The sequence below is a fragment of the Sander vitreus genome, chromosome 23, assembly GCF_031162955.1.
Source record: "Sander vitreus isolate 19-12246 chromosome 23, sanVit1, whole genome shotgun sequence".
Taxonomy (NCBI): domain Eukaryota; kingdom Metazoa; phylum Chordata; class Actinopteri; order Perciformes; family Percidae; genus Sander; species Sander vitreus.
In genome coordinates, this window is record NC_135877.1 from 2,110,627 (window position 1) to 2,232,522 (window position 121,896).

At 41.6% G+C, this 121,896-nt stretch overlaps 3 protein-coding genes across 4 annotated transcripts; all 3 read right to left on the reverse strand.

Moving 5' to 3' along the window:
• Positions 1-3,006: 3,006 nt before the first annotated feature.
• On the reverse strand, positions 3,007-6,782 carry mgst1.2 (microsomal glutathione S-transferase 1.2). The gene is made up of 4 exons (XM_078243010.1): positions 6,675-6,782; positions 6,248-6,380; positions 5,758-5,849; positions 3,007-3,535 (listed from the first exon to the last, which is right to left on the reverse strand). Exons 2-4 carry the CDS (start codon positions 6,362-6,364, stop codon positions 3,289-3,291), a joined length of 456 nt encoding a protein of 151 aa, XP_078099136.1. The 5' UTR covers positions 6,365-6,380; positions 6,675-6,782; the 3' UTR covers positions 3,007-3,288.
• A 26,039-nt stretch (positions 6,783-32,821) lies between these two features.
• dera (deoxyribose-phosphate aldolase (putative)) lies at positions 32,822-43,865 on the reverse strand. Of its 2 annotated transcripts, XM_078242827.1 has the most exons (9): positions 43,740-43,865; positions 41,480-41,577; positions 38,959-39,106; positions 38,151-38,246; positions 37,893-38,027; positions 37,487-37,615; positions 35,488-35,600; positions 33,544-33,693; positions 32,822-33,437 (listed from the first exon to the last, which is right to left on the reverse strand). In XM_078242827.1, exons 1-9 carry the CDS (start codon positions 43,768-43,770, stop codon positions 33,381-33,383), a joined length of 957 nt encoding a protein of 318 aa, XP_078098953.1. In that variant the 5' UTR covers positions 43,771-43,865; the 3' UTR covers positions 32,822-33,380. The 2 variants fall into 2 exon arrangements, with proteins under 2 accessions (XP_078098953.1, XP_078098954.1); XM_078242828.1 differs by lacking the exon at positions 32,822-33,437 and having other exon boundaries at positions 33,602-33,693; positions 37,868-38,027.
• Positions 43,866-62,170: 18,305 nt separating this feature from the next.
• Positions 62,171-105,226, reverse strand: hmga2 (high mobility group AT-hook 2). Its single transcript, XM_078242602.1, has 5 exons — positions 104,503-105,226; positions 102,498-102,584; positions 93,762-93,812; positions 70,935-70,967; positions 62,171-63,527 (listed from the first exon to the last, which is right to left on the reverse strand). The coding sequence occupies exons 1-5, from the start codon at positions 104,608-104,610 to the stop codon at positions 63,483-63,485; spliced, it is 324 nt and encodes a 107-aa protein (XP_078098728.1). The 5' UTR covers positions 104,611-105,226; the 3' UTR covers positions 62,171-63,482.
• Positions 105,227-121,896: the final 16,670 nt, after the last annotated feature.

Sequence of the window (121,896 nt, forward strand, 5' to 3'; positions counted from 1 at the left end):
CCATGACTATTTTAGTCTAGTTTTTTTTTTCGACGAAAACTAACGACATTTAGTCTATTAATTCTATTTTAGTCTCTTTTTAGTAATGCAATTCTATTTAATCCAGTCAATATAGTAGAAGTACCTAGTAGTATAGACAAAAGCAAAATGTTGGCCAACAAGGGATGCTTAGTACACATGGAGTCAGTCAGGTAGGAACTAAGAACCCACACTCTCTCACACACACACACACACACGCACACAGGTTTGTCTCAGTCGTTTTCAGCTCCAGTGGCTAACGTCTAAAGCTAACGTTAAAATGAGACACATTAACCACAGCCTCATGAGTTGGCATTATCGTTCTAAAATAGAAAGTAACGTTACGTTAATGTCTTGACTTATGTCAATTTCATTATGGAATGGCTTGAGATGTCTCTTAAGGTTCGTGGTGTTTTTTCCTTTGATTTTGTGGCAGCATTTCTCCCCATCTTTTTCTTTTTCCACAAGACATTCTGCGTCTGCGCAGTGCGACCCGAGTGCGACCTGATGCAGACCCTGAAGTCAGACACAAGGAACAGAAATACTGCAAAATAATAATAATAACTTGACTAAATGAGACAAAATAACGTTATAACATTTCGTCTCGTCTCGTTTTGGTCAACAAAAATGAAGAGACATTTTAGCATCGTTTTTATTTTGTAAACCACATTTAGTCTCGTTTCTATTCGTCAACAATATTGCTTTATACATTTAATTATAGTCATCGTCACTTGACCAGCATACGTTGCGTCTCGTCTGGTTTTCGTCACGTGATAAAGGTTCGTTGACGACGATATTTAGTCATAATTTTTGTTGACGAAAACAACACTATCTAAGAGAAATTATTTCTGTTAATAAATGAAAATCCCCCTTGGTGTTTGGTTTATGCACTTATTTGGTTAACATTGTAATTACCAACAAGAAGAAATGCCAACAATTGTTTATTTTTCAGTTGTCACTTAACTAATAATAATTATAATATATTTTATTTAATGGCACCTATTATGACACTCAAGGTCCCCTTACAACAAGAACAGTAATAAACATTTACAATAGTGAAGCATTAAGCACAAAAACAACTTAGAAAAAGCTCGTGGTTTGGGTTCCAATCCGCTAATCTTTTTACGTTATTTCACATTTGCTTACGCGTGTGAAGCAGCCAGCCTGGTCGCACAGAATTCCGTGAAATGATCACGAATTGTTAACGTGGTGGTGGCACAGAAGGTGTGGCCACCACGGAAAACAATGTAACCAATGTAAAGTCAATGAGAAGATGACGTAGCATTAAGAGCTACGTCACTACGTCACTACGGTAGTGAGTACTATGTAAGGCCGAAATTCCACATAAGGAGGTTGGTTGGGGTGGTGGAGGGGTCAAACACAGGACTTTCACCCAGGAGACCGGCGTTCATGTCCTGCATGTCAAGTTTCCTAAAGTCGCTTTCTTCTTTTCCGTTCTTCCCGCGTGTCACAGAACCGTAAGCCCACCACGACCTTTTCCTTAACTTAAGGGGCGTGTTTATTTAACGGAATTCTTCCGTGGCCCATCACGGAATTTTCGGCGATCCATGTTCATTTCACGGAATTCTGTGAGATCAGGTTAGAAGCAGAACGTGACGCAGTTCCATTTGTTCTGTTTGTTCTGTAAATAAAAATTCAAAAAAAAGCTTGACGCAGCGAAACGCCATTGTGGCGCCACCCCAGCCATTGGAAACACTTCTATACTTTGTCAGATTACTTCTTGAGGGGGCGGCATGGTAGCTCATGTACCAAGGCTCGGTCCTCACCGCAACAGCCAGGGTTGGAGTCCAACCCATGGCACTTTGCTGCATGTCAGGCAGCTGTCAAATAAAGGCCAAAATGCCCAAAAGAAATCATAAAAAAATTACTTCCTGCTTTGCGCCTGTCATAACTATTACGGCCACTGGAGGGCGCCACCACTGTAAACGTTAAGATGGATAGTGACTGCTGCTTGAACAAACAACTTGTGGGGGGCATTTTCCTGGGGAGAAAAGTCTCTCTCTCTCTCTCTCTCTGTAAGAAATCACTGGAGAACAACAGACATACATATTTAATGCTACTATGATCTCAAACATGTCAGTGTAACATATCTCAGTTATATCATACTTTAAATATTTCAATTAATAACCTAACAGAAAGAAAGCTAACCTGTGATCTGCATTATGCTATTAGATATAGTGGCCAATATTTAAAAGCAGACGAGGCCAGGCTAGATGACCTGGACACCTAACCCCTAACAAGTCAGTGTGTTTCATGCACATCCTGAAGCATGTCCTTCATCATTACTGTATTAGAAAAGACCTGTTTCAATATCTAGTGTTTAGATGCTGAAGCTTTGGTTTATATTGTGTTCACATTATCCTAATATCCTTTGCAGGTGGATTAAAGGGGGGGGGGACCAACTGGCCCAGCATGTCATTCACCGTAGATTTATACAGGGACCAGCACAACAAAGTACATAAAGCTGAAATGAAATGAAGTGCAAGAGTAGATATATTTCAATTATTATTGTGGTCCAACATGACGTTGTGTTCATCTTCCTTTGTTTTTTTGCACAGTCATCGTGAGCAGCAAAAACAGTTCCAAAGAGCAGACTTCCTGGCATTCATCCTGGGGTTTTGTAATCTGCCCTGAGCTGAAGTAACACTTACTATTAGGGGTTGCCAATGAAGTAACAATTCAGCCTCAGGTATATATTACATTACATATACTGGTACTCCAACCGTATTAAAGTGAAAATGAACGCAATTCTTATCTTGGCTGGCTTCATTTGAAGTGTCTGAATACTGCATAAGACATACTGTTATGTTTGAAGTAACTGGGTGGATTTCACCTTTAAAGCATTGTATATGAATGACCTTTTCCATTGCCAGATTGAACACCTGTACTTAAGTGAATCAGAGTCACATTGAGTTTTAGCACTTGTTCCATTCCATTACCTTGAGAAGTCATTACCCAGACACAAAGTTGATAAAAAGGTTTATTAAAAATACATTTTCTATGAAAATTAGTGCTGTCAGTTAAACGCGTTATTAACGGCGTTAACGCAAACCCAAGCGAGTTAACTATGACATCAATGCGATTAATCGCGATTAAATATTTTAATCGTTTGACAGTGCTAATGAAAATAGTTCCAGGGAATGCAAAGCATAAGTGCTAAGGATGTTTAATAATCAAGCTCATAGATAGCTGCAGCAAGAGTTAATTAGTAACAAACAGATAAGGTTTTATTAGAGTCCAATGCTGTCTCTAAAGGAGGAGAACGGTGCTAAGCACCCTGTAAGTCATGGAGAAGGTGACCAGCATGCCTGCTGTCCAGGACAGGGCCCTGCTGGGCTGAGGCAGAGCGCCAACGTACGAGATGGTGTGGAAGATCCGAGAGCCGGCAAACACGCGGAAGTGAAGCAGAGCAGTAGAAAGCTCGGGTCCAGTCAGCGCGTAGAGCAGGCCGACCATCACAAAGGGAACAATGTTCTCCAGGTCATTCTGGTGACACCTGCACAACAAACACATAACACATAACATCTAGCAGTATCGGATGGGACATGTGGCAACTTGTTTTACATATTTACAACATACCATACTGTCCATGGAAAGTCTTGAAACTGAAAATTAATAATCTTTCCAATAAGGATTCTTTACATTGATTATACAATGTAAAGGATCATGTATTTTATTACTATTGAGAATTGAACCCCCTCTGGCTAATTCAAGATGTCCTGCAATATTTTGCAATAATGACCGGCTCTCTCTACATTATCTGGCTTATTACGGCATATTACATGGCTACACATACGGGGGTTACCTGCTGATGACGCCTGCGTCTCGGTTGGGACAGTTAACTTTAGCGCTGATGAGCCCGGCTCTCTGGATGAAGCCAGGTGGCACTGGTGACTGAGCTAACCATGGAGCTAACTCATGCTCTGTTAGCACTGTTGCTATTAGCCAGAGGTGGGACCAAGTCACTGGTTTGCAAGTCACAAGTAAGTGTCAAATCTTTTCACTGAAGTCCCAAGTCAAGTCCCAAGTCAAGACAGGCAAGTCTGAGTCAAGTCCCAAGTCACACACTGTATTTCGAGTCCTTAACAAGTCATAATGCAATCTTCAAATGTGAACAGAGTAATAATACATTTAATTTGCACAATCATGAATGCCTTTTTATTTATTTTTTGAAGTTTTATCACATGCTACTGAACTTAATAACACTGACACAGCAATGGTTATACTGTAATAATTTATTATGTCTAAATGAAATAAATAGATTAAAGTGCTCACATTATGCTCATTTTCAGGTTCATAATTGTATTTAGTGGTTGCACCAGAATAGGTTTACATGGTTTAATTTTCAAAAAACACCATATTTTTTGTTATACTGCACATTGCTGCAGCTCCTCTTTTCACCCTGTGTGTTGAGCTCTCTGTTTTAGCTACAGAGTGAGACATCTCACTTCTGTTCCATCTACCATGCGCAGTAGGTAAGCACTGCTAGCTAATCAGAAGCAGAGTATGAGGGCGTGCCCTGACAGTACCTAGGTAAGGACTACTAGCCAGTCAGAAGCAGAGTATGAGGGCGTGCCCTGACAGTAGCTAGGTAAGGACTACTAGCCAGTCAGAAGCAGAGTATGAGGGTGTGCCCTGACAGTAGCTAGGTAAGGACTACTAGCCAGTCAGAAGCAGAGTATGAGGGCGTGCCCTGACAGTACCTAGGTAAGGACTACTAGCCAGTCAGAAGCAGAGTATGAGGGCGTGCCCTGACAGTAGCTAGGTAAGGACTACTAGCCAGTCAGAAGCAGAGTATGAGGGCGTGCCCTGACAGTACCTAGGTAAGGACTACTAGCCAGTCAGAAGCAGAGTATGAGGGCGTGCCACACTAACAGCTAGATGAGCATTATAATGTGTGTTACAAAGTGACGCACGTTCATCACGGAAGAAAAGGCTGGACTACAATAGAGCTGTTTGGAGCAGTTCTAAAACACTTAGCATAAAAAAACAACATTGATGTTTTATTCACCCACAGGGTTGTGCTTCTTCTGTTACTTATTACCACAATTTCACTGCTATAATGTTAGCAGATTGCAGTGTGTAGCCGTTTACTTTAAAAGCTAGTTTCTGGGATTTAATAGCTTTAGTAGATTCAGGAAAGGAACAGAAATTTATTTATTTGTAAAACACAATTTAAATATCATACTTTTTAATCTTTGGGTTTGGGGAAATTTGTCAAGTGCTATCAAATCAAATGGCTCAAGTCCAAGTGAAGTCATGAGTCACTGGTGTTAAAGTCCAAGTCTTTTCAGATTTTGTCCAGTGGAGTTTAAAGTCATCAAATTAGTGACTTGAGTCCAAGTCATGTGACCTGGGTCCACACCTCTGCAATTAGAAGCACAAATATTGAATCGATTTTATTGATTTAAAAATGGTCTGCCAGTGTCTATGACCGTCCATGGCAACATACTTAGCAACGGTCTGTTATACGTAGCAACAGTCCGTTAAACAGATTTAACAGACGATAGAGTGCTGTGATTGACCAATCAGAATCAAGTGTTATATTACATTCTTATTTAGTTTCTTAATAATAAACTTAACTAGGATTTCTCAGCCTTTTCTAGAATGTGACTCTGTTTTTAGGTCCAGAAATCTTTAATGCAACAACTGAATTGAGTTTGAGTATTACCAGTGTATCAAACCATAACTTCAAGTTTAGGGGGTTGATCATTTCACCTTCGAACTCGCTCCACATCTGCATGGGTTCTCAGCAGCTTCTTCCTCTCCTCTGCAGGCTTCAGGGCCACATCTTCCTCGTTTGAGAAAGCCTAAATATAATACATACACATACATATCATATAGAAAATATATAATGCATGCATTGACTCAAAGTCTGCAGTGTTTACCCTTACCAGAAGTTAGATGAAAAGGTACCATATTATAATCTCATAATGCAAATACATGAGGAGAATATGCAAAAAACTGATTAGTAAACATACTAAATACATCTAATTAAGTGATTCCATTTTAATTGGTTGCCTTTAGAAACGTTTTGTTTTTCTTTCTCGGCAATCTTTTACAACCTGGCAACCTGGCGTGTGCCTCAGTTAGGCTGTGAACAGGACTTTCCATTCTGGTCTAAACGCACCCTGGGACCTTCTATAAAATCATATAAAACTAATGTAAATCAGACTTGTTTTAACAGATGCGAAGGCTTGCTACTTACCCCTCTGGTCATGCGGTAGTATGCAGTCATGGGCGCCATCAGCAACATCTTCACAATGACAATAGCTGCATAGGTGCTGAAAGCCATAAATACCTCATCTTCCATCAGCGTTGCCATCTCTACTGGTTTACAACTGAGAGGAAGAGACGCAATTTAGTTTAACATTCTGTTTCTGCAAAGTTAAGAAATAACCTAAACAAAACAACTAAACTTTCAGCTGCCACAAATCTTCAAAACTTCGACAAGAGTGTAGCATTAGTATCATTCTAAAAGTGTGTACTTGTGCCTTATACCTATAGTGGAGAATGAAATACTCTCCGTAAGATGTAACTAACTAACTAACTAACTCTAAAGAAGTATACATCATTATATATATATGATAGTCAAAAATATATAGCATCATTTATAGTTTAACAGCTTAACTTACGTTCTTTGGTGACTGCAGAAGTGGAGCAAGTCTGGGTCTGTTGCATAAAAACAAACTGACCCTTCACCCAGAATTTCAGGAGGCGGGACAACTACAACTGCTGCAGCAACAAAACATCTGGTTACAAGGTAACCTTGGTTCTATGAGTAAAGAAACTATCTCTTCTAGGGGTGTCACGATTCTCCAAATCCTCGATTCGATTACATTTTCGATTCTAAGGTCACGGTTCGATTTGATTCTCAATTTTTACATTTATTTTTTTTAAAGCACAGATTGCTATGCCATTTTTAGACTAGACTTTTATGCAATATAATATCTGACCTTTGTTAACAATGTACCACACTACATTGTCAATTTTAAAACATGTATTAACAACATAATGTAACAATAACTTATATTTTCAGTCAATTGGAAACTTGACAATTTGTCAATAAAGTAAAAAGGGCAGACGCTTCGCAGCACAGCGGTGTTTGGTGTTTTAATTCAATTCAATTCAATTTTATTTATAGTATCAAATCATAACAAGAGTTATCTCAGGACTCTTTACAGATAGAGTAAGTCTAGACCACACTCTATAATTTACAAAGACCCAATCATTTCAGTAATTCGCCCAACTTCGTCTTCCAGGCAGCGCTGCCTGGAAGGCACTAGGATTAGGCAATGGTTAGGGTTAGGTGCCTTGAAGATGACGGTCGCAGCGCTGCCTTGAAGGCTTGGTTGGGGGCTTAAAACACCATCGAGCCAGCACAGCGGTCTTAGCAGCTGAGCAGACAGAGAGCAGAGAGGGCGACTCGGCAGTCCGCTAACTTGTTGCTCTCTCCAATATAACCAATGTAAGCTGCTCTGTTTAGGCTACAAAACGTGCATGCAGGCTGAAATTCAACCGTGCGGTTTTGTCGGGATTAAGCTATAAGCAGAAGGAAACTCCACTAGCAAAAACACACAGAATATGGTACACCCACATAGCAAAGCTTGCAAATTGTGGCTTTTTTGTCGACAACGCAAACATTGTCAACATAACTCACTGGAAATCCAAAATACTTCCACAAGGAGGAGGGGGTTCAAGTTCTGTCGATGGGTCTCCAGCATCTGCAGTTGCCATGCCATCTTTTGACTGGCTGTAGCTAAATTAGAGGAGTTTGACTCGCAGCACTTCAACACGTGTTTGTTTTTTTTCGCTTGGCAAGCCGAGCGGACATGACATGGGGGCGTGGCAGCATAGATGATTCTATTTTTTAATTCAAAGTTCGAGATTGTAACTTAATTTCGGTCGATTTCGAATTAAAATCGAAATCGTGACACCCTTAATCTCTTCACACAGTTACTGTACATATTCCATACCGTATGTACTAGACCAATATACTACTAATACTAGTATGTACCGTATGTATGGGAACTGACCAATTGGGGGCAGTAGACGTGGATATCACTTTAAGAACACACCACTACATGGCCCATGCCAGGGCATAAAAGGCCCAGGTATGCATGGGTTCACTGATTAACACTGATTGGAACCGAGCTGGTATCCGAGCCCTAGAGAGATAGTCTCTACACTCAGAGAACCACGGTTACCTGAACGTTCTCCATTGTCTAGTTCCCCACAGAGTTACATGCATTGCAGCATGGTGGCCCAATGGTTAGCACTGTGGCATCACAGAGCACAGAGCTGGATTGAAATCGGTGAAATATCAGTTAAAACCATTTGGACACAGTAACCAGGGACAGAATTCTGTTCACATTGTAGATCAGAGTTCTTCAATGCTGCAGATAGGTTGATTGAGTAAAATTGAGTTTGTATGTTGAGTATGTAGTCTCACATTGCCAGAGCTTCCTCCACAGCACTGCAAAAGAGGGTCTGGCTAGTCCACATAGCATTTTGGAATGGGAGAAAAACGTGCTCCCGGTTTATTGGTATTTCTTAAAACCAATCACAATCGTCTGGACGGAGCCCCGGTGCCTCTGCAAAACAGCCTCGGGAAGGAACTTGTTTTGGTGGAACGTGTACGTTCAAAAGTAGTTTTAGTCGTGCAACAGAAAACTCCGATTGGACAGACAGTCTAGCTAGCTGTCTGGATTTACCCTGCAGAGATCTGAGGAGCAGTTAACCATAGTCCTCACAAATCCACCGGAGGTTAGAACGCCAACACAAAGACAGAGGAAGGTGACGGGACATCCGGCCAGAAAGAGGGACATCCGGCGGTACCTGAACAATCCAGAAATTCGTGGATATAGACTAGTATATATGCAACTCCCTGAATCCTCCTTCAAATATAACACAAAATCATCATTATAAAATCCACTTTATAAATGTATTCCACTGCTGTTTCCAATGCAGCCAGCCTCTCTCCTCTCTGATCTTCATCCCTCCATCAAAGCTCAGTGAACTCCTGTCTCCAGACTGTTGCTAAAATTCTCCTGCATAAAGTCAAGATCCCTTTTGTCTCAAACCTTGCTGTCATTTCCCTTTAATCTAATGTGTCACTTTTTGAGAGCCAGATGCTTAAAACACTGTCTGAACTTAAACAAAGAGCCATGCATGAGGTGCTTTGAAAAGTGTGCAAAACACCTGATAAAGAGACCAAGCTTGTTATTTCTCCGTGTTCAGCAGCCCCCTCTCCCTGTCACATCCCAGTATGCCCAGTGCACTCACTTTGCTGGGAGGGTATATACCAGTTGGGGAGAGGAGTCGCAGTCTGTTATGTGGAGTTGTGAGTGAGCAGCATCTGCTTAAGAAAAGCAGAATGTTGATAATGTCTCTATTCAGCCCAAGGCATGTTTTCCATGATCTGACATGCTGATACATGTGGAGGCATGATGCTAATGACAGGTGACACACTCACAGATGATGTTAGTTTTCTCAATTCCTCTCACTTCTCCTTTACTCGGTGCTGCAAAGGCTCATCTGTACAGGAGTTGCTACAGCTGCGTTTTTCAGTTGTCTCTCTAACGCGTATCTGACAGAACACATTTTGTTTTAATCAATAGAGCTGTCTACACAGGCTAGTGTTTCACTCACCCTGTACGTGCGTTATCGTGACTCAAAGCCTTTTTTTTACGCTTTAAGTCTATTTTCCTTTTGTGTGTTTGGGCAATGTCAATGCTGGTGACCTACATTCAATACTGTGCCTGAAAGCATCCTGTGTTGATAGGGGACTGAACTTTCACTACCAGCCAAGAGAAAAAAAAGGAAAATTGCTAGCATGCCAATGCTAAAGCTATGTTTCATTCTCAAGCTCCTTGAGACACAGTCAGGGCCAATGTTTCCATGGTGTGTAACTTTTGCACAGTGACTAGTGCAAAGCGTTATTATGATGTTCATTGTTATTGTAGGTGTATTGATTCGAGTATATTTATTTTAAGTATGTCATCCCTTGGATACTTGTATCTTGTTAATCCAAAAATAAAATAAGTTAAACCACAACAAAATGTATATTATTTCTTGCATGATTCAACTTACAAAAAATAGCAAATCAATTAAGAAGCAAGTTGTTATTAATATCATTATTATTGATTAAGAATGTCACAGATGAAGACTTCATGCTATACACATTCCTACAAACCTTGTGTTTGACTGTGGCTGTCTGGTCTGTGTGTATGTGTTAGTAGAAGCCAACAGTGGGCCTGTCAGTTGGAGAGAAATGATTTCTGGCAGTAACATTTAATTTCTCTGCAGCAACCAGTTTACTATTTGAAATTGATTATTTTTCTTGTCACGAGCTGCCAGTGATCAATACATTATGATCACATATCATGTCAATATGGGGTTTTCTCCATGTTTTACTCACACTCTGCTGCAGGATTCTAATCTGAGTCCCGCCTGAATGAAATGGAAGCTAAGCGCCTCAGATGGATCTTAAATATCAGCAGCCAGGCGTCATCCTTTGTGCAGCAGATTCCCCAAGAAAAATAAATGTCCTGTGATTTCCCACAAGGGGTAGTAATGGCGAAAAGCTGCATTGATTCCTCGCCAGCACTGCCAGTAATTGGGATGCTGCTGCGATATGCTGCCATTGATTTCTTATGGTAGCCAGGTTATGCTGCTGGTGTAGGACAACAATGACTAAATAACAGCCTGGCCAATGATCTTAATGCCACAAGCCAAGCACAGCTATTGATTTCATTACAAAGTGCCTCCTAGGTTCTGCACACATACGTTTTTTTTATTGATCAGTGGCAATGTCCACATTACTTTCAGCACTGTCACAAGCAGCCAATCAATGACAGAAGAATGCTGAGTGCATAGAATTGCATAGGTACAGTGGGGCGCAATGAATTTGGCAGCATATAATCAGGGTTCGGAAGGTGACCCCGACTGACAGAATTGATAAGAGTGAGCATTTTCTCTGCAACCTATGGGATAAACCACAGATATGGTGTGATTAACTTGTCCAGTTGGGTTTCATTTGACCCTATTCACAACTCTATGGCCCAAAGGCTGCACGAAAATAAGAAATCAGACCAGCACCCAGGCAGGAGAAACTGCTCAGATAAGACTGTATTGATGATATGTTGGGAGTAATTTGTTCAGCCCTAACCACAAAATAGAGGAATCATATCAACTGGATAGATGGACAGCAAAATAAAGGTTGAAGCCACAATACCGGTAATTGGTTGATTTTTGTTGAACTGGAACATGATGAAACAGTCACAGGCGACCAATTTAGTGGGCTCTAAAAGGGGTATGGGGGGGGGCGTAGTTAAAGATGAACAAAAACATACCACATCAACTACAAAATCAGACCATACTGAACTCCTTGTAAAATAGCAAGGCTACAGATAAGGGATCTCAAAAGTCAATGCCATCATTATGCGTATTGAGTGTTTCCTCCAGAATAAATCTTTTTATTTATTTTAGGTAACCAGCTCTTACGGCACACATCCTCTCTTGAATTAAAATGAACGGTTCATGGTGTGTCAGGATCACACTGAACAACTGATATCTGAATTTTGAAACTAAGTGTGCGATGTGTCAGTGAGGAGTGAGATTGAATTAGGGACTAATCTGTTGAGTCTAACACGTGTACCCTGTCATCCAGTGACTTAGTGTATTTGTAATGGTTTCCCTTGATGGGGGTAGCCTGCCCATGTGCTCAGGGGGCTGAGTCTGGCTGCCTTACAGACCTTTCCCTTCCAAATGGCTCTTAATGAAGAAGCTCATTAAGGACCAGCGGTTGCTCTACACTCTTAATGAGGGCCACACAGCTGCTCATTAGGCTCAGGCCTTTAGGCTTTGTCTTTTCTCCAACCACTGATAGCACCTTCTTTACATCCAACTTTTTTTAGAATACTATTTAGTTGAGGTGGTAAGTTAGCACATCTGGAAGTATTAAACGCCTTGTCACTGGCTGTTAAAGGTACGGACATGTTTGAAACGAGAATATAGGTCAGCCTTAAAAAACCCTAGAGGCGGCAATGTTCACTACATTTCATAATATAAAAGTGTTGGATGGAACGTGTACCTACTGTACATTTATATGCTACTTATTTTCAACAGCAAATACATTTAGAGAGTAATGTAATGCCAACCTGCTTTTTTGTTTCTTATAAACATATTAATAACACGTTTGGAATACGTGTCCCAAGATGTTCTTTGTTTTGGTTGCCTACATCTAACCACACATGGGCCTCAGGATTCGGATCCTGCTCTCTGGTATCAAAGTTGTTCACTTTGCCTTGACCAACGTCCCACAATATGAGCGAAACAGGAAGGTGGCCATTCAGCAATTATGTTTCCTTCTAAATGTATTTGGCAAAAACCATTTAGTTCTGTAGCATCCTATACAGGATAAAGTGAACGTTGTGTGCTACTTACAGTAGTTTTCCAGACCAATGAGGGATCATTACTGACATTTGAAATGAGCTTACTTTCATTTTGACTTCTTAATTAAAGGCTTTAGATATTCTGGATAGTCTAAACTGTTGGCTTGTTTCCAACCTGTTTCACCATGTGACTGCTCATATTTGTTGCACCTGTTTTTATGGATGTCAACACCCACTGAAGGTACTTTGGTGAACACAGTGTTAGTGTAATAGCAATAAAGACGCTGTATTTCTGAATACATTGAATGGGAATATATAAGTTAAAGGATACTTCAAAATGTGCATAAAAAGGAAAAGTTAAAACTGCTAAGTTAAAATACTGCAATTCATTGCACTGCTTGGTTAAAAATATGACACATGAAAAACTTTATTAAGTTAAAATGCACTATGATGTGTAGGTCGGTAATCCATTGCTCTGACCTTTTCAGATGAAAGAGGCTTAAAAGATAAACAAGATAAAAAAGACTATATGTTTTTAAAATGCTGTCTAGTTTACCTTTATAAGATTTTGTGGAAAAAGCCCTTGAAATTACATTTTGCAGTATTTCTTTATTTCCATTTGTTTCCCATTTGAAGTACCAGTTGTGATTTGCTGATCTGTTTTCGACTGCTAATACCTCGTTTGGACTGTGTAGGGAAACATGTGGCTTACGCTCGTCCATTACAACGTTGGACCTGACTGCAGCTACATCGTGTCCGTGTTTTACTTTCTATTTTCCCCTTTACAGGGGGACATGAGCATAACCAATAGAAGTAATAGCCCAAACTCCAGAACTAAAATCCAGGTTGTAATAAAACCTTCTTCTTTAAGCCTCCCGTCTAGCAGGAATGTCATGGACCATAGAAGTTATTTTTCATCATTGGGGTTAATGACTAGATCAACTCTTTACTGGTGCCAGAGACAATCAGTGATGAGCTGTTAGCACAGGACACAGCTGCTGTCTGACTATGACAGGAACAGGTTTCTGTGCTAGATGTTGTTATGATGAAGACATAAGAACAGCTCAGTCTTCCATGCTGTGTACAGCCTGAACACTAGAGTCACTTGAGTAATACCTCGCTATCACATGCATGCTGGGATCAATGATGTCATCACATTGTGAGTTCTCTGCAGCGCTGCCTTTAGAGAAGGTTGACGTGGTAACAGAATCTAAATCAGTCATGCCTGCTTTGGGTTCTAAGTAATGGTGGGTGTGTTATCAAGCCTTCTTTATCCCTGCTTCACTCTGTTCACCTCATCTGGCCAGACAGCTGAGTTTAGTGAATAATAAGGAGATCTCAGCAGCATGCTGAGAGAGGTAGCAGTAGGACATGCCTAACCACGGATTTATTAAGTGATCCTGTTTCAGATCTGATTAGCACACCGGCACTGTGGTCAGCATGTTCTGCAGCATGCTAATGCTAAAGTGTGGCAACATCATATACTGATGATCTCCAAAATACTACACAGTTCCACTCGTTTCTTTAAGCAGGTTGAGTCGGCCCTGATGCCACCAGAACTGCAGCAGCATTCACACATGAAAGGTATTCACAGACATCTCTCTCTATGTGCTTGTATCATTATATGTGCATATCTTAGATGTTTTGGTACTGGTTAGCTATTGTTCCTAGAGTTAAGGTAAGATCACATTAGCCATCTGTTGAACATAAGTGGCCTGCATTCAGCCCAAAGACAGGATGTGACGTCAAGGGTAATAAAAAATAAGCAGAGTGATTCCAAGTAAATGCAGAAGTGCTCTCATTGGTTAAGTTCATGACAGTGAACTCTAGCTCAGCCTGCCAGCTGTTCCGTTATGCTATCGTCATGCTGCCATGCATCGTCATGCTTTCATGCACCGTCATGCATCGTCATGCATGTTGTACTGTTGCAATATAGCTAATAGAAACAGTGCTAACAGAGCATTAGCTCCATGGTTAGCTCAGTCACCGGGGCCACCTGGGCTTCAACCAGAGAGAGGGGCTCATCAGAGTTACGTTAGTAAGTTAACTGTCCCGACAGAGACGCAGGCGTCATCAGCAGGTAACCTCCATATGAATAACTGCGTGGTACGCTGTGTAATAAGTGAGATAATGTAGAGCGAGCCGATCATTATTAAGAATCGAACCGGGGGAACAGGGAGATGCAGGACCCTGGTACAAACTGCTGCATCGCTTCCTGATTTCCCAAAGGAATTTGCGTTAATTCATTATCGCATTCATTTTGACATGTATATATGGATACAAGGTGCGAGTTGTTTTTTAATCATGCACAACACAACAAAACATGCAAGAATTAAATCCCCCTTCCAATACCATGAATATAGAGCCACTCAGCCGGCCATGCCAAAACACTTATTTATGAACTTCAACATCCAATGGAAAAAAATCTCTAAATGAAATAGCACGTGGTGTCATCATAAAACACAGCTTTCAAACAGGAGAGCAGAGTTCACTCCGCGGCGAAAACAAAATACTTTTGTGTTTGAAGTTGAGATGAAGTCAAACGAGGGAAGATCACACGTTAAAAACCAGAACAGAACATTGTCAGTGACTTCAAATGACTCTGTCAGCATCAGGGTCACATTTCTTGTAACAGAAAGCGAGCTAACAGTAATGTAGCTCTCTGACATCAATGTGAGCCAGTTTCCTTCACAAACAGAGATAATTGTGGACGGTGTGCCATACTCAGCGTTCAGGGCGCGTTCACACGGCAGCCACTCTCCTTTCCTCGCCGGTGTTTGGCAGAATGAAAGCAATGCACTCTGGGTGATCAGGCCCCGGCGATCAGAGATCCTGCGCAGCGGGAGGGGCGACTGCGGCTCATTAGGGTGCTATTTCAACAAAGCGCTTTCTCTCCGTGCTGCAGAGAGGCGTGTTACCGCGGCTCGACATCCCATGCTCTCCCTCTCAGCCCTTACAAAGGGATATAAATCTCCTTTGAGCAAGATAATTACCAAGATAATTTTATCCGTAACGATGCTTGTCAGTCAGGAGTGCTGATGAAATTAAAGAACTTCTTCTCCGCTAAAATTTCTCCCCGAGATTTCTCCCCAGATTTATGTGTCAGGGGAAGAAGAAAAGGAAAAGAGAAAGTGGAAGTCTGAGAAACTTTTGCGTCTATAATAGGCTGACTCCATAAATCCACGCCGTGTTAACGCTGTGTACATTCTGCACCTGGCCTCCAGCAGGAGTCAAGCCCACATCAATTCATGAGGAAGGTTGCAGGCAGGCAAACGGTCACTGTTGTGTTGACATTATTCACAATGACAAACCTGCTGCGGTGCTGTGGCGGAACATAATGCACTCATTGTGTGGCTTCAGTCATCAGAGAACATCATTCAACTCGACACTTAATTTGCTGTTCACACACATGCTGGTAGCTATGCAGACATGTGTTACGGGCAGATGTGGGGAGTCCAGGACAGGCCTTTAAACACAACACTGTACTTGATCATCATGTACTGTCGGATAGGAAGCTGGAGGAAGTCAGCCCTCGCTGCAAAGAAAAGCTACACCTTGATCTTGAATCTGAATTCTTACGACTTGTCTTAGTGTTTTCTTTATAAAGGGCTACTTAAATTATTTCTGAGATGCTGTTATGAGGCTCAGTGGCAAAGGTAAAGGCCTCCTGAGATAAAAGGGAAAAACAAAAGACATCACCGCCTGAATGTTATAATATTTAGCATAAGCAGCGCCAAACATTTCTTCAAGGAATACATGTCTTGTGCTTTCTTTTAAAAAATTAACATGGAGGAATTGGGACCCCGTTACCCGTTGTATCACTCAACAAAGACGACTGAACAATCGCTTATGTCAAAGTTTGACAATGACAGAATTAGAGCAGGGTTTTTTTTCGGCTCCCTGTCCCCCACAGGGAACCTGGCTCACACAACTCACAAAAGAAGTTTACTTTTCGTTGTCATTTGAAATTACATTCATTTGCATTTTCTGGGAGAATGGGGCCACATGAAAAACAACGTTGCCACCAAGTGGGGCATGGAAGAGATGGAACGCATCTTTGAAATGGAACCTCGGAGCACTTGAATAGGATGAGCTGTCTGGTGATCAGCCCTGCAGGCTTTTAAAGAATCTGTAAAACTTCTCCAGATGGTTTCCAGAGTTCTGCCTTCCTCTGCTGCTTCAGTAACACTCGCGTCGACTAGAAACTAAAGGTGGCCGAGCCTCTGGAGTGGCGGCTCCGCCTCGGTGGACCGCCAGTCAACAGACAACAGTCTTACATTCTGCAGTCTCTGTTGATGCTTTTTTAAAAAAACAGATGAAGACTCACTTGTTTGAACTGGCTTTTGTCTAGTGTTTGTAATATTGTGTTTTTAATTTTCATTCCCATTGATATTTTATTTCTTCATTTGCTTGCTCGTTTTACTGTTCGGGTCTTATTTTATCATGTAAAGCACTTTGGGACTGTGTCTGTAAAAGGTGCTTTATCAAATAAACTTATTATTATTACTATTGTCATTAATATTATTATTATTATTATTGTAATTATTGGTGTAGGGAGGGACCATCAAACAATAGGCTCGTTCAAGATGAGCTGCGCCTCGCAGCAGCCGTGGGGCGGTGACAAAAAGCCGCGGTCAAGTCAGACAGTTTGCAGCCGTTTCCAGCGGCCTTCAGGCTGAACAGGAAGTCACAGAAACACTCACATCCTGTTAGGTCCGATCCAGTTTTATTAAAATGTTATCAGACCCAAATATCAGCTTGTACACAGTCTCCAGTTGTTTTTATTAAGACAGAGTAGCTGCTAAAATGCTCTACATGCAAATAACAGACTGGATCTGTAGATGATCTGTTGCTGATGTTAATAACAAACTGGAGATGATCTGTTGCTGATGTTAATAACAGACTGGAGATGATCTGTTGCTGATGTTAATAACAGACTGGAGATGATCTGTTGCTGATGTTAATAACAGACTGGAGATGATCTGTAGATGATCTGTTGCTGATGTTAATAACAAACTGGAGATGATCTGTTGCTGATGTTAATAACAGACTGGAGATGATCTGTAGATGATCTGTTGCTGATGTTAATAACAGACTGGAGATGATCTGTTGCTGATGTTAATAACAGACTGGAGATGATCTGTTGCTGATGTTAATAACAGACTGGAGATGATCTGTTGCTGATGTTAATAACAGACTGGAGATGATCTGTTGCTGATGTTAATAACAGACTGGAGATGATCTGTTGCTGATGTTAATAACAGACTGGAGATGATCTGTTGCTGATGTTAATAACAGACTGGAGATGATCTGTTGCTGATGTTAATAACAGACTGGAGATGATCTGTTGCTGATGTTAATAACAGACTGGAGATGATCTGTTGCTGATGTTAACAACAGACTGGAGATGATCTTTCTTATTGTGATATTTTATTCATATTTTTTAGTTAGTAAGTATTTATGATGACGATAATATTCTTCTTACTTATGAGATCATTTCCATTGCCACCTTATTGCATGCATGTCGCAAAACACATGGTTGCCATCGAGAAATGGTTGCAGTTTGGTTAGGTTTAGGCACCAAAACGACATGGTTAGAGTTAGGTAAAGATGTATGTGCAATCAGCTGCAGTGAGACAGGTGTGAGGATAGATCAGGAGAGCAGTGCAGGTGAGTTAACTGTCTCAGCTGATTCTTGTTGCACTAATTACACTCTCCCTTCATATGCAGTAGCGTGGTGGAGTTTCAGATGACTGCCAGCCTCAGAGATAGGCAGTGGTGGCTCGTACCAGTTTGGGGCCCGAAATAGCCAACAGACTAAAGAAGACAGACATGAACAGGTGTTTTGAACTTTGGTTCGAGTAAAGTGGCAAAGTCAATCGACTCATCAATCCACATATTAACCCACGCTTCCTCCTGATTTTGGTGTTCCTGCGTATTTACTAACCAGCAGCTATCGGGTCACCGGTGAAAGCACGCCTGTAGTATTCTCTGTCCTGCGGTTGTCGCCGTCATGTTGCCTGGCCCTGTACCCATACATCCATGCCCTGTACCCATACGTCCATGCCCTGTACCCGTACATCCGTGCCCTTGTACCCATACGTCCATGCCCTGTACCCATACATCCATGCCCTGTACCCATACATCCATGCCCTGTACCCATACATCCGTGCCCTGTACCCATACGTCCATGCCCTGTACCCATACATCCGTGCCCTGTACCCATACATCCATGCCCTGTACCCATACGTCCATGCCCTGTACCCATACGTCCATGCCCTGTACCCATACGTCCATGCCCTGTACTCATTGCTTTCTCCTTTACCTTGTTAAGTTAAGCTAGGTTAGCCTCCTTGTGCATGCTTCTCAAATGTACTTTCAAATTCGTGGGATTTTTCCCTTTAATAAATTGTCCACATATTTTACCACCTTCCACTGTGAGGCACTTGCTTTTATCTGACACAGTCCTAATCAAACAGGACTCTGCCATTTTCTTCAGACTTTCGGTACCGCCATGATGCCAGGCGAGGGGCACGGACTAAGTTGTGTTCAATTTTACATGGAATGTTGGAATTTCTGGGTTTCCAGTCAGAAACTATATATGTCTGTGGAATAGACTGTATAAAACAGGTCTATGGTCGGATATGTCAACTCTGAAAGATATAACATAAAACAAGGACATTGACAAAGATGAAAACTAAGGACATTTACTCAATAATTAGATTTTATTTTAGTTAGTTTTGCAAACAGACATTACAGTTTTAGTTATCGTTTTTTGTAATGCCTCGGTTTTATTTTTATTTCAGTTTTTTCCGTCCTAGTTTTCGTTATTTCGTTAGTTTTCGTTAACGATTACAACCTTGGTTCAGAGAAGGACTCACATTGGACTCCCAGAGACGGAGTCAGCCGGCTCCCATATGTCAACAATATGACATGTTGATATCGCCCCAGTCGGCGTTTAATGACGGTGGTGCGGTGTCGTCTCCTCATTATTATCGTTAAAGAATTTAACGTTTCAGCAGAGGAGTTCATTTCCATACAGGCTTAGTGGCTTGACGGTTAATGTTGAAGTATGGATTTGATTGCGGGGGTATTTTGCTGATGGTAATGTGATTTATAATAATAATTATATTAATTTGTTCACTCATTTATTTATTTTGTGATTTATTTATATCTTAATTTACTGATTTGTTTGCATACTTTATCTTCTAGCATATAGGAAGGTAGGAGGGAGGACAGAGAATCTTCAGGGGAATCTATAGTGTGTGTGTGTGTGTGTGTGTGTGTGTGTGTGTGTGTGTGTGTGTGTGTGTCTGTCTGACTCAAAAGAACAGCCTTGAAAGAAACCCTGACCTGTCCTGGTTCTCCCTCAGAGCCTTCTTGTCAGACCTTTTCCTACTCTCTTTCTGTCTCTGTCTTCACCCCCGTGCCGGAAATGGGCCGGTCTTCAGATTTTTGTTACATGAGTACCCTTACTTCTTATTGAAGTGGTGAGTAGGGTACCGCCCCCCAAACACCTGCCTAACTGTGTCTCTTTGTGAACACATAGCAGCGAAACGCTGAGAAAACAGCGCCGAGAGTGTCCTTGTTAACATGGATCATTGAATTGTTAAACATGATGATAGTAGCCCTGGTCGCTGGAGTAGACTGCTGTGCCTCCACCAACACAGGAGCCCAGCTGTGAGCCCGTCCCCAGCCTACGGCCCACCCCCCCAACCCGGCCGCCATCCAATCCTGCACCCCAGAACAGCAGGCCGCAAGGGGCATATGGCAGTTCAGCCGAGACAATGGTTAGAAATAAGGTGTGTAATGGAAGTAGAGAGCTGACTCTGCTTGAGTGACACGCGCTCCAAACCTCGTTCAATAAATTGCAAGACTTGCAGGATGGCGCCTGCGTTTGAACTGGCTGCTGCTGCATCGCATTTGTGCCGACTGTCTCTGTATGTACTCCTCTTTTGGGTTAGTCCTATCGTTTAAGAGCTGTATCTCTGCTGCTCGGACTTATAATCGATGCACGTTGTTAGGCAGCAGACTCTTTGACAGCTGGGAGAGTTTCAGACAAACCTTTCTGTCCCCGTTTGTGCGCCATGCCTCCTCAGGTGAGTACCTGCTCCTGTTTACAACCCGGCGGATGAAACTAGCCAACAATATATACAGGCCTACAAGTCCAGCTGAAATGATTAGACCATTTCAATGAGGAGATACTTCATTTAAGAGTGAAATAAGTTTAATGATCATGGTGCATGATAGGTTGATATGTTAGTCTTTGGCGATTAGATTCCATCGCAATGTTAATAATAAGGGGTATAAAGGCCATGGATATATAGGACTTATCGGTTTTTCCTTCCTGTTCTTATTTATCTTTTTTAACATGTTCAAAATAAACTAAACTAAACCTTTTTATTCTTATGTCTTTTATTTATCGAATATCATTGTATTGTGAAGCACTGTGATTTTTGTCTGTGAAAGGTGCTATATAAATAAACTTAGCTTACTGTCTAATATAGGCTCTTTGTATAATCTGGGGTCTTACACATGTTGATATGTTGGAGCTGTTTATAATCCCATTGTGTTGTAGATATGATGTACTAATATCTGGCTCCCATTAGATTTTAGTTTGATTATTGATGAACATAACCTCTCCCGCCAACGGTTCCCAGTAGTTTGTGATGTTATTTTTCTATATCTATTCCTCTAGACATAGGTAGATAAGAGAGAAATTCAGTCTTACAGCCAAAACTGTGTCATACAGTATTTCCACTTGCCCCACCTGGTATATTGCACTGCTGTCATACCTTGTTTTAAGGGTTTTAGCAGCTATGTTGTTCCATAACAGGCATGAAGGTAAGATCAGCCATTAAAGGGCCAGGGGTCTCATTTATAAAACCGTGCATAGGATCCTTACTAAAAGTGTCTCATGAACCTCATGAATGCTGATCAGTATGTTAATGACCCCGGCAGTTGTTCTTTCATTACGCCGAATCATGACGACTGGCGGAGAAAAAGCAAAAAACTTCTCAGACGCTGGGGAATTGCTGCAAATTGAATTATAATTCCGGCCTGTTCTTGCACAGTGTAGGGAAACCTGATCTATAGACTATAGACCTATATTAATAATACTGTCCAAAACGGCAGACATTACGGCACTCGGGGACAGCTTTGATATACCAGACCTATATTTAACAGAACTACATATTATATCCAAACAAGCCTTAGTGATAAAGTTGAAGGTTATATATATAATATTTATATAAAACACTTAGCTGTCTGCCATTTACCGCTGGAAACAGCCAGTGGCCCCCAGAGTGGCGAGGACCTGTATTTGGACCGGGATGGCACAATTCTTTGCCCTCTCTACTGGACCCCATTCACTACATAGATCCAAGAGCTCAGCTTTAGGGAATCTAAATCGGCATATTATCCAGTCATGGTCATGGTCCCTGAAGTCTCTTTTCTCTCCTGATTCTTCCATTGCCGTAGTCCTCCTGCAGGGCCAGCAGTGCCATTATGCAGCATTACGCACGGGGGTCACCGCAGTATTTATATGTTTACAACAATTTGTGACTGTTAACCCCACAGCATCAACTAGTGGTATCTCTCCCCCTAAATCCCCCCCACCCCACCCCAAGATACAATTTGAAGACGAAAGTCTAACAGGCAAACACACTTTTCTTCATGGGGGGTTTGTTATGAACAGTTTTAAAGTTGGACTGATAACGAGGACATTAAGTGTAACGATTGTGTGAGAGCTTAACGGCTGTATTTCCAGACTTTGACATTTGATGATATATGCACAGTATTAAAGACAGATATTTAGTTATTTACACTGTGTTCTGCCGTTACCTAATGCTAGGGTATTTGATGCTATCCTGTATTCCATGCAGCCATCAGCGTTATCGTTATTCCCACATTTAATTTCTGCAGTCTGACTTCAGTTCACCACCTCACCATCTGCGTTGTCAATTCCCATTGTCTCCAAAACGTGCGTACGCATGGGTGAGAGTTTGCGTGGAGGACCGCACATTCTCCCGTCAAGTTTGTGTTTTATAAATCACAACCTTTGCGCGGGAAGTGGCGTACGCACATTTCAGCCCCGTTTTATGCATATGCCATGTTTATAAATGAGACCCCAGGTGTTTATGCTGGATTTTCACTATTTCACATGAGTATTTTAATAACGGATCGTCCAGTCTTGGAATGATTTGGGGATTATACCACAGGATTAATAGGGATAAATATTTGTTCTTCTATCACTTGTCCCAGCTGCTAATCTGTCTCACATAGAAGCCCTCTTGATTTATATGCTAAATAATACAGCCTATATATTTTTGATTTGGGTGCCATTTACATTTAAATGGCTTGTAAATCTATTTCTTTAAGTACATTGTATCACACCACGGTCACCTTTAACCCTCTGAGGTCTGACGGCATTTTTAGATCTCTTCTAAAACAAAAACACAGGCTGGTGAGCAAAAAGGTTCATGTCAAGCCCTGAATGTATGTCATGAAATGCTACAGAACACATTATAATATATTCAAGACGCATGTGACGATCACGTCATGCAACTGCTGAATTAGAGTACTGGCACCTTTTCTTTTGGTCCAATTCAGCCACTGCTTCACCCTATGTCCTTACACACACACACACACACACACACACACACACACTACATGTGTAATAGTACAATAAGAAAATCCAAACGTAAAATCTCAAATCTTTGAATTAAAGGACCTTACTTAATAACGTAGGCTTATCAGCATTTCTATCCTTTTTATCCGTTTTTATTCCTTTCTCTCGCCTTGTCATGTCTCACATGTTATCACTTATTGCACTATTAATAAGCACCAACCATCAGTCATCAAGGCCGAATTACATTTCTTCCAAAACGTATTTGCTGTTGTAAATGAATAGTATATAAAACTAAATCCACTGTCGATGTCCAGGAGACAAGGTTGCAAAGTGCATCCTCGTATTAATTCAACGTCTGACATAAAGTGAAACTAAGAGTACAGAAGAATCTAGAATTGTAAATATGCCGTTTACTTCAGCTGAAGATTTGAATACATTCATGCTGTAAAGCACACAGTGTGTGCTCTCCCAGAGCCGTGGTTCTGCTTGGATAAGGTTAGTAAGCTGCTGTCTTTAGGCTCTGGCTCTGGTTCCTTACCCAGTACTGTGTTATGTTCTATAAATCACACCGCTGGGGCAGAGCTGCACAGCGTTCCTCAGCATGGGTAACCTTTGAACAGAAGAACATTTTAAAGAAGGGAAATGAAAGAAAAATCAATGAGGGTGGATTTTAGTTTGAGCAGGCCAGTGTGAAAACTACAGCCGAGTATTTCACATGCAGCGGAGCCCGGCGCTGACCTCCATACAGCGGCAGATCAATGGGCCGGACGCAGGCCACCGGGGTATGGGTTGATTAATCAAAGCTAATGTTCTTTTGATCAGCGCGGCCGCCCTATTAACCGGCGGAGGCAGAGTAAAGCAGCGTGTTTTATTTACTGCTTCAGGTCCCGGGTTGCCTCCTGCTGCAGACTTCAAACAGACTGGGACAGGTCTGTCATAGCTGGGATTGATAGAAAATGTTTCCCTCACAGCACTGTGGGTTGCTTTAATCATAAGCAGTTTGTTAAAAACATCTCTGAAAGAAAGATGTTCTCTTTTGAACATGTGCTTTGTGTGTTCTCCGTACAGCTATGAACATATTATTCAATTTAAAGGGCCGCTATGCAGTTTGGGCCATTTCTTCGCTGTTTTCACGCTTTCTGCTGGCAGGTTTCTCTATAGAGCTCCCCCTACAGCTTCAGAATAGATATTTGGCAGCTCCTATGTTTACTCGTGTCTGATTCCTCTCTCGGTCAGTCTGCCGTTTCCTCTTCCTCTGTTCCTCCGACAATGCTTTCCTAGCTTTCTGCTTCTTTTTTTGCCGGCTCAGCCATGACGAAGGTGTGAACAACTCCATCTCTGCCTTGTTAGCCAGTTCCTGAAAGGGTGTATGTGTGCAGTGCCGTGAAGCAATTGGTTACATGGTGAGACCTGATATCACGCCATACTTCCTGATGCTGAGACTGGCGGCCCGCCGCTAGAGGGGGAGCGAGACGACCACCATTCAACCCGAAAAAAAGTCACATAACCATTCCAATGACTCCCAAGCTGTTCAGTTAAGGTAAATTAAGCTAAAAAAAACCTGCATAGTTCTCCTTTAAAGCATTTCCTCTGACCTTATTCATGATTTTGTTGGTTGTTTGATTGTTCACTAAATAATACTTCATCATAGCAAGTATGGGCTATATTACAACACCACAATATAGTACAAAAAAAGCAGTTTCAAGGAAAGCACATTGCTGCTGCTGCTGAAATGCCTGTATGCGTAGCACTATAGAGGTCATTCATTTGCATGAACTACTCCTCCATATTCAGCCCTGAAGATTTATTTTTACGGGAACTGATTTGATTCATTTTGCCAAATTGGTACACTTTCTCTGCAGTTCTCTGGAGTCCAGAAGGCCATGGTTGAGTTTTTGAAATTACTTTTCCTCACATTCCAGAACGTACATATCCAAGACACATCTGTGCAGTCTTATCCTCGCATACCATGTGGTACTGATTGTGTCTTTTTTCTGGCATCCATGATGAGACGTATTTGTGAACTGCAGACTGAGGCAGGCAAGTTTCCCCCTGCTGCCATTCTTTATGCTAAGCTAGGCTAAATCTTTGAATTAAGGTACCTTTTGTTAATTACTTAATAACGTAGGCTTATCAGCATTTGTTTCCTTTTCATCCTTTTTTATTCCTTTCTGGTATACTGGGCATAAACAGGAGGCAGTGTGGAGACTCTGCCCCCTGCCATGGTAACGTTAGTAGCTTTAGTCTGAGAACGAGACGTTGTGACTGATGAGACCCAATCAGGAGGAGAGACATTGGCGTCAGTGTCGGTGTCTCCAAAGGTCTCCGTTTGCGGCCGTTGAGACTGCAACACAACCCCGCAGATTCCAAACCAAAACTGGTCAGAAGTGTTTCCTAATGTCTCCGGTTTAGGGGCTCGGAAACACAAGAGCAGGGGGAATGAGAGGGGGAAACACCAGAGCAGGGGGAATGAGAGGGGGGAACACCAGAGCAGGGGGAATGAGAGGGGGAAACACCAGAGCAGGGGGAATGAGAGGGGGAAACACCAGAGCAGGGGGAATGAGAGGGGGAAACACCAGAGCAGGGGGAATGAGAGGGGGAAACACCAGAGCAGGGGGAATGAGAGGAGGAGAAACGCCAGAGCAGGGGGAATGAGAGGGGGAACACCAGAGCAGGGGGAATGAGAGGAGGAAACGTCAGAGCAGGGGGAATGAGAGGGGGGAAACACCAGAGCAGGGGGAATGAGAGGGGGAAACGTAGCAGAAGATATTCCTTTATAAACCAAAACGCAGCAATGTAAATTTAGAGTGTATTTTGAGTGTCAGCATGTTGAAAGAAGACATAATAAGATTGTTGCTAGGTAGCACTACAGGTCAAGAAGTGGACAATAAACCTTAAAATGACACTTAATTGTAGGAAATTCTTGGAACAAGGAACATTTTAAGACTCAGTATTAGACAGAACAATTCTATTTTGCAGTGTGCCACTTCATATTAGAGCACAACGCATCTGTAAACAAAGTTTGGTAATAATTCTGGGGATGATTGGCTGAATAATAGAGCAGGAGAGCTGCTGTAAGTGCTGCTGAAGGCCAGTCCAGTCCTAATCAGCCTCCCAGCTGTTTCTCCCAGCATGCACAGGGAGCGAGAGCAAGCTCCTGACCACAACAAGGCAATCAGCATCACACATTATGTGTTGCATGCTGCGCAGGGGTGGGGGGGCAAAGCATTGACAACAAATTCCAGGTTTTTAATGTTTCCAGAGTTCTGATGGTGGTTCATAATGGAGGAGCTGTGTTGTGTTCTGCCACTGGGCTGTGTTGAAGGGAATGACACTGTTCTCTGCTGAATCTTCAGAAACCCCCCCCCTCCCCCCCCTTCCCTCCTTTACAAACAAAACTTCTTTCATTTTTAATGATCTCCTCAAGTGAAGCTATTCAACAACCCCCCTCCTCCCCTGAAAGCGCTGCTTATAATTTCTGAGGTGAACACACCTCCATCTTCCTTCATTTGAGAAGCCCCTCATCCCCTTCCCGCCCTTGACTCTCTCCAATGTCAGCGCTCACTTCAAAGCCTCAGAATGAGTTCTGAGGACTCCGTGGAGATTTCCCATTGCAAACAATTATTCTGTCCGTGGTTACTTGACAGAGAGTTCTTAAGATTTATATTACTAGGCCATGAATCAAATATCTCTGTGTCTCAGTGGGGCGTTGTGCTTCACAGCGGTTGTGCTATTGACCAAAACCTTGAGCTGCATGTAGATTATTCTCCGTTGAGGGGATCTAGGAACTGATTTCACTCGAAACGGCTCAGTCAGGAGTAAGATTTGGAGAGCAGAGTTAGGGAAAAGCAGAGTTTAGATGTAGGCGTCTTCACATTTCAGAGTTTTTGGGTTGCAGAAGTTCCCAACTACTATGTAACTTCTGAGTGTTTCTGGTGCAGCCCTCCTCTCACCTTTCTCCTCTTTCCCTGAGATCCTAGCACCTCTCTGGCCTCTGTACCTGGGCTCTCCACCCGGGCTGGGGCTGGGGGGGGGGTGGGGGCTTTCATGGTGTGCGGCTGTATCATCCAAAATAGATAAGGAAGCCTCTCTGTTGCCACAGGAAGGTGCTGTGAAGTCTCCCCAGCAGTGGTCCCACACAAGCATCCAATGAGAACAAAGGCTGGAGCTTTAAAAGAAGCTTCAGCCCAAAACAGCCCCCCCTCCCTCAGGGAAGCACCCACACAGACAAAGCCATGTCCTGGAGGGGAAATGAATGGGAGTAAACATGGCTGAATAAATAAATGCATCAACTTTCTTTTTCTGAATTTCAGATTCTTGCTGGAGGACTTTTGGAGGAGGTAGACCAACGCGGGCCCACCTGAGACATAAACCCTTTGTTTCTGTAGTTACCAGCATTATATCATGTTCTTATGATTCAATGCAGACTTGTTTTTACTGCTGAACATTTTTCAAAGGATGCTGTATAACTTTAAAATCAGAGTTGTTTCATACCTTCAGGCGTTGGTTTCCATTCCTTATGTAATAAAACTAACCTAGTACATTATTGTTCATTTCCAGGTCAAGGTAAACTTGATTCAGGTGGTCAAGGTGCAGATACACAAAGATACACAAAAGTCATAAAAACAAATACAAGAATAAATATTGATACTAATAAATTATCCATATGCTATTCCCGCCCTTACATTCCCTTAACACACACACACACACACACAGAAACCCCAACATATGCACACACACACACACAGGGAGAGCTTTCCAAACACCCTCACTCTGACACACACACACACACACACACACACACACACAGTGCGTTTAACTATCTTTATGGGGACCCGTCATTGACATAATGCATTCCCTAGCCCCTTACCCTAACCTTAACCATCCCAACTAAATGCCTAACCTTAACCCTTACCCTCACCAGAACCTAATTCTAACCCTAATCCTAAAACCAAGTCTTAACCCTCAAACAGACCTTTAACCTTGTGGGCTCCAGCATTTTGGCCCCACAAAGCTGTCGGGACCCCACAAGTATACTGTATTCCCGGCTTTTGGACCCCACAAATATAGTTAAACAAGAACACACACACATGCGCGCGCGCACACACACACACACACACACACACACACACACACACACACTTGCACATACAGCACATTACCATGATTATCTAGAATAACAACTAGTATCATAAAAGACATACAAGAATATGCATAAGAAATGATTTCCCACTATCACAAACTATAGGTGTGAAAACGCCCATATGGTATGAATGGGTCACATGTGAAATACTGTCAGTCTGTCCTCAGTGGACCCAAACAAGTCCTGGACCACTTTAGTTCAAAGATTATCATTCCAACATCTGGGGAACAGCTGACACGTATCAGTGTTTGGTACATACATTTACATAGCCCACTACACATCACCACAGCATTCTGGACTGAATAAAGCTTTACTATGGAGTCAGTTAGTAAACGGTGTCATTTTGTTGCAGGGCACCGCTGCGTCTGGGAGCTGAGCTCAATCACTGACCATCAACTTCTCTAATGAACATGGGCTGTAAAACCTGTGCGGAGACAGGTGAGCCTGGACTGTTTTGATCTTTCAAACATGTATTCCATCTCTTCTCTCACCACAAGGGCGCCTCCAACCAAGGTCAGCGTCAAAGGCAGGGTGCACCATGGGAAATGAGCCTGAGCGAGTGTGTGGGATCAACGCGGCATCAGAAGCTCCAGACTGACACGAGTGAAGTCTCCCGGTATCACCTATCACTACCTGTTTGTGCCTCAGAGGAAACCAAAGGCTGCTCTAATTCTATCATTAATATCATTGCCGTCTGAGGGCCAATTATTCTCTTTTTGAGTTCCAGCTGCCCAGCCTTGAATCAGGCTCTGCTCAGCTATTTGAGCACACACTGGCTGTGTTAGTGATGGAGAGCTGTTCAGTCATCTGTGATCAAAGCCTGTGTGGATAGTGGCTTAAAGATGCAGCCAACTTCAACACACACCAGTCCAGCAGGCCTCAGATGGCTTCTGATGGGAAAACAATGCAGTGGGATGTAGAGGCTAATGATGTACACGCACACGCTGACCTCTGACTGCGCACACGCACCACGTTTCTCATTGTAGAACACCCTCCAATCAAGTATTTTCAACACAGTTTGCTAAGCTTTTCAAAAGTGGCACAGACAAAATGTTGAACCGGTCGGTGTATGTTGCATTCATGTCGTATTCTGATTGGCTTGTTTGTAGATGCCATCTGTAGCAGCATCTACAAATATATTCATGTCATGATATACAGTAGTACATATAAATGGTTCATTTGAACTGTTTTACTTAATCTTGTTTTTGTTGTCCAATCCAGGGAATATCAATCAAACTAGTGTTGGTTTATTCATTTTAGAATGGCTTTTATCTGTTTTTACAGATATAAAATATGTATATGTGTGTGTATTTACAGACTGTATACATGTATACACACACATATATATGTTTGTATACACAAATATAAAGAAATATATATATAGAAATATAGAGAAACATCTGCAGCCACAAACAGCATGACGGATCACAGCTGGGACTCGTAGTGGATAGTCCAGCCATTACTGCCACTGTCCCCCGCCATGCCATCTTTTCTCCATCATGAAGTGTGTGTGTGTGTGTGTGTGTGTGGGCTTTTGGGGGCTCACAACGTGTTGATTATTTTCACACCTGCTGCAGGCTAAAGAAACACTGATGAATTAAACAACAGCAAAGCAATCAATCTGAGCGAGCCGACCTGTCAGGTGTGAGCGACTGGATCAGCGACGGCTGCTGCTGCTTGTTCATCCAAACCGATGGGAACCTTCAGAGAATCAAAGTGCAAACAGACCTGCGCCCTGTTAAATAACACACTGTCCATTTCACAGTAAACGCCTCACCTCCACTGGTCCAACAAGCTCATGTTGTCCTAACCGGTGTGGTCAACAAGCTTTTTGTTGGGTAATAGACCTTTTTCACGGCAGACATGTTGACATATCACAGGCCCTGGTATTGTTCATGCTGACTCACTGAAATAGCTACTGGGACACTTGATGGAACTGAGCCATCGTTAAGGTTATCAAAATGTCTGCTGTGAAAAAGGTTCATAGCAAAATACTGTCCATATCCAGACTCAGCTACCATTAAATGATTGATATGAAAATGACCTTCTCATCAGTCCTGAGCATTAGAAACTAAATGTATACTTGCCATGCATGGAGTTTTTTTTTTTAACAAAATAAATAAATGAATAAGGCACTATCATAAATAGACAAAATCTATTGCCAGGAAAATTGGAGACGATCACTTTTTTTTTACTGAGCACATTATTATTACATTATAATATATGTGTGTGTGTGTGTGTGTGTGCGTGTGTGTGTGTGTGTGTGTGTGTCTTATCAGGTGGCAGTGTGCTGCCCGATGGTCCAGATTTGAGATGATCTACATGCCGGTACGTAAATGGGATTAATCCATCAAGAGCTGACAACAGGCGCTCACTCCATCATCCCTGCTCACACAGAGAGGGTGGGGGGTGGGGACAAAAAGACAAACCATGTTGCTGTAAAGTCAACAGTTTGCATCATTCTTTGAACTATGAACTTTGAATTATCTTGCTGGCCTGATTTATTATTCAGGCCAGCAAGATAAAGTTCATAATTGGCTCCCCCCAAACCCCACCCCCCTAACAGAACTCCACAGCCGGTCAGTGCCAGCACTCAGGACTATAATCACACAGGATCCCACCCACCCCCATCACCCATCCTTTCAGTTACTGCCATCAGGTCGACGCTACAGAGCCTCATTTGCATGGAAAAACATATACAAAAATCCTTCATCCGCACTGCCATCAGCACACCGTACAGCCATACATAGACAGCATCATCAGGCCTCCATTCAGGCCTCTTCTTGCACTGTTTTTGCATTTTGCACACGTTTGTACGGTCAATGTTGTTGCACTGTTTATATATGTTTCTTTATTTTCTTAAATGTATTTTATGTCATTTGAGTCTGCCCCGTCAAAGACAAATTTCTGTCACTCGTGACAGACAGTAACGTTTTTCTTATCTTCTTATCTCAATAATAATCAGGGTTCATACGCATTTTAACCAATACTTTTCCATGACTTTTTCGCAAATTTCCATGACTATGTATTCCTGAAAATGTCAGTCGACATTATACAATAAGAAACTTTCTGGTGTTTTTATGTTTCCAAAACCTTTCCAGGCCTGAAATTCCATAACTTTTCCAGGTTTTTTCAAAACGTATGAACCCTGAATAATACATTTTATTTAAAGGCACCTTTCTCGGCACTCAAGGACACGTACATATCCTAACATCAGAGTGTGTGTGTGGAGGTGGGCGTGACCTGCAATCAGCTGCAGTGAGACAGGTGTGAGGATAGATCAGGAGAGCAGTGCAGGTGAGTTAACTGTCTCAGCTGATTCTTGTTGCACTAATTACACTCTCCCTTCATATGCAGTAGCGTGCTGGAGCTTCAGATGACTGCCAGCCTCAGAGACAGGACAGTGGACTGTTAGACGTTGCTTGTTTGTTCTTTGTTTTAAAGTTATGAGCGGGACTGTGCGTGAGTTACAGTTAACAGCAGTGATGGAAGGCTACTTATAGAAGGCGCTTTACTACATCTTGGATCCTGAGCATGAAAGTGTATTTTAAACCATGGAAATAGTAATTGGCCTAAAGAAACCAGAGCTTTGAACCACTTTTCATTTCACTTTCCCTAATGTCCAAAATGTAGGCTTTTTATCCTCTAGGAGGCATCAACATGAACAAAGAGTTTTCAAACGTACATATTGTATGTATGTATGTCTGCTGTAGCGTTCCTTTTAACTACTTTTTAACTTATTTTATTATTTATTTACATTTATTTTTCTTTAATACATACTGTGTATATATTTATATTGTTTATAGGGCTGTCAGCATTAACGCGTTAATCGCGATGCGATTAAGGGCCGAGCATAATGCGTTAATTTTTTTTAAATCGTATTAATCGCATGTCACCATTTATTAATTTATTTTCATTCGGCTTTGCGTCGTCCCCAACAGGCTACTATTTTGCCGTACTTCCTCATAAACATTGACCTATATAGAATGGACCAGCAGACCCCGTGTCTCTGGACGGAGACCAGTGAAGGACATTAGAAGCTCTTTCCCGGTGATGGCTGAGCGTTACTGAGCAGCCTCCAACTGAGCTTGAAGACGTAGATGTGACGTGAGCAACCTGTCTGAAAGTTGGAAGTCTTCTGGTAGCTGTGCCAAGAGAAATCTCAATCATTCCCAATCTAGCAGAGACAGAAAGTTGTGTATGTGACTGTCAAACAGCCAGCTACCCTTCCTACAGAGCATGGCCTCATTCCCAGCCTTCCACCACTGTCCTAGAGACAACCCTCTCCCACCATTTAATCCCACATTTTCCCCCAAAAGCCACCCCCCCCCCCCTCCTATTAATTCACTCATTGATCCTCTGTTCCAGTCGAGGTCGAGGCCTGTGATATCTTCATTAAAGAAGAAAAGGAAGAAGAAAGTTTTCAGTCTTCAAATGAAGCCTCAAATTTGTGATCTGTTCAATGAGATCTTTTAAACTCGTTTAACCCCCCTGATTAATCCTCAGCGCTCTTCAGTTGGCCAAGCTCCCCGCTAATGAAATTAAGAGCAAAGAAGCGTCCATAAGAGATTCAGCACACGTCGCTGGGACAGGTCGGAATCACACAGCAGCATGAACACAGGAGTAATCCCTTCATTTATCACTTTGTTTTTCCAAATATGAGAACAAAGGCATATACATACATTCAAGCACAGCTCTAAAGGTGCACCGTTTCCTAAACTGTAACCCTGTTTTTAATGTAATCTGGGTGGCGATATCTCTGCTCTGCCATACAATCCTGTGTTAAAGATTGTAACTGGGTAGAAGTGGTGACAACAGCCGTCAGTTAAGTTATGTTTGCAGATGTATATTTTATATTGTGAAAGATCAGCAAGGACCAGAGTTGGAAGGACAAATTGATCTAAATCACAAGTTTTTCCTGCTTCACATGAAACAAATTAGGTTTAACTCAGCACATCCTTCACAATGACTGCCAAACATGACACACAGTTTATTGTGTAACAAAATACTATAAGTGTATAATGTAGTACGGTAATATGCTTCTGAAGAAGCCGTTCTCTTTGTGTCACAGACATTGGTCCCAGTCAGTTCAGTTAAAGCACTGAACAACACTGTCAGGCTTGTGTGGTGAGTCTGAGGTTCTGATTGGTCATTAAAACAGGAAGTCACAGCTTCAGGCCATAGGCAGCTCATGATAGGCCGCATACTGTCCTGTCACATGATGGTAGATCTGTCCAGACAAGAACAAATGGAAGAAAAAAGAAAAAAAATCACATATATGCAGAAAAGTAGAGACAAGAAATAGAGGGGTGTGTGTGTGTGTGTGGGGCCCCCACCTGCCTCTCGATGTCAGCCAATAGGCTGCTGGCTCCGAGGCGGAAAAGGAGCGGGCAGAGCCAATCGTTTCCCAGCTCCTCTTTGATCAGCGTGAGCCACAGCAGAGACTCGTGGGCTGTGCGGATCCCCCCCGCTGGCTTAAAGCCCACCTGAGGAACACACACACACACACACCTCTGTCACATGACACACACTTCACTGGAGGTATAATAGTTTACCTGCTATGTAGAAAACATCATAGACAGTTAAAGAAATGGACAATGTGACGCCGTCCACAGAGACCAGTGAAGGACATTAGAAGCTCTTTCCCGGTGATGGCTGAGCGTTACTGAGCAGCCTCCAACTGAGCTTGAAGACGTAGATGTGACGTGAGCAACCTGTCTGAAAGTTGGAAGTCTTCTGGTAGCTGTGCCAAGAGAAATCTCAATCATTCCCAATCTAGCAGAGACGGAGAGCGTAGGTATATGTAAGGAGATAACATAGACACAGGCTAATTATTGATCACTAAAATGATAGTTAACATTAGTAATTACACTTAAACAGCTAATGGAAGTCCAAACTGCCTGAGAGCTTCTCCTGTACTATACGGTAACTCCTCTACTATGAGACAGGAAGTCTTGTGGTTATGACCCAATCGTTAGCCTATTTTTACAAAAATGTCTGCTATGGAGCCATAACGTGAGCTACAAGGTAATGGAGCCTTTTATACATTGTCGTGTTTCTTTAGAAATAAACAACGGACAAATAGTCTTTAAACGCTTCAGATGTAAAGTTATTCTCTGTCAAAGTGACGTCAAAATGAATGGCAGTCAATGGGATGCTAACGGCGGGTGATGACTTGTTAGCAACAAAATGGCGCCATAGGAGGTATGCTTTGTGGAGGCTGGCTTACCCACTTGGAAAACAGTCATGTATTTTTGGCCAATGCCTGCCAAAGTATTTTCTCTATGTATTTACCACGGTGACACGGGAACACAGGACACGCACCAGAGCACCACATTACAAGATGCCTCATCAAAAACCAAACCAAACTGTCTGCTTTGGACACACGTATCAAGTTTTCGCTAAATGTAGAAATGATGCATTAAGAGAAAAAGAAACCTTTCTACAGAACATGGTACCATGTAGTTCTTTGCCTCAAATCCCCTATCTGAACGGTTGCGCTGGTCTTGGTCTCGGTTCTGTTGGACTCTGGAATTGACTCAGCTATTGAGAAGTCATCAGGTTGCTCCTGGCTGCTGATTCTGGATCAGTTGTACAGAGCGTTGCCTGAACTCTTTGCATTAGTTAGTTTGATGTTAGATCATTCTGGTTTATAGATCCATCCGCACTCCTTAATCCCTACATTAGCATTGGAAAGACACTCTGCCTATTATGGTTTTTAATTCTCAGGTGGTCTAGGTTTTATAATACCTCTGCTTTTTGTACTTTATTTCATTGTTGTGGAGTTTAGTGTTCCCGGCAGATCTCCTGACACTACAGTCAGATGTGTGACAGGGTGCACACATTACAAGATCATTGCATCAATTTCAGAGAAATTGACTTTTGATTTGACATTTATGTTTGAACCAGGTTAAATAAGGTCATGTTCATGTCAGGCAAGTCCTTATGTTGGCTAAACATCTTTTACAAAAATAAAAACCCATCATTGTATAATGTTGGTGACAGTCACACTGCTGGTCTAAAGTATTGACATATTTCAGACCATCCTCTTTGATGAAGGACACACTTCTGTTGACTCTTTCTGTGTCTGCTTTTTGATCCACCTTCTGCCATGCTAAATGTGTAACAGCATGACACGGTCCACTGTGTGGGCAGCAGAGGGGACTCACTTATTGTATGAATCCAACAGGAAGAAAAACTAGACTGTAGATGACTGATTACTGAAAGGAATGTTGCTGGCAGAGAAGTGGTACACAAAGGCAGAAGTATGTGTACTGTACCTTATGGCCTGTACACAAGAAGTAGTCCCGGATTGCCCTCACCATCACTATGGCGACAGGGTAAGTGGCGTTGACAGACTCCTTTCCTGTGGACGTCTTGATGAAGTCCGAACCTGTCAGGGTAAAACAGGTGACGTGTGCTCTTTAACACAGAAGACTCTTCTTTTATATATAACAGTGTGTTCAGCTGCTGTACAGGACATTACTCTGAAAGCTGGACATTCCTCTGACAGACAGGACATCACTCTGACAGCCGGATATTCCTCTGACAGACAGGACAATACTCTGACAGACAGGACATTACTCTGACGACCTGGCTGAGGACAGACAGGACATTACTCTGACAGTCTGAGAAAAAACAGGACATTACTCTGATAGCCGGACCTGACCGAGGACAGACAGGACATTACTCTGACAGACGGACCTGGCTGAGGACAGAGAGGACATTTCTCTGACAGCCGGACCTGGCCGAGGACAGACAGGACATTACTCTGATAGACGGACCTGGCTGAGGACAGACAGGACATTACTCTGACAGACGGACCTGGCAGAGGACAGAGAGGACATTACTCTGACAGTCTGAGGACAGACAGGAACATATGCTGCTGATGAGGGCAGCTGCACGCTCATCAATTAAATCATTCATTTTTCCTTCCCTTCCTTCACAGACAATTATGTTTTATCAGCTTTCCTGATAAAAATAGAAGATTAAATGACACTCTTTAATAGATTACCCACAAACTGCGAGCTGCAGAGAAAAAAAAACCCCATCCCTTCTGCCTTGCTGTATAATGACTGTTCATTACTGAACAGAACAAGATGAACATTTTCCAGTTCATTAAAGACATGTTCTATGTGTTTTTCCAGTCAGGTCTTTCTTTCAGCCTCTTTCCCCTCTTCCTCAAACTGGCATAATCCTTAAGATTCGTTATGGGGAGTCTTAATTACCAGATAATGGATAACGGTTATTAAATGCGGGTGGCGGTAATGAAGCTCTATTCATTTGCGTGGGCAGGGGGATACTGGCGGGGAACAGCAGAGTAAAATAGCCTGCATCAGAGATTAATAGGTGAAATTATCATTCAATTTCAGGAATCTCATACGCAATTCATAGGAACAAGGGGAGATTAAGGAGCGAGTGTGTCGACAAAAGCAATGCATTTTAATAATGATCTCTATCAGAGCCCCTGACAATTTGGCTCTCTAATCGGCTTATTATGTGATGGCTAGTTAAGCGTGCGTGTGTGTGTGTGTGTGTGTGTGTGTGTGTGTGAGTGAGAGAGGGCCTCGCAAAAGAATAGACTAAGCAGCAGCACCACAAGCTGGAAGACCGCAGGAATTACACCAAGCCTTTTACCGACTTTAAACCTTTTAAAACCTCTTTATGTCACATGAAAACACACGCATGGCGGCAGCCTGCCTTTCTGAGCGCTCTCATAGAGCAACCAGACTGAAATGGTGGAGGCGGCTCAGCCCCCGATATCATGGACCTCATCACAGTTTACCACGTTTCAGCACAGAGACCAAAACTCTACTTCAGCTCCAGCTGCGGACGGAGGAGAAGAGGCTTTCAGACAGCGGCCCATGTGTCCACACAGGAGGCGGAGCGGCAGCAGCTGCAGCCTTTATCCTCACTCTGTGTCTACACAGGATGCGTTCAGGCTCAGTATTTGTTTCCGGGTTTTGGCAGCGATCAGAGCCCGACACACGATCACTGTAGTTACATGTGTAAAACAGAAGGAAACGCGAGCAGTTCCTCAGCCTGTTATTCTGTGTGCATAAACAGAACCTTTGTTGTGATTATGCCTAACATATTTCCTGATGGCAGCACGAGATATGTTCTATCATTTAACAGACATTAAACAGAGCCATCCAGGGCCCCTCACGCATCTGCAGGGTGTCACCTTGACATGTAAATAATCATGGCAACTTGTCCTTGAAAATGCACATTTTCTCGCCATAAGGGGACACAACCACTGACTATGACAGGCAGACTCACCGGCCATCATGGCTACCAGGCTGGCCTTGTACACATTGGTGAAGGTGCCCAGCTCTCCCACAGCCAGGATGGTCTTCATGTGGGCGTCCCCACAGGCCTCCCGGAACTGACGCACTTCCTCGTACATGGCTGTCAGGGGGGAGAAGGGAAACCCTTAGTAAACACACTTCATCCATGATCAAAATGGGAACCAAAGGTCAGCCCATCAGCAGAACACAGGCTGAACCTTCTAGAACTCTTTCAATGGTTGGCCACACACCAAAGGACACTAAACACTGTAAAGATCCGAGTACTATTTGTTCTTTAGTGTCACCTAGAGCTACACTGGGAGGACAGACTAACTATTTGGACTAGTCACTATTTGGTAATGAATCGCATTACCTACAGTCTTGAGGTCTCAGCGTACCTTCCCACTGTCCCGTGAGCGCCAGCGTCCTGTTGATGACGATATCGATCTCCGTGGCACCGTCAGCCACCGCCAAGCGGACTTCCTGCAGCCGGGTCTCCAGCGGTGTCTGGCCTGCTGGGAAACCAGTGGCCACTGGGGAGACCAGGGAGAACACAAGTCGTATTAATGTTCTACAAACGCATTTCAGCTCACCATTCATGCCACTCCGGCAGCAGACGCTTCCTGTCGCTGTGACTCAGCATCGGGGTGACCTACCTGAGGCCACAGCAAGGCTGGAGTTGGCTGCTTTCAGTGATTTAACCGCATCAGCCACCCGAGACGGATACACACACACGGCTGCAGTAGTTACTCCTGAAACAACAGCCAGAAACAAGACAGATGGGGATGAAGTGGTCTGTGTCGCCCTCTGCAGGTTGAATCCAAGTCTGAGCTGACAGTCTGGGACGCTGAACAAAAGGTGACATTTCCCTGGTCCACCTTTGTCTCGTCTATAAAAGTGTGATTAACCCCGGCGGCCCGTCGGATCATCTGACTGCTCCCCTTTCTTAACATGCCTGACCTGTTTGCCCTGATGTCACCACGTTCCCAGAGCTTTTAACTTATTATTACTGAGATAAACTCTATAAAAATAAGATTCAAATGAACCTGTATTATGTCTGTACTCTGTCCTATGTTATGTATATCTGAAACAATCAAGCCAATTAATCAGTTAGTCAATCAAAAGCAGATTAAATGCCAGTCATACTTATTTAATTGTTATAATCAATTCTCAAGCAAATAAAAGTGGTATGCTTTTCCCTATTTTATATCATAGTGAACCGAATACTTTATTGGCTCTGTTGGTAAAATGAGATACTGGGATCTGTATTTCTGACTGTTTTGACATCTCATATATACCAAAGAACTGATTGATTAATTAAGAATGTTTTGAGTGATTATTTGTTATGTGTTAATTCTCCCTGAGGTTTGCATAAAAATCCCAGTGGGCCATCCCAGTGACCAGTGTTAACAGGACGTCCAGCTGCACTGGCTGACGCTGGCCTACATGTCTCTGGCAGCACACCTTGGTCGTGCATGTCCATCTTGTTGAGCAGGTGGTATGGGACCGGCTGGATGGCTTTCAGACACAGCCGGTGGACGTTGGACGGCGTATCATCTCCAGCAAGAGTTGTCAGGTCGATACAGGTGACAGCCTTCAGCAGCCAGGCCGCCTGCACTACAAACACAACATCACAGCTCCATCTCTCTGCTGGCAAACCAAAGCCCAAATATATACAGGTGCTGGTCATATAATTAGAATATCATGAAAAAGTTGATTTATTTCAGTAATTCCATTCAAAAAGTGAAACTTGTATAATGTATACATTCATTCCACACAGACTGATATATTTCAAGTGTTTATTTCTTTTACTTTTGATGATTAGAACTGACAACTAATGAAAACCCCAAATTCAGTATCTCAGAAAATTAGAATATTGTGACAAGGTTCAGTAATGAAGACACCTGGTGCTACACTCTAATCAGATAATTAACTCAGAACAACTGCAAAGGCCTTTAAATGGTCTCTCAGTCTAGTTCTGTACGCTACACAACCATGGGGAAGACTGCTGATTGGACAGCTGTCCAAAAGACGACCATTGACACCTTGGACAAGGAGGGCAAGACACAAAAGGTCATTGCTAAAGAGGCTGGCTGTTCACAGAGCTCTGTGTCCAAGCACATTAATAGAGAGGCGAAGGGAAGGAAAAGATGTGGTAGAAAAAAATGTACAAGCAATAAGGATAACCGCCCCCTGGAGAGGATTGTGAAACAAAACCCATTAAAAAATGTGGGGGGGATTCACAAAGAGTGGACTGCAGCTGGAGTCAGAGCTTCAAGAACCACCACGCACAGACGTATGGAAGACATGGGTTTCAGCTGTCGCATTCCTTGTGTCAAGTCACTCCTGAACAAGACACAGCGTCAGAAGCGTCCCGCCTGGGCTAAAGACAAAAAGGACTGGACTGCTGCCGAGTGGTCCAAAGTTATGTTCTCTGATGAAAGTACATTTTGCATTTCCTTTGGAAATCAAGGTCCCAGAGTCTGGAGGAAGAGAGGAGAGGCACAGAATCCACGTTGCTTGAAGTCCAGTGTAAAGTTTCCACAGTCAGTGATGGTTTGGGGTGCCATGTCATCTGCTGGTGTTGGTCCACTGTGTTTTCTGAGGTCCAGGGTCAACGCAGCCGTCTACCAGGAAGTTTTAGAGCACTTCATGCTTCCTGCTGCTGACCAACTTTATGGAGATGCAGATTTCATTTTCCAACAGGACTTGGCACCTGCACACAGTGCCAAAGCTACCAGTACCTGGTTTAAGGACCATGGTATCCCTGTTCTTAATTGGCCAGCAAACTGGCCTGACCTTAACCCTATAGAAAATCTATGGGGTATTGTGAAGAGGATGATGCAATAGGCCAGACCCAACAATGCAGAAGAGCTGAAGGCCACTATCAGAGCAACCTGGGCTCTCATAACACCTGAGCAGTGCCACAGACTGATCGACTCCATGCCACGCCACATTGCTGCAGTAATTCAGGCAAAAGGAGCCCCAACTAAGTATTGAGTGCTGTATATGCTCATACTTTTCATGTTCATACTTTTCAGTTGGCCAACATTTCTAAAAATCCTTTTTTGTATTGGTCTTAAGTAATATTCTAATTTTCTGAGCTACTGAATTTGGGGTTTTCATTAGTTGTCAGTTATAATCATCAAAATTAAAAATGTGGAATGAATGTATACATTATACAAGTTTCACTTTTTGAATGGAATTACTGAAATAAATCAACTTTTTCATGATATTCTAATTATATGACCAGCACCTGTATGCCTATAAAAGGATCATTCTATCTCACACTGTTAATACTTGGTCCCCTGTAATAGGCATTTGTGAGCAATGTTTAACATACCATGTTCTGTGACTTTAAACGTACTACATACTCCTAATCAGGGCCTATCGTCATGTCCGAACTTACAAAAAAGCCTCTTGGAGCCATACCCTAAACCAGTGACCTTCAACCCTAGGGGGTCTGTGGTAGTACTGCAGGGGGTCCCCCACAATTAAGAAATATTGATTTAAAATTGTCATCAAAATAATTTGTGGCGTTTTTTTTTGGTGGGGGAGAAAAATATTGACAATACTTAAAGCATTAATAAGCAATAATATGCTAGCCTACTTAAAATTATTCCCATGGGGCAATTAGGATACCGCCTTTGAAAAAACAAGAAGACGACGCTAATGTTAGCCGCCAATAAATAAAAAGCTGGAAAGAAAATAACAGACTTGACTACTAAGTTAGGTTGTTATAATAATGGATGGCTTTGTAACAATAAGGTCTCGAGCACTGAACCCAAACGCTAATGTTCCTCCGTCCACCTCGTCCGAGGCCACAGGTGATGGGAGTGTCACGGCTCCACCTGCTCCAAAGGCACCTGCCCCAGCAGGGGAGGGTAAACAGAAGAGAGAGAAGTCCTGAAAATATTCAGAAACCTACACACACACACACACACACACACACACACAAAATACAGGATATAGGTGAAAGATGGACCTGCCACTGTTTCTTGGGGGTCTTGTGTCCCTGGATGGTCTGAGCTCTCTTCAGGACGGCGTGTGTGTTCACTCTCACTTTCGATATCCAGCCCAGGTCTGACGCCCAGGAGCAGGGAAAACAGAAGAAACAAAATGAGTTGTTTAAAAATAGAGAAAGTATAATAATAAAAACATTGCAATAATTATTAAACCATCTCACAGGTAGAGTTTTTTTTAAATAGCAGCCCAACATTATGGGAATTGTGATCAGATGACAAAACTGACTTATCTTGATGTATCCACTTTAGACCCTCCCCCACAGTGTGTTTAGCCTAGCTTAGCACTAAAGCGTGATTTATGGTTCTACGCCTCTGTGTGTGTGTGTGTGTGTGTGTGTGTGTGTGTGTGTGTGTGTGCGTGTGGTAGAATCAAGCTTTTTTCTGCTTTTGGAGAGCTACGTGACACATGAAACTATATCGATGAGGACCGGCGAGTTAAACCGGCCGTCCAAGAGTAAACCAGGCAGACACACAGCTGACAACCTGCGGGTGGAGGCTCTGGAGACAGGCTCGGACATACACGCCGCGGCGTGGGCGGCTGTGGACTTGTGTCAGTCCTGCAAGCGGTTTCAGGAAAGTGGCTGCATGTGTCTCACAATGCACAGAACATCAACAAGCCTACGGCTGTCCACGGACACGGAGTGCGGAAAGCGTGTCAGAGTTTCCTGCTTGTCGGTCGACGGTTAATGATCGGTTAACATTTCATTTCATTGTGCTTTCTTTTGGAAGGCTGGCTGCCAAAAATGGCCACTTACTAGCTAAGTAGTTAGCCTGAGGTAAACGCTAGCTATCAGTAAACAGAAGGTAGTGGCTGGTGTCTGGTGTGTGCGCCAGTGTTTGTGTGTGTGCGTGTCGGCCCGCCCCCTTATTTAGCGACTGGCGAGTGTTAATTTCAGACCCTGCACACGCAGTAGAATGTTTTTAAGTAGGAAGTAGGCCTATCAACAGAAATAAATTATCGAAATTATCGTCATGGGAAAAATACGTCGATAAAAGCTTCAGAATTTCGATGTCGATACATTTTCGATTAATCGTCCAGCCCTAGGTGTACGTCAGGCTACGGTGTAGGGTCGGTATCTCCACGTACCTACAGCGTAGCCACGGCGTAGCTTTAACGCAGAAGTATAAATCAAGCTTGGTTGGAAGTTGTATTCTTTTCACTTTTGATCCCCTGCTTCCAGTCTTTGTGCTACGCTAAATTAAAACATGTTCCAGGATGACAGGGATTTCTCATGGAACTCTGGGAAAGAGAAAGGCAAAAAGGGAGCATTTCCCAAAAGGCTGACACAACTCTCTAACACATTAGGCATTTACTATACAAAGCATTCAGGAAATGATATGTGCATGCAAAGCAATTAGAATCTAGGATTTGGAGAATGTTTTGGCAGCTGTCATCTGGTGTTACTGCATATATTATATTTAATGTTTGACAATCAGCAGCTAGCCCAGAAACGGGCCAGTCTTAGACAACAGACTAGACATAGAAGTAAAACAGTGTGTGCTAATAACTTACAGAATGTGATACTGATATATACAACATAATAATATATATAATAATAATAATAATATCATGTCAGACTAAGTTCAATCAGTGTACAGAATTCCATATACTGCTGACATGTGTAAACCATGTCTTCTTTTCATCAGAGCATGTCAAAAATGATTAAAATATGTGTAACGTATGTATAAGTTAGACTAAAGCCAACACTGAGCAAAGGAACGGGTTTAACAAGTCAGCCGAGCAGGGACATCTGTCACCGTCTGACTGATACCCATAATATTTAACAGTAACGTTACATTGCCTGAATATACGTTACAGTAATAAGTTAGCAAGAGAATGTGACGCTATAGCGTTACGTTATATAACTATGTTATTGTATTTGCCACTGTGTTTGTGTGTTCCAGCATGTTCCGCAGGTCAGTTACCTAGCTATACCACTACGTTACTTATTAAAATGTCACGAGTTAGGGTTAGCTTAACGTTAGCTTCCTTTCCTGACTGTTGTTTTGAATGAAAACATCTTTCTATAAAACAGGCCAAGGAGTTGTTTATTTTAGGAATGAACAAACAAATAAATAAACGTTACATAATGCTGGTAAAATGAAAAGTTGTGGTAAAGCCAGAGCGAAACGTAACGTGAGATGTCCACATTTGTACGGAAAGTGACAGTAACGTTAGGTTAACGTTAACGTCACGGAAAGAATGCTAACGCTCCTTACCGAGCTTCATCCCCGGGTTCCTGGCAGACATGTTGAAGAACAGATAGGATCTAATCACAGGCAGATGTTTCAGCCACCTTCAACCTCTTCTACATACAGTCTATGCCTTGAACCAAGAGACTTCTTCTTTTTCTCCATCTTCTTCTTGTTTAATGGCGGATTGCAAACAACTTCTAGGTGCATACGCCACCTACTGTACAGGAGTGTGTAGAATGTGAACACATTGCGCACACATTTCTGTGATTATATTGAGGACGTAGCCTAGAGCAACATTGTCTCCTCAGCCAAATATGTGGGATAGGCAGTGCAGAAGGTGGACGCTATATGAGCAATCTAACAGTCTGACATGTAGTCAACTGCCAGTGTGATGTTTATAGAAATTGTATGAGTCAATTGATTGGGGCAGTGCTTTGACAGTGGCAAGGACATACTTTGGGACAGTGAAAGTGCTTGTGACAGTTAACAAACAGTGATGGTCCTTATGGACAATAACAGTGTTCGTAGACAGGTCAGGGGGATATTATTGTGCTTGGTGACAAGTGTTTCTTGGAATAGACATCAAATGTCATTATTATTTATAAACTGTCTACTCGCTATTAACTTACCTGCAATAAACTATCTACTCGCTTGTCATTATAATTTCCTCCCGCCTAGTCCTTTCCCTATCATTCTTTGTACTGACAGACTTTTGTATTTTATAATATCCTCTTCCTTTCCTGTCTTCCTCCCAACATTTCTGCCATATTTAAATTCCTTTCTTCCTAACCACAGCTGTTCCCTCTCCTTTTCCAAGTGGAACTGGAACTGTTTTTTCCTTTTAGTAATGCCTCTTTCGCTAGTTTGCACCCTTGTTCCCTTTCACCCCCTCATGTACTGGCACCCAACAGAACTGAACATCAAAGGAAGAGGAAGGGGACGGACATCCGGCCCAAATGAGGGACATCCAGCGGCACCGGAGCAATCCCGGAAGTGGAACGTCCAAGGAAACTTAGTGCAGCAGATGAAAAACACATCAAGCTTATTTCCCTTCAAAATCGGAAGATGTCCAGCAGTGCCATCACTTCAGAACTGGCAGCAACCAGTGGGACCCAGGTACACCCATCTACTGTCCGGAGAAGTCTGGCCAGAAGTGGTCTTCATGGAAGAGTTGCAGCCAAAAAGCTATACCTCCGACATAGAAACAAGGCCAAGCGACTCAACTATGCACGAAAACGTAGGAACTGGGGTGCAGAAAAATGGCAGCAAATGCTCTGGACTGATGAGTCAAAATACAATAATGCGGTACAATAACGAGTGTCTGCAGGCAACAGTGAAGCATGATGGAGGTTCCTTGCAAGTTTGGGGCTGCATTCCTGCAAATGGAGTTGGAGATTTGGTCAGGATTAATGGTGTCCTCAATGTTGAGAAATACAGGCAAATACTTATCCATCATGCAATACCATCAGGGAGGCGTATGATTGGCCCCAAATTTATTCTGCAGCAGGACAACGACCCCAAACATACAGCCAAGGTCATTAACAACTATCTTCAGTGTAAAGAAGAACAAGAAGTCCTGGAGGTGATAGCATGGCCCCCACAGAGCCCTGATCTCAGCATCATCGAGTCTGTCTGGGATAACATGAAGAGACAGAAGGATTTGAGGAAGCCTACATCCACAGAAGATCTGTGGTTAGTTCTCCAAGATGTTTGGAATAACCTTCCAGCCGAGTTCCTTCAAAAACTGTGTGCAAGTGTACCTAGAAGAATTGATGCTGTCTTGAAGGCAAAGGGTGGTAATTTTTTTAAATTGTTTTTCAGCCTCAGAGGGGAGAGAGTGAGAGCGGCTGACTGTTCGCCTGAGATCAGTAGAGCAGACCACTCTGCAGAGCCGTGTATAATTATGACTTTATGACATTTCATAAACAGCTGATTGAGCGGCATTGCGCCGCTGCTACATGCATATAGCGGAAACCCTGCATGTGCACGTGTGGTGCTGATGTTGCGCGATGGTGTGCTGTACAGGATTTTAAGGCACCAGAAGACAGCTGGACCTTGGGTGGTATGATTTGTGCACTGCCTCCTGGAGAGAAAGCTGACTGGCCGCGGCGCTTACAGACTCTGACTTTCATGTACAACTGTGCAGCCCATGAGACAACAGGCTATCCCCCCTTTTACCTCATGTTTGGCCGGGTCCCCCGCCTACCTGTTGATGTCCTCTTTCGTACTGTCCGCAATGACTCTGATGTGACAAGCTATGATAAGTATGTGGCATGTCTTGCTAACGATCTGAAAGAAGCAATGGTGATCGCCCGGGATCTTGTTGCAAAGGAGCAGGATAGGCATGCCCAACTCTACAACAGGAAAGTGAAGGTATCTAAAATTGACTTTGGTGACAGAGTGCTTGTGGCCAACAGGATAGAAAGAGGAAAAAGCAAACTTGCTGACCGATAGGACTCAACCATCTATACTGTGGTCGACGTGAAAAAAGAGATGCACACCTACAGGATCTGTGATACACTCACTACTGGTGGATAGGAAATTAACTAACAATGTTAAGATCATTAAGCCACTGACACATACAGTATGTTCAAATTTGATTAATTCAATAATTTATTATTTTTTGTCTTAATTCCACTAGCCATTTTCATATTATACCAACATTTGCAGCATCCTGAGCCTTTTTGGTAAGGTTGCTAGGAAAACTCAGCCCAGAGTAGTTTTATCCTCTCCGAAACAAGTTTCCTTTTATTTTTAAAGAAGTATAGAATTTTTTTTGCAATTTTCACTGTCTCTCGCAAATTCATTCAACAAAAATACAAAAGACATTGCAACTTTTATTGCAATTTTTTACAAAAGCTCCCACCAAATCAGGCATTTTGGGCCGCAACATTCTAAAAAAAAAGGCAGCGAAATCCTGGGGGGACTGAACAATGAGCATGAACATCATATTCTGGCCTGGAATGTCCAAATGCTTCAAGGACATAGAATGGGAGCCAGAGCCTTTAGCTATCAGGCTCCTCTCCTGTGGAACCAGCTCCCAGTCTGGGTTTGGGAGGCAGACACTGTCCCCACATTTAAGAGTAAACTTAAAACTCCTCTTTGATAAAGCTTATAGTTAGGGAGTGAGGAGTTGCAGCATTCGCCTAGACCGGCAGGGGAGGGTGTATTGCCTCAGACACGGCACCCCTTCTCTGCTTCTCTTCATAGTTGTCAGATTCATCTACCAACCCTTATAGAACTGGCTCAGGTTTGACTTGGACCAGCTCTTAGTTCTGCTGTTATAGTTTTAGACTACCGGGGGTACCTCCTTTGACACACTGAGCTGCTCTCTCCTCTCTCTTTCCATCTGTGTGCACTCATGTCCCAGAAATGCTTGTTACTAACTTAGCTCTGGGGAGCTTATTCCCCGGAGGCCTTATGTTTTCTCGCCTCACACCTAAATCATGGTTGCAGCTGCCGCCGTGGTCCTGCTTGGCGCCCTGCTACACCCTGCTACACTCTGCAGTGCCCTGCTACACCCTGCTACGTCATGAACTACTACAACTACTATTTCTAATCATAGTTCCATTGTCTTTATTGTGACTATTATTGCCACTGTTCATCACACCCCCAACCGGCACCGTCAGACAACCGCCCACCAAGAGCCTGGATCTGTCCTAGGTTTCTGCCTACAAGGAAGGTTTTCCTCGCCACTTTTGCACTAAATGCTTCCTCTTGGGGGAATTATTGGAATTGTTGGGTCTTTGTAAATTATAGAGTGGGGTCTAGACCTACTCTATCTGTAAAGTGTCTTGAGATAACTCTTGTTAGTGTCCGAGCGCCGACATCGGCGAAGGCCCTATTAAAGCTGAAGGAAATATTCCTTCTTTCTTTCTTTCTGCAAATGAATCACCTCTTTGAGAGGCTTAGCATACTCAAAAACTCACCATAATTGGTGGTCGGATCAATCCTGTTGAAAACTTAGGTATTTTAAGGGTTTCGGGAATAGACCAACAACAATGGCTCGCTAGCGCCCCCTACAAAGTTAAAAAAATTGAGCACCTGCAGTACGTTTAACGTAGACTAACGAAACTTGGTACACATATGTAGCATGTCAACACGTACAAAAAAGCTCATTGGAGCCATACCCTAAACCCCACGGGAAGTCCGCCATTTTGAATTGAAAGTTCAAAATTAGTGCGATTTTGGCCATTTCCACATCGTACTTTAACAAACTCCTACAGATTTTATCCGATCAACTTCAAATTTGGTCTGTGCCATCTCAAGACGTTAAAGATGAAAAGTTATTAAAAGAAACTTTTCATCATAAGGCATGGCTGTGGTGGGGTAGCCATTTTGTGCGTTTCGCCATTGAAACAGGAAGTGGGTGTAACTTGAGTTTACATTGTCCAATTGGCTCGAAACGTTTCAGGATTCATAAGAGTCCAATCCTGACGACATCTACAGGCCGATATTGGCTCAAAGTCATAGCGCCCCCTAGTAGCAACAGGAAGTAGACCTAAAAGTCAAGGTGCTATAGTTAACGAACTCCTCCTAGAGATTTCATCCAGTGGACTTCAAATTTGTTTTGTACCATCACCTTAAAGATGAAAAGTTATTAAAAGCAAAACTTTTCTTCCAACGGTGTGGGTGTGGTGTGGCGGCCATTTTGAGCATTTATCGATGAACGAAGAAGTTGTTGTAACTTGAGTGTACATTGTCATACCTGCACGAAATTTCTCACGTTTGACAAGGGTCCAGGCCTGAGGACATTTATAGGCCAAAATTTACTTTTGGTCACAGTGCCCCCCCCCCGCTGGCAACAGGAAATCAGCCTTGTATGAAAAACATCATCCGATTTACATGAAACTTATGTGTGGTCGACATGTGATACTGAGCCGCCCCCTATACTTTAACCAAGCCCACTTACTCAGACCACGCCCCCTTTCATAACATTTGAACCGTTTAAGGTAGAGTCTTGTGTGAGGTATCATTGAACTCAGGAGAGTTTCTTTTTGATTGGTGATAGTTTGACCCGCCCCCTATGCTGTAGCCATGCACCTTTTTTATAACTTATGAACTGTTTGATGTTAGACCCTTCTGTGAGGTATCATTGAACTCAGCAGAGAGTTCCTTATTCACTGGTGATGGTTTCGCCCTCCCCCCTATGCTTAAGCCACGCTCCTTTTCATAACTGGTGACCCGTTTAAGGTAGAGTCTTATGTGAGGTATCAATGACCTCAGCAGAGACTTCCTTTTTTATTGGTTAAGGTTTGCCCCGAACCCTATGCTTTGGCCATGCCCCCTTTTCACAGCTAATGAACTGTATGACAGAGTCTTCTGTGAGGTATCATTGAACTCAGCAGGAAGTTCCCTTTTCATTAGTGACTATTTGCAGTGTCTGCATGGTCGCAAGGAGTGGCGTCCGCCAGTAACCCCAACGCACGCAGAGGCGCGAGGGCCCGTCCAATGCTGTTTGCAGCTTTACTTATGATTGATACTTTAAATAAAATTGAATTGAACTGCCAGGTGCAATTACATAAAACACTTAAGTCAATAGTTTGGTAGTTGTAAATGTGGGGAATGAGAGGAAGAGAAAAGCCAGGGGAGTGATTGTCTCCCTGCCTCTTCTCTGGAGATGTCTGGAAGTAGCACTTCCTGACACAAGAAGTGGGATATTTAGTTATTTACTCAAGAGGTCTGGGTAAGTGCCTGTCTGGAGTGTTTATATGATGTGTCTTAGGGGTGGTGCATGGGGTGGTGGTGTGGTATATACTACTTTATGGGGTTCCACTGCAAATCCTTCTCAGTGTTCTGCTTGTCTGTTAGAAACAGAAAGGCATACTGTGACAGGGCTCACAGTTTGTAAGGACTTTCTCTTTCTAACATTGCCCCCCAAATCCATATGGCCTCAAAATGCTGTTTGCACTGACTTGCATATTCAGTACAAATCCAAAACCAGATTGTACTGTAGCTGCCTTTTATCATAATGTGTGAAAAGTAGAGGACATCAATTTTACTAATACTATTTGTTATAAAGGATAGATTGTCATGATTATTTGTACAGATACCCATGGCCCCAGATTAGGACTCCTAGCAATCCCCCAAGGTTCTCGGAAATTGGCAGAGACCAGCCCACCAGGGAAGGAGATCGGTTGACCCAGTCTGAGAATATTTGTATCTATATTTAATATTTGGATCCATTAAAACTAGCTCTTTTTACAGTGTTGCATAGTAGTATTACTCAGCTTTTATTTTTAATGTTCATAAGAGATGATGTTTGAGATTATAAATGTTTGAAATCACACATCAACAGTGATCTTAGAAGGCAGAACAGGAAGTTGTGACTTATACTTTATTATTTTTATGTAAAAGTCATTTAGGTGCTTATTCAGACATGAGACTAACATGTTAAATTGGAATTTGACTGATAAAAGGGTCTTTAGACATGTATGTTGCGCGGTATTTTTATTTTGCACCCATTTTATTAGGTTAGGCTAGTCTGGAATGGAAGTACATTTCTCTCTGTGTGTTACGGTTCTCAAAATCCCCTTGTTAATGTTAACGTTACCTGGCAAGCCTAGCTAGCTAGCTCTGTAATTTATTTTTGCTGTGAACATTTTATTCAAAAGGAATGCAGATCTCATTTACAGTCGCTTTTATTAATGCTGTAATGATGTGACAACTCATATTCATGTAACATTAGGCCTATTTGTATTCCTTGTGTTTTATTATAGAAAGTGCAACGGCAATAATATTCACCCCTATGTTGTAACATTACCGTTTGTAACATTAACGTTGCTGTTTGAAACATTAATACTTCCAAACTTAAAACTAAAAACACTCTGTGCTCTCTCCACAGGCAAACAACGAACAGCCCAGGGTCCCGCTGAGACCAGACACAGGCAAACAGCAATAGGCCATACACAATCAATCAATAAATAAATAAATTTGTTAAAATACCACGTGTGTTTATTTTACCTATGTACTAATATATGTAAATCTGTGCACCAATTATTTTTCGTTGTAATGTCGGATAGTGACATGCATTAAATGTTCTGATGTCTTAAGTGGTGTAGACCAGAGCATTGATTAAGCATGTATTTAGTATGTATAATAGCCTATTAATAAGGATTCAGCACTTACAAACACCATGGGGCTCCAGGGAGCATCCAGGCTATGAGGAACTGTGTGAAGATGTGACTCTCTCATGGTAGTTCTTTTCTAATAAGCAACAAATGAAAATAAAAGGCTATGCCCAATGTTTGGTTTCTAATTAGAGTGTAATTCCATATAACAGTGACTAAGTATAGTATATTTCGGGTTTAATAAGGTAATGTATACAGTTTCTAATTACAGCATAATTTAGGTCAATGGTGTCCAACGTTAACTGTAATCAGGGTATAACTGTTCTGTCTAATAAAGATATTATTTCTAGTTTTGTTTTAATTTAATACAAAGTAAAGCTTATTACGTCCTAATTATAAACTAATTACAGCATAATTTAGATGTTTACCTGTTCATTTACTGTCTAGATATGGCCACATTATTTCTAGTTTGGTCTTATTACGTATGGAGGATATATTTATTCATAATTCAAATTGAAAATCCAAAGAGAAAACGAAGCGAGTTATTTTTTCTTTTGAATTTTCCATTTGGGTTTTCCATTTTGATTTTCCATTTGGCTTTTCCATTTGGCTTTTCCATTTCGATTTAACATTTGGCTTTTCCATTTCAATTTAACATTTGGCTTTTCCACTGACAGATGTCAAAATAAGGAGGCATGGCCCAAAGGCTGGTGGGAGGGTCTGAAACGAAAGGGGTGCAGAGGCACCTTATGGACAGCAGGGGGAGCTGACTGCTGAGAAACACAGTTCTCTTAATACATCTATGGGCTAGCTTGGCCTCTTGTTTCACATTAGATGATAGAAACTGATGATGTAGGCTAAACACAAACAACATTACTGTAATTGGGCCCGTGTACTTTTTCGTTCATTTGATTTCCGATTTTAAAACGATATCCAAACCTTGTTAATATTGCTGACAATGTGTTCAAACGGAAAACGAGCCATATTTCAGGAAATAAACTTGTCCATGATTCTATTGAGAGACTTCCAGCTGACAGCGGGGTCTGTGAGCATCACTGGCCAGGCCGGCAGGGAAGCGATCCCGGCTACCACCAGCTGGCTGTCACGTCAGACTGGAGCTTCTCGAGTCCGACAACATCGCAGAAAATGTGCAATTGGCCATACATTTTTGAAAACACTGCCCATATTCAAATTCTACACAGTTGATTTCTCGCATAAAAAAGTCTCAGAATTGACTATAGTGGTGAAATAGCAGACGGAAATTGTAAAAAAAAAAAAGAAAAAAAAAAAGAAATTGATTCTAGAATCTAGTTCAGGAGTTTACCGTAGTAGCAGCAGCCAAACAACTGGAAACTTTTTACAATTTTCATCTGAAAAGCCAAATGGAAAATTCAAAAGATAAATCATTTTACATTTCAACTTTGGTTTTTCAGTTTCCTTTTTCTTTTTTAAATTCAATTATGGCATGATTTTTCTTAGTAGCGTAGTAAAATAATAATATTTTTAATTTGATCTTGCTTCGTTTTCTCTTTGGACTTTCAATTTGAATTATGAATAAATATATCCTCTATAATTACATATTATCATGTTAATGTGCTGTAAAATAAAGTAAGAGCAGAATATGTTTACAGCAATTACTATCTACAAATAACTGGGATGTTTTGGGACAGATCACATTACTGTATTGTGTAAGCAGGTTAACTTAATTTTAATATTTTAAGTGGCGTTTTTTTTGCAGGGTGCAAATGTTCCACCAACGCAAGTTCCATCCCAAGACCATTTTGCAGAGCCACCGCCACTGTGTCCGGAATTTAGCACCGCCCAAGACAATTGTAATTGGTTTACAAAAATGCAAATAACCCAGAGCAGAGTTTTTTTCTCCTATCCCAGAGTGTATGTGTGGTGTAGCCAGACCTTACTCCACACAGCGCTGTGGAGATAGGTCTGGCAATGCAAGACTAGGTTTAGGCTAAAAGATGCACCATTAAGAATTGCCAGAAGTAGATATTGTAGATAATCAATGGAAATATGTTGACAGTGATGTACAATGTACCGTACTGGGGCATGACCATTTTTGTTGGCAGTGAGCAGTCGCATGTTTATGTTTATATATGTTATACATTTGTTGTTATATATTTACTATGAATGTTTCCTCGTTATGTTGATAAAAAAAAAAGATCTGGGTCCATTACTTGTTCTACAAAACAATTTGCTAATGGTATTGACATAATTATTAGGAAATAGCATTGACATACCGTATCAGACTCTCAACCATTACTACGTCCATGCAGCAACAGCACTGTGGTATTACTAAATGTTACATGCTGTACCACACTGCACAGTTTAGTACAGTAATGTTATGCTGTGCACATGTGGATGTCCATCACATTACAGATGTGTTGTCATTTCCTTTTCCCCTCCTTAAACCTACATGTATTCATGTGCGAGTACCAAAGTTACCACATCAGATTTCTTATTATGTGTATTTAGACATACAATATAATCTGATTCACTTCACTGTGGTAAAATGACCCATTATCATGCTTGTATGAATCAGAGTAGTAAAGAGAAGGGCAAGGAGTATTAAGCTGATCCACATCTCAATACACACACATGCATCCTCTTCGTGGGTCAATCGGGAGGAATTAGCACAAGGCTTTATGATGGGCACTGGCATTAACAACGGGAGGTGCGGTGGAAGGGGGGCCAGCCGCTGAGTGTCGAAGCCTTACAGGGAACAGAGAGTCGGCCAGAGAGTCGGTGAAACACAATATTGACCTTGTAGTTGAAAAAGGAGCCTCATATAGGAATGACATTTCCTCCTATGGAGTCCGTTCGTTCGCATTCGGAGATCGCCTATTTTGGACTGGGAAAATGGCGGATAGCATAAACAACAACTGCTAACGTGAGTTGCTCAAAACCTTTCTTTTTAGTAAACTATGGGTACACAAACAATGTTCTCAATGCTGAGTTCATGTGTAGAGCCCCTGGTGATACTTGGAGCAAAGTCTCATGTTGTGTCGAGCCTTCTTAGTGTTTTAAAAATAGCTATTTTGAGGCTAGCATCAAAGTGCCCTTAGCACTCCCATTCAAAAGGCCATTTGACCCAAAAATGAGAATACGGTAAATCTTAAGTGACGCTTCCGTCCTAAATATGCTTTTAAACTAAAGTTTGACTCGGGTACATTAAAAAAAAGAGACCCTAGGTTGCATTTTGGCGAGAGTTACGCTTTAAGGTCTGCAATCAGCACGGAGCAAGTATAGAGAATCACCACGTGATGTTGTTCCAGACAACACAGGATTTAACCCACCTTTTCAACAAAACAAAGGATTTATCGGCACTGCAATTTTTTTTAAAAGATCAAACATAAAAAACTCACACGTATGTCTTATTTATGGATGCCATACTTTTTATTGTGCTGGATAAAACAGTGAATATCTATGAAGACTTTGTTTAGAAAGCAAGCAAAATGTGTAGTGAAATAAAAGACAGTAATACTATGTGGATAGAGAAAGCAGTAAAAATTAGATACAGTAGAAGACATTTGAAATGATACAGGAGGAGCAAGACAGAGGGAGAGCTGGGAAATCTCTCTACTTCCCTCACAGCTAACTACAAAACATTGCATAAGGTAGGAAAAATCCTTTTCAAAGTTTATATGTCCAGTCTTACCTAATGGTGACTGAGAGGCAGAGAAAAACGGTCTTATAAAATTCATCTCCCACAAAAATAAACTATGTATATATAAAATGTTAAAATGTTCTCCATATGTTCTTGGACACCTGAATTCTAAACAGTTTTTAAGTTTGAAAATGAGGTAAAAGTAGGCCTTTCTGGAGGTAGTAATGTGTATTCGATTGTACTAAAACATGATATCATGAAGAGAAAAGATCAACTTCATTAAGACTCCCAGAGCTGAAAGCTTGTCAACAGCTTCTACAATCATTTTTGCCCAACAGCGAGGTAGCATCACCTCCAGAGAACATTAGCAGGTGTTTTAGATTCTACTAAACTCATCTCATCCACATCTCTGAAGGAAATGACAAACTTCAAAAGCTCAAAAGTTGGAGCGAGTTGAGCTCATTGGCGCCACTTAGATTCCATTTACATCTGGTATTATCATGTGATACATTAACATGCCTTTTTCCTTATCCAGAAATATATAGATCACTTGTTAATACCAGGTATAAATGGGGTCTGTCTGGCTGATGGATGGTGTTAAATGATGAAGCCTGTCTGTTTCAAAGCCATTCGTTCAAAGCTACTGATCAGCCTGCATCAACAGGTGCACGCAGTTTATACAGTATGTTTAGCTAGCTCCTTTAACAGCAGCTTTTGATTCTCTTTGTTTGGATTTTCTGGATTATTTCCTTCGCCAAGGAGGTTATGTTTTCAACTCGGTTTGTTTGTGAGCAGGATTAAGGTAAAAATGACTTGGTGGAAGGGTGTAGCATGGGCCAAGGAAGTACCCATTACATAGTGCTGAGACCACAAATTTCACAACTGTGTCAGGCTTGCATGCGAACAGCATCCATGCAACACTGAGGCGAGTGTCTAGGTGAATTTCAAAGCTTCGAGCAGCAAGGCAAGGAGGGGTCGGCGATCAGAGCAGAGTGTGCTTCTCTCTGGCTCTGTACAGAGACACAGCGCCTCTGCTCCGCCTAGATTGCAAAATGTACAAATTATATTCAGGCCTTTTCATTGGGCATCAAACTCACATTTACACGCTTATTGTTGAAAATATGACTTGAAGCATAGATAAACGCTTCAGGTCACCTTTACGCACTTGAGATGCAGCTGAGATGCAAACCTGACAGAGTCGGTTCAGACAGCTGTATAGATTAAAATGAAAGTGTATCTGTTGCGTGAGACGTGCAAGTGAAGAATGCTTGCAGTCGATACACAGGGTTAGACTTTGGAGTGGATCCGAATCATGGGGCAGATACCAATTATTTTTCACTTTCGTTAATATTGAGAGATTGGGCCTGGCATTGGCGGAGGTCTGAGCTCACCGACTGCCCTTCTCATTAGAAATAGCATTACCTGCACAGTGTGTGGATATGTTAGTCTTTGAAGGCAATATAAATATTTTCACTAACTTGTCATTACTAGTGTAATCCCTCCAGATTTCTGACTCAAATTACATTTTTCAAACCATATTTAGGCCTTCTGACAACCGATGAGATATCTTTCACCTCTGTTTGTCCAGTAAAGAGAGAGTCTCAGTGTTTAGTCTAGCTTAGCATAAAGACTGGCGACAGATAACCTTGCTTGGCCAAATGTGAAGTACTAGCACATGTGTTGTGCATGTTGCTAGCTAGTTAACAGCTCCTGAACGAGGTCACTTCAGGTTCAACCCAGGGTTTTGTGTATCACGACGGAGGATCAGTTGTTACCGGGTTAAATCGCCGTGGTAACTTATGCTGAACACCTAACCTGGTCGGGAGCAGGTTAAGTTGGAGATTAGAGATGAACCGGTGTAAAAGCACCGCCTACTGACCAATCAACACTCGATTGATAACGGCGTCACCGTTCTTAGACCTTTTAGAGAACATTTCGAGACCGACAACCCCGTTAACATTCCCTGATGGGTATTTTTATGAAAGATACAGATTTTCAGCAGAGGGAATTACGTTAAGGCTATTTGTCGGCTTGTTGAGCCGTGTGTTGCCAATGCCACATATCGGTTTGAATTATGTTTTTATATATTTTATTTGCTCTCACGATGGCTTCCCACTGCCAGGGTTGCAACTGAAATACTAGGCTAAAGGAACGACAGTTTATGGAAAGCACAAGTGTAATTATGGTCAGATCTTGGTCCTGACTGATGGAGAAGTGATATTAATAAGAGTTGTGATTTACACATCTACAGCGTCAGCTATTTATTTGCCAGCTTTCCTCCTGTTTTAGGAAGCAGCGACTGTATTGCTTTTTGCCTGTAAAACCGTGTCTGTGTTCTTCATATTTATGTAGGATTATAGTTTGCTCTTCTTATATAAAATGGTAGATGTTTGCGATTGGTCGTGCTGTGCAAACACCGCCTCTTTTATGTGAACGTGCGCGTCGCTGGATTGGGAAACCCTGGGTTGACTGAACTAGATGATAACCAGCGTTGTGTCACAAGTTATGCGGACCGTGGTTGTTAGGTTAGGTGAAGCCGGGTAACTGAAAGAAATCCAGGGCATGTTGATCTGGATTCGTAGTACAGGCCTCTGGTAACATCTGTACAGTTGTTACGCTGGCTGTTTGGGATGAATAAACACACTGCACAAACAGTACAGGGGTCAAATTTGAATAAAGCAAGGTGAGAATTTGATTTGCAGTTTGAAGGCACCTTCATGGTCCAAAACACTGTGTGTGATTGTTGGTTAGTGAGAGTTTACCACAACATTGTTAAATTACTGTTCCATACTGGTGTTGCTGATGAAGGCTGGTTGACAAGCTCAATGTAGCTCCTCTGAGGCTCTACCTCAGGCCCAGTTTAAAATACCATGTCAACTTTTAACGGTTGCCATGGTGACGGGTGAAAAATTGTATAATCCATCACTAAGTAAAAAGCAATTCCATATACATCTGGTTTAACCATATCACAGGAAACAAGAAAATCACATTTGTGTGAAGTACACAAAACGCCTAATCAAGTATATCGATATCTACTAATTAAAAACAAGAAAACATATTCATGAATACAATATACAAAAGTCAAACATATCGGTTTCAAAACCTGAAAGTCACTTTGAAGGTGAGAATCCAAATGTACTGATTGGAAGCTTGATCTGATACAATATTTTAAGCAAGGAGCTTCTGCAGTCCTGGTATAGATCATATCATACATAGATGTAACTCATACTGAAAGTAAAGAGACTGGAGGTAGGTATTTGTCAATTGATTAGTCCATTTTAACAGTCTGTTTGAGGTACTGTACATATATAGGTAGTACATTACTCTGGAAAAACAACTCTAACTATTGAAAGCCAAAAAAAACAAACATTTGTAGTTTTATCATGTGGTGTCGTAACACTTGATCCTCATTAAACCATTGTGTAAATCAAAACAAAATAAATTCAAGTTACCAGTTTGCCAAACAGAAGTCCCAGTTTGCAGATAATGCTAGATATGTTTCATTACAATGTTTAGATAAAAATTAACATTAAGGTAAATAAGAAAAACAGTACGTAATATGTTAGCTGCTTTTGTGTTTTAAGTAATAAAAACAGACCACTGAATCAAGGCTTTTTCCAGGAACCTCTAAAGAAGAAAACGTCAGGCCAGTCAGTACCAAGTGATGATGGAGACAAACTCTAAAGACTGCATCTTAACAAGGACTTTAATAACTTCACTTGTCAATGTGTTGATTGGACTCATATAGTATGTATGGAAACAACCAAAGCTTTTTTTTAAGCATGGCCTTAAATTATGCACATATGGATATAGAAAGTGCAAATGTTGGACTGCAGGCTTTAAAGTAGGTCTCCAATAAAAAGGAAAAATTCAGTTTTTTAACAGCCTGTGTCTTATTTTCAAAGGTTTGACCATCATGCCTGAAGGTTATGATGACATTTCAGTCGCATTGCTAAGATCTGGCAACTCTTTAAAACAGAGTTGGAGACAGGTGTTCAAGGAAATACTCAGTTTAACTGTTTGATCCAGAAAACACAGACTAATGTTCCAGCATCTACAGAGTGGACAACTAATTCACTTGCACCACAGACTGATCTCATGAAGTGGCGTATGTATGACGTGACATAACATATGCCATTATTGGCGTGTTATCAAGACGCATAATGGCTTTTTAGCGTGTAAAGCCAACCCCGTTGTTCTTTTCCTAAACCCAACCGTGCCATTGTTGTCCCACGTCCCGCTATTGTTTTTGTAAATCCAACCGTCCCGTTGTTCTTTTCCTAAACCCAACCGGAGCTCCAAATGCAACGTCCCGTTCTGGCATAGACATACACGCGGACAGCTCATAATGCGTACAGATAACACTGACTTTAGAAAGTGGCGTGTATGTTTACGCAAAGTCATAATATCACGTTGTGCACCAATATCACTGCCAGTGAGGATCTATTACTGCCTTATGTGGGAATAAATCCCAACTGTATCATTACAGTGTCCTGACCAGATACCGCTGTGATTCTTGTACAGACTCTGCTTCTGGGCTTAACGTGTGATTTAACAATACAATGGGCAGGTGTATTAAAATGTTGGTCAGATAATGTGGTTAAAGCTGAAAGCCACAACCTATTTTCATTTTTCATGTCTGTGAACTCCTTGTACCCCTGTAAAAGCACTTGTCTGGCCGTCATAACCAACAGGAAATATGGTAACAAAAAGGCTGCTGTAGTAAAACAGCTGAATTTACCTTTAATATGAATTCACATGGCTTTATTATACGTGACCTTTGCTTCTTTATGGATTATATAGTGTTTACCTGACTGAATCAAACAAAACAGATGCAGACAAATTGCTGTTCCCCCATAACATGACAACAACCAACCGACATGACCTCGCTTTAATGTACAGTATAAAGTTCCAACACAAATATCTGAACGCACACTGCCTTCCCGGGCACTAGTTTGTGTGTACTGAGCAACAGCGTTCATTAGCTGGTTGTGCTGAGTCAGAGGTAGTTTGAAATCATGAGAGGATATTGCATATCAGTGATCAGAAAGCGTTGACCATCAGGTTTCCCTAAACGTAAGGCTTTCTGGAGTTACAGTGCGTGATGAGTCATCCAATGTCACGCTGCCACTAAATCCAGGTATCAGTGTGTCATGAGGTAATGTGTGGTTTGTTCTTGTGGTTTTTGTTCTTGAGGTTTTTCTTTTGCACAATTGTGGATTTCTTTGCAGTGTGACATCAATGGTGGAGTAAAGGTTTTAAAGCTATGTTGCGCAAAGAACCAACTGAATGAAGCTATGTACACAAGCTTGTTAATGTAAATCTGAGAAAAATGGTATACAGTAGTCTGAGGCAATGTCAAGCTGTTTGGTAGTGGAGTACCGACAGTTTGGGAAGAGGTTGTATCGTTTTATAGATCAGTCCACCAACAACAGGGAGAGCAGAGCAGAGCTGATGATGTTCTGGATCATCCAAATTAAAGCTATAAATGCATACTGGAGGCAGTGCTGGACTTTATACTCTACATTTTTCTTGATGTTCTGAAAATGAACTAATTAAAATAATTGTTAAAATTGCAATCATGATCGCCTCTTGGACACATCCCAAAACATCACAGTTTAGGTCTAGTTTCCAAAGCAATGCTTATCCTATAAAAGCTGACAGGGGATGGATGTGCACAATTAATTACGATCAATAGTTTGTCCTCCACTTTCAAGTCGATCAAGGTTACAATCACAACGATTGATTTTATTTTAATGTTGGCCCACTCTTTTATGGTATGTATGATGTAAATGTGTTTAACCAATCGAGATGAGCCATACTCAGCAGCAATTAATCTAGGGTTGGGATTTGACCACATTTTATTGAATCTGAATCCATTATCGAATCCCTTATTGAATCTGGATCCTTTCAGATCCCGTATTGAATATATATATATATATATGTATATATATATATATATTTTCAGCTTTTTAAATAACTAGCACTCAAGGATTCATCCCTCATTCAATATAGAAACTCTACATTCATTTGCACAGCCCGCAGCTCTAATCTGAAAATAGAATCAGCATTGATCTACATTTGATATATATATGATAGAGGATAGAGGAGACACCACCACTCCCGATCATAGACAGGTGTTATAGAGTGGTGTCACTAACAAGCGATCTTTGGCACACGTACAGTAGTGCAGACACTGGCCTGTTACTCACAGAATGAATGTGAACAGTTTATAATCTGCCACCAGTAATGTTTGTCACTTTAGGTGACAGTCAGCACCAGCTGGACATGAGAAGCTGCTACCTGAATCATTCTTCTGTAAGCAAGGAGCAATAAAATATTCAATAAGAACAAGTTTTTAGCCTCTTTGTTTAGCAAATACAGGTATTTTGTCAACCAGATCCAAAAAAGAAATCCCAACCCTAGATTTAATAAATCATTTAAAGCTGCACTGTGTGGCATTTTAAAGCTGTTGTGTTTTTCAAACAGCCAAAAGGAAGAGACTTCAAATTGATTAATTTCAGTTGTAAAGATTACTACTTGATTAAACTGTCTTTTCATTTAAATTTAACAGCCATCCATTGAAATGCTGCCTTGTGCTCTGACATTTTGATCTAATGTCTATTAAGTGTTCCAGCATAGCCTCTTTTATTATTATTTTATTCCTGCACATGAGTATAATTTACCAGAAAGGTTCAGGATGTTTGTCCTTCTTAAATGACAATTCCGGCGCAAAACGAACCTAGGGGTTATTAACAGATGTATACCCACTCTGTTGCTCTCTGGGACATGTTTTCAAGCTAATCGAATGAGTTTTTAGCTTGCAAGACGCTAGCGCGGACCGCCGATTAGCTTACAACGCTAGTATTCGGGGCACAGGGAAAGTAAAAACAAATCGCTATTTATACCACTAAAAAGGCTCAAAATATCACCAAACTTCAACGGTAGCATAATGAGGGTCCCTAAATGTTAACCGAAGCACTGAGAACATTCTAAGTGTACAGACAGTTTATTGAACGAAGAGCTGCGGGAGCTCCGTGAAAGGGCTACGAGAGAGAGAGAGAGCTACCGGTAGTCAATGCCGCAACACAGCCTCGTACTTGGAGAAACTGGTGGTGTACCTGCGGACATTGTGAAGCTATGGCCACCCAACAGGAGTGTCTGTGTTGCAAGGAGTGGGACCTGTTGCGTCGCGATGCCCAAGAGAAGCAGTGTTTTGTACAGTCTGAATATTTCCCCTCTCTGATAAACAGGGCTGTACTTGAAACTTTTTCGGCGACCCAGACCGGAGGGACCAGATGGACAGTTATCCAGTGACTAAGTACACTAGACAAGTTATGCAGAGTGCGATTATTTCAGATATATTGAGCAAATTGCTTTTGCTATTTTAGTTTGCATCGCCAGCTGTAAGTCATGACTGGTTTCCAAGACGGTGGCGGCATGTAAACATGAACACGAGTGTCTTTATAATCTATCTTTTTAATAAACTGTCTGTACACTTTCAAAGTTCTCAATGCTTGTGTTAACATGTAGGGACCCTCATTATGCTACTGTTGAAGTTTGGTGATATTTTGAGCCTTTTTAGTGGTATAAATAGCGATTTGTTTTTACGTTCCCTGTGCCCCGAATACTAGCGTTGTAAGCTAATCGCTGATCCGTGCTAGCGTCTTTCAAGCTAAAAAATCATTCAATTAGCATGAAAACATGTCCCAGAGAGCGATTGAGTGGGTACACATCTGTTATTAACCCCTAGGTTCGTTTTGCGCTGGAATTTTCCTTTAATTAACATTAATCTAGGAAAGGAATTATATAAAATGTCTTCTTGTTAAGGTTCAGATTTAAAGCTTTAGTGCGTAACTTTTTGATATTTATGAACATCCGTTACATTCAAGCCATGCAAAATGAGTTGATAAAAAGATAATCAGCTCCACACAACTCTCTCTATATTTCTCGGTATGGCTATGTTCAGAAGATAGTGTCGTCTATTGCAAAAGGTCGGGGGGCGTGCGCAATCACGGAAGGCTTGTATCATGTGGACGCGCCGACAGTTTTGTTGTCATTACTTAGAATTCCTCATGGGGGCGACAGAAACTACACACTATAGCTTTAAGCAACTAATCCTTAATTAAGGGCATGGCTGGGCATCGGCCATGGTTACATCAGCTACATTTGCACTGTTAATAAAAACGTTATATATATTATATTAACTTATTTCACGAAAAGTCAAGAGATTGCACTGCAGATTTACCCCTTGATAAACCTTTGCATTGGAGGCAGTAGCTTTCCTGCATATTGCCAGAGAGAGAAGTTACTGGAAGATGGCCTTTTCTAATGTAATGTAATGTGCTATCATTCTAATGCTAAAGTTAAATATGAGCCAATGCGAACGATTTATGTAAGTTTTTTTCTAAATGGCTTGAATTCAACATAATGGATGAACAACTGCCCTGAGGAAAGATCTCTGTCTCTTTGTGTTTGGTGGCCTAACACCAGTTTGGGTAAGGGGTGGGTGGATTGGTTTGTTTTAGAGCCAACACTGATATATTGGAACAGTAGACAGTTGTTCTACATGTCTGTCAATATTGTAGTCCTCAGGTTGATGCACCCAATGCTCTCACTCATGTGGAGACGATGATGGTCTAAAGAAAACCCAAACATGAACTTAGTGATTGTGTCTGTTTCTGTTTGTTTCTAGTTGATTCTCATTGAGGAGTGTAACTGTGTTGTACAGGGCTGATGACATGTCTGATGTGTTTGTTTTGACAGGTAGAATGTCTAGAGCTGAACTGTTTGCTTGTTTGTTGTTCAGCCAATAAGAGCTAGCAGCAAACTAAAGTATTATTTTTGCTGCATTCTGTATGGTCTATGGAAAAATGTATCAACGGAATTTAAAGACAATGACATAATACTGAACATCTGCCTGTTCAGTGACAGAGAAAAGATGGAAATTGTCTAACTGAAATTAAACCAAGTAACATAGCATGTGGAAAAAGTAAAAAATAAGTGGTCAAGGCAGTCTTTTCCCTTTGAAAGACCTGACAGCTGAATGAGGTAGCGATTTCATGGTGTGGTAGCTTAGTCCTCCTCTGGGGACTCTCCAGCCTCTTCTTCTTCCTCTTCCTGTAAATAAAAATAAAAATAAATATACACACAGTATATATTATATATTACGTCTCTAAGTGTCTGACACTGTGGTGAGCAACACAGGGGCCAAAGAGGGGACAGTCTGTCACCCTTTCTGTTCACCCTCTATACCTAGGAATTCAGATACAATTTTGACTCCTGCCACCCGCAGAAGTTTTCATATGACTATGCAATTGTCGATATATATTTGCACTTTCCTACCTTATACTTCAACTGCTTCACAACAATTTCCCTGGGGATAAATAAAGTTCTATGCTATCTTACTGTCACTATCACTTAAAGATGTGAATGACCACAAGCAGAGCTGTTCAGTCACTTGTTCATAGGGTTAATGGAGCAGCTAAATTCAACATGGTCACAAAGTGAATGGTTAATCTCTGACAGGAAATGCTCATATGCATGATGAGCCATAGCCATCCCTGATGCAGAACCATCATGATCCTGATTAACAAGTTAAGTCAATGCCATCATTTATTTAGTAATGTCAAGGCTTAGTGGGATTAAAAACAAAAACTCACTTTTCCCTCTGCACTTTCCTCAGATTTGTATCCCCTTTATTTAGAGTTTTATGGCACATTCATTACATGTCCTAGTAGATGTCGCCTGAACAATCATTTACGTTTCCTGTCTAATTTTTTTCCATTTAGTGCCAGTTAGACAGCATTGGAGCACTAAAGCTGCTGCTGCTATACTGCTGATGTGCTGCTTTTGTTCTGCAGAACTATACTTCTGGATTAAGGGTTTTTGTCATATCTATGTTGACTATTGTGACATACACAAATGTATGATCACATTTTTGTTTTGTTAAGATTGATATATGTCAAAGTAATTATAATGTGCAGCAGCATTTCACCTTTCTGGGTACATGTACTATCCCAACTGTTGTCAGTAGAGGGCAGTGTGAGACCTTACGTGCTGCATGGACTCTGGACTTGTGGCAAGCTGCCCGTTATCGCTCATTTTGATGAGAGTAGCTACATTGAACGGCAGCACGTTTTCATTGTCTCACTTATCCTTTTGTTTAGGTATGTATTTTACATGCACATGCATATAAATTGCCACGTACCAGTATGGTAACATGTCAAACCACATGTATTAAAGGTGCCCTGCCACAGGTATTTCATTACTTTGTGGTAATGTCTGAAGTTCTACCATGGACTCTGTAACATTTTTTTGTGGAAAAAATGCCTTGGTTACCTTGTTTCAAGCCATTCTAGCGTGGTATAGAAAGCCTGCAGGAAGACTCAGCTCGATTTGTGCCAGTTCTCATTAATATTCTACGAGCTAAGCTGCTTGACTCTGATTGGCTAACAGCTAGCCAATGAGAGCCTGGCTATCAGCAGCCTTTACCCAGCACAACTGGGCGAGCTCATGAATAGTAATGAGCTCAGGTAACACCACGTCAGACTGACCAGCTTTTGTAATTGGCCTGATTTCTCCTCTTATTTCTGTTCAGTGGCTAGAGCTGACAGAGGAGGTAGCAGTTCATTTTCACATTCACCACATAACACAAACACATATGGACCTAACATATTTCAAAAAATACAAGTAAAAACGATTTTGTGTGGCAGGGCACCTTTAAGGTTTTGAGAGTCTGTGATAATAAGTTAGCACAGTAGTAGCTAGGGCCGCACAATTAATCGCAATTTTATCGAAATCGCAATATGGACTAGTGCAATATCCAAATCGCAGGGGGGCGCAATATTTGTTAAAGGCAAAACATGTCAAACTGTGTAAAATGAAGTATTGTGGTGCTGCAGAGACATCCCTAGCCTACAAATCCTATCCTACAGACTGAAGAAAAAATCTTTGTTTGGTAAAGATACTCGCAAAAAAAATCACACTTCAATCCTTAATTTTTTTTTTCATTTTTTTTTTTCAATTAAAATCAGTGATACAAAAATGATCATTCCCTCCAATATCGTGAATCATATCGCAATCGCAATATCAGTCAAAATAATCGCAATTAGATATTCTCCTAATATCGTGCAGCCCTAGTAGTAGGAACGCTAAAGGTATGCTAGCTACCGTAAATATACAGTGGTTATGCTATTGCTAGCCTTTCTCGATGTTGCTAATGTGTCTAAGTAGCATTGGGATAATAATATTTCTTGCTCCTGCACACGGCATGTTCCAAATTTTACAGTTAGTGAATTACACTGTTTGATAAGAATGTGTTTTGTTATGTTAAGTAAGTATGACGTTAACCTGCCTGCTTCGGATTTAACGCTAAATTGATTCCAAATCGGTAGCAACTCTCTAGTCTTTCTGAATAACTGTAAACTTAGTGAGTTACATTCGTGCATGTATATAAGATAAAGTGATGTCATACACTACATGTACCGATTAAAGAAGGTAAAAGATACTGGGTAGTATAGATACAAATGTTGTACAAGAGGATCTGGGTACACATATGTATCTGCGTGCAGAATTTTGTTAGCCAATAGCCATGCTTGTATTTCTATTGTTTATTTTGCTAGAAATCCTGATTTGGATCGTTTATACACTAAGCAGAAAGTACGGTGACAGACTTTGACAGCAGCTACATTGAACGCATCACGTTTTCATTGTCTCACTTATTCTTTTGTTTAGGATACTTTGACTGTCAACGCTGACCCGCGCCCGGGAGGTGTTATACTATGTGCATAGCCTTCATAGCTAGTAGGGTTGTAATGAAAAGCTATTCCATGTATGGGAATTTGTTCATGTAACAAAAATATCTGTATTTGTATCTGTGTTACATTTATATCAGAAAGAATTCTGCTGCTTTGGCTGGTAGCAGGCTCAGTTCGCACTGTACAGACACCAGTTACGTGGAATACCTTTGATACTAAAAAAAAAAGTCTAAACATTATGAGGCAAGATCTCAAGTTATAAGGAGCGTCAGAAAAAAACACGTCCCCCTCCCTCCTCAGATGCAATGGATTTCTTTTCCACATGACTTAATTTTATTCAGGGAGGCTAACTGACACAATTTACAACCCTCTTCCTTTCCCAGGCTGTGGCCGTGCAGCTCCAACTCCATTCATTAGTGCTCACACACTTCAGTCTTGAAAGGCTACCATGTGTGACAAGGGCAAACAAGAGCAGAAGAGAAAAAAGGTGATGGTGGTGGTAGCAAAGATGGGGGACCGAAAAGAAGCTTTAATCATATTGCCCCCACCCAGAGGCACTGAATGTTGCGGACTCGGGGGAAACAACGGTGGTCCCAGATTTACCTCCCCATCATAGAATTAATGCAGTAATATATAAAATAATATAAATATGAAAGTGCACATTTTCGGGACATTACAAAATTCAAACAAGTGGTCTGACCACGTCTGAAGAAAAAAAGTGTCCATAGCTGTTCCAACCAGCCACCAACCACCTTGAGGGTGTATTTCTTAAGGAAACGTAAGAAAGCAAAACTCCTGCGCCAAGTTCTGGTTAACTTTTACAGGTGAGCAATAGAAAGCATCCTGACTGGAAACATTACAAATTGGTAATGGTCAAGCACCATCATGTCTTACCAACTTGCATCTTGCTGTGCACTCTGTGTCGTAGAACGACAATAAATTACCCTTGAAAATGGTGAAAACCTGTCATCATAGATAGATGTGATATCCCTCAAATATGGGGAAAACTGACAACTACTCCTCAAAGGCATACCTAGGCGTATGTAAATAGGCGTATGTAGCAAACCTTGCATACTTTGTCAGCTGAGAAGAAAAAATGGAAAGGAACTTCTCATCTTCATCTCATCTGATCAATCAAATACACATAGGGCTGTCAAAACTGGCCAAAAATGACGTTTGAATGTTCCTTCTAAAAAACATACTGTATTTTCGAACTATTGGAATATCTATTTTTGCACATTATGTCCATAAGTGGGCAAACGTACAATAACATGTATAGGTATATTTATTTCAACATAAACATGTATTTTAAAAGATCTACATACCTACACTTTACAAAATATACTAATAAAATAACTAGCTGGCCAACTTAATAAAACATAACTACCTCATTTTTCATCATTCACTCTTTCACATCGTAGGAAAGCACATTGCTATCACCAGATGAGTGACAACTTTGTCTGGCTCATTTTCTATAACCAGTGTAGCATGAAAGCATGGTAGGTGGAATTATAAAGCTAACTACCCAGCCGGTCGCAACTGGCTACTTGGTCCCTCCACTTTCTCACCGCAGGGAGACTTTTTTTTGCCAAGAAAACGGTTGACAGCCCAGTATATGGACAGTCTGGCTAGCCATCTCCCAGTGTTCGCTGTCGTACGTGCTAGTTGGCCAAAGGCTGTAGTCTTTGGGGTTGTGTTCAAGTACAACTTTTTGGCCAAGAAGAGGTGATGTGAGGCGATGCCACAGACAGCCTTCGTCACCACTAGTTCTTTGTCATCTGCCTATTGTGTCAGGGCCATAACTTCACCTGGGTGTGGTCAGAGGTAAAACAGGCTTGGAACTTTCTACCAGAGAGGGCCACAAAAAACTGCTTTTCAGCCGGGTGTTAAATTACTCTCTAAATTGGGGTGTGATTCCATTCATTCAGTCCTTGTAACTTGTCCTTGTATTGTTGGCCCCATTCACACCTTCTGAGATTATAATTTGGAACTGGGAAACCATCTCTTTAACCACATGATGGTTTGCTAACTGCCACTAAAAAAAACAAGAGAAAGAAAGAAGACAATTACAATTTGGCACCATCAGACACCGTCCACCAAGAGCCTGGGTCTGTCCCAGGTTTCTCCCTAAAAGGGAGTTTTTCCTCACCACTGTTGCACTAAATGCTTCCTCTTGGGAATTGTTGGGTCTTTGTAAATTATAGAGTGTGGTCTAGACCTACTCTGTCTGTAAAGTGTCTTGAGATAATTCCTGTTATGTTAATTGAAAAAACATCTGAAAATCCTGGTGTGAATTTCTAATGATGTTTAGCGCAGAGAGTTTCAAGTTGTATCTCACTCCAGATTCTGCAAGAGCCCACTTCTGTCACTCACAATGTTACACACTAGATCGGCGGATTTTTTCTTAACAAACGTCACACCACAGTCACACAAATCTGGCAAGATAATCTTCAGAACCATCAAAAAATCGGTGCTTTGCTGACGATTGTCGGGAGCGGGGATTTTATTTTCCTGTGGTGTGTAACCTGCATTAGTTTGGCTGAGCCTTGAATGAGGAGAGATATTGAAATTGTTGCATTGTTTTGTGCAAAAAAAGAACATAGGAGCATGGAAAATAGGAAATCTGGTTGGTAGCTGAAACTTCAATGGGAATCTGTGCTATGTGCATGTGTAAAATTGTAGCTTTCTGTTGGGTCATGTATCCACCCCACCCAAGCACTGGACTGAAAGGGGTTTGAGGGTTTGAACAAGCTAGTGGTGGTGGGGCTGAGATAAAGCAGCCTATCTAAGTGGGAGAGCTAAATGACATTTTTATGGCGTGCAGCTCCCAGGGCCTCACAGCGGCTCCCAACTACCTCAGCCCTGTTCCCACACAGCGACAAATCAAAGCCAAGTTATGCATTCACACCAAGAAGTGGCCCGCACCAGTGAACAGAGGGAGGCTGGTGGATTCCTGGAGTGTGAGGGAATGCTGGGGGTGGGGGTCCTGTGTCATGTTGCACTGGCTTATTACCAGTCAGCTTTTATTCTCCCTCTGATGTAGGTGCTCACGCCAACAACAAAACACAGCATCTAAAATCTGCCAACAGTCACACATGGAGGAACTGCAGTTAGCTTTGGAATATCTCTCTAAGATTAATAGATACATTTATTTAGGATTAAAAGATACATCATGTCTCATCGCACCTCTTTTCTTGCAAATGCCACTCCAGTATTTACAGATGTGACTTTTGCCAGACTTTTTTCATCTGGCCCAAACTTTTATAAGTAAAAATGCCAGCACTACTGTAAACTTTAGCTACAAGGTGAGTTACTGTTGCAGCAATGTTTCAAGCCAGCCTGGTCTCACAGAATTCCGTGAAATGATCACAAACTGTTAACGTGGTGGTGGCACGGAATGTGTGAAAATTCCGTGTGGCCACCACGGAAAACAATGCCAATGTAAAGTCAATGAGAAGATGACGTAGCATTAAGAGTGACTACGGTAGCGAGTAGTATGAAAGCCCTACATCCGCATAGGCATAGGGAGGTTGGTTGGGATGGTGGAGGGGTCAAACACTGGACTTTCACCCAGGAGACCGGGGATCGTGTCCTGCGTGTCACGTTTCCTGAACCCAACCGTCCCGTTGTTGTCCAGCGTGTCATGGAAACGTAAGCCCACCCACAACCTTTTCCTTAACTTAAGGGGCCATGTTCATTTCACGGAATTCTTCCGTGGGCCAATCACAAAAAAGTAGCAACAACCTATGTTTGCCTGACAAGGACCTTTAGTGGTTGAGTCAATTATAACTTGTCTGCCAGGATCAAAGTTGGAATTAAAATGCTTGTTGTTAGCGCTAGGGAGGAAGTTGGGGGTCGATGGACGGATCAACAAAGCATGCAACTCTGGTTTCCCACTGTGTCAGTTTTTGTTTTCTGGTCTAAACTTAACCAAACGAACCAAACCTTACTCGTAACGTTGCAGATCAGAAAGCACTCATTTTTGCAATGATCTTTTGTAACCGTTCTGGAAGGCACTGACAATGTCATTTGGCCTATATTGGTATCAGACTAGAAAAATCTGGTATGTTTGGTTTTGAAGGAAACGTAAATGCGGAAGACCAGCCTGTAGTTCAGCCGTCTGTTAACCCTAGCTCACAGCTGGGGCTAATTCAAGTCCATGTTCATGTAGCTAACTAGAGCTACATAGAAAACAGGACTCACTCTACTTCAAATTCTGGCGTTTTTTTAAATTGTATTCTGCATCCTGCAGCTAGTCTATATATCGACGACGTTTATTTACGGGATAGTTCTGGTGCCACCGGAGGTTCCGCCAGATGTCCCTCATTTCTCCTATCCAGGAATGTTGTGTGGACTAGCCAGACCTTCCTCCGCAGCGCTGTGGAGATAGCTCTGGCAAGGCGAGACTACTCAACACACTCCGGTGGTAACTTAATTTACATCGACAGTACTTGCAAATAACATTAATCTTGTTAAGAGAACCATCTGGAAGGGCTTTGAAACTGAACTCGCCATTCAAAAGTCCCTTTTCTTTTTCCAAATCACAGAACGCACCTGCGTTAATCACACACACACAAAGAATTTGTGCCGTTAAAAGGAATTTGCATCTACTCATTTTTGCGTTAATTTTGATGCATAATGTAGGGTAATAAGGATTACTTCCTGGTTGTTTTAAGTCATTTTTCCTTTAAGTGTGATGTGTGATGTGTGTGTGTGTGTGTGTGTGTGTGTGTGTGTGTGTGTGTATGCACAATCCTTTTGATCTTACCTGAGCAAGCTTTTTCTGGACGACTTGCTGTGGCTGCAAGAGAGCAGAAGGCATAGGTTAGTCTTCGTCCGCCACTTCTATCATTTACAAGAAGAAGTCGTTAGCTGTCATTTAACAATAAGTCACGTGGCGGCTTGGCAGAAATTGAACTCTGACTGGTTCATGATTCAACTGGAAATGAAAGTGACAAAACAGAATTAACATTAAGACAGTGTGTCTTGGCTCGGTCTAAAACAATGTACAGTAACTACATCTGCAGTGATTGGTCATTTAAGAGTTGAGTGGGATTAATGATCACCTAAAATCTGACAACAACACAGTTACGATGAATTCCCCTCTGCACAGGCCTATTCCAACCCCAATCACCAAACGCTGCCCTCAGGGACTTGCACAGACATTTTGTGGGGTAGGGGCTCAAGGGAGAAAAGGGCAAATTCATTTTTTTAATTTATGTATTTAAAATAATTTTCAAACGTTAACTTCCTTTCAATCACTTCCTTACCAATTTATCTTAATTCCATCACACTCACGCAACTGTTTAATACTCAACAGATTTCTACAAAATAATCAGTTGACACAGAGACCATGGTCTTCTTTAGTATACACGAGGTTTATCAAAAGAGCAGGCAACAGCAAATATACAACTATGTCACAATGTGCATGTTTTCTAGTTTTAAGTATATATTTAGAATAACTGACTGCACCAAGGAGAGGGACATAGTTTCACTAATAGTTTGTTTATTTTGCACATAAAATTCTTCTGGTGTTATTGGAATATATAACAAAAATCTTCACACTAAACTGAAAAAAGCTGAAAAAAAACACTGCACTAATAATGAAAAAAACACAGTTATTATTAGATGAGGAGAGCCCCATTGTCAGACCTTCCTCCACAGCGCTGTGGAGTGGCTAGTCCACACAGCATTCTGGTTGCATAGTGTGGACAGGATCGGCAAAAGAAATACTCCATTAACAGAATTAGTTGTTTGCACTGTAAAATGTTGATTAATTAGGCTATTTAAATATAAATCAACGACCAAACTATTTTAACCGAAAGAGTTTACACAGTTTTAAGATATATTTTATTATCCCGAAGGAAATTTGTCTTGGACAAACAAACAATATCTACTGTTTAAAGAATTCAACACAACATACATACATACATACATACATACATACATACATACATACATACATACATAAAGTACACAGACACAGACTGTTGCTGTGTCTGCATCACTCTGCATGGACATGCTCATGATGCATGCAGACTGCCACTTGCCAACAAAATTGCACACTGCCTATTGTACAACACAATAGTCTTCATAATATACTGTATGCAGTGATCAGTGTTACATAGGTTCTACTTGGGCGCACCGCCCAGGTAAATTGAGACCCGCCCAGGTAGATACAATCCGAATTCAATTTTCTTTCCAAACAACGGTGTATTTTTTACAGCGCACACAGACTAGCTGCCTCCAGCCCCTCCCCCTCGTGAAGTCTCTGACTATAGCTAACCACTGCTCAGAGCACAGAGTTCTCCGTGCCTGTATCAATTAACTGCATTTGTGGACCCGAGCCCGAATAAAACCCTTCATTTTATTAAATTGTCTGTAACAAATTGTAAACTACAACTCAGAGGTGTTTGAATGACAGAATACTGCTCAGACGAGATCTAGCTAAATGAGTGCCACAGGACATGTACAGTGGGGCAAAAATTGTAGGATTTTTAATGTATTTATTTGCAAATTATGGTGGAAAATAAGTATTTGGTCAGTAACAAAAGTTCATCTCAATACTTTGTTATATACCCTTTGTTGGCAATGGCAGAGGTCAAATGTTTTCTGTAAGTCTTCACAAGGTTTTCACACACTGTTGCTGGTATTTTGGCCCATTCCTCCATGCAGATCTCCTCTAGAGCAGTGATGTTTTGGGGCTGTCGCTGGGCAACACGGACTTTCAACTCCCTCCAAAGATTTTCTATGGGGTTGAGATCTGGAGACTGGCTAGACCACTCCAGGACCTTGAAATGCTTCTTACGAAGCCACTCCTTCGTTGTGTGTTTGGGATCATTGTCATGCTGAAAGACCCAGCCACGTTTCATCTTCAATGCCCTTGCTGATGGAAGGAGGTTTTCACTCAAAATCTCACGATACATTGCCCCATTCATTCTTTCCTTTACACGGATCAGTCGTCCTGGTCCTTTGCAGAAAAACAGCCCCAAAGCATGATGTTTCCATCCCCATGCTTCACAGTAGGTATGGTGTTCTTTGGATGCAACTCAGCATTCTTTTCCCTCCAAACACGACGAGTTGAGTTTTTACCAACAAGTTCTATTTTGGTTTCATCTGACCATATGACATTCTCCCAATCCTCTTCTGGATCATCCAAATGCTCTCTAGCAAACTCCAGACAGGCCTGGACATGTACTGGCTTAAGCAGGGGGACACGTCTGGCACTGCAGGATTTGAGTCCCTGGCGGCGTAGTGTGTTACTGATGGTAGCCTTTGTTACTTTGGTCCCAGCTCTCTGCAGGTCATTCACTAGGTCCCCCCGTGTGGTTCTGGGATTTTTGCTCACCGTTCTTGTGATCATTTTGACCCCACGGGGTGATATCTTGCGTGGAGCCCCGGATCGAGGGAGATTATTAGTGGTCTTGTATGTCTTCCATTTTCTTATAATTGTTCCCACAGTTGATTTCTTCACACCAAGCTGCTTACCTATTGCAGATTCAGTCTTCAGTCCAGTCTGGTGCAGGTCTAGAATTTTGTTTCTGGTGTCCTTTGACAGCTCTTTGGTCTTGGCCATAGTGGAGTTTGGAGTGTGACTGTTTGAGGTTGTGGACAGGTGTCTTTTATACTGATAACAAGTTCAAACAGGTGCCATTAATACAGGTAACGAGTGGAGGACAGAGGAGCCTCTTAAAGAAGAAGTTACAGGTCTGTGAGAGCCAGAAATCTTGCTTGTTTGTAGGTGACCAAATACTTATTTTCCCGAGGAATTTGCAAATAAATTCATTAAAAATCCTACAATGTGATTTTCTGGATTTTTTTTCTCATTTTGTCTCTCATAGTTGAAGTGTACCTATGATGAAAATTACAGGCCTCTCTCATCTTTTTAAGTGGGAGAACTTGCACAATTGGTGGCTGACTAAATACTTTTTTGCCCCACTGTATAGTACAGAGCAGCGTGTTTAGGATCCCCAAATCACGGATAATACACTTCCAAAAACGAACAATGATCTATCCAACACAATGAACAAGAATTAACTTTAGATAGCCCTATTCTTATATGATTTAACAGTAGAGAGTACAGTTTAAGGGAGAAGCTGGTACTCATTGTGGAGGACATGGTTGGGGTTTGAAATGATCTTCTGGGCCTGCCTGAGGATAGTATTGTCAAGACAGCCTGGAGTGTAGGATGCTGTCTGACTCCCATGATTTCCATGGCTCTTTGTGCTAGCCGGGTATTCTGGGTTTTCAGCTGAACACTGAGGTTTCAAAACCAGGCTGTGATGCCATAACGCAGGATGCTCTCAACTATGGCATGGTAGAAGAGGAGCAACACTTTCTGGTTCACACCAAAGACCCTCAGCCGAAAGTGTAGCCACTGTTGGCTCTCACAGTTTGTCTGCTTTCCTCACTACCGTTTTCAAGCTGCCGATCAGATGGATTGGCTGTTCGGCCCGACGGTCGACGCCGGCCGACGATGTTGAATCGGCCAAAAAAAGGCAGACGCGTGGCGATGGTGCGCACACACCTCACAAACTAGGGCGACGGTCGCGTCAGTCGCCTTGGTGTGTCCGGTCCTTTAAACTGCACAAACACTGTGGGGCGAAGGATATCCACAAGCTCACAACTGCACAGGAAGTAGCTCTGGCCAGAGCTGAACAGCTGAGCACTCCATTAGATCTGAGAATGTAAAAAGAAAATGTAGAGTCCCTGGTGCTCATAAGCCCGGCCAGCTGCTCGCCCTAAGAGGAGAGAGTACCATGTCCCTAACCCCCCACACCCACCAGTGATCAGTTCAAACAGCTGGTGTTTTCTGTGCCAGCTCCGGCTGGAATGTCTGTAGGCTCAAACACAGTAATGGAGTCCATGTCAACACCGGATAGGACCTGCATGAGGAATGCAAGCAGCAGTTAAGGAAGAATTTGGAAACCAGTGCACACAGAAGAGGATGCACACCCTATGAACACTGCCAGGCTTCTAAAAAAACTCTCCCCTCCTTTGTTGTTGGGTAGGTGGGTGCTCGACCACATCGCCAGAAAACGCCACCTGTCCCGCTTTCCTACAACAGCATACACAACAGTCAGATGTTCTGCTTCTGTAATGTACCGTTCATAGAGTGTGTTGCATTTACGTCGTTTAAATCACGTTATGTTTTGTATCACCTTACCTAAATTAAAACATATTACATTCTGTATAAAAACGTTTTATGATTTTAGAATGCAAAGAACCAACATTTTTGGCATGCTATTGCTTGAAAATTCTAGGTAGACTGTATTGTCCTCTCTCCATACTTCAGTATACTTGCATTCTGTGGCAGTAGTGTTAAGCTAAGTAGTTAGCTAATATCAAATGTAAATGTGTTTTCTCAATAATGTTTATGTTGTTTATTTATTTAATGTTTATTTGATAGGGATAAATACAGTATACATAAAGAATGTTAAAATGATTAATTAAGTGCAAGTTGATTGCAAGCTGAAGGTTGATTAACAAATGGTCTATATCCTTCGCGTTCCACTTCGCGGGATTGCTACGGTGCTGCAGGAAATTCTGCCGGATGCATGTATTTTCCATTTCCTTCCGCTTTCTTTGTGTTGGAATTTTAAATTTGGTGGATTTGTGAGGACTATGGTTAACTGCTCCTCAGATCTCTGCAGGGTAAATCCAGACAGCTAGCTAGACTATCTGTCCAATCTCAGTTTTCTCTCGTATGACTATGCACTACTTATCAGCGGTTCTGTGCGGAGTTTAGCACCGCCCATGATTATTCTGATTGGTTTCAAGAAATGCAATTAAACCAGAGCACGTTTTCCTCCCATCCCCGTGGATCTCATAAATCTGAGATTTGACTTTGTCATAATTCGGATGCTTGAACAATGATTGTTCATCAATTTGTATTATTTTCCTGGTAGAAATGGCCACCCATAGTTTCCATAGCTTCTTTTCAGCAGTTTATAAAAATCATTGTGGATTTTGAAACAAATAAATAAATAGTACAGGTCAAAATTTTGAATTAAGAACCAAGACCACTGAAGAACATGGATATTGGGGAACCTGATTTATATTTAGCCTGATTTATGTATCTTTACACCAAAGCCATAGATAGAAAGAAGTCTTGGAGTTTATTGGGTTATCCTTGATACTTTTGTAGTGTAATTTGATGTCTTTCCTTGATCTTGTAACACCTCATTTTCTCTTTATCATTACTATTATGCTCACCTAAGCAACACTAGTTTGTAAAACTGAAAAATCCCAGTTTGACGCATTATGTGATACAGCAAAGAAAACATGTTAATTAAGACTGCAGCCAAGGGAGCGCAGGCTACAAAATGAGTAAGTAAGGGTTTAAATCAAAACTTGACTTCATAAAGACAAAGGATGAAGCGTCCTCGATGTTACAGTCTGACAGTACAATCTACTGCAGTGCATCTGGGACAAAGTATTCCAAAAGAACATCAGTGAAACCCAATACCTTTAAGTACAGAAGCCACTCCTGTTGGTAGAGCCTCTCTCCCAATGCCCCAAACCAGCCCCCTCCCCGTCTACACCAGCAAAGAGAAATGGCAGCATTGTCTTTTACAAGCTCTGGCACTCTTTGATGTTGTCTGGGCCTAACTCTATGAATCACTTGTTGGCCCAGCTGGGGGGCAGCTTGAGGCATAGCATGAGGGCAGTTTGGGCAGCTTCAACCCTTCCAAGGTAGGTAAGTATGGCTAAAAGTAGGAGCCCTATGGTGGAGACCCCTCAGCTGAAACCCAATCCCTCTGCTGCTCCAAGAATGCGGCGCTCTAGGCTCTCAGCTCTACAACCACCCAGCAGCCTCTTTCCAGAAGTCTTCCTCTGATCAAAGAGAGAAATGCCTCCGTTCTGCCGAGCACCTTGTACAAGCCACCATTCACAAAAGCCCCACCTATTAGAAGAGGTGGGCCACTCACCATGCTCTCTCTCTCTCCAGCACCACATTAGCTGTCCTCATCACTTTCCAGTGTCAGAAACTTCACTGGTTCTCCAACTGGTCATATAAATGCCACAGCCTATTCATCACTTCCAGTGTGTAGATTTGCAGAAGCATCTTAAATTGTAGACTGCTCTTGAGACAGCTTGTAGACAGCTTGGTGTAATCCCTTTTCTCTTGTCCAGCATACTTTGCACAGAACACGGCAAAGTCTAAAGCAAGACACAGTAATGACCCAGCAATAGGTTCTAAGAAGGCAGAATGAAAACACAGGGTGGTGCTACAGGAAACACTACAGGGTAATTGAAATCCAAACAGAGGGAGCATGAATGTGTTCAGCTAACCTAATGACAGTTTCCCTATTTGACTGTGAGACTTGTGTGCAAAGCTGACAGCATATCCTGAAGGCTCATGGAGTGTCAGTGGTTACACTTTACTTAAAGGTATCTACATAAGAGTGACATGACACTGTCATGAACGTGTCATAAACATTATAAACAAGTCATAAACGTTTATGACATAACGCTTCTTTTAGTAAGTGTCATTCGGTTTTTGTCATGACAAGTTAGGGTTAGGGTTCATGCTCACATTGCACTCGCTATTCACTATACGCGTGTAAACGTGACCCCTATTTTCACACACAAGTGTATTTTTTCCCATTTGATTGTATGTTCTCATAGGCTCAGAGTGCTGCCGAAACGCAGGTGGCCTACACTCAGTACTATGCCTGAACGCATCCTGTGTAGATACACACGTAGGACTGAAGCACTGCTATGCTAATGTGCTGCATTGTAAATCACTGAGCGGAAAAAAGTTTCAGTTCCTAACAAGCATTTCAGTGGAAGCACCTTTAAATATCTTAAGTGAGAGCAGTGTGTGGGCTTAAAGTGTCTATGTTAATGGTCCATTCTTGTTGTTTGTGCTAACAGCTGATGCTGAAGCTACTGCAACCACTTTCAACCTTAATTACAGGGGATGACACACAGTGCAACTCTGATGAAATGCAGCTGCACACAAACAAGATAGACAAAGTTACATGTGTACAACGGCAGCCTCAAATCTTCATTAAAGCTGGTAAAGTTGGTAACGTTGATTAAAAACAGCTTTTTGTCACATTTGCTCAAACTATCACTATATTTCTGACAGTACTGCATTAATCAGATCATCTGTGGAAAAAAACTCACGTTCCTCTGCCTCTGCTCCTAATGGCATTAGGAAAGCAACCAATCAGAGCTGAGGAGGCTCTAATACCCCTTTCACACCAATGGCTCAGTCAGGTTTATACCCAGGTCGCCAGGTGGGTTTGATCAGGGTAGTCTTGGGTCGATTTCACTGTGAATTGCGCACAACCTGGGTCAACAAATTATGTGATTGGTTGGAAATGACAGTGGGGAAGTCGTCACAGGTCGCCGCCTATGTTCGCCGCACACTTTGAAAAAACAACAACTTAAATGTTGTCTTACTGTGCTTTTAGCTGAGTTTTCACCATAGACTGTATAAAACTAGGATGTTCACAGGCATCTTCAACAACAGCAGAACGGAGCGGTTCAATTAATTTCCCAACAGTCTGCTGGCAGTGGGTGCCCGAATGTTCACTAGTCTGCCTTTCACAGAGTGGTAGCAGAGTTTTACCCAGCGTAAACGTATGAAAATAAGTTTTGGTTTAATTAACTTGGCACCACCTCTCTTACTCCCTCTCCCCGGCACAAGACACCCGTCTCCAGCCCTTCAGTTCAGTGCGGCTGCTGGGGAGCGTGAATCTCTCTTGTTTATGTTTATCTGTCTTTTTTAAAAGTGAGTTGTGAAGCCAACAGCAAAGCCCAACTTTACTTTTAATGAAGTCTAACAAAGACAAATGTTCTCCCTCGTCTTAAAATAGTCAAAAATCTATACCAGAGTAACCTACTTCCTTGTCCAGCTGCTGCAATAAATATGCAGAGGAGGAGAAATCACTTTGCACAAAATCATCTGAGAAGTGTTTGATGGTTATTTATTAGCATTTATTAATATGCATGTATAGGCATGTCAGACTTCTAGTTCTAGGTCTCTCTGGGCCTTCGCCGTGGCAAATCGGCTCGATAGAGCCTCTTTACAGTTTTCAAAGTTAAAGCCTCCTGCTTTCACTTTCACGTAGAAGGCAATAAAAAAAAGACAGCAATACATAACACTAACATTTAAAGTGTTTTATTTTATACTTTAGTAGTACAATAAATGAACGCATAATAATCGTGAAACCGTGATTATTCTTCAGACTATAATCGTACCAACTAAATCTATAATGGTTGCATCCCTAGTCACAAACTTTCTCACTTTACAGCTCTGCCTTTTGACCGCAGTTGAAGAGCAGTCATTGACACTGCCTTAGAGACTCCTCGGCTCTGATTGGTTGTTTTCCTTCAGGCGCGGTGGAAACTTGCAAATGCCATTAGGAGCACCAGGAGAAGGCAGAGGAACGTGATGTTTTCACAGTGAATCTGCCTCCGGGGGTACCGTCATGACAACATGTTTTTTTATGGAAGTTACCTACTGAACCTTTAAGTACTATAGACTACATTACTGCATTAAATTACAACACCACAAACAACATCAAACTTACTACAGCTTTGGATTCTATTCTCTAAAAGTTGTAGTCATATTACTACGTTTTGACATGTAATTCATGTATAGCATTAATACATGTTAATAACTATATCTGATATGTATTTGCGTACGTGCACCTGGTTGTACTGCATGTGTGTGTATAAAGTGTAATGTGTTCCGGCTCTGCTGTCCTTGTAGTCTAAGTGTTAATTATCCCATAAGATAGGTGCTGCTGCTGTTTGCTCTGGTTAACCGTTACCGGGCCTGCTGACCTTTGGACCTCCTTTGAAGCCAAATGGATAATTTGACCAATGTCCCCTCCACAAACACAAGCCTGCATTGATGAAACGTCTGTCATGAGATATGCTTCGGATGAAATGCTGTGTAGAGTATGAGGCTGTTAAAACCTGGAATGTTCACCATTTAAATTGTTAAAATGTTGCCAAATAACACTTAGGTAGGTAAACATTTGACTAATCTGACAATTGGGAATTCACAGACTGCTTAAGTGAACTATCTGTCTGGGAAACTTTTATTTATATGAGTCAATTTATTATGGAAGCTACAGTGTGCCACTAAAATAATGATTTCTTTGAAGTGGTTAATTAAATGGTCTGACACATTTATTAAAACTAAACCATGAAGGGATTCATCAAATTTACATTTAAATGATGCAATTTAGAATTAATTATTGGTTGGCTTGGTTTTATCGGCATCTGAAAAACAGCTGCAAGGGGGAAACAACCAGCACTGTGAAATCCGAAAGTATCAGATTCAGTGTGGATAGGCTCGTAGAGATTGATGGGTTCTTATTTATAAACCCAAATTATCCATGTTTGGTCTAAAAAAAAAAAAAACTTTAGACCAACATTTCCAATCGTACATACCTTGCAGTCAGAAAAGCAGATTACACTAACTGAACACTTTCATGCTCCTTCAATTTTGATGAGCCCTCATGAGCCCTCCTCCAGCATCAACCTCAGGACAAACTGGAAGCTTTTTACACATAATACCTTCATTCTAAAGGGCAGGTAGCCATTTCATTCACTGAGCAAATTCATCATCCCAAAAGAAAGAACCTTGGCCTTGGCCAAAACAAAACAGTTTTTGCACCACAAGTCATAAGATTCTAAAGTCGTCTCTTTCCTTCTGTCCATACACACACTCCCTCGATCTCTCGTCCACATGAAGCCTTGTGAAAGTGTTTTACAACCCTTTCTATTTCTCTCTCTCTCTCTCTCTCTCTCTCGTTCTTTTTTTTATTTTTTTTTTTTTCCAACAACAACTTTGCTAGGCCTTGAACTTGACCCTGTGACACTTCCGTACATGCGTGGCCAACCAGATTCAGGCTTGGGCTTCCAGAAAGAAGCAAAGAATATTTCATCTTGGTAGTCGACAACACTCGCATGTCTTCTGTGGGAGAGTCTGATTACAGCTTATTATTGTCTGGGTGTCTCCAGAACAGGCACTCCAACTTGTTCAAACACGCAGGTCTTCCTCTAAAAATGATAGTATTGTATTCAAAAGGTTATGTGGAGGTTCTTCTGTTGAATCAATCACTGCATAGCATCAGAAACCACACAGAAAAAAAAACACCTTTATTTGACCAAATTACACCTAAACACCACTGCAACCCAGTAACGTTTCCTCTTGAACAGCCATCATACCATATGGCCATATGCTGTGATGCCATATGAAGTGATGGAAATAAACCAGGGGTCTTATAGATACAGCTACAGGCATTGCCCCCCTGCGCCAGCCATTACGCCCCACCAGAGTTGTGAATTTGCACCTATCAGAAATCCAACTAAACCCGGCGATTAGGGGGAATTTGCCGAAGGGCCCTTTGTACAGAAGAAAAATGTCTGTCGTTGCAAGGAATGTGGAAAATTCCTAGCAGACAAGCAGGCTTTTGTTGGTAGGGTTTTGGGGGGTGCTCTGAAAGGAAAGAAAGGCGCAGACAAATTGGATCGGCTCCATTAAGGAGCCTCTGCTGTTTGAAGAGAAATCTGTTCCCAGAGTACCTCAAAGGAAAAGTCTGCTTAGACTTTACAAATATGTATTTGCTTATTATTTGGTGTATTGAATGTAGCATGTTTTAGTTTTTCTTCTTCAGCATATAGTATCTTCAGCAGTCTTAAGTGTCTTGGAACCATTTGATGCAAATGCATGTGGCTGTTTCCCAGCGTGCATGCGTGGCTGCTTTGAAACAGGAAGGATCTATGCATGGCACTCAGCTCTGCCTTGTTTTAACAGAGCGTTGCAGATGTTATGAATTAACCTGTCGGGCCTGGAACAGCTCACTTCCTGCTTCATAATAGTGGTGGCAGAAATAGTTTAATGACATAAATGTCCATATCTATTTAAAGAATTTCAAAGAACTGCATTGTGAACGGAATAGGGAAAACTCCAAGCTATCACTACACAAACATCCAGGAAACCACAGGACAGCCATGTAACTTCCTGTGTTAAACAAACAGTGAATGTGGGTAAGTAAGTGCTCACCTTCTCTGAATGCACTACAAACGTGCGTCTTAGGATTTTGGAAGGGGGTGTGCTCATTTTATCACAATGTACCAGAAGTTCAGCTTGTAAATGTGTAATTAGTTAACTTGACTTTTCCTGACACTAACTGCCAGTCCAGATATGATTGTGTTTGACATATGAGTGTGAAATTGACAATAGTGATGGCCTAAAGTTACACCAGGGGAATTCCTGATGGAGCCCTGAAGCAGGTCAACAAGCCAATTATTTTCAGAGTGAAATGATTAAACTCTTCCAGAGGCAGGAATAAAAATGGGTGGGAGTTAGGAGAGGGAGGCATAGGTGACATGTGGAAATCTCCAAAGGTCCCAGAGAACTCCTGATGTTTGTAGAGTCCCTGTCTGAAAAAAAGGCCTCTAGTGGCTGGAATTCAGCCTTTCAGCCCGGCTGCAGCTGAGGGTGGAGGAAGGTGGGGGGTTGAGAATGCAGGGAATGAGGCAAAGCTGCTGCCCACCCCCGACTCCTTTCAGTGTCTCTTCTGTGGTCTCGGGTCTCTTTTTCTCTCACTCTTACAAATAGCCTGGGGAATACAGCAGAACAAATCTAAAAATAACTAAATGCACCTCATCCAGTCACATCCAGAGCATGACACAAAAACCAGGTCACTACAAATGTAACAGCAACAGGCTGTTCTCATGAACCATTCCTACATATAGCTCCGAAAAAGTAATGCACCGTAATTCGTATGTATTGCACACATTTATTGCTGTATGCACCACAGTAACTACTGCTGTATAAGACCACTCTGGTCTGCGTAGCGAGGATTTCGGGGTGGATGGCTGGGTCATAAAGGAGAGCATAGAGCGGAGAGCGGAGAGTTCGTCTCCTGGAACCATCTACACGGTTCTGCAGATTTCACCAAGTTAAATGTAAGACTTTTTAAGACCTTTTTAAGACCTGTCTGAAACAATTCCCCAATTTCCTCATTCCCATTGTAGGACTGGTGTCTAGTCACCATGTGGAGGACCTAGAGCACCTCCGCTCTTAGTGTTGGCTGTGATCCAAAGCGACACGGAGGTCGCTATCGGGAGTTGCGGAGCTGCTGTGTGGGTCTCACCTAGGCAGTGCTGGGGCTGGGGCTGGAGCCGCCAGATACTCGGAAGAACTGACTGATGGCTTGGCTCGTTTGCTGGAGACCCTTCACAGCAGTTTTTTTGTGTTTTAGATGTGTTTTACATTAGTTTGTTTAGAATTGACAGAGGAAGAACTGGATAGTTATCATTAACAGCCAAAGCCACAAAGTCATGCAACTTAATCTCCTGCAAATTATGTTCAAATGCTTTTTGCAAACTCAAATATGGAGGATACATAATGCCACCAGGATGGCTTCTTTTAATTCAATGTATTAAACGTCTCCAGACATGCACTTTGTTACGTAAATGTGATGGCAATATTCATATCGCTCTCATGGCTGTAAAGGCCCTCAAATAATTTCATATAGGTCATGAGTAATCACACTCTTCCATTTCTTCCAACTTCTAACATGGCAAGTCTGAACTAAATGCTGATTAATTTGACAGCTACAAGGTTAAACAAATACACACTAAGAGAGAGATCTACCCACAGCACTGTAATACATACAAAGGAGCCCTAACAGCTCTGGATCTTGAAACAACAAGAAAAGAACAATCTAAGGAACTTAGGGAGCGAGGGGCAACATTAGGGCCCTGAAAGTTCAGATATAACTATATAACTTGGGGCGAGGTCTTTAAAAGTAATCGGATTTTGTAATTAATTGTAAAAGCATGTAGCCAGTGAAAGGATGCCAGGATCAATAAAATATAGAGAGCAGAGTTAAAATAGTCCAGCTGATGAAGACTTAAAGACGTAAATAATAATAACGTCTAATCTTTTACATGTTCCTTTAGATGCAGAAATGGTGCAAACGCCAAAAGACCTACCATGTGGGGTTACAGAAGGAGACAGTAGACCAATTTGAGAATATTATATTTGCACAGTCTAGACCTATGATTTCTGTCTCATTATGATTTAGTTAAAGGAAATTCTGAGACATCCACAGTCAGATTTGGACAGTGCCTCAAAGATCATCAATGGCTGTTCTTCCATGTACAAAATGACTAAATGCACATTATCCACTATAACTAAATGAATAAAAATATAGTATTGTATTTTCATTTTTCACAGCGTACATTTCTGCAAAATAATACTCCACCTCACTATGCAACACACCTTGCTCAGAAGCCTCCTCAATGAATGGACATGTATTCCTGTTCAATTTTGTCCAAAAATGTTACAGTAAAACGATAAGTACAACCTAATGTTTTGTGAGTCTAGTTTCTGTGTAAACAGACGTGAATTCTCTATTTATAAGAAAACATACTTATACCTCTTGTCTCTCCAACAGCTTTAACAGATCGTTTCCCATAGTGTGTGTGTGTGTGTGTGTGTGTGTGTGTGTGCGTGCGTGCGTGCGTGCGTGCGTGTGTGTGCGTGCGTGCGTGCGTGCGTGCGTGCGTGTCAAATGCATCTACCACATTGCTAGTGGCTGTTCAAGCTCGAGCAGGTTGCCTTTCCAGCATTGTATCACACTAAGCTCCTGACATGATAAAGTAGATCTTAGAGCTCCAGCTTCTGACACTTTCCTTCCCTGCTCAAAAATGTCATTGGAGTCTTTAAAGAGAGCGCAAATAACAGCTTCAGAATGGTTTTAGTAGGACATGTTCAATATAGTGTACAATTAAACTGATATTGATGTTTTTTAAGGTGTCTAAAATACATGCTGCTGCCCCGGTCCAAAGCTTCTGTGTCGGTACTCCTGTCGGTTTCTTCCAACTGGGGGCATGCCAACCGCCATCTAATGTAGGTAATACACTGACTATGGATAAGTGCCTTATACAACCCCCCTTCCATACTATCCCTTTAAGGCTAAATCCACACTAATATGTTTCTGGGCTTGGGCGTTTCTGTGCCTCTAAAATGGAGACATTTGGAAACACTGCTGATCCCATTTAAGTTTGAAAACTCTGGGGTTGCGTTGTAGTCTGGACGGGCAGAAACGGAGACCTTTGGAAACGAGGATGCAGACACCCAGGTCTTATCAGTAAGTAACAGCTCGTTGACGGTCCAAGCAAATACATCCCTGGTCTTACTTTTCGCCATTTCTCCAAAGTATTTTCTGTATTATACAACTTACACATCCATGATTTTCATGAGTAACTTTAAACAATCTGCTTCCCTTTTACACTGGCGCGCGCATGCAAAGTGTATGCAAATGGTCATGTGATATGCGTTTGTCAGAATTGTTTTACGTAATGGACAGAGATCATTTCTGTTACGGAGACCAAACCCTTGTGCGGACGGAGATTTTTGTTTCAACGCGCCGTTTATGAATGAAAACGTAGTATTGTGGATGTAGCAGAAGATCTCTGCTGGTCCACCCTAAAGACAGGACCCCGCCTGAGAGGAAGACTGGAGTGACATATGACATCATCATGGCATCCTATGTGACAGAACTTCGGACAACTGAACAATCTCCATCATAACTGAACAACCTCCATATGTTGATGAAATCTGTGAGATTCCGTTAAAAGCAAGTAAGCGGACCTTGAGTTAAGATTATTTTGTCAAAGTTATAAAGGTCAAGAATATATTGTACTACCAATTTAGACTCTTGTTAGTCTTGTTTGTGCACAACAGACCTGATTCAGCCCTCGACTCTTTCTGGAGACCAACTCTGCAGGAGGATGTTGCCCAGGATCCCTGGAGCCCAAGTTCCATATTTCTCTGTAATGCATGCCAAGGCTATAAAAAGCCTTTTAATGTGTGACAATGATCACAGTAGCACAATTACCCCTGCCTTACACATGCACACATTCAAAGGAGAGACGTTTTCCCAAGCTGCTACAGTAGTTTCTGAGGGCTTTCCAGGCCTCATCACCACTTTCTCCAAGCTGCTGGACAATCTCCTAATCGTGCTGCTCATCACCTCTGCCAAACTTTCTTACTTTTTTTCTCCCCTGAGTTCTGATTCCATTGCTTGGCACCTGCCTTCAGTGTCTGACCCACAGCCAAGAGCAGCAAAGCCTTGCGTGAGATAGGAGTAGACCTCTCCTATTCACACTATATCAACTCCCCAAACACACACTCATGCCATAGCACTTGTGTGCCCTTGCCCATTCACTTAGTCATTTCCGCACATTTAATTCGGAGGGCATTAGTCTCACAGTAGACTCCATTTAACACCATTAAGGGTTTGCATGGGCACAGAAAGGGGAGATGGGTATAAGTGTGTCCTGGGTGTGAGTTACTTCGGATGTGACTCCAGAGAATCAAACACAAAGAGGCAGCTGTATGGAAGGCAGCAGGACAGCCCAAGGGCAGCGAAATAGTTTGGCTTCCAAACCCTGGCAGAGAGGAACTGACTGACCAGTGGAAAGGGAAGCAAAGCTCAAATAGAGAAGGCTGATGCAGAATAATATGTTCTCCTCTTTCCTGTCCTATCTATACACATACAAATGGTGCACATGGTACAATGCCTGCATGGAATTGTTGGACCATTGCTGTACTAATCATCTTTGTTTCACCTTTTTTGTGCTGTACAAGGATTATCTCCAGACTCCTCAGCATTGTTTTCCACAACAGCATTGTAAAGGAAGTAAACATTCTATTGAATTACCATTCAGCCAAATCTTTGCAAAAACATACTGAGATGCCACTTCACACAGGAAAAAATGTTCCTGTGTGTTCCCTTTAAAAAATGTTTTAGGTCAATTGCATTCCTCTGGCTCATAGAGAGTTACACCGGCTGCGTAAATTTGCGTTACTCGTGCAAGTTTGATTGCTCAAATTGAAATATTTGAACGCAAACAGATACGAGAATGACGAGAATTCTGCGTGTTCGCATCATGTCGTGCAATTTGCACAAAACGTGAGCGGTGGGAACTCAACATAAGTCTGTAGATGACTCTTAATCACGACTGTGCTGCTTTTGTTACCTGAGCATTACTCTCGCATTGACAGACACCTATCTCCACAGGTAAGGTCTGGCTACACCACACATACATTCTGGGACAGGAGAAAAAAATCGCTCTGGGTTGTTTGCATTTCTTTAAACCGATTTACAATCGTCTTAGGCGGGGCTAAGCTCTGGACGCAGCAACGGTGGCTCTACAAAATAGTCTCGGGAAGGAACTTGTTTTGGTGGAACATTTGCACCCCGCAAAAGAAAACGCCACATACAATACTAAATGAAGTTAACTGTTTGCCGTCAGACCAGGGGGGAGTTAACCAGCACATATCTGCGTTCATCAACCACCAGAACCGGACTGTGTGTGTGTGTGTGTGTGTGTGTGTGTGTGTGTGTGTGTGTGTGTGTGTGTGTGTGTGTGTGTGTGTGTGTGTGTGTGAGAGAGAGAGAGAGAGAGAGAGGTCTCGTGTTGTATGATCGCTGCAAAGTGCTGCGGGAAACCCTGAGATGTTTAACATTATTTGCTCTTACCAGTGTATCGCCATGTGTACTTCATCTATAGCAATCATACCAATCTGTCCAAAAACGTCCCAGTTAGATAGTAAATGCCGTAAATATATTCTTTGTAAATCTTAACAATCATTCACCGAAAGAACCGAGCAGGCCTGCCTTGTTCCACGATCCAAATTTTCTACAAAACATGCCATGTTCAGAGTGTAGCTCGGCGTTTTTTCCTAAAGTGAACGGAGTTTGAGAACGGCAACACACAGAGCGGAAGGTGAGGGATATCAGGTCATTATTCTGGAAATTTACTTCCGTTGATACACGCATCCTTTGTACTTTTAGCACTGACGGGTCGAGACGTTGGGACAGCGACAATTTCACCAACAGATGAATGAAGGAGATGTTTACTTTGTGCATCCCTAAATGTGCACAACAAAACTCAACAGTGCACCTTTAACTAGAGCAGGCTGTTAGGGCCATTAAGAACCAATTGACCTCAATTACCATAAAACACAGAAGTCTGGTCCCCTACCAATAAGCCACTGCTGTGGTATTTCCTTGCCAGTAACTTCAATAAGATAGGAAAATAATCAAAACTTTTGTCTTTACAATTTTCATTGTTATTGCCAAGACAACAAGAAGAACTTTCTTATAGGCAGGCAAATGTTAAGGATGCCAACGATTTACTGTAACAAGGCTTCAAACAGGGACAAAGAGTTTAGCTTGCCTGTAGAGGAACCAACACATAAAATCCAATGGACAGTCGCCATTTGGCAGCAGAAAAGGGAAACTGCTGTGCACTACTGATGAATGCAATCTATTGGAGAGCAGAGACTCCCCCTTCAAGCTTCTACTCAAAGAGGAAGCTGGTCAGCTTGGCAGAGGTCTGCCTATCCATCTCAGCACCTGCACACAGAGGACAGGACCTGCAGCCATACAGTGGAGGAGCAAGAAGACATACTGATGAGGGACAACCGATTCCTGCTAGCTGTGTGTTGGTGGTACAGAGGGAAATACAATGCATGACAATGAATAACCCAAATACAAACCCCAGAGACACTCCACCAGCAAACTGCCTGAAATGTCATGACTCACCTACTGGTGTACTAAATATTTTCAGTTTTTGAATACTGGCGGAATCGTCTCACAAAAATATCCTGGGTAGTACAATATACTTCGGTTTTGATCCAATCATTATATATACGCCCACTTCTTTTGTCAAGAGCAGGCGGTTCAAGCCTATCCCAGCTTACAATGGCCAACAGATATCTCAAGATAGCAATGTAAGATGACATATACTGTGATAAGCGACTCCTGCATCAAACACAGTCAGCTGTAGCATCTAACCTGGTAGAATTCTTCTCTTCGTCTTGTAGCTTAGCGAATACAATTACTTCACTCATTCAATTTATTTTATTCATTCAAGAGTGGAACTTGTGATGAATGGAGTTATACTTGTATAAGTAGAAGTAGTGGGGGACCTGTCCAGTGTCAATCCTGCCTCTCACATTAATGTGTCCTGGGATAGCCCCCCGCGACCCCTGTTTGCCTGTATGATATATGCAATAAAAACATATCAACGTATAGTCCACACCTTACAGAGAGTCATACTGGTGACGGTAAGGTGTGGACTATACTTTGATATGTTTTTATTGCATATGTTATGTTATGTTATGATCCCACACTGCAAATCAGCTTCTCTTTGGTATAATAAAGTTAATCAACTCAACTGTGTACAAACTGTGTACACGTATAGATAATGGTGTTTGGTGTTTTAAGTCCTCAACGTCGTCTTCCAGGCAGCGCTGCCTGGAAGGCACTAGGATTAGGCAATGGTTAGGGTTAGGGTTAGGTGCCTTGAAGTCGACGTTCGCAGCGTTGCCTTGAAGTCGACGTTGGGGGCTTAAAACAACATTGAGCATAGATAATACAGGGATGAATAAACATTTTAATTTCACCATCCCACTTCTGGTTCTGCAAGACATTTTTCTTTCTATGTTTCCACACTACACTGCAACTGCTCTAAGGGCCATCTTCGGGCGATACACATTTTTGCTGATGTCCGCAAAGATGCTAGTGCTGAGACAGGGTCAACATAGTCCTCAACCCCTGCCAATCCGACCGCAGAGATAGTCATTATAAAAGGCAAAAGATCAGTCATTGGCTGACAAAGGAAAAGGACACGTGTGAACCAAACTGATTGGCACTACAACTGCGGGAGTGGAACATAACGGACAAGGTCACATATATAGCAACAGATAGCGCTCGCAATACGATTGCCGCTGCAAGGAGTCTACCATTCGAGCATTTGCCATGTGTGACGCACATGACACAAAGGGTGATCACCATGGCTTTACGGGGCGGCGGATTTTACAGCGTTTTCGCCAAATGCCGTAAAATAGTTGAGCACTTCAGACGCAGTCCCACAAACACAGCAGAGCTTAAAGCTCAGCAAGCCTCTCATGGACTAATAGAGGAGTCCATTGTCCAGGATGTACCGACACGCTGGAATTCAACTCTTGAAATCATCAGGCAGGTTCAACACAACAAAGATCCACTGAAAGCAACGCTGTACAGCACAAGCACAAGTTAGCCATGCTAACCTCAGCTGAATATCACAGGCTGGCAAAGTTGGCATGGTTGTATTTCAGTTAGCCTAATAGCTGGTTTGATTTGCATTGAGAGATTATTTTATGGAAAGTACCCCATGCCAATCTCTAGGTATGGTGAAGGGTATGTGATGATGTGGGGGGGCTATTTTAATTCCAAAGGCCAAGGGAACTTTATCAGGATCATAGTATCCTGGATCCATGAAATAACTGGCCTTTCAAAATAAAAGTCTGCCTGCCTCTATGGGAATTTAACATAGGGGATTGTTATGGAACACTTGTTTAATAAATGTAAATGGTTGAGATAATAAAACTGAAGAATTTGTTTCTTTAAACCAGTTTGTCATGCATTTATTTATTTCAACACTACATGTTTACAAGTAAATCCGAGTATTTTAAATTTGCGATTAATCGTGATTAATCACAGCCCATGACTGTGATTCCATTTTTTTTAATCAATTGACAGCACTAGGTTAAACAAAACAAAAAAGAAAAGCATCTAAGGATACTAATGATCATGCTGACAGGTTGATGTGGTAGTTAAACATTTCCTTGTCCATAGCAGAGCAGAAAGCAGCTGTAAGGCAGAGACTTTGATTGTCATATGACTCAGCACATGGCCTGTAGCAGTCAGAAAGATACACTATCTACAATCTACAACTGACTAGTTTGAAGTGCGGCCTGTCTGTAGTTCTGCCAGAAGGGTTGACATAAAGCAATGGAGGCCACTGCGTGGGTGCATGTTGGTGTGTGTGTACCTGGGACATGCAGGCTCCGGCAGGCAGCACAATAAAGGAAAAGCTGCAGTAATCCTCAACTGTTTTATTAGTTCAGTCCAAGGGTTCAGGAGCTGCTGTTCCTGCTCTGACGTAAATTATTTTGGCTTGAAATTTGACATTTGCATTGGCATGAACTGGGGTAGACGCTCCATATTCATGCTCCATCTTGAAATACGTTAGCCGGTAAGGGACATACAGGACATACTGCTCCTCCTTTTGCGTTTTCGCTGTCACATGATAAACTCACAGGTGCTGCTAATGCTGCTAATGGGTATCGTAGCTTCCCGGCCCCGGCAGGTTTGAAGAAGGAAACATGGAGGACCACACGTATTCAAAATCCATATTTCAGGAACAGGAGTCTTCTTCTTCTTCACCCAGAAAAAGAAAAAGCAAGAGACCGGCTTTTTGAAGCGTGAAGGCTACCGTAGCCTACCGAGAGTTGATTGATATATGATCTCAACACTAGATGGGAGAAATTCCCACACATTGGACCTTTAATTTACCACAAATTCGTTGCCGGCCATTTAAACATACCATGAAGTTGTGTTCCTATCTTCCAAGTGACAATTACAGTCTATTGATTTTTAGTCCACTATGAAATCCAATTTGCTGTAATTTGTTTGCGGACCTTAAGCCATCAGTAGTCAACATGTCGGTAGAACTACAAGCCCCTAAGCAGCGATTCATTTAAACAATTTAAACAACGCGCATCCAGGCAGGAAGTCTCTAATTTAAAGGCTTATCATCAGACACCAAAATACTGCACGGCACTTTGCAATACTCACAGATAGGAAAGTTATCTGGAAAGTCTCTCAACTATTTTATCTTTTGTCACAACATGAGGTAAACAGTATACATATATATAGTGTTAACCATTTTTTTCAAGCAGAGCTAAATTTGGTCTGATGTCATTTTATTTATGTTATTACGTTGGATGAAAAATAATGTCAACGCCATCAAATCACAACAGATCACTTGACCTTTAGGATAGAAATAACATTAATATAACATGTTTTACCACAATGCAATAAAATAAGGGATGACTATATTGCGTTATAATATACACAATATAAAAGTTATAATAACAGGTGCATGCTGGATCTGGCCTTCGTTCCTTCATTAGGCCTTTCTGCTGTCTTAACAGCAGTTGCAGAGCATTTATTCTCCAACTATTTGAGGACTAGCCTGCTTTTGGTTGCTTGTGTGTTTAAAAAATGAGCAGGGTCTCTCTTTGCTCTAAGTGTGTGTTTGCAGCCTGCAGTCATTGCAGTGTTTATATTGTTTATTAATCTGTGTTACATCTGTGTCTTGGTAAGGCGTTACTCAGCTGCTGACTATATAATAATTATACTATCTGTTCATACTGATTTGTCTTAACTTTCCCATAAATGTGGCCATTGTGACTCTATAGGTCATGTTACTGTAATATTGAACTTAGCACAATTGCAAAGTAACAAAGATATTATATACAATTATAAGGATGCAAGTCCCTATGCAGTCCGACTCAGAGACAGGAGTTTGAAATAATTTATGTAAAAATCATGTATATTTGGAAAGCTCTGTTCCCCGAATCTCCCGAACAGGTGGGGATTGCAAAGTTAGCATGACAAAAGGTGTCACAATGGCCACATTTATGGAAAATACAAGTTTGGTGTGGCTGAGGAAGTGGTTTATATCAAATAGATTGTTGTATGCACAGCTTGCAAAGCATGAAATAATTCATATTTGGTATGGCAGTGCAGTTCACCTGATTTGCCTGGTCTTTTAATGTATGCCCATGGCATGCTACTGTGAGCAACTGCGAATTACTCCAAAGACATTAGACTTGACATAAATCCTGCAGTGTGGTCCTGGCAGCTGTGGCCTGTTGTTGAAGGAGGCCATAAAGGGCTAAGGATTAAATGTACATGCATGTGAACCGAGCAGTTCATTTACGCGCTTACGTGCATGGAGCTGATAAGTCTCAGCAAGAGCTTGCACCAGTAAACTAGCAGACGTCGTTCTGTGGAGAACATACTAAATATGCTAACAGTTGATTCTTGGAACACACCAATCCTTCCAGGAAATAACAATACATGTCAAATCCACACTTTATGACTCTTCAACTCTGTTCTTGTAAGCTTTCACTTCATTTTTCCTCCTCTGACGCATAGAAATGCAGACATGAAAGTTTATGTTCCCTGCATCGCCCTCGCCCTTTCTGGTGGCACTTCTAACTGCTGACTGCTTTTCCCTGCACTATCAATCAGGCCTGTTACTTTGGACCTGATAAACACTGAAGCCTTCAAGCTGTCAGTGGAATTATTTAAGTATTCCTTCGGGCCAGAATGGAGAGTGAACATTTTCTTAGACTGATAACACAAACTTTGGAGATATCCCTGAACATACATAAACCAGCAACAACCAGAGAGGAACCTCTATATGTATTCAGGCCACAGAGTGGAAGTTAATAACAAGAGATGACCACAAAATAGTGAAACAGTCCATCTAAATATATGCATTAAAACCAGGCAATATACCCACTGGGAGATGAAATAAGAATGATGGAAGTGTGGAAATAAAACTTCTATCCAACGGACTTTTCCATGCACATTTACCTCCTGTCACAAATAGATTTCACAGTCCCTCCTGTGTTGTGTACAACATGGGTTCCAGTACCCAGCAGACGCAAGCTCAGACCTTAAGAAAACCACTGACTCACCCATTTCCTGGGTCGCCCCCTGGGTCTTTTCTCCCCGGTTGCCTCAGCTTTCTGTGAAGACATAGATTAGGAGTAATACAATAAGTCTTTATCCTGACTATCACTTCATGACATACATGATATGAACATTTCATGTTAAACACGTGCAAAGACATCCGTATTCTCTGGCACACATTTAAGGTATTAGAAGGCCACACCAGTATTAAAAATGCCCCATTCATTCAAAAAAGTGATATATAGAGTAAACAATACACATACGTTGACATGCATATAAAGCAGTTATGTTTAATGTTGGTATGATAAACAGAATGTACAATTCATGTAACGGTTAAGTGTGTGAATGTGTGTTGTGTAAGTATATTTGTATATGAGTGTATGCATGTGTGGATGACAGGCAAGGTTTTCATGTTTAGTGAACCTACAAATGTGGCAGAGACGATGATAATAGTAAAGATGAATAGATGAATAAATAAAATCAAACAAAAATACACCTGAATAAAAAAAGAATAAATAAGTACTAATAATACAGATCTGTTGTATCTCTAAAGGGCTGTAACTGGTGCCTCAGCTACCCCTTCCTCAACTGCAACCATGCCAACAGACAAGAAACACGCAAACATGTCCAAGTCAGCTTTATCAATAGCTCTAACTTGTGTGTGTCATTTGTCAGTCTGACCCTCTCGTCAGGCTAACTGCACACACTACACAGCTGACACAGACTAACATAACAAATGTTACCATTGCTGATATGATTTGATTATGTCCAAAACAAAAAACAAAAATAAGATTCATGTTTTGATAAACCAGAATTATCATTTAGTTTTGAAATAAGTACTTAAGTAACGTAATACACACTAGGAGCCCTATCTTGCACCCGGCGCAGCGCAAAAGCCGACGCAAGTGTCTTTGCTAGTTTAAGACCGACCCAGTTGTCAGTTTCCCGTCCAGCGCCCACGTCGTTTAAATAGCAAATGCACCTGCACCCATCTTTGCGCCCATGGGCGTGCTGGTCTTACAGGGAGGTGTGTTCAGGTGCATTCTGGGAGTATTGCTATCTTGAGGCAGCGGGAAGTGATCGCGCCATTGACCAACAAAAACCTGGTCTGAAGTCAATAACGCAGCATGTCATTGTTATTTTAACAGAGCATTAGTAAAATGCTCCTAGACTCGTGCACAGCACGTGCACACTATGCTTGTTACACACACAGGGACGCACAGCAGCGCACACACATGCAGAAGATTACAAATATTACGGTGCAAATCCTCCATCATAACAGCAATGCTCCAAGGTCCAAACGTGCCTGGCTTTTAAAGGGAATGGGAGATGATCTCTGATTGGTTGATTACATGTTACGCCTAAAACACACCTCTGATTAATGAAGACACTAAGGTCAACCCTTTAGAACCATGCGCCCGGCGCACGGACCCTTTTTACCACCGTCAAACTAGCAAAGATGGATTTGGACACGCCCTAAACACACCTGCACCAGGCGCTTCACGCCGTACACTTAGATCGTTGTCCAGCCCTAGAGCTCCAAATGTGTTAATACACCCCTGAAAACAGTCCCCAACAAATGCACTATTTCCTCCTTTGAGTAATGTTTGCTAAAACTACAGTGACCAGCTGTTTTAGGAAATTACTTATATAGTACTACTTTTAAATGAAACAATATATTTGTGAGCTGAGAGACAAATGTCCCACTAGAATGGACATGACCTAAGTTAGAAATGTGTGTACATTTACAGAGCACTCCATTACTGTAAAATGAATACCTGGAATGTCCCTGTGTGTTTGGCTCAAGGGGAGGGAATTACCTTTTTTACTGAGCTAGTAGAATGATTTGATGTTTGTGGGAATTGGGTGAGATTGGACCCTGCTGACTGTCCAGCGCAGTCAAAAAGCCAAGCTCCGCAGTCATCCCCAATTAACAAGACCAGACATGTGTCAATAATTCATCGAATACATCCAGGCTCCCTGGCTCTAGTTGGCAGGGAGTCAGGTGAAATCTTACTTAAATTGCTAAGCTACGGTTCATTTAGCAGACAATGACCAGCAAGTATCGGTTGGTGGTGGTGTTGAGGCATGTGTGTGGCTTTCTGCAGCTATTTTGCTCAGTAAACAACACCAGCTCCATTGTCATCCTGAGAACATGCCACCCAGCCTGCTCACATGGCAGCAGGTGGAGTGTTTCAACACATCACTGCCTGGATCCCAGAGTCAAAAACACACAGGAAGCAGGACCTCTTACACCATGTTCACACTAATGCAAAGACTTTCTTCTCTGTTTTGGCCACCCAGCCAAATTAGTGGCTCACATGATGTGCACAGGAAAACTGGGCTTAAAAAACAACAACACACAACTACAATTGTTAACCTTTCACAGGCATGGTTGAGTACTTTGTCATAGCTGGAACATTTAGAAGCCAGCTTTTGGCTGCATCTGTTTAGGATCACTAGAGTTGTGTTACTCACTTAGGCATGACTGTAATGATTATTAGTAAGTAGTAAGTAGTGTTTACAATTACAATGAAAAATTCAGCAATTGTATTGTATCCTAGTTACGGTTCCCATTAATGCTCTGTTCCAAACATTACAGGGAGATCAGCTTGTTTGCTCTCTTCATGGTGTGATCAATATCATTTTTTGTTAGTTCACTGGACAGCCTGATCCAGGATATGTTAGCGTGTGTATGGTGACATTGGAGTTGTTGAAAGTAATTCTTTGATTTCACTCATTACTGCTAATGTACAGTAGAGTATAAACTAAACCTGTGTACTTTTCCAATGAGTTTCAATCACACAAGAGGTGGAAAGAATCAAAGCACACTATATTTAATCATAGTGCTTGATTACGATTTAACTGAAGTACTTCTACATTTCACACCTTTGTACATGATGGTAGCAACACCCACAATTGTATTGCTTACTGACTACTATTAGGCTATATTAACAGAATAAAAGTGTTTTCTGTTGCTCTGACTTTTTAGTGCGGATGGTGAACTGTTAGAAACCGAAGAGACTACACTGGTGATGACAGAATGAACAGTATTTGACTGATTTCACCAGTTATATTAAAGCATAATGCAGACACAATGATGATGTCTTGCAGGGTTTCTATCATGACATATCAAATTGCTGGCTAGCCAATCTGTGTACTGTAATCCCAGTTCTCTGTTTAGGATGCTGCATTTTTAATGTGGAGATTTAATCGTCTGAAAGCCAACACCCTGTTTAATTAATCATCAGAGTATTTTATATGTCTGAGCAGAGAGATGCAGCATGTCTGCAGCAGTCCCGAATACCCAGGGATCTGACACCCCTTTCAGCAGGATGGCCTTCCAAAGCCATTACAAATCACCATTACAAAAAAGATTATTGTGACCGGTTTATGTTTGGTTTGGTTTAGGCAAAAAACAAAAAACATGATATGAACACATATGCAGTTTTGGATCAGTGACAATAACTACTTAATTTAAATATCTTTATAAACAGACCTGCCGTGAACTGCATAATGAATAACATAAATTGGAGCCTACAAAAATATGCCGCAAAATAAGTGTTTCAACGCATGCGTGATACAAATAGTGTAGGGAAACCGTCACGTTTTCTACTACGTATTTATGCGCATGCGCATATGGGATCGTGCAGGCAGCACAGATCGCGTACCGACAGTCACCACTTCATAGGACCTTGTTTGTTTGAAGCATGAGGCATTTACACACTTTGTTCATCAACCTATTCCACCTAGACATCCTAATCAAAGTAATAACAGAACTGTAATTGTTCACAAAGCCTTGTTAAGTTAAGTGTTTGAACAAACGACCATACCTGCTGATTTTCTGGTAAGGTTGGTCCATGATTTTTTGGAGAGAATTACCCTGTATTCAACCCCAAACCTGACATTTTCCGTACATAATGCCTTATTTTTTCAAAATGGTGTAAAAACTAGTCTACATTTTGTAGTCCAGCGTGTGCAGTACAATTGTTTCTACTTACAAGCTGCCATGATATCTGCCAGAGATTGCAGAAGTGATTGATGTGGGGAGGGGAAGTAAACCTTTAAAGAGTATAAGTTAAAGGTGTGGGCTGACCCAGGACTCTTTCATCTGGAAAGATTGATATCTTCCGTGTTTATCATAACAATACCAGATGAGATGAGACTGGATTATGGCGAGAGCAGAGTGGTTCACTTTTCAAAGTGCTGGGAATGTTTACAGTGGTTCATGGTGGCAAGGGAGCACTAAGGCTGCTGTCATCATGAGCCTAACACAGTTTTATCTAACTAATGAATGAAGACACAGGGACTTGCCCTGGCCTCGCTGAGATGTACAGTATCACAGCCCAAACGTTAGGTAGGATTTTGCTGTAAAATTCCAAAAGCTTTTCTCTGGATCAGTTTTTCTTTGCAACTTTAATCTTTTCTCATTCATCAACTCTATCGCTCATGCACACAGTCTCCTCTCTGTGTACACAAGTGTGTGAGAGTGCTATGAGTTATGGCCGCATGTTTTCTATAATCACAGATGGACAAATAGTTTCCTGTGTTTTCCTATGTGTCCATCTTTGCAGTTGAAAACAGGTTTCTATTGTTGAAAGATCGTGGTAAGGTATGTGGCTATTGTAAGACTGGAACTTGCTTCTGTGGGCTGCACATAAGCGAACGAGCACAGGTGTCAATTGGAGACATTCCTGTCGCTGTTTCTTTCATACTTTTATAGAACCTGAACATATTTTTTCTTTTTCCCATAACACCCTTCTCTGTGTACATCCACAAAGACATCTATACTCTATCGGATCAGTTAGTGACCTTTTAAAGGCAGGGTTTTCCAATATACACGTTTTTTATATATTGTTTAACGGTCTTTACACCCCGACAGCAATAAATAAGTTATGGGCTCTGAAAAAGGAGTGAAAAAGATCTATCATCTGTAGCTGCTGTAATCCTTTAAAAACTTCTTTAAGAACCAATGAAATGCCTCATTGCCCCGCTGCTCGTTCTCTACCCCTCCTGTGAACCTGTGAGCCTGAGCTCAGCGCGCGTCGTTGTCAGCGGAGATACTGCAAGTCTGCTGAAGAATGGAGGAGAAACTCAGCAAAAGTTCCTGCTGCCGCGCTTACTTGCATCCGCCTGCCCTGCTAAAAAGGCAAAGAAAAGAAAAAGGGCTGCAGATACAGAGAGGACAAACTGGAGTAAACATTGGCATAGCTTTTCAGCAACGGCGACAGCTGAGGGAGCTGCAAGGCATGGAAAGTGAAGCTGTGGTTGCCGTCTTTCTGTTGGACAGGAACGTTATGTTTTGGTAACACTTTACAATAAGGTACACAAAAATGTAGGTAGTTACTAAGGAATGAATAAGGAACAAATGAGGAACGAATGAGGAACAAATGAAGAATGAATGAGGAACAAATGAAGAATGAATGAGGAACGAATGAGGAACAAATGAGGAACAAATGAAGAATGAATGAGGAACAAATGAAGAATGAATGAGGAACAAATGAGGAACAAATGAAGGGTGAATGAGGAACAAATGAAGAGTGAATGAGGAACAAATGAAGAGTGAATGAGGAACAAATGAAGAATGAATGAGGAACAAATGAGGAACAAATGAAGAATGAATGAGGAACAAATGAGGATGACTGGTTAGTTAATGAGATGTTCCTGAATGACACAAGCACTAATGATTAGTTACTGATAAACAGACTAGAAGTTACTGTTTGAATGAATCATTAGGTACTAGTAAGTTAATGAGAAGTTACTGAGGAATGAATGAGGAACGAGTGGTTAGTTAATGAGAAGTTCCTGAAAGACTTGGACTCAAGCACTAATGATTAGTTACCGATAAACAGACTGGGTTAATGTATCATTAGGTAATAGTAAGAAGTTACTGAGGAACGAATGCATTCCTTTTTTCGAAAGGTAAACAAAATGCTTCACTAATGGTAGTTAATGGTTAAGTAATCATTTGTTAATGATTAACAACTCAGTATGATAAATTACTGTATTTGCAGGTACGCATAATGCTTCACTAATGCTTGAGCCCCTGCCATTCAGGAACTTCTCATTACCTAACCAGTCGTTCCTCATTCATTCCTCAGTAACTTCTCATTAACTTACCATTACCTAATGAATCATTAATACAGTAACTCCCAGTGGGTTTATCAGTAACTGATCATTAGTGCTTGAGTCCCAGTCATTCAGGAACTAACCAGTCATTCCATTCCAGTCATTGGTTCCTCATTGGTTCCTCATTGGTTCCTCATTGGTTCCTCATTGGTTCCTCGTTCATTCCTCCTTGGTTGTTCATTCATTCCTCATTGGTTCCTCAGTAACTACCTACATTGTTGTGTACCTTATTGTAAAGTGTTACTTAAGTTTTTGTTTTGTTTATTGGGGGGTGGGGGGGGATTTGTTGTTTTCGAGAAATGTCTAGCCAACGCTAGCAATTCATGTTGTGTTAGTCATATTAGCCCAATGCTAATGTTAGCTTCCCTGTTGATCTAGGCTACTAGTAAGCTACACTAGCTAACGTATGTTTACATATTCTTATCTAACAGAACGCTAATTTGGGTAACGTTATGTGGTCGCCGGGGTCTGAATGTGTTACGTGTCATTTACATATTGGCTTTACACAAATGTGCTGAAGCAGGGTCTACGTTTTCTTTTTGTTATTATTTTGCAGTAATGACAAGGATAATTCAATGTCGACACCGTCAAAACACGGATCGATGAGACCACCTCTCCGTGCTGTGTCAACTATTGTTTCAGTCTCTGTCCAACCGGTGAGTAACATTAGGCCTAGAGCTTGATGCAAAAGTGAACATGGATTACAGTTCTCTTTGATGGGTAACACATACACAATAAGTTATCAATGATATTGGTACTAAATATTTGCACCAGAGAAATGGTAAGAGTACTGTTGTGTGGGTGTCTTTCTATATTCTCTCTCAAGGACAATCACTGCCAGAATAGTTTGCCACAGCTGATGATACTGCCACATCCAGTGCCAGACCCGTCCACTAACACTGGAGCCCCGGACAAAGTTTTGATTACTATATGATATTTATTATTGTTTATATGAAAAATAAACAAGTTTTACACCACAATGGTTGTAATTATTTTGTGCAGCATGTACGGAAATGAGCTATAATGTCGTGATAGTTGAAATAACATGAATGGAAAATAATTTATCATTTTTGTATTTGAACAAAATATAAAAACAAAGGGTACTTTGTACCATTAATTCCTCCTGGGAATAAATAAAAAGGGAAACTATTTAAATTGTGTAGTTGTATGTATATATAATGAAGTAATTTGATGAGTGGAATTGCAGTCCTTTCTCCACTCTGCTCTGAAGCAGAAGCAGAGCGGCGCCTCGCTTTGAAGTGGTGCTCGTGCACATCTCTGAGCTGGGGGAGTGCCAAGGGCAGGGGGAGGGGTTAGACAGAGCCCAGAGGAGATGCTACTTTCAAATCTCGCTAGCTTCTCAACCTTACCAACCCTGCCTTTACAGTTTTTTACGATCGCTATGACACTTTTTTCAATGCTTTTAACAACTTTCCTAAACTCTTAACACAGTTAGGACAACATCCGTCTGTGTAGACTATACAATTAACACATTTCTTGTTGCTTTGACACAAAATGCGTACAGTTAACATCCATTTAAAATGCTTGAACTTCTTTTACACACAAGCTCCACCAAGACCAAAACAATGGATCTTTACTGACCAATTTACAAATGCTTTCACTCTGTATGTCAGAACAGATAACATCATGTTCTTAACCTAACTTATAGGCTAAAGTCAAAGTGATCAGCTGATCATATTGTAAATTGAAACACAAATATATCCCCTGCATTTTATACATGCATTTATTGAGAAACAGCTGATTGAAGTTATGCAAATAGATCGATCACAGCTGATTCCCTTCTAGGAAACACACTCAGGTGTTGAGGTTCTTTCAATCCCATGATCATATGGTAGGACAGTAAAAGAGGTCCTGTTTGAACAATATACTGTAGATGAACACAGAAAATAAGAAAGATGCCTTCACGAGGGAGAGGAAGAGGAGTACCAGGACAATTCTGTCTCTGTCTCCTTTTTTTCATAAAGCTACTCTGAGATGGGTCATTCGTTTTTTGTATTGAATCTCTGCAGCAAAAGAACCAAAACGGTGGCTGGGTTGGCTCAGTGGGTAGAGCAGGCGCACATATACTGGGAGGTTTATGCCTCAACGCAAATCCGACTTGTGATGATTTCCTGCATGTCACCATCAAAAATGTTTTATTCTAAAAGATGATAAGAAATTATAAGAAATAAGTCACATTAGGATGGAATGGTGGCTGGAGAGAACATGAGCAACAAGGACTACATGTGGAGAACTTTAGCTGACTCTGGGTCTGCACTAAAACCTGAATGACCTGCATTCCTCCTCATGGTACACTTAGACATTTTTGCTCACTATTTTGGACACTCAATCATTTTTCCAAATTGTTTTAAATAACCTAAATGATAACAATGGGCAGCAACTCGAACACAACAATTAGAACTATAACTACTACTATTATTGATCCCACACATGTCCACTCCTAAAGCCATGTATTGGTTGTGGAATGTAAGTCAGTGAATGTCCCCAAAAGTGACATTAGCAAACGTGTGTGTGTGTGTGTGTGTGTGTGTGTGTGTGTGTGTGTGTGTGTGTGTGTGTGTGTGTGTGTTTTAGGTGCTGAGGCTCCTCACCTTCTGCGCTGCCTTGGAGGGACCCTTGTTCTTACTTCCTTTGGGGCGGCCCCTCGGTCGCTTGGGGACAGGCTCTCCACTGGGCTCCTGAAAGGGAAGGGGTGTGTGACATGGGTGGAGGACAGGAAACAAAGCTTTGAACCCCCCAATTTGGTCATTGCTTTATGGGTCAAGACCAAAAGAGGGACAAAGGTTGGTTGTGTGTGTGTGTGTGTGTGTGGGCAGAGGGTTAGTCCCTAAACTAAACAAGCCTGGGAGAGCACTTCATTGTTGAAGGTGTATCAGGGCTTGACATTAGCACCCGCCAAATGCGGGTAGATTTCGGCAGTGGCGGGTAACACAGTCACTCTCACTAGCCACTTTGGCGGGTGGCATGCCTTTATATTGTAACACCGGTGGCTGGACTACAGTGCCACGGTGCCACCGCCCGACACAGGAACACAGCTGTGACCCAGTGTGCAGCGGCAGCCCACGGTCGGAGTACGGTGGCCTGTACGGCACATCAGACCAGCAAGCCGCGGCGATTCCTTAAAATATCCCCCAGAGCTCCGTTCAGCGCGCGCACGCGACATGGCAAGCCGAGGCAACAGTTGCGTCTGTACATGTCATAGACTGTATAAGGTTTAGGTTTGTAGAAAAAAAACACAGCGAGAGCGCGCAGCAGGACAGTTTAGCAGGACATTTGGTCTGTGCGCTCCGCTTCCCGTCCCCGAGGGCGCGTGCCGGCTGCTAAGTGACACAGGAGCGCGCTCCAAATCACTTCCAACTACTTTCATCTAGTCTTCTTCGCCCCTGCACCACCTAGCATATGCAATAACAAGCTACTCTTTTTTTTATATCTGTGTTTTATTCGGTTGCATGTTTTCATACAAAATGGAGCTTTACACACGTTATCAGAGCTAATATTTGATGGCTGCATTGTTTTCTGCATTTTTCTGCAGTCTTGATTTCGGTGTTTCCAGTGCTCATTCACCAGATTTACAACCCTTTTAAATAAAACGGTTGTAAATCTGGTTCTTCCAGTTAATTGTAGCACACCATAGTCAACTGTATCAAGTGTAACTGTAAAACACAATTCCCCACAAAATAGCCGCTAATAGTGAAGATGCTGAGTGGCTGGTAGCTTTGGAAAAGCACTAGCCACAGTGGCTGGTGAGCAAAAAAAAGTGAATGTCAAGCCCTGTTTATAATAGATTCTATTTAACTCATAAAAACCAGCTGCAGGCATGCTGTGTGTCAGAAAGTCTCCGGTTGCTCTCACCTACAGTAACGCTGCAGCCCTGCGGTGTCGATGGACGTGATTTTGGTGTGAGATGTTGGTTTGGAATGTTACTCAGCAGTGAATCACATCACATCTATAAGCACTCACAGAAACATGTTCAAAGCCCTCAGTTGCCACGCCGTCTCTGATTCAGCAAACGCATGCATCTGCAGAATTACATTAATTACCATAGCCTACTTTTTTCTTCTTTTTTTTAACTCATGTTGTCAATTAAAGATCATCGGCCAGAGCCAAGACTGGAAACAGGCGCATTCCTCATCATGTGTAGGCTACAGGCGTATATTCAGCCTATAGGCTAATAAGTAGCCTATATTTCGAGTTGTTGATTGCTTTCCCTTACATATAGAAAAGTAGAACTTGATCGTAGTAAATGATAAGCTGCTAACAAGTCATAGGAAAGAAGCTATGGTGGATTGGATTGCACCCCCTGCTTCAATGTCAACATGGAACAATCAATTACAAATGCAGCTCACTTTAAGACAGACTATAGGCCTATGCAATTTGTGCAGTTTCATAAAGTAGAGCGACATATAAGCACCTTGGTACAGGACCTTGTGCTCACTGCTGAAGTTTAACTTCGACTCTCCGAGCAAAGTAAAGTGTGTGTAAAAGTAGGCTCCCACATCTAGGTCACGCAGTGTGCAAATAACGTGCAGCGACAGGACGTCTGCCTGCCGCAGAGCGCCTTCCAAAAGAACAGCAGCGAGACACAAGCTGACTTACTTTTTGTGGTTTCCTCGGTCTCCCCGGCCTCCTCTTTTGGGGCTCCGCGGGCCCCGTGGGCTCCTGAGAGCCAGAGCTCTCCCCTGCCTCGTCCCCGCGTCCGCTCATGGTTCCCGGTGCTGCGGCTCCTCCGTTCTCCCGGTGAACAGAAAAAGAAAGAAATAGAAGGAGTCCGATGTGGATAGTTTCAATGGCACTTTAACCGGTCTGTTGTCTACTTGTAAGTGTCTCCCAGGCAGCAGGACTGACGGCTTTTGATCAAATAAGCCAGTGAGCAGCTGGAAGGTTTGGCTCAGTGAGCATAAGAAGACGGAACACCGGGGACGGCGGAGTCCGAGACGCCGAGCGGCTCAAACTCGGCTACAGCACACCGTGGCACCGGGAAGGACCATGCAGCAGCGAGGCGTGACAGCTCGGCACGGATCGTCTGAGAAGTGTGGGCATAATAACCGCATCCACTGCCCACTCTAAACCCAGGACCCACTCAATGAGGATGGGTTAAAAAAGAAGGGAAAAAAAGGAAGAAATCACCTCTCCCGTGGGTGAATAACACGGGCGGGGGAGGGGGGTCTGGATGGGAGCCAGAGAAAACAGAAAGGAGACGGAATCCTGGCTGCGGGCCAGACATGGCAGGCCGCATTTATGAATTAAATTCACATTTTCACACGTTTCAATGGAATCCGCTGCTGTCGGACACTGTACAGCCATTCAGAGTTCACCTCTGTGAAAGATGAAGTATTTGCTTAATGTTGGGGTGATAGTAGGCCACCGCCTCAACACTACAGTAAGACTTGTAGATTGTAAGATTGTAACTTGATACAAAACATTTTAAAAACGTAGCTTTAAATAATTCAAATATGGATAAAGAATAGCCTTCGTCAACACGATTTGGAGTGAAATGGGAAATTTACATTTTGCATATACGCGAAATTAAAAATCAGTAGTAACTATAGACTGGATTTATTTTAAAATGTGAAATGTCTTTCACACGTGTAAAAATGACCCAGGTGAAACATTCTCATTTTGAAGCTGACATTTTCTGGCGAATTGTGTTATAGAAATGGTTGCCTTGTTGCCTACAATCTTCTAATCATATTTAATCTGTGCATGTTTGTTTAAAACATAGCCATGCCATTAGGCTTATTCTCCAGATAGTATTCTGTCTTCATCTTCTATATCTGTTCAGTCAAACCTACAGAACTGAATTTTAAATTCTAGTGTTTAAAGTTTTCAAAAGATACCAAATATGTTTGAAATATGTATAAAAAACAAACAAACAATGCACAGTATCAATGCGCGTGTAGAATGCTTTCACTTTATGGAATGGTGCAGCCGTTAAAAGTGTGTGGCTTTGAAGCACTCCGCCGTGGACGTGGAGTGAGATCAATTACACAAGAACAACAGACACAAAGAATAAAGTGCCTTACGTGGAGGACCTTTCCCACGGTCCTGCAGCCTGCTCTCCATGCTCTCGCTGCATAACACTGGCCACTGCAAGCAAAAGTAGCGTAATGCTTAGTGAGCCGAATTCTGAGCTTTGAACAGGAATATCATCAAAATGCATATTGTTGTACAATACATTTATTTCATAACTGCCTCCCACAGAGGCAGTGGATTTATTGAGAGAATGTGTGGTTAATTCGTAGCCGCTATTCACTTCATTCATAAAAAAAACAGCCCTTAGACCCCCAAAGAAGGGGTTTCTGTGCAGACCCCTCCCCTTCAGACAGAGCGGCGTCAGCATCAAACCAATACAATCAATGGCTGCACAGATCTATTTACCTAGGGCTGGTTTTACACACACGTCTATCTCACACAGCTCTGTTTGAGCACAATGAAATGAGGAAATAAATGTGTTATTGCAATGAAATGGAAAGCTGTGTGTGTGTGTGTGTGTGTGTGTGTGTGTGTGTGTGTGTGTGTGTGTGTGTGTGTGGCAGAGTGAATACATATTTGACCAGCAGGGACACAGAAGACTGTCCTTATTCTGTTAAGCCAGTGACCTTTCACCTTCTTTGGCCTTCTGGACCAGATAAATACATCAGAATTAGCATTATAATTAGTCAAAACAGCTGTTATTGCTGCTGTTGTTGCCAATATTCACGTAATAAAAACTCCCCAGTGGAGTTAGAAATATTGATGAATGCTTATGCGGAATATGAACGTATATTTAAGAAAAAGAGCAGGCGTGGCAGAGAATTTCTGACAGAGTCAATGTGTGAGTATTAATTTCAAAAGTTGTATCTGGAGTAACCAAGCAACTGTGATGTTTAGCATTATAGCAGTAACATTTTCTAAGCAAACAGAGTAACCTTATCAGCCATTACATTACTACCAGTGGTTAATAATATCTTTAAAAGTAACGTTAAATGCACTTATGAATGTAAGTCTCCAAATTTGTGCTTCATAAACAAATTCAAACTTACCAACAGAAAAAAAGCAGGAGGGGGGTCCATCACTTTTTATTTTTATTTCACCTTTATTTTACCGGGCAAGTCATTAAGAACAGGTCCCTATTTACAATAGCGGCCTGACCACCACTCACAGAGGCTGAAGAGATTGTCCTCAGTCAGAACAGTGGGCGACCTATTGCTGAGGGCCTCTTTGTGGATGCTTGTCCCCCCCCCCCCTCCCCCTTTAAATTAATATGTACATTTATCCTTTTGTTAATGCTAGCTCACTATCCCACCTATCATCATAGACACAACTTTGCACACTGATTTTCTATAGCGGTACAAATCTTAGTAATTGATTGCCGTTACTTTTCCAGATTCTTAAACTATATTCTATAGACTATATTCTATAGATATTACAATCTATTTTAAGGTGACTCAATTGAGTTATTTATCTGCCAAAATGGAAGATACAGAGAGGCCTGTTGAGGTTTACACCTTAAAAATAACAGTCTAACTGATGGTGTAGCAGCGCTACGCTTCCTTCGGACAGTCACCCTCTCGCCCGGCTGCTCGGGGCCTGCCGGGGGACTGCTAACAGAAGCTACAGTATGTTGGCCCGCACCAGCTACGGAGCGCTGGCTAGCTACGAAAGCATACGAGTTAGATTCCATGGTGCGGAGCCGTGCCTCAAACTCACTAAGCCTCGCCTCCAGAGCAGCGAATAAACTACATTTATTACATGTATCTTTATCACTAAAGGAGGCAGAGGAATAGCTAAACATTTGACACACCGAGCAAGGGAGAGCAGGAGAGGGAGAGGAATTAGCCATTGCTAATGGCTAAGCAAAAGTAGCTAACAGCGTTTTAACAATTGTGAGATCAGCGAGGCAGTGAACACAAGTTCACTGCCTCGAAGAGAACACAAGTGCTTGAGTATAACTAGTGTAGTTTAAATGCAATCCAGGAAATTAGCTGCTAAATTAAACAATAAAGCAGAGTTGAGTATGTTTTTGCTGGAGCAGCAAACTATAGCGTCCGTGACACGGGAGCACCGAAAGTGAGACCACACAAAGATTTGTTTTTTTTCATGGGATTTGTTGACTATAAGAACAATATAGAATAATTGTATAGAATAACATGTTCTAATGCAGCTTTGCTTTAAGATTAACAGTTTGGACAATGTGGTGACTTGTACATCATGTTTGCATAAATTCAAATGCAGAGTCACATTCCTTTTTGAGAGCTATTGGTCCTTTTCTGTTTTTTGTTTACTTTTATTTTTTTGGAAAAGCAGAAGGAGGAATTGTCCACAACAAGCCTCTTTGCCACCCAAAGTCAGTTTTAACTATTTCCCCTCCAGAGATTTCCTTCCAGGCTCTGTCAAAGCATGCAGCACATATGTGATGCATTTATAGTGTACAATGCTGAGGCCGTCTGCCAAACACTTCAGACTGTTTAAGGATTTTTATTTCTATCTACTCTCAGATTACATTATTCCAATCCAACAGATTTTCAGGGCATTGCACCACAATGGTGTCCTTAAACCAATTAAATATAGCAGACACTCCCTTTCCTGGGCAACGTTTAGCTCCTGCAGCCGGCTCACAGCTCAGCTCCTGTGAAGTTACAGTGAGAGCAGAGCCGTCTCTGTGCTCATCCCCACTGTCAGAGAGAGAGGAAATGAACATATTAAATATAGAAGCTGGGAGATAAAATAAGCCATCCACATGTCAGGCTGTCTGATACCAAGTGTGTGTGTGTGTGTGTGTGTGTGTGTGTGTGTGTGTGTGTGTGTGTGTGTGTGTGTGTGTGTGTGTGTGTGTGTGTGTGTATTATGGAGTTAGACGTTAAACAGTTTTTTCACCATTTCTGTGTCCAGGCATTCAGAAATCATGGATCGATGAGTATGGACCATGACCATGATTAGGAGTGAATGAAGTCAGGTGAGAATGGATGGATCCATGAAAGTGGGCAGAGGGTCACTGAATAATATGGCTCTATTCTACAACGCTAAAAGGTTAAAGTTGCAGCTTTTTAACCTATCTGAAGCAAGTCATCCAATTAAGATTTACTGGCGGGTAAACGCGGTTCTCCCGGTACTGGTGCCGTTCATATGCATGTAGGGAAGTACATACATTCGGCAAACTTTCCCTTAAGTTAACGCTAGCGGCAGCTAGCTAGCTTGGTTGGCATAATGCCAAACAAGACATTTTTATGCGTCCAATGGTCCAATTAACTTTGATGAAGTGAAAACACATAGTGAGATGGTCAAAGTTTAAGGCGAAACAATGGACAACACCCAAAAAAAGTTCACAGCTTCCCCTGCTTTATCATCAATTTTAAAATAAATGGGACCTTAATTTACAAAATGAACATCATGTTGTATGTCTAATAGATTCAGTCTAATAAATGCATGAATAAACACCTCTGTTAAATGCCACAATCATATAAACACAAGCCGAATAGCCATCACTAATGTATTTTTCAGTCTTTCAGCCGAATCAGCTACCCAACCTGCCGGGAGTTACTGCTCACTGCTGTGGGTGTGTGCTTTGTGCTGGCTGTTGCCGATGCCATTATTATGCCAAATATGGCTTAGCGTGTATGTGCTGTGCTACCAGCCATAGACTGTGTGTGCTACTTTTTAAGTGTACGTGGTAGCGAACTAACACAGCTGCACATGAGTCTGTCGATGCCAGTGGCCAATGGCAGATCACACTGATCCGCCTTCAAACTGAACATGCCTTTTTCTTCCATTTCACATGTCGTCTCCAATTAGAATTCATTACTTGGCCTGTCTTGCACTCAAGTCCCTTCATTGCTTCCATGTTATTCTAATTTGGCCTCATATAACCAGGCTGCTGTCTGGTGGCACAGAGCTGACCTCACTTAATTGCACTGTTGACATTTGACCAGGTCCCAAGTGTTGGCATTCTGACCTCTGTTGGTTGGTGTTGGTGCTTCAATTTAAGCTGAAACAGCAAGCTCAGTTTGACTTAACTGTCTCGTGGGGGAAGTTGGAACTGTACACCAACATGATTATGTTTTGAACCTCACAGTAGTGATTCACCGTCACCCTGCAGTGCAGACACAAAGTGTGTTTTGTCACAAAGTTGTGTGTTTATGTTGTGTGGGAGATACGGAGGAAGCCGATAGCAAAAAAAACAGTGACCTTTAAAGCAGTGCAGTTGACTCCAATGGATTTGCAGTGGAATCCAGCCACTACACCCACAGAGGTCAGGGGTCACATTGAAGTCTCTCCCAAGGGTTCTTTGTCAGCACCCTAAAGAGATTACGTCTAAAAAGTGCATCTCATCATATTTAGAATGTTCTAAAACATTTTTTCTGTTTAGTAACCTAATGTTGCTGTGATGCTGATACTGGCATGTAAAACTCTTATTGTATGATCAGTTACAAACATAATATTTTAAATAGGCACTGAGCAGACTTGGTCTTGGTTTTCTTCTTTTGTTAACAGTAATACCCAGTAATATCCCATAAGGCACTCTATACAGCAGTGTCACTGCTGGTAAGGAGAAGGCTCCATCTGCTGGTCTCGAGGCCCCCAAAGCATCTCAAAGTTCCTCCACACCATGTGCATACAAATCTCTGGAAATCTTATCTGTATCTCCTTAATGTAAAATGCTATACATATTACGTTATTACATTACATTATAACGTAATGTTGTTTTGTTGTTCATCTTTTTTTGTTTTTGTATTTTTTATATTTCTAAGCAAATCCCACAACACAACAGCAAATCCCACAATACAACAGCAATTCAGCACAACACGACAGCAAATCGCCACAACACGACAGCAATTCACCACAACACGACAGCAAATCCAACAACAAGACAACAAATCGCCACAATACGACAGCAGTTCACCACATCACGACAGCAAATCGCCACAACACAACAGCAATATTACATGTGTTTTAGTAATGCAGTTAGTCTGTCTATTGTGTTTAAATTAGTATTGTGCTTTGTTAAATTAATAAGCGGAAACAGCTGTCATTCATAATGCTAGCGGAGTTCCTTGGGGATTTGGGCTCTTATTTAGTTTAAATGTATACATAACAACTTGTTTGCTATCATTTGCTGATGGTAATTGTTGATTTTGTTTAGATGTGCCAAATAAACTGGGGTTTGTGTAATTTTTGCAAATATACAAAATTAAATAATAAATAAAATAAAAAATAAGAGGTATCTGAAAATATACTACGTGCCACACAACCAATTTGCTGTCGTGTTGTGGTAATTTGCTGTTGTGTTGTGGTGAATTGCAGTCGTGTTGTGGTGAATTGCTGTTGTGTTGTGGGATTTGCTGTCGTGTTGTGGGATTTGCTGTCGTGTTGTGGGAATTGCTGTTGTGTTGTGGAATTGCTGTTGTGTTGTGGGATTTGCTGTCATGTTGTGGAGATTTGCTATGATGTTGTGGTGATTTGCTGTTGTGTTTTGGTGATTTGTTGTTGTGTTGTGACGATTTGCTATTGTGGTTTGCACTTCGACAGTTAATTGTTCTGATTGTTCTGAAAGATCCTCTATTTAGACCTGACATTAACATGCATTCTGGGTGAGCAGTCACAAGTAGATAGCTCTAAGTACGGGTGTGAATGTACCCAGGATGCTTTGAGGACACATTGAGATCCGATCATTAAGACCACATTCGGAGATGGTTTAGGCCACATGTGAACACATTCTTTAAGCAGTGTGTATGCAAATTTTTCCTGGGCCACATTGCAGGACTGCCTACTCAACTGACATCCTCTGCGGAAGCCGAAGCGTAGCATTCTCAAGTCGCGTAAGCTGGCTTTGTCCACGACATCTGACATTTTTGAAAAGCCGCAAGTCGAAACATTACGAGTGCGTCAAACATCTTGGGCGATTTGCTTTGCCTGAAACACGCTAAGAAATAGTCTGTATTGTTTTGATTTCTTCTTCTTCTTCTTCGTCTTCTTCTTTTAACTTCTGGCAGACTAGGCACAGAAAGTGCATTGCTACATCTTGTCGGTAAAAATCAACAATGCAATTTTTACAAATGGAAATGATGTACCTGTTTATTTGCATATAGACCGTGAAGTAAGATCCGATTACAAGTGGTTACTCAAGACGCATTTGGAGACGTATTCTGCTGCCAGGTGTGAAGATACGTACTTAGAGCTGTCTACTTCGGATCTGATCACGCAAGACGCATGTTAATGCCAGGTCTAAACAGGGGCTCTGTCAAAATTGCCTCTTGTTTCTTATCTATCTGCATTAGGTTAGTTATTGCTCTCCCTGAGATTAAAATTGTGTGACATACACACAATGTATGATCACACTTTTGCTTTTGTTAAGTTTGATATATGTCTGAATAATTATGATGTGCAGCAGCATTTCACTTTTTTGAGTACATGTACTATCCCAACTGTTGTCAGTAGAGGGCAGTGTGAGACTTTACGTGCTGCATGGACTCTGGACTTGTGGGGAGCTGCCCGTTATCGCTCATTCTGATAAGAGCAGCTACATTGAATGGCAGCACATTTTCATTGTCTCACTTATGCTTTTGTTTAGGATACTTTAACTCTCAACACTGACCCGCGCCCGGGAGGTGTTACAGATTTGGGGGCTCCATCTGGGATCAGCGGCATAATTCAGACAAGCTGATCCAGTTATCTATTAACCATATGGAGGCAGTGTGACGTGTAACAGGACCACGAGTGAGCAGCAGATGACCAGAGCGCAGAGCGAAAGGGGATCCTGGACAGGAGGGTGCAGCACTACATGGTCGAGGCAGTTTGTTGAACACGTCGCAGCTGACATCATGGATGTCCATAACAGGAAATCATTGATACTGAACTGGGTAATCAAGAAAAAGCTTCACACACTGACATCTGATGAACTTTTCCAACTGGCAAACATTGATCCCACACGAGAGCTGGACCAGTCCAAGTTAGACCAGGCTGATGAGGAACAATGTTTTGTATATAATATATAATAAACCTCTGCTGATAACAAAAATCTGCTGTTTTTGTACAGTGGTGCTCATAAGTTTATGAACCCATGCTAAAGTTGACTCAAAAGAGGAATAAAAAAATCATCTTTTGGAAATTGATCTTAATGCCTTAATTAAAAAAAATTAGGAAAAATCTAACCTTTAAGGACACCAATTTTCTTTGTGAATGAATAATGTATCGTAAATAAATAAATGTTCTTCCTTAAAATACAGGGGTACTTTCCATAAAATCATCTCTCAGCGCAAATCAACCCAGTTATTAGGCTAATTGAAATAAAACCATGCCAATCTCTAGGTATGGTGAAGGGTATGTGATGATGGGGGGGGGCTATTTTAATTCCAAAGGGACCAAGGGAACTTTATCAGGATCATAGTATCCTGGATCCATGAAATAACTGGCCTTTCAAAATAAACATCTGCCTGCCTCTATGGGAATTTAACATAGGGGTGGACTTACTTATGCCCCCTGTATTTTAAGGAAGAACATTTATTTATGTACTATACATTATTCATTCACAAACAAAACTGGTGTCCTTAAAGATTGGATTTTTCCAATTTTTTTAATTAAGGCTAAGATCAATTTCCAAAAGATGATTCTTTTATTCCTCTTTTTAGTCAACTTTAGCATGGGTTCAAAAACTTATGAGCACCACTGTATATCACCTGTTTCTTTGCCCTCACGGCTCTAATTTTCCATGTCTTTGTAGTTTAGGTACTTCACAATAAATGTTATCAGAGCAGTGTCTGGTTTTTGACCTGTTGTGATTCGATGAGCCCTCTCCAGAACCGGGGGTGATATTTTCAAAATGTCTGTATCCATTTCTCCATGTAGGAGCAGGGGTCTGAGCCCTCCTGCCTCTCAGGCACACCCAGTATGCGGACGTTATTGTGCTTTATCATTTAGGAGTTTTGCCATCCTTTTCTTCACAACTTTTTGCAGCATGTCAATCTTGTCCTCTCTCCATGGATATCCGCCGCTCAGCCTCAGCAGTGTGGCCACTGCATACTCTAATGTTGGTTTGAAAGTTTTAAATTGCTGTCAGTACACCATCCACCTCAGAGTGATAATCTTGTTTGAATGACTGTATAGCCTTCATGATGTCCATTGTGGAGGGGTTGTCCATGATTTCAGTGCTGTCAGTACCTGACTCTGTAACACTTGCACCTCTTTCTTTGTCTGAATTCCTTCTCTTCATTAGCGAGTCCTACAGCTGTTTTATATTTGTCCTTGGTTACGTTTCTTGGCATATTAACTTGTATTGCAACTATTGTTTCAAGTTGTGATGTTTTTACTCCAATTGGGATTATTTAAGTAGTATTTGTTTTAGAACAGAACAGAGCGTCTGCTGACCACCATAATCGGAAGTCAAAACAATTCATTTTGAACCCAACATGTTTATCTGCTAGTGGCTCTAGATGAAAAGTCATACTTACCAAAGTCATTAGGATTCATCTTCAGGGAACCATGAATCAATGTATAAGATTTAATGGCAATCTATCCAGTATTTGTTGTGGTGAAGCGACCAGCCAACCCACGGACACCGTCGTCTCTAGAGCTTTCTGGTTCCTGGAACCTGGATGGAACCTGCCGCAATGCGATGAGATATCATCCAGCAACACACATTGTTGGCCAATCAAATACATGCAAGCACACATTAACAAACCTCCAGAGTTGTTGAATCTAAATTGTGATTTCTTTCTTAAAAGTTTTTTTTGTTTTGTTTTTGAGACAGGTCTATTTTCCGAATGGAAGTGTCTATCTGTCTGTGTGTATGCTGAAGACCTGTCCAGGGCGTTGCAGCATGCTGAGATAGACTCCAGCCCACCCACCTTGAAGAGTAATGACTGGGTAGACAAAAAGATACTTTTAAAAGCTCAAACTGCCCCGAGCGCCCTACCCTCCTTGTCCCTACGGGGAAAGGATGCCTAAAGCAGACAGGAAATGTGCTTACTCTATGGGGCGGACACACAGAAATGACAGCAGCAGCTGCTGGTAGAGTTGGTTGGACACATTTTACTTCAAAGCCAACCGGCTAGGTGTCTTTCTTTTCACATGCTCCAGGCGTGTCTCAACCATTTCATTTCTTTTTTCTACTCAACAACAAGTCCCTTTAACAATGTAGTAAGCATAGATTACATTTTTACACTTAGTAGTGAGTTAGGCTTCACAATATGAAGCAATTAAGGTAATTAAGCCCAAAACGTTTTTTTTACCGCCCATCGAGCTGATAAAACGGTGTGTGTCCAGAGCTGCTCTGACTCTGAGAAATGTTTGAAGAAGTAAATCTTGAGCCTGTTACTTGGTGAACGGTGGGTAGACTGGTTTCTGAGGCTCTGGATGGGTGGCTGAGGATGACTGTGTGGGGAATGTGAGGAATGTGAGAGCAGACTTCTCAGAGTCAACAAGGTCACTACCCAAACAGCAGCACCACTCACCAGTCCAGACTGACATTATCAATTCGCTGCTCAGAGTCCGAGGGAGAACAGCCTGTGTTGTCAAGGCAAGGACATGTAGTCAATGGTTATTTTTTTTCTTCTGTTAGTAGTGGTAGGAAAGAGGGGGAGGAAAAGGAAGCTGTAGTAACACACAGTAGTAATAAAAATAGCAGAAGCAGCAGTAGTTCTGAGGCAGCGATAACTGTAGTGTTGGGCAGAACAGATTGATAGCGCGTAGGGATTCATTCTAATAAAGTAGCTGGTTTAGTGTGAAATAATCTTATTAAAGACATTGTTCATAATGCCAAACACGTGGGTGTGAATGTCATGGATACTAATGAGACAATTATCATTTTATGTTTTGACCATGTCTTCAGTGATAACATTTCTTCATAACTGACTGCGTTGAAATGGCAATAAAGTATTTAATGTCAACTAAATCTTTAAATAATATAGATGATGACTGACCTACAACATCATTAAATGACAATGGTGCATATGTTGTGAACACATACATACATAAATGAATGTGTGTGAAAATGATATGAACCATCTGTTATGGCCTTCACACTTACCACATCTCAACTATGAATGATGATCCACACTGGATTACTTTGATTATTTGGATGTACATATGGGCATGTGAGTATTAGGATAAACTAGAAGAAATGTCAAAACTCATCCATTTAGCTTAAACTACTAACTGAGTAATGTTTGCTTGACATTAAGGAGTTTTTTTTCCTTCGTTTAAAAAAAAACAATAATAAAAAAATCAAAGCAAAGCAAAAAATTACTTGTTTTCTCAATACTTGATTCCAAAACCGAAATGAAAAAGTGGATAACTAGTTTTTCCAACTTCTGATTTTGTGCTGAAATGAACGGACGCTATCATATACTGTATATATGGCCCGCAAAACAAACTAATTAAAAGGAAGAAATAACATCATGGTCACACTGGAGGAATATTCTGTCATAATTATGCAGCTTTTTGACAATGGCAAAACACATACTGAGATTTCCCTCTGTGCTGCAGCAGTTAAGGTGTCCCGAGATGCTCGGAAATGTCTGTCAGAAGACAGTGATGCGGCCAGTAAGCATCACTGAACTGTCAATAATATGACGTTAAATCAAATCCTTGAGTGTAATATTGCGATTATACAAAAACGTTCACCAACAAAATAAAAGTTATAATCAAACTGTATTCATATTATGGAGCAATTCGCTCGCAGAGAAAAAACAACAGAGAGGATTTCTGGTCCCTCCCTGTTTAGTCAGCCAGCTAACCTAAGCTAACATTAGCTTTGTAGAGATCGTGGGATTTCACGAAAAACCTTTTGGTGCGCACAAGATACTTTGTAGTGTGCACAAGAAACTTTGCGGTGCGCACAAGATACTTTCTGGTGCGCACAAGCTACTTTCTGGTGCGCAGGAGATACTTTCTAATGTGCACGAGAAACCAATCTGAGTAGCAGTCAGAATGGCTGCCGAGGAAGAGGTATTCATACGGAGCCCCTATAGGGACATGGGGATATTTTTTTAATTTCTTGTTCTGGTGAGCATGATATACTTTCTGGTGAGCATGATATACTTTCTGGTGAGCACGCAAAAGTATCTCGTGCTCACAAGAAACCAATCCAAGGCTGGCAAAATGATGCCAACAAAGTACTGCTAACGTTATGTGGCTAAAGTTAATATTTCACATTCACAGCATAAAAATCAGTTAACAGTTGACTTATACATCTTTAAGTTTGTTGATGACACTATCAGGTACATTTCCAGAAAGTTCCTCGTGCACACCATAAAGTATCTTGTGCGCATCAGAAGAAAAAAAATGTCCCATGTCTCTTTAGGAGCTCCGTACATTTTTGGTTTCAAACAATAAAACCAATTGTACACAGACTTTTTCATTCTTTAATCCAAAAGCATAACGATAAAAGGAATTGCATAAAGGGGGCCGTTTTGGATTGCTTTTTTGTTTTCTGATTCTGACACTAGAAATCGTTTTTTTCAAATAAGTGTTTTTCATTTTGCTACTCTCAAATGAATTACGGATTATCCAATGATACCTTGACCACTAATGTGCACATCTCTGTCACTACCCTTTGAATTAAAACACTTCCTCAGTTTCCCAAAGTCCTCATGACTGAGAGCAGAACCCAATGGTCTGAGGACTTGCTGCTATAGTGCCATTTCTATAAAGAACTCATATCTCCTTTCTTCCCGATGGCTAGCTCAGAGATGTGATCTAGTCTTTTCCTCCAGATGTGTTTGGAGGCAAATGACTGGAGTTCAGATGCCCCAGTTGCCGTGGTCAGTGTTACAGCATTGCAATGTCTTTATAAAGAATAACTGTCATCAGTCCCAGATTCTCAGAAGTCAACAGTGGGTTCAAAGAGGAGGCTCCCAGGTTCATAATTGATCCCAGAGCTGCTTCTTCCACTAAGTAACCCCCAATTCCCACCCCCAACCCCCATTTCCGCCCCTCCAAGCCTCTTAATTAATCAAGAGTAACATGAGTAGGTAACATATTCCAAACATCCTTGGCTTCAAGAACAGCTTGCCTCTCACTTCTCCTTCCCTAAATCTGTTTCCACTCTGTCCCCCATCCCCAATTGTCATCAGTATTACCATTTCCTCCAACATACAAACCCCTCCTTTGTGTCTCCTGTTTCTGTTTCCAGAGAGGAGGGTCTAGAGCTGTGGTTGTTGGCCAGTCCCTGCATTGTTTACAACACGCAATAACACCATCCAACGTAACCCTGCCCCTTGGTGCTTTAAATGGCCATGCTCCTATGAGTGCTGCAAAGTGCTCCAGGCCCATTCAATAGCATTGGCATTTTTCCATGAGGCTGAAATACCCATGCTAAGTCATGCTGACAGCAATCACAATTCAATCTTGTAATGCCAACAATGTGAATAGGACAGGAGGTTGGCTCAGATCCACTGACTTTACACCTTTCAGACACCAGACACGCATGTGACGTGAGTTAACCCATTCATTTGAAACAGCTGTCACCCTGCTTCTCACTGTTTGCCAAAACCCTGGCCTCCACACACTTCACTGATAAACCTGAGAATTACACTGACGTCAAGTGACTTTAACGCGCCCGCAAAGCATCCCGGGAAGGCAGCACTGCATTTGAAAAGATTTGTCCAAAAAGTTGGCCGATGCCCATCTTTATGCAAATGAATCTGTTGAACGCAACGCGACTATCCAGTAGAAGTAGACGAAAATCTTTTAAACTGACCTTTGTCGATCTGAAATGAAGACAGATTCAGCAACTGCACGGCCTATTTCTCTCTTCAAATGTTTTCAGAAACACGTTTCGGTGAACTATTTTCGTAAAATACGAGATTGTATTCTCAACGAGCCGCCATGATGGTCGTTTCGAAATACGGGAGTAGCCAGACCCACGTGACGCGTTCGTCCAATCAGCTGCCGGTCTAGGGCGTGGAGCATCAACCATGGACGTATGATGTCGCGACACCATGCTTTAGTCGTGTCGCAAAAAATGGATCTGTACCGTACGCCAGCACTCACAATCCACTTCCTTGTATACAACCTACGTCACGATGACGTACCTTCACCCCTTCATGTATGTTGAGTCTCCTCAAACAAAACAAAATACTTTTATATAGGCAGATTGTACAAATTAATCATTTGAATATACTAACTTTTAATTTTAATTGAAGACCATTTATATTAATTTATTATATTGTTAATTTGTATTATTTACAATTTATTTTCTGTAACGGTACTGAGCATGTGTGTGTAATTCAGGCCAGTGTGAAATAACAACAGAGTGAAAACATTGTGATTTCCCCTTGCGGGATTAATAAAGTATACATTATTATTATTATTATTATTATTATTATTATTATTATTATTATTATTATTATTAGAAATACTCTGTTACAGATAAAGGTCCGGCATTGGAAATGTTACCTGAATAAAAGTATGTACAATCAGGAAAAGGTATTTGACGTATTCAAAGTACTAAATGCAGAAAAATGTATATTAATATAATCAGTCAAACTGATAAAAGAAGTAGGAACCATAAAAGAATCCACTCAAACGATTTACTCTATGACTTGTGGGAAATTATTTTCAGCAACGTCTACTTAAATGATCAATAGTAAAAGTACTGAGTATGCAGAAGAATGGCCTACATCAGTTATTATATTATATATTATTAGATTACATTAACTAATAGTAACTATAATAGTCTATGCATAGTCGTCTTCAAACATTTGGCTATTTGACTGCTTTGTAAGATGTTTTATATGCTGCTAAATGTACAGGAAGTATCTAAAGTAAAAGTAGTCATGCAGGCAGAATGTGCATGTTTATTGTACCATATTATATTTATGAGAGCTTTAATGTGTAAAGCACTTTTCTAAGCAGAGTAACCAGTCCACAGTATCGCAGCACACCAGCCTTCTTTCACCCCTGGTTGCAGCCCTAATATTAATATGTATCACACATGTCATTTGTTACGCACTTTATTCCTCCTTAAGAAAAAGAAATGTACTCAACCAGAATAAAGTCTATTTTTTCTCCCCAGATGAGTGCAGAGTGCAGAGTATTGTATGTCATGATTTTTTTTTCAATGAAAAAGTAAGTAATAGTGGTAGTATGTAGTATGTACTCTCTACACTGTGCATGCCATAAAAGTGGACGTAAAACATTTTTTTTCGTCTTCTCTAGTTTCTACTCTTCTCTAAGTCCCCCTACTCTAGTCTCTACTCTTCTGAGTTTCTCTACTCTAGTCTCTACTCTTCTCTAAGTCCCTCTACTCTAGTCTCTACTCTTCTGAGTTTCTCTACTCTAGTTTCTACTCTTCTCTAAGTCCCTCTACTCTAGTCTCTACTCTTCTGAGTTTCTCTACTCTAGTCTCTACTCTTCTCTAAGTCCCTCTACTCTAGTTTCTACTCTTCTCTAAGTCCCTCTACTCTAGTCTCTACTCTTCTGAGTTTCTCTACTCTAGTCTCTACTCTTCTGAGTTTCTCTACTCTAGTTTCTACTCTTCTCTAAGTCCCCCTACTCTAGTTTCTACTCTTCTGAGTTTCTCTACTCTTCTGAGTTTCTCTACTCTAGTCTCTACTCTTCTGAGTTTCTCTACTCTAGTTTCTACTCTTCTCTAAGTCCCTCTACTCTAGTCTCTACTCTTCTGAGTTTCTCTACTCTAGTCTCTACTCTTCTGAGTTTCTCTACTCTAGTTTCTACTCTTCTCTAAGTCCCCCCTACTCTAGTCTCTACTCTTCTGAGTTTCTCTACTCTAGTCTCTACTCTTCTGAGTTTCTCTACTCTAGTTTCTACTCTTCTGAGTTTCTCTACTCTAGTTTCTACTCTTCTCTGAGCTTCACCTGTCACATTACTCTACTAATCTCTTCTACCATGCACTACCTTTCCTAACCTCTTTCCTATTTTAAGTGTCCTATCTAAGCACATACGCTGGCTGACAGCTAGCCAATCCCTGACTTAGTGGAGTATTAGATTTGGACATTCCAATATTGTTTAGCCAGACAGGGGAGCCAGGGTAGATGCTAGATGCTGGAGCTTTAAACCTAAGCAGAGAGAGAAGTGGCAACGTGTTTAGCATCAAGCATCTACGCTGGCTCTCCTATCTGGCTTGGAATGTCCAAGGATTGTCGTCAGTACTGTGAAAAACAAATGATAGAACAAACAAAAATCTTAGCATGTAAGAATAGCCCATCAGAATAAGATGCCATCATGACAATCTGAGGTTGGGATTAAATCCAAGCTCAGTCATCAGTTTTACATTGTTTCTTCTCAGTAACTTGAATGATAAATACAACCTCCAACCCAAATATTACCAACTGTGCAGATAGCTCAGCATGAGAAATACCTCATGGCCTGTTCTGAAGGTTGTTGGTTGCACTACATTTTGAGGGCTAACACCCAACATGAAGAGGTCAAATACTCCACTAAACCAGATACTGGTATTGGATGAGATAGCTCAGTGTGATAGAATGCTGCCTACGAGACACATAGGTCATTACACAGAATACAAACCACAGTCTGTCAGGGTGTTTGAACCAAACACCCTGACAGACTGTGGTTTGTATTCTGTGTTTCACAGAAAATGTATTTCTTTCCTAAACCCAACAGTTCCATGCGTCTTAACTGCACACTGTAACTGATGGACCCTGGCGGCAGGGTCAAATACACATCACTGTGGTGTATTTGAGACTGTGGTTCACGTCCGGTAAAAGGAAAGTACCGAACTTGGGCACAACCCCCGGGGCTGTGGGGGTGAAACACTTGGAGAAATCCTGGTAGCAGTCGGGAGTAGGAAAGTACTTATCTGCAAGTACTCTCGACTGCAACCAGGGTTTTTCTAAGTGTCTAACCCCTATGCCGCCCCTATGGACCACAACTGAGAAGTTCCTTCACTTTATTCATGCCTTCTTCATACTGTACTCTTCATACTGTATAGTATACTCACAGTATTGTGTGTCATGATTTATTTATTTTTTATAAAAAAGTAAGTAATAGTAGTAGTATGTGTTATGTCAAAAAAATCAATGTAAAAGTCATGCA

Bases quoted from the DNA above. Each gene is read 5' to 3' on its own strand.
- mgst1.2 (XM_078243010.1), bottom strand. From the start codon at position 6,364: ATGGCAACGCTGATGGAAGATGAGGTATTTATGGCTTTCAGCACCTAT. The intron at 5,850-6,247 runs GTAAGTAGCAAG...TATTATATTTAG, and splicing joins ACTACCGCATGACCAGAGGG to GCTTTCTCAAACGAGGAAGA. The intron at 3,536-5,757 runs GTGAAATGATCA...TTTGTTGTGCAG, and splicing joins GATGTGGAGCGAGTTCGAAG to GTGTCACCAGAATGACCTGG.
- dera (XM_078242827.1), bottom strand. From the start codon at position 43,770: ATGTCTGCCAGGAACCCGGGGATGAAGCTCG. The intron at 38,028-38,150 runs GTAGGTCACCCC...TGGTCTCCCCAG, and splicing joins CAGCCTTGCTGTGGCCTCAG to TGGCCACTGGTTTCCCAGCA. The intron at 35,601-37,486 runs GTGAGTCTGCCT...TTACCCTGACAG, and splicing joins CCTGGTAGCCATGATGGCCG to GTTCGGACTTCATCAAGACG.
- hmga2 (XM_078242602.1), bottom strand. From the start codon at position 104,610: ATGAGCGGACGCGGGGACGAGGCAGGGGAGAGCTCTGGCTCTCAGGAG. The intron at 102,585-104,502 runs GTAAGTCAGCTT...CTTCCCTTTCAG, and splicing joins GACCGAGGAAACCACAAAAA to GAGCCCAGTGGAGAGCCTGT. The intron at 93,813-102,497 runs GTGAGGAGCCTC...ATGTCTTCACAG, and splicing joins CCTCCAAGGCAGCGCAGAAG to AAAGCTGAGGCAACCGGGGA.